This window comes from Perca fluviatilis, chromosome 12 (assembly GCF_010015445.1).
Source record: "Perca fluviatilis chromosome 12, GENO_Pfluv_1.0, whole genome shotgun sequence".
Classification (NCBI taxonomy): Eukaryota; Metazoa; Chordata; class Actinopteri; order Perciformes; family Percidae; genus Perca; species Perca fluviatilis.
In genome coordinates this window covers 27,639,845-27,784,023 of record NC_053123.1, presented here as the reverse complement: position 1 = coordinate 27,784,023, position 144,179 = coordinate 27,639,845, and positions in this window count along the sequence as shown.

Sequence of the window (144,179 nt, the reverse complement as noted above, 5' to 3'; positions counted from 1 at the left end):
TTGGATGATATCAGATGTGATGTTGATGAAAACATGTGGCCTAACCCTGAAGATCGCAGAGATTAGATACGGTAATTTTGTGCTTTTTTGTTCCCCCTTTTTTATCTGGGCTTTTTGCTGTTTTTTTTTTTTTTTTTTACAGAATGCTCTTGTGTTTCATGGATATTTTGTTCACTGTAAGCATTACTGTAAAACTTTTTCTGTTCTATTACTGTATACTGTGTTTCTACTGTACTTCCTTTAGTAAACAGTAAGGAAAAAAACAACTGATTTGCTTTTTACTGAAATGTGTTTGAATGTGAACATTATTGTACATGTGGACATATAGTTCCGAACCAAGAAATTTTGTGTAAAATGTGAATTGCATGTTTTGCATGCAAATACTTGAAACATAAGTCTATGCAGTTTTTATAATGTCAACAATAGCCAGTATTTTGAAACCTGGTGTACTTTGATTGACTGCATGTACCGTGTGAAGTGAAAACAAGTGTTATTCTTTGACAGAATAATTTCATTTTGAGTCAGATTTCCAGTGTTTTGGTAAAGTCAGTGTGTGCAGAGAAACATGTGTTCTGTCTTGAAATGGAGAGTTAGTATATATTTAACAAAATGTGTTTTTGAGAAGAAAATTATCCATTTAGCCAATTGTGTTTTGTAGATGTCAGTCTGTGTTAAGAGTTTAGAAAATGTATCCGAAGTATGGGTAAGCGCTTGTTAGCGATTGAAAAAAACTGTAAATGAAATGAGGAAGTGAGGTGAGAAATTATAGGAACGCCAAAGGAGACAGGTTGGGGTGATGGATTTCACTTTGTCTGTGATGTTACATTATGTCCTAATTTGAGTAGTTTTACATGACTAATTTTAAGCCAATAGCTGATGTTTTCCTAACCCTAAGTATTTTTCTTTTGGCTTAACTTAACTAGTTCCGTTTCCCAACCTTTACAGTTTATACAAATGCTATGACAATGTTTTCAATACTTTTAACAACTTTCCTAAATTCTTACCACAGTTAGCACAACACATCATCTGTGTAGGCTATAAAATTAACACATTTGTTGTTGCTTTGACAAAAATTGCATACAGTTAACACAAATTTACAGTTTTTTCCAATTGCTAACACACTAAAATGACATGCATAGCACAATTAATTAAACTGACACACAGAGAGCAAAACCTCTTCTCAAGTCTCCAAAAGACATTTTCTGCTTTACACACATTTTGCAATTCAAAGTGGCCCTTTTTAAATGCACTGAACACAGTTCTCTGCATAAGACAATCTAACATAAAGTCATGCATTTGCCATTTCAAAACACTGCCATTCAAAATGACACTACATGAGCTAATTGGCCAATATATGTGCCACCTGGCCAAACACCTCAATGGTTAATTAACATTTTTTCTGCAATTCTCTTTTTCAGTTTACTGTTTTTTGTGAGCATATTTTTGTTCAGTCCAATGTAAGTATATCTGCTGTGCATATGTTGCACTGACTTGTTTGGTGAAAAATTATGAGAAAGTATTATGACAAAGCACACTAAAGATGAGAGTGCTTTTCATTATGCCAAACAGTGTGTAGTTGGTTAGACAAAAATCTGGTAACATGAATGAAGTGTGTACCATGTGGTGCAAAAGTTTGATTTTGATAATACTATATGTAGTTTTGGTCGCAGTGCTTCATTTTGCAGGATATATGAGGTATTTTGCAGTTTGGGTGTGTGGTTTTGTGAATTGTGTTAGGTATTTTGGAAAAAACAGCCTAGTTTGCAAAATTGTGTTTTAGCAATTGGAAAAAAACTGTAAATCTTTTACAAACAAACTCAACCAAGACCAAAACAATGGATATGTACTGCCAAATTCACAAATGCTTTCACACTGTAAGTCAGAACAGATAACATCATGTTCTAAACCTAGCTTATAGGCTAAAGTCAAAGTCAACAGCTGTTCACAAATAAACACAAATATATCCCTTGCATTTTACATTATTCCATTGCTACTGAGAAACAGCTGATTGAAGCTATGCAAATAGATCAATCACAGCTGATTCCCATCTAGGAAACACACTCAGGTGTTGAGGTTCTTTCTATGGCATGACCATATGTTACTTAAGTACTTAAGTACATACAGTAAAAGAGGACCTATTTGGGCTGATTTTGTGTGGTAAAGAAACAATAAAGATGAACACAAAGAAAGTAAGAAAAATTCCTGCATGAGGGAGAGGAAGACGAGCACCAGGACAATTCTGTCTCTGTCTTCTTTTTTTCATAAACTGTGCATTCTATAAAGCTACTCTGAGATGGGTCATTCATTTTTTGTATTGAATTTCTGCAGCAAAAGAAACAAAATGCATGCATTTACTAAACACAACAAAACAAAAATGTAGAGAGGCTTCAAGAGAAACTGCAGTGTAAAACACAATCTATGATCAATACAATATACTATTGTCTGTTGTATAAGGGCACACGGGACACCTATCAAATAATGCCGTTTCTGTAATTCCATCTGATGTTAGTGTTTTGTATGACATTGTGCTATGATTGACTAAATGTTCCTGTTGGAAGAGAACATGTATTAGTGTTTTGGAGGAATTATTTGATTTTGAGACATGTTTGCATTGTTTTGGTAGACATAGTGTATTGTGTTAGTGAATTGTTGTATTGTGAAAATTAGTGATAGAGTTTAGTTTTCAATTTGTGATTTGGAGCATGAAATTAACTGTTTTTCCAACTGTGTTGTAGATGTGTTGGTGCCTTAAGAGTTTAGGAAAGTTGTTAAAAGTATTGAAAAAATTGTCTTACGTTTAAAACTTTGCCTGTTAAGTTAAATAAAACGGTCACATGATTACATTCACACGACGAAACCGCCAGTATGCAGTAGAAAATGGGATGGAATTGGAGGTCAATCACAGACTTTTTTTTCTTTTTTCTATATATAGTATTGTTTAGATAATAAATCCATTGGTGTTGCTGATAAGACTGAGGACATACTGAAAAACATTGGTTGAATGCAATTAAGTACATTTACTCAAGTACTGTACTTAAGTACAAATTTAAGGTACTTGTATTTTACTTGAGTCTTTTCTTTACTGTAATGTCACTTTCTACTCCACTACATTTCAGAGAGAAATATTGTACTTTTTACTCCACTACATCATCTGACGGCTTTAGTTACTTTACAAATTATGATGTTTGCACGCAAAACACATGTAGTTTATAAAATGTGATGTTTTATTATAAATCAAACTACTAACACAATATATATAGGTCTACAAGTACATCTGAAATGATTAGCCAATTAAACTTAGTTGGTTGACAGAACAGTTTGGATCGTTTCCAGTTTCTAAAATGTGAGGATTTTTCTGCAATGAGTACTTTTACTTTGAATACTTTAATTAAATTTTTACATTGATACTTACATACTTTTACTTTTCGATACAAGACTTTACTTGGATCTTTTACTGTCTTTTTACAGTGTGATTTAAGAGCTTCTACATAGGTAAAGGCTCTGAATACTTCTTCCACCACTGCTGAATACGCAGTTGACTTTTGGAAGGCTTTTAATTTCTAAATGCAGGCGATGTGAAAGTGCTAATTAGTTTCATCTTGTTAGTTCCATGGAGGGCTGTCACCATTGGTGTGAACTTAAAGGTTGTTTAATTGGTGGGAAATGTTTTGTGTCAAGTTAGCGATGTGAATGCAGAGTCAAATCTTCAGATCTCAGTATCCTGAGTGGTGTTAATGAAAGATAAGAGTTTAGATTTTGAGCAGTTGATTGAGTAGGCAGACACTTTGCCAACTTTTGCTCCATGTCATCCAAAGAAAATAATGGCGTTCACTTCAGCACAGTGGGTCATTAGAGGATTAATGTGTGTTTTGGCTGCCTGAGGGCATCTCTAATCTGATACCTTACCTCCTGCAATTTGTTAATGCCGCAGAAAGCGTAAGCTCATCCCCACAGGGGATGGTGTGGACTGCAAATGTCTTGAACTGTGATATTGCCAATAACAACTCTGTGCAGACAAATAGTTTAAGCCCAAGTGTGATTATACACTCCCAACCTCATCATTGACTTCCTGTCTCTGTCTGTGCTGCTCCCTGGGAGAGATAGCCTCACAGACGCCCAAGGAGCGTCTGATCGGAGTAACCTTTATACAACATGCCCAAATGAATGCTGTCCTCATTAGAGCAAACGCATTTCTATTTTCAGTGCCTGATTACCACAGACAGTAGCAACACAAAGACGACATTCAGTCGTCAAGAATGAGGTCATGCTCAGAACTTCAAATGAGTTTTCACAAAGGATAAAGCTCTGATTTAAATTAACGCCGCACATTTGATAAAGAGCAGCAGAAATGAACACAGATGTCAAAAAATGGGGTTATCGCTGGTATTGTAATATTTGTAATTCACTCTGGTTTCACACTTGTCTGTGTCCGAATCAGAGTGTGATTGCCGCTCTCTCCCCTAAGCCATCTGTTCACACTTGTCTATTGATCTTCCAGTCGGTGGTATGTTGGCATAATGCTTTCCTAAGGTGTTAACCCCATAACAAGGAAGAATGTCTGCACTGATTCTGATGTACACTGAGAAAATGGCACATCCAAATGAGCTGCAAAGAGGTAAAATAACAAGCAACCCGCTTCCACTACACTCCCAAGAATCCCTCTGTCTTAAGAAACCCATATACTAATTTCCAGTGATAAGTAGACTAAATACTAAAGCCTCCCTAACAGTCCCCGGAGGCTGCAATGCTAATTAGACAATGACAATGAATGTGCTCGGTAAGTTTTATTGCAAACTGCCAATTAGATCAGAGGACTTCAGCCTTTTCCATCCTACGGGTTGCAATCCACACCTGGTGCCTGTTTCACAGAAGCGATTTGTGAGCACTGCTGCCAGGTGAACAAGAATAAGAGACTACAGCCATGTTAACAGCTCTGTAGGCTGTAAGCGCCAGGTAGGGGCTTGGGGGTGCAGTAGCCACCCCTAGGATTCCCATAGCACCCCCTCATCACCCACAAGAAATTGCTGTGGTTTATTTATAAAAACATATTTTCGTTAATGTGTTAATACTATAATTTATATTTTCAAAAAAAGAATCAATACATTAATAATAAAAAAAAAAAAAAATATATATATATATATATATATATATATATATATAAATATTTAGAAGACAAACATGAAGCAAACACAGGGGCCAGTTGTTCAAAACATTTAATCTGGATCAAAATTATCCGGTTTTGGAAATCCCATTTTTTTCTATCCAGGATCAGGTAATCCGTCTTACTTTTATGCCGGTTTTTCAAAGCAACATTGGATTGGATCACCCTTATCCAGACAGACAGTTTTCAAGATTACCAAATCCGGATTACCAGTGCTCTAAATGGGACAACATATCACAATGTGGGCTACCAGCTATGTAAAGAACAGGTAGAAGAGCCAACATGGGGTCACTGTAAGTGTTTCTTATTTTGAGATAAAACACAAAAATAACAACCATCCACTTCCATTCATAATTTCTTTTATGACCCCTCATCTGAGTTACAACAAATAAAAACTAATATACATTAACAAATATATTGTGGATATTTTGAAAATGTCTTAAAAACAAAACAAAAGGCTAAATGTCTAATAGTTTACAAAATAAAGAATGTTCAGGGTTCTTCTTCATCTGAGGAGGAGAGACCAGCATCTCCAAGCCCTGCTTTTAGGAGGCAGAGCTGAAGTTTGGCTTTGGTTTGCTGCAGTTTGGTCAGCTTGATTTGTTCCTCTGCCAGGAGTATCTCCATAGTGCTTCTGCTCTTTCACTTTCTCGTTTAGACATGGGACAAGATCATTTCTATTTTTATTTTATTTTTACTTTACTATACTGAATAGCTTAATTGGTAGCCTATGTCTACTTCATCTACTTTATCACTGTTACAACGGTTACACAAGTCAAGTGCAAAATATAAATAAAAGTATATACACTACATGATACAAATGTATTATTTGACCAATTTTAAAGTTTTACTACATTTTCTTCCTGGAATCTACCTTGAAATCTTACCCCCTGTTGGGATCAGGATAATCCTGTTTTTTTGGATCAAAGTTATCCAAATCCTACTGACAACACAAACTGAAGGTTTGATCCAGATTAAAACTAGGATTGGATTCCATAATCTAATCGGATTTCAGAATCCTTCTTTCCCTTTTGAACTACCCATTTTCAAGATTTGATCCAATCCGATAACCAAAATCCGATCAGATTACCTTTGAACAACTGGCCCCATCATTAATGGTTTTGAATACACCTGTGCTTTTCCTACTATGACATGTCAACATGTCTGCCGTGAAAAAGGTCTATAGGTGTGTTTGAAACGACCAACTACACAGCCATATAAATCAGCCTTCCTCAGAGAATTCACAGAGAGACATGGCAGGTGTTGTCCACCGCCACCACCACTTTGCCAGGAGAGGATACCATCAAAGGGTGTATGTTGAACGTACCAAGCCACTGGAGCAATACACCACTGAGGAGCTGTATGTCCGGTTTCGCTTTGGGAAGGCTGATATAGAGTACCTTGTGAACCTTCTCAGGCCAAAACTTCAACACAGAACCTAAAGGAGTCACCGTCTGTCTGTGGAAGACCAGATCCTCATTACTCTCCGATTTTATGCATGTGGGACTTTCTATCAAGTTGTTGGTGACTATATGGGAGTGGTGAAATCAGCTGTGTGTGATGTGGTGAGAGATGTGTCAACCGCACTGGCCAGCCTGGTCAATGAATTTGTTTCTTTTCCAAAGGACAACCAGATTGCCCAGGCCAAGCGCATCTTTTTTCTTTTGGGGAATATGCCCAATACTATTGGAGCAATCCACTGCACACATGTGCATATACGAGCACCTCGTTAGAATGAATGGGAGTTTATGAACAGAAAGGGGAGGCACAGCATCAATGTCCAACTTGTGTGTGATGCTGACCTCATCATCACCAACTGCGTTGTCAAGTGGCCTGGGTCTGTCCATGATGCACGCATCCTGAGGGAGAGCGCTCTATATAGAGACCTCCAAACCAACCGACCGGATGGCATAATATTAGACAGTGAGAGTGAGAGACAGTGCATACCCACTCCTACCATGGCTGATGACTCCTTTTCTAACAGCAAATACACCGGTGCAGGCACGCTTCAACACTGCTCATTGCAGAGCAAGATGTGCAATTGAGCGTTTAAATGGAGTTCTTAAGAGGCGCTTTGCATGCCTTAACTACCTGAGAGCGGAACCACAGAAAGCATGCAACATAACCCTTGCCTGTATTGTCCTGCACAACATCGCTAATAAGCGCAATGTCCCTCTCTGTGCTGACAATGATGCACCTGAGCCCCTTGGAGACCCTAACCAACCTCCTGCATTCTGCCAGAACGAGCAAACAGGACGTGCAACAAGGGACGCAATAGTTAGACACCATTTTTGATTTGGATTTGTTTTGGATTTCAAAAATCGGTGATTGCCATTCTTTGCATTTTTTTGGTTATTCTGTAATCATTGCATGCATCACTAATAAATATTCTAAAAACGAAAATATTTTCGATTGTGATGAATATATATATCAATTAGTGACAGAATAAAATTTATTGTTTTTGGTCAATTTTGACAGCTGTTTTGGGGATTATTTTATGAGGCCAAACTCTTTCTACTTTGCTGTAGGCCTATACTGAAAGGCTGAATACGTTAAAGCCTACCTAATCACTGTAGCCTGACGGACGAACAAATAAAATTAAAACCTTATGAATAAATAGGATATCTTGTAAGATACTGCATGATCCAAATATAGTATTATTTGATACGTTTTTAATGTTTTCATTACATTTTGGGCATGAAATCCACGCTGAATCCACCCTTCTGATGGGAGCAGTTTAATCCAGATTCTTTGGATCAAAGTGATCCAAATCCTACAAAAACGTTCTGAAAAACCCAAACTAAAGGTTTGATCCGGATCAAAACCAAGATTGGATTACGTGATCTAATCCGATTATGTAATCCGTTTTTTCTTTTGAAAAACCCGTTTTCAAGATTTGATCCAATCCGTTATCCAAAATCCTAGTGGATTACTTTTGAAAAACCGGGCCCTGGTGATACTATTCGGCCAATGGGTGCAGCACACATTAAACTTTTGACCGCGGTAGCATATTCACACAGAAGAAGAAAAGCACAATATTTGGAGCCGTTAGGATTAGCGAAGTGAGTGTAACGTTAGCAATAGGTCGTTTTTGACTATCTAAACGTCAACGTATGGAGACTTATCAAAAAACCTGTAAATGCGACTGAGAGATATGGCGAACCTGTCCCCAACCGGGACAAATTGGATCAAATTGATACGGTTTTGGAAATCTCATGTTTTGCTATCCAGGATCACCTGATCCATCTTACTTTTATGCCAGTTTTTTAAAGGAACACCTGATTGCATCACTGTGATCCAAATACCAAATTTCAGGATTACCAAATCCTGTTTACCAGAGCCTGAAATGGAACCAACAGTGTAGCCTACTGGCTTAGCAAAGAGTAACAGGTAGGCAAAACACCGGTGGCCACAAATAGCCATTGTTTGTTTTAATTTTAAGAAACAGAAAAACTGTAATAAACAAACATTTTACATTCTTTATTTTGTTATAATGTTTTCTGTTTGTTTACCATATCTCATTAGGTGTGACATGCTTCCCGTATGCTTCAAATATGAAGAAATGTATATATCATCAGTAAACATTGATTTTGTGATCATTCACTTAGAAAAGAAAACACTCTTATTTTATTTGGTTCGAAAAATCACAACTGAATCCACCCTTCTGATGGGATCAGGATAATCCTGTTTTTTTTGGATCAAATAGATTCCAAACAGAGTTCAAAGTTTTGAAAAACCCAAAGGGCAGGTTTGATCCAGATCAAATGTAAGATTGGATTACATGCTCTGATCTTAGTTCGGAATCCCTCTTTTGCTTTTGAAAAACCCATTTCCAAGATTTGATCCAATCCGTGATCCGAAATCCCACTGGATTACTTTTGAAAATCTGGGCGCAGGGGATCGCACAGCAAGGCCACAATGGGGGAGGAGTCATCTAATAGGGGTCTATGAAAGAACTTCACTCTTATCTCTGTCTTGTTGAAGAACATTACAGTGAACATGTGTTTTACAGAACTTTGAATAAATGGATCACCGAACCCAAAGTTATACAGCGCACAGGACATTGGTTTATTTAGCCCTGAAAACGTGTTTGAAACAGGTTCAACCGTTCGCCCTCAGTGGCGATACAGATATGAAAAATGTTACATTATTGTTACCATGTGTGCAAGTATGAATACTGTGGTACGATTCATGTATGTTTTTGTATATGTTTATGTGTGTAGTTAGTGTGTGGTGTATTTGGCCTGCTGCATTACTCTTCTGCAAATACTGTATAAAAGCTGCAGTAATGATTGTCTAAACCCAGCTTGTTGGCTAGTATTTGAAATATGTTCTGTGGGCTAATCATAGTTCTATGGTGCTGTTGTATTGGCAACTTTATTGCATGAAAAACATCAATCTCTCTCATTCGCTCGCTTAGTAAACTGCTGCGGAGGTGGGTGTGTAGCTATGCGTGTGCGTAGGCTACGTGTGTCAAGGGAAACTCTAAATGTCAGTGCATCCTCACAGAAATGTCCACCAACCCCATAGCACCAGCAAAATATATTCAGTGCTAGGAGGAGGCAAATACTACTGTTAGTCAGCATGTTTGCACGCTGGTGTTGAGCAGATTTTTATGTTCAACTTCATAGTTTAGCATGTCAACATGCTAACGTTAGTTAATTATCAATAAACGCCAAGTACAGCTGAGGCTGATAGGAACGTCATTAGTTTAGCAGATATTTTGTCATAAAACAATTGGACAGTGTGAAATTTCGAGCTGATAATGGCGCTAAATGAAGAGCGAAGGGATCACCTAATGCATTAGGATTAATCCTTTAGGGGTTGTGAATGTACCAAATGTAATGGCAATTCATCCAATAGTTGTTGAGACATACCACTCGAAAACCACACATGAAAACCTCATGGTAGCGCTGGGAAAAGTCAGCAGATCACCGTAGTCATTAAGATGCATTCTCTGGGAACCATGAATGTCAGTAAAAAAAACTTTTGTACCAATCCATCCAATAGATGTTGAGATATTTCACAGGATATGTGGAAACTTTGACTGCGGGTCATTAGGGTTTATCTTCTGAGCACTATGAATAGTTGTACCAGATGTCATGCCAATCCATCCAGTAGTTGTTGAGACATTTCACTAAAAGCCAAAAAATGTCAACCTGCTGGTAGTGTGATAGGAAAAGTCAGCAGGATAGATCCTCTGGGGGACATGACTGTCATGGCACTGAGATATTTTAGTCTGGGTAAAAGTGGTGAACCAACTGACAGACATTGCCATTAGTTCCATGCCTACGGTCTGACTCCTTTCTTCCAGCTGACAGCTTTTCTTTTTTGTTACGCAACATTTTCATCTTCACTAGTGTTTAGATTGTTTTCCATCCATGAGTAGCTCCCTCGTTTCCACTGTGCGCTTCACTGTGAGACAATAGTGTCTATCCACATCAATGTCACAATCAAAAAGTGAAAGTGATTTTAGTCCGTGTAATATGAAGCTGGAACATCATGCTGAAATACTGTGGCTACTTTACAGTTACATTTTTTTAAACTGTTTTATCCCTTGCAGAAAGTAATAAAGCACAACATAAATCACCGAAACAACGAAAGCAATCCAAAACAGGCAAAGAAAAAGAAAAAAACCTGGCCCAAGGAGGACAGGAGATCTTTAGGAATCCCTCTTACCCAAAGATGGAGCTGGTTTTCTCCAGAAGGCAGACTCTAAAAAAATCACAAGGACGCTTCATCTCCCTTTGATGTCTTTCTCTGATGAGATATAAACCCTGATGGCAAAACCAGACCTCTTTGAACAATAAAAAATCGAATCTCAGCGTCGCAACACCAAAGGCACAGAGGCAGTGCTTTTGTAAACAAGCTGTTCCCTCGAGTGGATGAGGCGGCATCTGCAGGGTCGCTGATGCTGAGCTGTAGGAACACATGCTATTATTGTTTCCTTATCAGTAGAAATATTTCTATAATATTATGTTATAATTTCAATATTACGTGTCTTGTGATCCTGGGTGTTGTTTAGTTTCCGGTTTTAAGTTGGTAAATTGCCTGCCCGCAAAATTACCACTATACAAGACCCACCCTACAAAGCAGCTCGATTGGTTGGGGTTAGGTATTTCACCTCGAGTGGTTAAGGTTAGGGTTAGGGGATTGGTCAGGGGATAGGACCTGTATGTGTAAGCATGGGCGCCTGGCCAATAGTAGTGTGTGAATGCTATTGAAGGGCGGGTCTTGGCGTGGCCTTAGTGGGATTCGTAATATCGCTGCCTGCCCTGATGTGCTGCACCTGTTCATGAGCCCTCATGACACCTGTCCCCTGTTACAACCCTTGTTGCCTTGTGTATTGATGCTACGTTTACGCGCCGGCTATTTTCATAAACGGACATTTCAACCTCTCCGTTTTCAAAAATAACATCTTGCACAGCTGTCAGTTTTCAGAAAAGTGTTCGTTTACACGTACCCATGTATATATGCCGTCAATGCAGTCAAGAGCCACCGGCCAAAGTGGAGATTTTGGAAAACTTCGTTTGCACGTTTGCATGTAAACTGAAATAAACGGAGGTTTAGGCAGCCGAGAGAGAGAAAGAGGACGTGATTGGTTGCTGTTGTTGCTATTGTCAGGATTCTGATTGGCTAACGTGGGCTTGAGCTTCTCGTTACACTGCTACCTACAGGTTTGGCGTGCTCTTGACTGCATTGACTGGATATAGACACGGGTACATATAAACGAACACTTTTCTGAAAACCGAGAGGTTGAAATGTCCGTTTATGAAAATACCTGGCCACGTGTAAATGTAGCATCAGAGTCTTTTTCAGAGGCGGATTCTCCGTTTGCGTGTAAACAAAGGGTACAAACGAAGGGAAATGTCTCTGTTTGTAAAAATAACCATTTACGAGTAAACAGGGTCTGAGTCTATAGCTACTTTTACACTATTTTCATAAACGGACATTTCAACCTCTCAGTTTTCAGAAAAGTGTTCGTTTATGTGCCCGTGTATATATGCCGTCAATCCCGTCAAGAGCACGCCAGACCTGTAGGTGGCGGTGTAACGAGAAGCTCAAGCCCACGTTAGCCAATCAGAATCCCGACAATAGCAACAACAGCAACCAATCACGTCCTCCTTCTCTCTCTCGGCTGCCTAAACCTCAGTTTGTCTCAGTTTACATGCAAACGTGCAAACGAAGTTTTCCAAAATCTCCACTTTGGCCGGAGTTTTTAGAAATAATCGTTTTCTGTGATAAAAACAGGGTTTTTGTGTAAATGAGAGGCCAAACCGCAGGAAAATATCTGCGTCTTCCCTTCGTGTAAACGGGGTCTTAGTTCTCCCTTTGTCTGGTGTCAGTTTGTTGTTGTTTAGAAGTTCTGGCTGTTTTTATAGTGTTACTTTTTTTTATACTTTATTAAACCCGCAAGGGAAATTACAATGTTTTCACTCTGTTGTTATTATTAACAGAGTACACACAGGCCTGAATTACACACACATGCACTGCATATACATGCACTAACGGAGAGATGTCAGAGTGAGGGGGCTGCCCATGGACAGGCACCCCGAGTGTTGGGAGTTAGGTGCCTTGCTCAAGAGCACCTTGGCAGTGCCGAGGAGGTGAACTGGCACCTCTCCAGCTACCAGTCCACCACCATACTGCGGTCCGTATGGGGACTTGAACCAGCAACCCTTTCGGATCCCAATCCAACTCCCTACTGACTGCCACCCCTAGTTTCCTAGTGTTCCTGTTTTTTTGTTTTTTTTAACAGTTTTTGGGGATTTCCTGCGTGCTTTATTTAATATCAGTAATGTTATACAAGTGGAATTTGGAATTACGCTAGCTAGACTTCATTGGAAATAATGTTAACACCTAACGTTACATCTAAATTGTGATGGCTAGCGGTCGCAAATTTGAAAAAAAAAAACGCCTCATTGGACCACACAAATGATCTATATTTAAAACAAAGATTTATACTCTGATTTGATTTGTTTTATAAAATAAAAAAAATTAAAAAGATTTGTGCATGTGACATGAGAATGAGTGTGTGCTTGTTTTTATGGAATTCTAAAATGTTGGTAAAATAGTTGCAAATAAAGTAATTCTTCTAAACTTGACTTGAAGCCTATTCTGAGAGAACTGCGCCAGAAAAGTCTGGAAGGAGTGGTTTCCATGGTAACTGAGCTAAAGTTGCTTTGTGGGATTCAACATTATCTATTAATCTATTAATGATTACGCCTTCTGGGTGGACCCTGCTGTGCTGCCCCCATGCTGTCCCTCCCGGGCCTGCCCTATGCCCTCCCAACCCCAAAAGGATGGATTGACAGTAACCATACATTTGAAGATCATTACAGGCTGCTAACGAGGTGAAAGAACTGAACGGAACCTTTCGAAGTAAACTCTGAAATCATGTGGACAACATTTCACTGTCACTGTGCAAAATGTGCCCATTTTATCTGAAATTACCAGTGTCAGAGGTTGATGCTTTGTTTTTTTCTTATTTAATATTTCATTTAACATGTTTTTTTGCCGACACGTATCCACCATGGTACAGTAGTTCTTTTGGGGCTAACCAGGCTTTTACTCCCATTTTTAAATGATTTATTGTTGCTTTGATGCCTTTTGTATCATTTTATCTATTCATCTTGTATTTCAGTGTGGCATGTCTCCTTCTTATCGTGTTCGTTGTTATAAGTCCTGATGTAATATTTATGCTTTTACTGGCTTGGGTGTACAGGGTCCCTGTGCAAAAGGTCATGAGCACCTTTAAATTCAGCAACAAATAACGGTTGAATGCAGTACTAGCCTGGTTCCGGCTTCTGAATTGTCGCCCACATCTTAGTTTTGTTCAGCGTATCAATGTAGTGAAACGAAATTACAATTCAGCCCGTTTGACAGGCTCCATCTGAAATGCTTCTGAAATAAGTGGATGGTATTGGATTTAATAAATTATTCAATGAAAAAACAGACTCCCATTCACACCTTTTCAAATGTATTCCGTATGACATTTATAGTTTCAAAAGAAATGGATTCAATGAATAGTTCAAAAGAATTCAATTAATGCAATAATTGAATTCCAAAATAAAAACATTTCTTCTCTTTTTTTTTGCTCCGTTGGTTGAAGCAGTTGAATCAAATTCACCAGCATTTTTTTTATGAAACAAAGTTGAAGGGACTGCATTTTGTGTAGACATACTGTACGTTCATTTCCAGGTGCATTACATGTATAGAAAATGCCTGCATCGCAAACACAGATAGATTTCATTGTGTTACTGTGATCTAATAGAAGGGTTTGTTGCACAGCTCAGCACTCCCACCATTCAGTGAGAATGATGAGTGCCAAGAGTGCAGCTCTCCCCAGCTCACTGCCAGCTGTAACTGTGTCCCAACCACTTGCTATGTCAACAGGCCTGCCTTCCATCATCAATATTTATCAGAGAATCTGCACAGCGAGGGGAGTGCCGCACCCTTTCTACTACACTCAGCTCATGCGTCTACATACTGTAACTTTGTTAGAGGAGTCTCCTGAGCTGGCGCTGCATGCTAGGTAAACCGAGAGCCTCTCCACTATGCCAAGTGAGGACAATTTGTGCCTGCCTGGCTACATGGTCAGACAGAGCCAAATAACCACAGCTTTTAGCTGAACAGATTAGCTTGTCTGGCAAACCAGACAAGAGCAATTCTGGCCAAAATATGTGAAACATTTAACTTCTTCAAAAGCAAGAAATTATATTTTTTTACACTGACATGGGAATTTGTCCAGAAAATGTCAGTGTTATGTAACGTTTGAGTTAAAATCGTGCGGTTTATATTTGTGTCATGAAGCTTTAATGAAGTGTTGAAACAAGCAAATACAGAATATTAGTGATTCATGTCATAACATTTTATTTTTTAGGAAACCTGTATTAAAATTTTAAGAGTTTGAGTGGTTGATCTCACGCATTTTATCTAGTCCATTGCTTCAGAGCAACTCTACTTTCCCTGTGTCCTCCATGACCTGGATTTGTGAACGCTGTCAGGCTAAATGCAAGCTGCTCGGTTCATGTGCAAAGTGTCTTGGAAGAAACTGGCACTGCCGCACCAATGAGCAGATGTCTGGGAGAATAAATTGGCTGGAGAAAGTTTTTCAGGCACCTGTTCAATCCATGCTGGTAGGAGACATCAGACAAGAGTGTACAGAGCTACATTTGCAACAGTAACAGACTTTCAAGAAATAAGATGGGATGATTCAGTAGACAGCGTGGGTTGAGGTTTTTCACTTTGTGACTCAAAACTTTATCAATGAGAAAAAAACATCAAATCAACGATAAAAGGAAAAAGTTAGCAAGAATCGTCCTGTTGTCACGCAACTGGTTCTGATCAAGAAATACTCTGGCACATTACAACCAGAAAAATAGAAATTTGTCATTTTGACACTTTGATTTTCGTATGGATGAAAAACAAGAGACAATGGTGGTGGTGGAGTGGAGTGCGAGACTACTGCATGTCGGAGGGAGATGACATGCAGTAAAGGGCCGCAATCGAAACCGCAGTAAGGACTGAGCCTTAGTAAGGACTGAGCCTTAGTATTCATCATTATCTTGATATATGTTTTTGCCACCCAAATTAAATGGTGTTGGGAACACACATGTGGTTGCTCATTTATTTCTTCACATTTTATCTCAAGATGACAATTATCTTAATTAATTAAGATTAACAATAATTTATTAATTATCTCTTCATCTCAAAACAACACATGATCCTGACATGTCTGAAAGTTGTCAAACTCAAAAACTAATTTACTTTTTATAGCTTCAATTTTAAATGTTATCACAAGTTATCCGTTATCAGGTGCTGACAAATAATTACCTCAAAATCTCAGGATATGTGTTAATCACTGTAATTGCACAGTTATGTATAGTCCTTTTGTTCTTTAGACTCCTGCATTTTTGCTTTGTTTCTCTCCAGGGATGCCTTTCTCTCTCAAGGCGCAGAGGAATTACTCCATTATGTAACTGACTTGAATAGACCATGAAATACAGAACCTCATTATCTCAATTTAAGGCCCAATCTGTGGTCTGAATATAAACAAAATAGTGGCCACACACACAGAAAAGAGATCCTTTTGTCTCTCTCAAAGTCATTCCTTGAATACAGGGACTAACACTGCTCAACTAAATCTAAAAGATCTGTTTATACAGCAATATAAGATCCTATATTTGTAATCATAAATCATACATTTTCTTACCTAGAAGGGAAATTCTATATATGTGTATATACATATATATATATTAGTGTGGACATTTAAGTTTAGATTATTTGTGTGAGCTACAGCATCAGTCGTTTAAGCAAATTACCAAATATGATTTGAAAAAATAAAAAAAACTTTTTGTTTAATTTTTAAATTAAACAAATTAACATTTAACAAATTACATTTTTAATTAAAGTGCTCATATTATGCTTTTTGGCTTTTTCCCTTTCCTTTATTGTGTTATGTATCCTTTTTGTGCACGTTATAGGTTTACAAAGTGAAAAAGCCCAAAGTCCACCCCAAAGGGACTTACCATCTCCAACAGAAAACACTGTTCACCAACTGCTCCAAACAGCTCTGTTGTAGTCCAGCCTTTACTTCAGAGACAAACGTGCGTCACTTTGTAACACACGTTATAATGCTCACCTAGCTGCTAGCGTGGCACGCCCTCATACTCAGCAACTGACTAGCTAGCAGTACTTACTGCGCATGTGCGACTCCCAACAAAGATGGAACAGAAGTGAGATGTCTCACTCTGTAGCTAAAACAGAGAGCTCAACACACAGGGTGAAAAGAGGAGCTGCAGCAATGTGCAGTACAACAAATATATGGTGTTTTTTGAAAATTAAACCACATAAACCTATTCTGGTACAACCTCTAAATACAATTATGAACCTGAAAATAGCATAATATGAGCACTTAGATAAAATAAAATTAAACAATACATTTGTTGTTAAGTTATCACAGGAAACATTGATTTTCTGCATCATTGGAAATCCATTTTATCAGTTGCAAATGTTTCCTATATAAAGATTTAATAATAATAATAATAATACAACTATGTTACTGTATTACTTCTTTTTTTAAATCCTGATACACAATTTAGAATAAAACAAAAAAGCAATCAATACTGTATGGTATATTCTCAGAACGCTCTCTGTGATTGTCACAACCACTGTGTCGGTGGCTGTCTCTGTGGCCAGCCTGGTCTCACAGAATTCCGTGAAATGACCACGTACTGTTAACAGCTCATTACGTGGTGGTGGCACGGAATGTGTAAAAATTCCGTGTGGCCACCACGGAAAACAGTGCCAATGTAAAGTCAATGAGAAGATGACGTAGGATTAGGAGTGACTACGGTATTTGTGTCCCGTATGTCACGTTTCCTAAAGTCGCTTTCTTCTTTTCTTAAACCCAACCGTCCTGTTCTTCTCGCGTGTCATGGAACCGTAAGCCCACCCACAACCTTTTCCTGAACCTAACCATCCCGTTCTTCCCGCGTGTCACAGAACCGTAAGCCCACCCATGACCTCTTCCTGAACCTAACCATCCCATTCTTCCCGCGTGTCACAGAACCGTAAGCCCACCCATGACCTTTTCCTTAACTTAAGGGTGTGTGTATAAGTGTTTATTTAACGGAATTCTTCCGTGGGCCCATCATGGAATTTTCAGCGATCCGTGTTCATTTCAAGGAATTCTTCCGTGGGCCCATCACGGAATGTTTTGCGATTCCGTGAAACTGCCACCGATTTTGAGTTCAGATTTTGAGTAAAGGGGCCGTGTTCATTTCACGGAATTCTGTGAGATCAGGTCGCAGCGGCTGTCTCTGTGGCTGTCTCTGTATCTGCACTTGGGTCTGGTTAAGCAACATTACAAAGATATTAGACAGTTCTAGTTTGAAATCCCTTCCCTTTATCCCGCAGTATATCAACATCAAGCACACAATTCAACTGGGCATTGTCTACCAGATGCTCTCAATATAAAAGAAATACCCTACTTATTATAATATTTAATGTTATCATTTGGTTTTGACGCAATTATTTAAATTCAGACCTTCAGTCACGAATGTCCCAAAGGACAGCACAAAGCACATAACCTTTCGAAATATAGGTGACACTGATGGGATACCTTCCATTAAAACCATTGACGTGCTAGCCGTGTGTGAATCATTCTTCAAATACCTCCACTTCCTGTCTCTACGAATAACAAAACACATCCAACCTAGCCGCTCTTCATCTCCGTTTCCGAGCCTTTGCAGCAGCATGTGTGTGTGTGGACCATGAATAATGCAAACCTGTCAGCGCTGTGTCTGCTCTGTATGCTTTAAATGATTAGCCCAGTTTAAAAGTCAGCTTTGAGTAATCTATTATTTATTCTATTACTCTGCTATTGTCCTGAACTCTGCCGAATGCTCTTGTCACAGTTTCATGAAATGTTTTTTGAAAATATGCAGCCCGGGTTAATATGCTAATGCTGACAGCAGCCTGTGCTTTGCATTTGGACCAGTGTGGTATGAATGCAAATCACAGTTGTGCTTTAGATCATTGCCACATGCGCTAATACAATTAAACCTGAATACCGAATTGAAAATAACCATCATGACCAAACATGGAATTGTCAGATTGTCTATGTTCTCTTCTTTTCTATATGATGTGTCTTAAACAAAGCCTGTGAATGATCTGGTACTTGTCATATACCCTGTAATCTACAACCCATCTGATATAATGACCAGTATATCCTACTGTCCATAGGTAATTACATGCTTTCTGTTTGCATTGTGATCAAATCTGTATTTTTTTTTTCACCATGGAAATGACATGCCGTTTCATTTCAAGCCGTCATTAGACTTTTACCATGTAGTGACTCCTGGCTTCACAGTGGCTATGACAAAGCAGCACTCCCTGCAACTGTAGAGGGGAGATGTGAATACTATGAAATATAAACCCACGTGATGGGGATAACCTGGATAGCCGGGTTCCAGACAGCTGAACAGGGTTGGAGCTTTACTTTTAAAACATATTCCTGACTTCAGATTACTGAATACACACCCTAAAATGTAATTTGAAACATATCCCATTAGATTACTCAATATAAGTAATGTAAATAGGGATATTTTTTTACCCCCGATCAGGTCCGATTTTTTAAATACTGAATATCTGCCTATACGGAGTCCTGATTCAATACTTGTACTTGCTCAGATAATAGAGCCGCACACCGTTTTTTTGTTTACAAAAATAACTGAGTCAACAAAGTAACAAAAATATGTCTTAAGATTAATACATTTAACTTATTGCAACAAATTAGTCTTTTCGCTCAACACCAAAACAGTTCTCTTTAGGATCCCACCGCCAACCAAAACATAAACAGTCTCAAGTTCCCCACTGGACAACGAAAAGTAAACTTAGTGAAGCCTCTTGCGCCAAATAGTAAATCTTCCATAGAACTAAACTTAGTGACGACTCTTGCACTTAATAGTCAATCTTTGAAAAAACTTAACGTAGTGACGCATCTTGCACTTAATGGTCAATCTTTGATTTTCTTATCGTGTTGACCAACGTCAGCTCTTGCGTTCCATTTACCTCGGAACTCGGAAGCCGAAGCTGGGAATTACGTCACACCCAAGTTGAACACGTTCCATTTACAAGATGGATTTTCATTGTTTTCATTAGCTCTAGCCAGGTTAGCCATTGTTAGCAATACCAGTTTACGCATTACATTGACTTTGTGCATACAAACAGCGACCCAGACACCAACGTTTCCGTCATTGACCTCAGAAAATCCGAGTTCCGACTATAAATGGAACGCAGGATAACTGCCTGTAAGGGTGGTTAAGAAGTGTAGAGAATTGAAGTAATCCGCTTCTGGAAAAATGGGTGACTAAGAAAGACGGACGTTTTTACTTGTTGCCAAGGGCTGACAAGGTATGAGACTGTCAGGGTTGGGGACAGAACTCAGGCGCAGACTGGAGTGGTGGAAAAGAATTTTATTTTATTGAGACAGTGAGGGTGAACTGGCAGGAGGGGTGCTGGGTCCGAAGATGGCCGGGCTGGCAGAGGATTCTGAAGGTTTGTTATTTCTAGGACACGGAGTAGACAGGTCAGTACAAGAACAGGAAACTAGACTTGGAACAAATAACAAAGGCTGGTGAAATAGCATACTGATAGTAAGCAACAATCCCGGCAGGGAGAGGAAAGTTAGACTGGTCTTTAAAGGCAGATGATGAAGCTGGATGAATAGCAGGTGCGCTGATTAGAATTGGTGCCAGGTGTGGGGAGAAACAACAGGGGGGGGGACGTGTCCACACTGTGACATGGAAGTAACAGGAACACAGACAGACAGAAAACCAAAACACACCAAGCACATGGCAGGCATAACGAAATGAAGAAATAAAACAAAAACACATTCACACACACACACACACACACACACACCAGACTGTCACCGTGAGGAAGTCACGGCAGGTGACGGTGTGACAGAGACACTCTGGACGGACATTGGTGAGTGGCGGCGCTGGCTTGACAGTGTGTCTGTGGCGCAGGGTGTGTGTGATTAAACAAGCTGATGTAAATGATCGGAGTAAGGTATTAAGGGTAAATGCCAATTCCGGATCAGTTAAAAAAAGTGCCAAAATCGGACATACCTAAACGTAGAGCCGGGCAATATATCGATATTATATCGATATCATGATATGAGACTAGATATTGTCTTAGATTTTGGATATCTTAGTATCGTAATATGGCATAAGTGTTGTCTTTTCCTGGTTTTAAAGGCTTTACAGTAAACACATTAAAGTAAAGTGAAGTCATTTCCTGAACTTACCAGACTGTGGTAACTGTTCTATTATATGCCTTTACCCACTTACCCACAGTCATTATATCCACATTACTGATGATTATTTATCAAAAATCTCATTGTGTAAATATTTTGTGAAAGCACCAATACTCAACATTACAATATCATTGAGGTATCGATATCGAGGTATCGATATTGAGGTATTTGCTCAAAAATATTGTGATATTATCGCCCCTTATCCCCTACCTAAACGTAAATACATTGGAGTCATGTGTCTTTTCTGTTATTGTTGTGTGGCATTTAGCGTGTGGCATTTAGAGCAAATGAAACAAAAACAAAGTAGAAGGGCACTGAGACAGCCCAGACCTCCGCCAAGGCCATGCCATCTAAGTGAAAAATCATTTGTGTATGGTGTATATCCACCCCGTGATTTGGATCTGCTCCAAAATGTATTGAGTTCTTTTTTGGCCCATTTTATACCCTTCCACCAAATTTCATAAAACCAGCCAATAGTCAAATCCTGCTGATGGACAAGCAAACAACTGAAAACATTCAACAAGTAATCCCTTCTAATCCCAATTTATGTTTGAAGACTAACTGTATTCAGAAGACCACCAATTTAAAGTGCTACTGTAACAGAATAAAGTTACTCATATTTTGTATTTTAAATATGTTATCAGAGACGAACCGCCACGCCTCTTTAGGAGACTAGTGGCAGGTCCTGAGTGTATTGGTTCCAACAGAAGAAGTGAACATGAACACAGACTATGAGCGATTCTTTCGCCCCATAGTCACCAAAGTACAGTACAGGCCAAAAATGTGGACACACCTTCTCATTCAATACGTTTTCTTTATTTTCATGACTATTTACATTGTAGATTCTCACCGAAGGCATCAAAACTATGAATGAACACATATGGAATTATGTACTTAACAAAAAAGAGTGAAATAACTGAAAACATGTCTTATATTTTAGATTCCTCAAAGTAGCCACCCTTTGCTTTTTTGATAGCGCTGCAAACCCTTGATGTTCTCTCAATGAGCTTCATGAGGTAGTCACCTGAAATGTTTTTCACTTCACAGGTGTGCCTTGTCAGGGTTAATTAGTGGAATGTTTTCCCTCATTAATGGGGTTGGGACCATCAGTTGTATTGTGCAGAAGTCAGGTTGATACACAGCTGACAGCCCTATTGGACTACTGTTAGAATTCATTTTATGGAAAGAACCAATCAGCTAAGTAAAGAGAAACGAGTGGCCATCATTACTTTAACAAACGAAGGTCAGTCAGTGCGAAAACTTTGAATGTGTCCCCAAGTGCAGTTGCAAAAACCATCAAGCGCTACAACGAAACTGGCTCACGAGGACCGCCCCAGGAAAGGAAGACCAGGAGTCACCTCTGCTGCTGAGTCACCAGCCTCAGAAATCGCAAGTTAACAGCAGCTCAGATTAGAGACCAGATGAATGCCACACAGAGTTCTAGCAGCAGACACAACTCTAGAACAACTGTTAAGAGGAGACTGCGTGAATCAGGCCTTCATGGTCAAGTAGCTGCTAGGAAACCACTGCTAAGGAGAGGCAACAAGCAGAAGACATTTGTTTGGGCCAAGAAACACAAGGAATGGACATTAGACCAGTGGAAATCTGTGCTTTGGTCTGATGAGTCCAAATTTGAGATCTTTGGTTCCAACCGCGTGTCTTTGTGCGATGCAGAGAAGGTGAACGGATGGATTCTACATGCCTGGTTCCCACCGTGAAGCATGGAGGAGGAGGTGTGATGGTGTGGGGGTGCTTTGCTGGTGACACTGTTGGGGATTTATTCAAAATTGAAGGCATGCTGAACCAGCATGGCTACCACATTATCCTGCAGCGACATGCCATCCCATCCGGTTTGCGTTTAGTTGGACCATCATTTATTTTTCAACAGGACAATGACCCCAAACACACCTCCAGGCTGTGTAAGGGCTATTTGACCAAGAAGGAGAGTGATGGAGTGCTGTGCCAGATGACCTGGCTTCCACAGTCACTGTACCTGAACCCAATCGAGATGGTTTGGGGTGAGCTGGACCGCAGAGTGAAGGCAAAAGGGCCAACAAGTGCTAAGCATCTCTGGGAACTCCTTCAAGACTGTTGGAAAACCATTTCAGGTGACTGCCTCTTGAAGCACATCAAGAGAATGCCAAGAGTGTGAAAAGCAGTAATCAGAGCAAAGGGTGGCTAATTTGAAGAAACTAGAATATAAGAAATGTTTTCAGTTATTTCACACTTTTTTGTTAAGTACATAATTCCACATGTTCATTCATAGTTTTGATGCCTTCAGTGAAAATCTACAATGTAAATGGTCATGAAAATAAAGGAAACGCATTGAGAAGGTGTGTCCAAACTTTTGGCCTGTACTGTATATAAGGACCCATTTTTCACAGGCCACATATCTCCTCAACATTGTGACACTAAAATGGCATTTTTCAGACAGACACATCAGGAGAAAATTAACTTTGTTTGAGACCTGTTTCTGTCACAGGACCAAACTCTCACGAGATCTGGCAACACAGATAAGCTAACGCCAGCTAACGTTCGTGAACGCCCTTACAAAACTAATCTCCGGGATGCTAAATATGACTTTTAGCTGTGTACATATCTAATGCTAGCAAATAAATATAACTTTTAATCCATCCAAACAACATTCACTACACTTCAAATAGGGCCATGCCCCTTTAGGAGACAGGTAGTGTGTACTGTTTCTCAGCCCAGAGTAGTTGTATTCTATTTTAGGCCGCAACAATCTCAAAAAACGGCCGCAAAATCCTGGAGGGGCTGTTTGTTTGGTCAAGTGAATGAGTGGCATCAGAGCAATCACACCACTACATGACATTCAACGTTCAAGGTTTTTTGGTCTTTCAAAATCATATTACAAGAGGTGTTTTGCAAAGATCTTATTTGTATTGACACTGTACTTCTGTGGAGGTTTTAAATGGATGTTTCTTCTATTTTATGTAGTTCTTCTGATCAATAGAGAACCGACATTCGTTACAGAGGCTAAGCAATATCAAAACAAGCAAGACACCAAACACTAATGAGAAAAAAATCATAAAAATATTGCAAAACTGGGTCCTGCAGAATTAAAATGAAATTAACACATTATTGAAGACAGATTTTGTAGAATTTGTCAGAACTCACTCACAGCTTTATAGATCTTCAATCAACACATCATCAGTGGACTTCCTAATTACATCTTAATTTAATTCAGCTGGTTTGCATCATTTGAATTAGAAAGCTTCCACTCAGTATCTCAATTAGAGGAACTGCCAGCTAATCAGGTTCAATATCTGTGACTGATCTGTCTGTGAGCTCGCTTAATTAAAAATAATCAGTCAACTAAATTCATTTGCAGGATGAAATAAAAATCATTCTCCTTGTATATAGTGTCTGTGACCTCGAAATCATGACAGCTTTATAGAACAATGTCTTCAGCCAGTATCTCTAGTGACTTTGATTTAACGTGTAGTTAAGGGTTTGTTTTGCAGCTCAGTTTTGTCAAGTTCAGTGTGGTCAGGAAGTAAGTTACCAGTTTTAAATCCATCCAAGCTGCTCCCACACACAGAAAATATACACACCTAGCATGAAGACCTTTAACTGTATTCAGTCCCTGCTCAGTAGTTATTTATGAAACGTCTCACAATGAGAATTGGACAAAAATATGATCCCAGTGATGTCTGTAGTTTGGCCCCACTACTGGGTATGACACTGTCTTTTATACACTGGCATCAGTCAATCAGTCTCATGAACAGTGGGAACCACACACCACAATCACAATTTACTCTTATGGCTTATTAAAATGGGGTTTAAAGATGGTGTCAAAAGTTTGAATATTTCAAAATTTGTGGAAAAGCATTTGAGAATGTTATGACTTGGACCATAAGGGTAAGGATGTGTAACTATAAAATAATAAAATGTGTAACTATTGAGGAGACTGTCCTACCATCAAAAAACAATCCTATAGGTTGTTTGTACTAAAGCATATTACGACCCATATTTACATTTGTAGTAGCGGCGACATCTAGTGGCCGTAGTAATTATGATGTTAGCAAAGGAGGAAGTCAGGTGACGTAAGAGGTATGTAAGAGCGAAGACCGCGCAGTGAGGAGGTCGGGCTGGATGGATGGGTCAAACAAACTCAGGACTGTCACCTAGGAGACTGCTGTTTGTGACTCGTGCGCTTGCGACTTACAATGACTAACAAAGATACATAACAGCTACAAGTGTATGCACTACAGGATTTACCCTATTATACTTTATCGACAGGAATAGATAGGTCAAACTGCAAACAGCCACAAATAGTCTATAAACAAAGCATCGGGCTGTCTTAGAGATTTCACATGAACAACGGTTAAAGTTACTCAGGCTACCGAAGAATACTATTATTCCTCCGTTCAATTAGACCTTAGCGACGCACCCCAGCTTCCATTCCTTAACAAACAGCCATGTATATCGGCTCTTCCAGTCTCTCTACTGCTGGCTGTTCCAATTTAACGGGATAGAGGAGCAAGAGCGGTTAGGATCATCTTCAGCCAGACAGGATATTATTTCTTCAGCTTCTTCTTGCGTTGTCACCCTGGGGGGAGTTGGGCTAACAGGGCTTGCAGAAGGTGAATTAGTCGTGCTATAACGTCATCGCTACACAATTTCTTAGTAAAACCAAAATGAATTAAACTGCCTTGTTTTCTTTTTACCATGGCTATATGATGCTTACTGCAGAATGAATTTCAAGGACTTTGCGCGCCGATTAATGGCCTCCAACGTTTATATTTTTTCTATGAATCTTTGAGTTAACATGCACTAAACATGAGTTGAATTTGCACTGCCGCGCCACCACACCTTGATGCTCATAACAAGAATAGCATGTATAGTATAGTATATAGTATGTATACTATAGTATAGTTATCTTTATTGAAGTGAATTAGGTTAAAATCGCCGACATGCATGAATGATATTTTTGCAGTTTTACACATAATAATCCACGATGATCACATTACACAAAACTGAAATTGCACGTCAAAATGACACATTGTCACTATTTTTAGAGACCCCCCAAAATTTCATAAATCACGTTTTCAGGGGAGCCCATGTCTTATTAATTATATTAATAAAAATTATATTATTAAATATTAACACCCTGGCGTACGTTGCATACGTTATGTTACGTACGTAACAACGTGATGAACTTAGAGTATTAACGTACTTATTTCAACCACAACCTGATCTTTTCCAAAACATAACCAAGTAGTTTTGTTGCCTAAACCTAATCAAACCGCTTCATCATGTTTAGGTATGAAAATGTGTTACTACCGGTAGGGGTGCTAATTTAGGACAGTGGACCTTTTTGGTCTAAGGTCCCCACACAGCTTTGTCAGATGAACTCACGTATCCCTTCATCAATTCCTTATGTATTTTCCAAATGTATAATACTATTCATTATATAAAAGTGAAAATTATTTCTTTATTGCTTTGCTGCATGTCACCCCCCATATCTCACCCCCTTTTATATCTATCCACTTTCAAATAAAGGGAAAACCCCCCAAAAAAATTATCTTAAGAATGCACTGGAGAACAACTACCTCCGGTTAGGAATTAATGATTTAGGAAAAGCTCCTGTGGGTTGTATTAGCAACAAACAAACTATGGTCCTATGGGTTGGATGACTTGTAGCTATCGAGTCAAACTGGTTGTTCAAGCCTGCAATAACTGATTTACACTTGAGGGAACACACCATGACATATCTCCTTTTAAGTTAATATGATGAACTTGTTAGCAAGTTGCCTATTTATACATCTAGCGGTTTTGGAACAAGATTGTTATTCATTTGCAGTCATGATTCTGGCCACCTGATCCCATATTATCTCTCTTTTAGCTTTGTTTTTGGTTGCCATGAACTCCTGAGGGAAACATCTGTCTTTATTTTTTTTTAGAGATTATTTTTTGGGCATTTTAGGCCTTTATTTTGACAGGACAGCTGAAGACATGAAAGGGAAGAGAGAGGGGGAATGACATGCAGCAAAGGGCCAAAGTTCAGATTCAAACCACGGACCTCTGCGTTGAGGAGTAAACCTCTATATATGCCTGCTCTACCAACTGAGCTACAACTTCTTTTGCTTCAGCTTTATAACAATCCCCAGACTGGCAGAATAAACTCTGGGTGGGGAAAAGTTACCCCCACCACTGGCTCTTTACCCCAACCGCTCCAGTGGAGCTGCTCAGTGGCCAGCAGATAAGACTGTGGTTGTACTGGGCAGCTTCCAGGTATGAGTGTGTAACTGTGAATGTGACATGTTGTCGTTGCAAATGAGAAATTGTTCTCAATCAAATAAATAAAGGTTAAAATAAAAAAATGCTCACTCTTGCAGGTGCAAATGACATATGTCACAGGAAAATTTATTTTTAATGCTTTTCTGTTGGCTCACAAGGCGCACTAGTCAAAAACCTCAAACATCATCACCTTTAAGACTGTGACAAAGTGTTCTGTTGTGTGAGAAACAGCTGTGATCCAGATTAGCCAATCTAGTACAATTTAATCTGTAGCTAGGTGATTCATTTTTTTAGCATTTAATGAAAGTTTCTCCCGCCTCCACTTTTTGCAGCAAATTATCTCAACTGCTTGAGAAAATGAAGCTTTCTACAGACCGTCCTCCCTGTTTTCAGTGCTTCTTTATCTCAGGGGCTGAAGGGCAGAGCTTCTTTGCAAATAGCTTTATACATTTTCAAGTTATACATTCTTCGAAAACAACATACAAAATTTCTTTACATTTCATGACTAAGACTAACATTTAGTAGTAAGCCTTGTGTATATGGCTCCACAGTACATTTATTTGTGCAGAGATAAACAAATGTGTCACCTCATTAATTCCTCTCAGATCCCCTCATTAAAGAATAAGCCTGCTAGTATTCTATATTGTTGTTACTGTGAACAAATCCCATTAAAAAGACCAAAACAAACAATACTTTTATATTATTCATGCTTGTGTCATCAAGCCATAGGGCTTCATTGTTTTCCCACTGTTGCAATGGCTGACAAGTTCCTTCATTATCATGATAAACATTGGCAAGGTAGTTTATTCTGGGTCAATTTCACATACATCGTCCTGCTGGGAAATGCACTAGTCACTCCTGTTCGAATAATGTTGTTGGACATGACCCATTTTTCAAAGATTTACATCTTCAGCAGGACGAAATGGGCTTTGGGCTGAGTGTCACAGACAGTGTAGGGAAGTCAGAAAGTGTTGAGAGACGGACTAACACAGTGGTTTTGGTCTTTTTGCGGGATTTGCTAATAATAGAAATATATGTCTACAGCTTTGTCTTTTAACCTGCGGCCCTCTTATTTCATTCTTGCAATACATTGCTTTTATCCGAAGCAACCTTTTCAAAACTGTCTGACCTCTCACTGTTGCCTCTGTTCGATCTAATTTCTTGAATTTCTGTGCTCTCTGAGCTCTCAGGAGTATGTACTAAGCCTATTGTCTCTCACAGGGAAACTGAACTCTATTTTCCTCAGCCTTTTTCCAACAACTGCCTCTAAGTGACTATAACTACCACACTGAGCTTTTATCTACTCTCTTCTTTTTTTTTTTAAGTCCTGTGGACATTTGGAAGCACAATTTTGTCAACTTTGAGAAACACATCATCAAGTGCAATCAAATGTGCCAGGGAGAATAATATAATACCTCCAGAGGTAAAATGCTAAAGATGAATCTTTCTTTCTTATATAGCAGTGCCCAATACTGTGGTGAAGAAGGGGGTGGTATGTTAGATGTCCAGGGTTTCAGAAGTAAAAGTTCCGTAGTTGAAGTACTTCCAATCTGTGGATGGACATGAAACACTCCTGGTTGAGCAGTTTAAGGTACAGGCCTGTAACGATAAGAATTTAAGGCGTAACTTAACAACATGGCTGAGAAGCAGTGTTTTCACTGTCTTTTCTAGTTGAAGAACCTGCTCACCAAGCTTTAAAGTCCATTGCAGATTCTGGGCCAATTTTGGATGTTTTTAGCAACTATGCAGCTGTGTTTTCTGTTTGGCTGGGGGGGGGGGAATATTAAAAAAAAAAATTTTTTTTTTAAAAAATAAAAAAAAAAAAAAAATAAAAAAAAAAAAAAAAAAAAAAAAAAAAAAAAAAAAAAAAAAAAAAAAAAAAAAAAGTTGGAAGCTCGGGTGCTATTAACTTGTACCTATAAAAAAAAAACTGTAGTGGAGACCTAAAATTGAGATTAAAACAATAACAAGGATACATTAAATTACCCAGCAAAAACGAATTTACAGCAATGGGCCAACAAAGGCACAAACAAACATGGATATACACAATGTAGGTTTTATAAATGGGCTTTGCAAATGTTTCATGAGGAAGGGAATACCTTCAACACACTTGCTGCACCACATTGATACACACAATGTAAACAGAATCTTTGTTAGTTTACTTGAAAAATCCACTGGGCACCTTTAAAGCTGCATGAGTGTTTTCTTTTTTTTGGCCACTAGGGAGCAATACAATCGACAAACAATCTGACGGACACACATCCCAGATATATTATTGCCTTATTAAGTTGACATGTCAGTGAACAGTTGGCTATTTACACACAGCATGCACGGAGCAACATTAGTATTCATATGAAGTTGTTTCTCTCCAGTTGGTAATGAAGCCCAACATTCACTCTCTTTACAGCTCTTCTGGCTCTTTGGTTTCCATCAACTCCTGAGAAAAAACTGCATGTATCTCCTCAGTTGCTATATTTGTTTTTGTTAAGTGTGTATTTTACAACCTGGCTTATTTATTGTCCTGGGTTTTGTTTGGTTTTCTTCCCATTGGTTTTAACAAGTTGGAAGGAATAAAAAAAGTCGCCTTTGGCAGTGACTGGTTGCAAGAAAGTAAATTACATTTGCAGGTAAATTATAGTATTAAAAATGAATGACTTTTACCTTCGAGAGAGCTGTGGCATGCTGTAATAACCTAGAAACCTATTTGCCTCGTCACTGTGACCGGAGCAGAGGAAATGTCCCTGACCCAGCGACAGCGAGAGGACAGCTCAACAGCAGATGCTCGCAAGTCATTTATCTCACTTGCACTTTGACACTCAGGCAGTTATTGTCTGGCTTCTGCACAGACCAGCTCAAGCCTCTCTCACATCAAAGCAGCTGCACTCATAAATGGAGCCATTTTGAAATCAGAGTATGATTTATGAATGTTGTTCCGCATGAAGTGCAGAGAAGGATTCGGATCTTTCACAGAAAAAGCCAATAAAGAGAGAAAGAGAGCAAACACGACCGGAGAAATTACATTTCATTAAAAATCTAGGAAGAAGGCTTTATCATTATTATAACCGAGTAAAATCACTGTGTAAGTAAGCTGGCAATGCTCTGACTACTGCAACATAAAACACTTGTTATCTCACTGACATTAATGCCGTGACCTCAGTGAGCTGCAACTTCTCCAGTGATAACACACATATTTAAAACCTGCTTATTGATTTGGTATGAGACAGGCTGCAGGCCTGGAGGGCTGAACACATGGGTAAATGTCAATTTCCTTATTTAATTGTTCATCCTCACCCTATGGGTTAACTGTCTGCCTAATTAACAAAGAAACCATACAGCAACTTAATTTTGTCAATATTTTAGCCTTTCAACCTACATCATGTCTCTGAGGGGAAGTAGAGAATCTTCAACCTGCAGTTCATTTGCAGCATTTCTCAACACGTTTGCCTGTTGTCTTTCAGCACACACACGCACACATTTTAATTGTCAATCTGTGTAATTTCCATTCAGTATGCATTGCACCAAAATAATCACTGTGTGCCATGCGATAAGAAACTATTCATGTGAACTACATAATTGCCTCCCCCACCCCACCCCCTCTAAAACATCAGGATTCTAAATTATTTCTATACATTATGAGACATTCTAATAAAACCCTGGATGATTAAATTGTTAATTTACAAGATCACAACAACAGTTCGTTTTAATGCGGCAACATGCAGAGGCGGATTTTCTTTTGTTAACGTTTTGATGTGTGTGTGTGAGAACGTTAATTATGAAACAATTGCTATATCGTATAATGTCCAACCCAGTTGTTGGGAGAGCACATTATATGTGCAAAACACAGACTCCAAGGTAAGAAAGTTTGCAACAGGGGAGTTAAACTGTGCAGTTATCACAGATGACACTTCTGAGGGAAGGATGTCTCAACTTAACCACAAACTAATTCCCTTGATTCCTTGTTTCTCGACTCTTTGCCTTGAATTTGTCTCTCATTAAGTGGTAGAGATGGAGACGCGAGGAAAGAGGTACAAGCGAAAGAAATAGTGGATACAATTAATTAAATTAATTATCATGTACACATAGTGGCACTTTTTTTCATTTGCTGGCAATTAGCTTCCAACCTAGTTGGCTATTATCCTTAATGAAACACTTGATAACAAACAGTCTTTGCAAAGCGCTAACCCGGTAATAATCATGGAAAAGGCAGAGGCCTCAGTCAGCTGAGTAGAGACTAATTGAGCTGACAGTGGCTCGTAAAGTAACTCAACAGGACAATAAAGGACTCAACAAGCTAAATTTCTGCCTTTGCTTCTTCACCTGTGTGTCCCTATGTTTCACTGTTGGAAACAACAAATCACTTTGCACTGCTGGTGCATTTAAAATTACTTCACATATTAATCATGGTATGAACATCACGTTATGGTGAGACTCTAAGTCCGTGTACACACCATATTTAGTTGAAATACTTGAAAAAAAAAAAGATCTCTATAAACAGCATTTCATTAGAGAAACTCTCAAACAAGCCTCGAAAGCCTCAGTAAATAAAATTACAGACAGCGCTGTGTCAAGTATGCTGGTTAACATTTCCTATTAACTTTGGCAGTGTGTGTAGTGCTGCATTTACTAGTGCTTGTAGTGGGAGTATTACCCTGTAATGTAAAATGCACAAGGATTACTGACGCACAAGGACGTAGTCAAACAAAAAACAGCATGCAGTATGTCTGCGTATATAGAGGAACATGTGGAAATAAAGATGCACAAAGATCTTGAAATTCATCAATAAACGATATGACTTGCTTGAGCAAAACTTTGTAACATTTATGAATTCACAACAAACACTGGAAGAGAGAAATGTTTACAGCAGAGCATCGATCCTCTCACCATGAATCTGGACAACTGCCTTGCAAATATTAAAGCGGCGAGAAAACAAACTTCAAACAAAGATCAATGGCCTGGAAGAACGATGATGAAGCATCAAGACTGTGACGATACAGCGCCGGAATTTGGGAAGTTCCTGCAACAAGTGCAAGAAGGAATATAGTATGTGCATCACTCCACAACCGAGGCTTGACCCCCACATGAGAACTTTAAAACCTGCACTGTCTGTTACTTATACGTTGGACCTTTAACTACTGAAGCCTGCATGGACTCTGGCACACTTGCACGTGGACATGTATTATATTACGTTAGACTCGTATTCATTCATAGGCGTATATGTACATTTATATCTATTAATAGACAGAGATTGATAGACAGAGACCCTTTATTGACAGTGTGCACATATGTTCACTGATTCAGATATCCAGTGCAAATATCTAGGGCCAGCTGCTCAGTGTTTTGCTGTATCTTAATTCACCTTTCCTCAATATCTTGCTGTTGCTGCTCTGACACCTGCATTTCCCTCTGGGGATAAATAAAGGTTTATTTTATCTTATCTTATCTCCCTTGACTCTCGCATAGAACTACAATCAGTGACACCACAAGCCAATATCTTTCTGATCAACATCTTTGTAGTTGACACCATAAAATGACTGGTATTAATAACCTTGATAACATCTTCTTCTAGCCATTGGTTTGGCCTTGTAAAGCCACAGTACATTTTTACAAACTCAAGATCAGTTTTTTCTATGAGATTTAGGTCTCTCTCAAATACCTAAAAGTAAATAAGTACCTGGACCAATCAGAAGACTGTATTTAAATGGTGGCAACAACTGTCTCTTAAACCTCCCATACATCATGTGGTGAATCTGACCATGACTCAGCAACTCATGACCTATATTTTATCAGCTCAGATACATTATAAAACTAATTTCTGTGGAGAGTTTGGGAAAGCTTTTTCAACAAACTCATCAACATGTCTTTACTTCTACAAACTAGATGCAAAACCCAATGACTTGTTGCGGTCATTGAGCATTGAGGTAGTATTCTATCTTTTGTTTTCATCATAATGCTGATACTGATGTTGGGACCCAGGAGGGGAGCAGTCTCCCATGAATCAAGTTGTTCTGGCACCTGCAGTCTACATGTCGAAGTGTCCTTGGGCAAGATACTGAACTCTAAATTCCTCCCAATTTGAGCATACGTGTGAACGTTTATCCTTCCCCTCCTGATGGTCCAGTGCATGGCAGCCTTTGCCATCAGCGTATAAATAATAATAATAATAATAATAATCAGAGTGCGATTTGCCAGGGCGGATACATGGGATTCCTCCTTTCTGGTCTACATATCCCTGCCTGTGCTGAATAATTTGTATCCTTGGTGGAGACAAAATGCATCCCCCCCTCAAAGTGATCAATGCTACTTCACCCATAGACCATAAATTATATACCTAAAATAGAAGTATTTTAAACTAAATAAAGCGATGTAACGTGAATAGTCTATAGTGCCGTAGAACGATAAAATCTGAGCAGCAGTTGCTGGTTGTATTGAGCTGCTACAGAGCTCCGGGACGCCGGCTACCAGTGGCAGTTGTTTAACCACCAATAGGTGACTGTGAGCCGGGTACAGGCACCGCCAGATGACGGTCCTTTAAGGAGCCGTGGTTAAATGACAGTTATGTCTAGGCACCAAAACGACTAGTTAGGTTTAGGAAAAAGATTGTGGTTTGGATTTAAACGGGTGAGCTTACACTTACCCCTCCCGAAGAACGAACGTGCGTTTCCAGGTATTTTGTTTTCGCCGTGAAGTGAACTCCGATCTCCAGCTTGAAAGTACAAATACAAAATATGACGAGCCCCCATTTTGTCAGTAACCAGCTCAAATTCACAACAAAAAGAAGGGAGATCACACATAGTTAAGATTAAATTAAAACCAATTTATATAACCCAATTTAAATATTACTATAAAATAGGATAAAGCATGTATTTCAGTAGTATCAGTAGCAGTAGCTAGTGCATGCCTGAAGTTGAGTCTGTGAAAAACAAACCAGATCCCAAAAGACAAACCAAAAACAAATCCTGCTGGCTGTGAGGACCAAGAGAGATCTTGTGTGAACTGGAACTTCAGCTTAAGAAGGAAGAGAAGGGCTATCAGCAACAGTGGACTCAGGTGTGGCTCATCTTCCTGCTACACCACTGCCACTTGGACTGCCTCCTACACAGCTCACAGGGAAAATGGCAAGAGCCACCCACAGAGTGGGAGGGTCATCACAACATGCACATAGATATACATTAGACTCATATTAATTCATTCATATATATTCAAATATGTACATTTATATCTATTGATAGAAAGAGACAGATAATGTTTATTGACAGTGTGCACATATGTTCACTGATTCAGATATCCAGTGCAGATATCTAGGGCCAGCTGCTCAGTGTTTTACTGTATCTTAATTTAGATGTTATTCTTATTATCTCCCGAGGAACGGACATGCGTTTGGTTGAACATATTTTGTTTTCGCAGCGGAGAGAACTCTGCTGTCTGGCTTGAAAACGATGTGTTTTATGGTGACACCACATTGTCCTATTTCATTTTGAGATTATTTTCCATTGAATATTATTATAAATTCATTAAAGAGTGTTTTGGCATGGCTGGCCAAGTGGCACTATATCAAGGGGGATTTAATTCTTGCATGTTTTGTTGTGCATGATCAAAAACTCTGCTTTTTTCATAAATCACACCCTAATAATAATAATAATAATAATAATAATAATAATACCTTTATTTATAAAGCACTTAATGTAAACAGTTAATAAAAAACATGATAAATAAAACAACAAAAGATAATAAAAACACAAAAACACAACAGTGAAATCAATAAAAAGCAAGTCTGAAATGGTGAGTTTTTACAAGTGACTTAAAAGAAAACAATGTGTAAGGTTCCCTGATCTCCACTGGCAGGTCATTCCACATGAGGTGCACGAACAGAAACAAACCTGGTCACCTTTGTGTTCAGGTTAGACCGAGGAATGCTCAGGAATGACCTGCCAGAGAATCTCAGGTTGCATTCATACAGTATGGGGTCAAAAGGTCAGCTGTATATCCTGGAGCTAACCCTATATGAGCCTCAAAAGTGGTCATTAAATTTTTAACATCCACTCTAAGATGGACTGGGAGCCAATGAAGTGATCTTAAAACCGGTGGGATGTGTTCTCTCCTGTTCTGACCTGGTTATGAGTCTGACGGCAGCATTTTATGGGTGAATGCTGCTTGCATTGTTAAGCGTTTTGAGTGATTGCTAAGACTAGAGAAGCGCTATATAAATGCAGTCCATTTACCATTTATGTGGCTGAAATGACTGAGTACTGCAGTTTAACCAAGCATGTATCATATACGTTCATTTTGACCACTGGAAGTAAATCTAAAATGTAAAAAAATGTAAGATGCAACTTTATGTGACTTTAGGTATGACATACATAACAATTTCGAAAAAATATTTTCTTTACTGGACCTACACATTATTTGCCCCCAAAATGTAGTCCTGGTCGTCTTCTTTTTCTTGTCTTCATACATTAAATGTGTTGAGGCATTTGGCACAGCACAGTAGCTGAAAGTAGAGCAAACTGGATGAATACAAGCATGTTTCACTCCCAGTGGAGAAAACCGGAGGCAAGAGAAAAACATCAGTGATGATGGGAAATATGTTAAAGCATCACCTTGACAACAGGCTGTACACCGGGTCAACATGACATAAATTTCTCAGTGTAGTAGAAGAGTCTGCAAGACGTTGTTCCGAAAGTTGGGTACTTTTCTGAGCAGATGGTTGACATCAGAATATCACAATAAATCAGTCCAGGTTGAATGTGCATGCATGGCTATCGAAAAAAAACAACTCTGAAGCCGTGAGTCACTGTAAAGTGGTCCTTGTCATAGCATCAATCCTCTAACTTCCTCCAACTAGTTGAGATTTCCCTCTCCTTGGAGTGGAAAAACGACTCCCGTACAGTATGTACACATTTAGTGCAGGCTGTTCTCATGAACCATTCGTACATGTAGCTACGAAACACTGTAATTCATAAGTAATTGATTACTGTATGCCCCACATTGACTGCCGCTGTAAGGCAGTGACTGCTAATTGCAGTAATAGCCTACTTGGAACTTGGATTGGAACACCTAGTGTAAGACTGCAAATATAGGCCGCGTAGGGAAGAGGTCGGGGTGGATCGGTGGTTCCCAAAACACAAGACTTTCAAGCAGGGGAGTGCAGTTTGTCTCCCAGAAGAAGTTAGGGGAAAACCCAAGACTTTCACCCAAGAAATGGGTGTTCATGTCCCGGGAGTACTACTTAAGGGGACTGGTGTTTTAACCCAAACCACAAACTTTTTTCTGATCTTAACTAGTCGTTTTAGTGCCTTAACTTAACTGCCGTGGCCGTTTACATCCCCCTTTTTGTGACTAAACTTAACTGTCACATGACCGGTCGTATTAACTGTTACATGACCAGCCGTAATTTAGTTTGATGACACACAAATTGTTGAATGCGTTGATATGCGTTGATATGGAGTTAATGTTGAACTTCATTTAGAAGTGGACTGAGATATTCTGTGTCTCAGCCTGACACAGGTTAAATTAGAAATGTGGTTCAATTTCAATGGAGTCAGTGGTGAGTGAGTTGGAGATTGGCTGAGTTTAACAAAAGTATAGCAAAGAATTTCAATAGAAGCAAGACATACTGAACACCATTTTTGATGTGCTTGCGACCATATCTGTGCTTGTGACATGCTTTTATTCTAAGAGAAACCTGCAGCTCGGATGTGGTTACCATAGATTTACAAACACTATGGGTAAGCTCTTCAAAAGCAGGAAACCAGAGAGGAACCATGCAAACTTGTCATATCAGCACAGTGCACAGCGTAAGGCTCCACTTACAGCCTGTGCTTCAAACACAACCATAAGCTATATTCATTATTTATATACTGTTCTTTCTCTTGGGTATCTCACATGTTGTAGAGATCCACTTCACATCTGAACAAGTCTTATGAACAACTCTGTTACACTGACTCTTCTTGTTCTTGTTCTAACACTGGCCCCATAATGATGGCACAGCAGGGTCAATGTTAAGACCTTAGTGAGTGCAAACCAAAATGAAAGCAGAGACAACATTGGTAGTTGCCAGTATCTGCTTCACTTTTGTGACATATCTTCAAGTAATAACTTCAGAACTGTGTTGTAATCTGAAGCGCTACCAGACTATAAAATCTGTGAAGGCAATCTGTGCACAGTTTGTCCTTATTTTGGTTTGCTGTTGATTTGGCTTCCCCCTATGCATTACTGTCTTTTAAATGCTTCCTAATTTCAAATAATCATATGGTTCACTGAGTTCTCGTGAGAGCATAATTTGAATTTGCTCAGTGAGTCACTCTGGCATTGAGTAATGATGCTCATTAACTATGTCCTTGTAGCCGAGCTGCACCAATCACATCGGTGTATCTGTTATAGGCGGTAGCTAAGCGTATGGGGCTCTCGATACGTCACCCTGTGTATTGTTGTGATTGGTCGTAGTGTTATCCAATTGTGTGCAGAGAGATTTTCAAATGCATGCTTGGTGCCGCCCCTCTAGTTGGGCCTTTTTCATTACTCGTTGCCAGACCTTTAATCTTTTGGATTTGGGTCTGGATTTCCAGACTAGTAACGCTACGCCATTTCATGCAAACCTCATCAAGTTTGACATTGTTTTCAGAGTGGTCGCAGTGACAGGTTGTTATTTAACATTGGTTGGCAATCTCAAGAGGGCGGGTCTTAACGTAATATGAGCCTGCCAGTTGACAGAGAATCTAAAGCAGAGGAAGAAGAGTGCTAGAGTACATGTACACATGAGTGGCGTACTGCAAATGAATGAAAACAGCAACTTTTCGTGGAGACCGCGATGGACAATGAGTAATAACCCTCATACCTGAAGTAATTTTAGTTTCTGTCTCTGTGTAGGGGAGACCGGGGATAGTTGTAACACGTCCAGTTTCTCCAATCACAAACAAGTTTCCAGTCATCTGTTTCACTCTAAATACATTACATTTCACCCCAAGGTATGGTACCACTTACCCGGACTATTGTAACATTTTACTCCTCGTGTTTGAGAGTAAACCATGCATTTTGTTGCACAGATGTAATTAGTTTGTATAACATTGTGAACCCACGGGCTAAAAAGAGCTCCAAATACAGACACTACAACTATCTCAACTATCCCAGGTCTCCCCTATTTGTACATACACATAAATTAACTGAAGCCAAAGCAAGCACAGTGCACAGCTAACACCACAAGAGGGCCGAGCGAACCTAAGCCAACAATGCAGTCGCGTGCACAAGACTGCGGGAAAGAGTGACGGTGGAAGCTTCTTGTACTGTATGACCTGTTAGTAGCCATGCGGCTTAGTGGTTGTTAAAAACAAATGTTTTACTAGTACTGTGTGTGCCTTGACAGAGGCCTTGGTTGTTACAGTTTAGAGGAGCAGACAAAGACAAGAGTCCTCTGAGGATCTCTTTCCTCACGCTGAGCAAGAGAGAAATTATACGGGACAGACACAGACCACATTCACGACTCAGGGTTTCGGCTTTAACATCGTAAAATCCTACCATTTAAATTTGACTTAATGGGTTCAGATTAAGTAATTCTTCAAAGGCTACAGATGGTCTGTAGGTAGATTTTTTCTTCTTCTAAAATGGCACATCATTTTCTGTCAGATTGCAGGGCAGAGTTGACTGTCCAGAGTTGGATAAAAGGTTTATCTTGAACCATATAATTTCTCCCCTGTCCTCTGACATTCTTTTTTAGGCCTTTATTTGATAGGACATCTTAGTCATGAAAGGGGAGAGAAAGGGGGAATGACATGCAGCAAAGGGCCGCAGGTCGGAACCGAACCTGTGGCCGCTGCGGCAAGGACTGAGCCTCAGTATATGGGTGCATGCTCTACCAGGTGAGCTACCCAGGCGCCCATTTATGTCTTTTCTCCTTCACTTTCTGTGATGTATGTGCCACTGGTATTCAATCCAGCAGTATTATGTTACCATCACTGGGCTGTGGGTTTTATGACAGCATTATGGCAAGTCCTGTGTACGGTTTGCAAATGCACATAAAGAGATGAAAATATACTTTAGATTATCAGAAATCATGTGCCTTGCGCGATATGTAACACATTTATTTTTGATCCACCCTAGCAACATGGCTCTAGAAAAATAAATTTGCAGAATGCTCTGTTTTATGACCAAATACCTGCTAAACCTATGCCATTCATATCAGCCTCAGCTGCTCTTTTTATTAGCCTATACAGTCTCACAGAGAAACTAGCATGGATATAGTCTTCTTTTGATCATAAACCCATTGATTGAAACAATTAGGAGGAGGTTCTGAGGTGAGCTTTGGAAAATATCAGCAGCCATTTTTGAGGGGCGCAGTTGTCGACAGGATTACAATTGTGATAACATGGTAGTTCCCTCTCCAACAAAATTCCAAACTCTTTAAAAGTCTTTGGGACTAATACTACAAAACATTGCAAAACAGTATTTGTTTTCAGTTATAACCAAGAGAAAATGATTTTTCATTCCAACTCCTCAATTAAATGCGTAAATGTACCTGTAATGAAAAAATTAAAAATTAAAATTAAAAATCCTTCAATATACCCAACTAGGCATAGGCGCCGATTTATGTTTTCCTCCGTGGGTGCTCACGGGCGCACTAGTCAAAACATTTTTGCATTTCAGAACCTTAGGAAATGGACAGCGGCCTACATGAACACACATGCCTATTAACTTGATAATAAAGCCGTAAAGTAGGCTATCTTTCAACTCAGGACAGCGCCACTTCTCACAAATACAGATAGGATTGGAGATGAGAAGTTTAACTGGCCCGTAACCACGATCAGCTTCATGGGAAATTAAGAATCTCTCTGCACTGGTGGTGGATGTCCATGCACTTGCATCATTAGGTTTTGCTTTTTTTAATAACAAATCTGTCCATTTTAGTCTCACTGATTACCTAATGTACATGCACGCACTGTATATGGGGAGATGGAGGGGGGTCACTAAAGAGGCGTTTTCATCCGAGAGACGCTGTGATTGGTGGATAGGATATGGAGCAGGTGACTGACAGCGACATAACCAATCACTCTATGACAGACGCTCCACTTAGCACCAACTGCAATGTTTGGCACACGTGGGTGCACAGTATTTTCTGTGGGTGCTCGAGCTCCAGAGCACCCACGGTATCGGCGCCTAGGCAACTAGGCCTGAGCTGTTATGAGATTCGAACAGTATGATAACCTCTGGCAAAAACGGTTTCACGGTATTGCCGTATTGCAATTACAACTTTATAACGTATTATTTTGAAAAAAATAAAAACATTTTTGTTTCCATTGAACACAACATATTTTATTTTTAAGCACACTACACACTGGTAGGGAGAGGGATTTCTAAACTGCACTTTCTATCCTTGACGTCTCATACCTTAGGAGCAGTATGACGGATCATTTTAGTGGTTTTGAAACTGTGACTTTTTCAAACCGCGATATACCTTGAAACAGGTAACCGGCCTATGCCTATACCCAACTGTTATCCTAATTCAGAACTTGACACAGTATAAAAGGTTGGTAAGCCACCCACTGCCCTAAGTGTGTCTCCCAGAATTTACTTTTCAACTCATTTTCAAAAGCAAATATGTCTTGAGAGAAAAGTACTGCTGCATGGACCTTTTTCACCAACATAATGAGGCAACGTTTTCAATGAACGTAGCTGCAAAGCTGCAAAACGCTCATGCAGAAAGTATCAGCTGCAAATTTACTGACAAGATATTTCATTGTTTTCTTTTCAAACCTAACTACATGCAGGATGTAAACCTCAGTGTTCAATGTCCAAGGCCTGCGATTTGTACGCCTATCATCCACCCATTGTGCGGTACAAGAACACAGAACATAGGCTATTTGACAAAAAGAAACACATAATCCAGCCAGTAATTATGCTCTCTTCAAAATGTATTCTGCCAAGAAAATTAGTAGCATAAACGTAATCTCTAGGACACAGGGTTAGAGAATGAGGCTTAGTGTTTTTGCAGCAAAGTGAGGTTGAGGCTGCATGCTCTGACGCAGTTGTGACAGCGCATGAAAAATTATCCATCAAAGTAAAGTGGAGCAAATTTCTCATTGACTGAAGGACTTAAAAGTGGCCAAGTGTTGTGAAAAGGTTTGGCTTCACTGGTCTAATTGCATAAGCCTTGGCCTTTCTCCAGAGGCCTCCCTTCACTTTATAAATCATATGAATGTCTGTTTTATACTACAGCACTGCAGTCATTGGTCATTTCTGCTGCAGGTCTTCAATCCTCGGCCCTCCAATATTACTTTCCTCTCCACCTAATAATTCATAACTTCCATCAATCCTGCAGGCTGATAATGTAACACTCTCAATCGATTCGGAGGACACAGCCACTGAATCATAATCATGGAGCAAGTTGCTCTCAGTTGTATACAAAGTTTGAGTTGTTGCACATGAGTGTGACTAATAAAGGTAAAGACCCATCAGGAACAAAGCCATTCTTTGATAGAAAAGTCCCAGTGATGGCTATTAGTCCAGAGCTCGGAGGTTTGGCACCGGTCAGAGGAAGGGATGGGGTGTCTCCTTTCATCAGTGGACTCTTCACATGCCTTTCAGTGGGTGCCAGATCAATTTCACACTTTTCTTAGAAGGAAGTCCTCAGCCTATTTTTCTAACAACGAAAACAGACTAAATCCACGGATTCGGTACAGGATTAAATTAGGATTTTGACACAGCGAATGTCAAATTGAGCGATGGCAAAAAAATCTAATCAGCTCTGCAGATATGTGTTGACTTACTAAATGAAAAAGAAAAGAAAAAAATAGGACAATTTCCAGATGGGTCGAAGTCAAGGACTGCAGGTATACAGGCTGATGTGTTTGGATAAATGTTATAAATCTAAGGGCTAGACCATTCATCTTTCCCTGATCCATCTGACCAGGTGATACCCAATGAGTCCTCCAAATGAAGAGATATGAGGGGCAGAGTAAAAACTGACCTTCACAGGTCACACTTTCCACTGGTACAGAACCTTCTCTCTTTTTCTTTTCCCCCTCGAGAAAAAAAACAGTGCTCAGAGATACTCGAAACTATATAACTGTTTATTGTGTGCAAACAGAAGAGAGCCTCACTCATGTCATTAAATAGCAAGCTGGATGCCACAGGAATTGAATGCGTCACACTTAGCTTTCTAATTTACAGTTGCATACGGTTGTTGAGTGTCTACGCCATAACTGAAATTGCAGGCTCTCATGCAGTATTATGCACTGCTTCCCATCTACAGTACAATAGTTTGTGGGTACAATCTCTCTAGAGTACTCTTCCTAGAGCATGGTAAATTGGTTTCACAAACCTTTGATTAGACAATCCCCCCTACTTCCATTATGTTCGCTGTCTTTGAGTGATTGCCCGCATGCTGAGATGAAAGACCAGTCCGGGAACTGAGGCGATGAGGCGGATGGGACGCGATAATGAAATGAAATGAGGCGTGAACGTTGTCTGTTGCTGTTATCACTTAAGAACATGGAGAAAGGGTAAAGGGACCTGAGAGATCTTGGTTCTGTCTAATTCGTTACTACCTTAATGGTCCTTCTGCTCTTCTGCTGTTGGAAAGTTCATCTATATGCTGAATACATTTCATCATTTTTTGATTCAGGGTCTCTGGAGAGAGAAATGAGGAAAATAATTTGTCTCAGCCCTGTGTGCAGCAAAGCATCAGCACTGCAGCACTGTATACATTTAAATGTCAAATGTTGCGTTTGCTTGCTTAATGTAATGTGACACGGTCAGGGTCACGTTTCAGGTTCACACTTAACTTCACATCTTTAACACTCAATGCATGAAAGTTGGCTCTGAAGAAATGTCCGTGGCTTGCTCGTTGGTGGAGGATGACAGTTGTACAGATTCACAATGGATTCCACTGGTGAAACAGTCAAGTGAAGTCAATTCAAGTTTGTTTATACAGAATATTTCATATGACAGGCGTAAACTCAATGTGCTTCAAAATAAAAGCAAGGAAGAACAAAAAAAAAGTTGAAATCTAAGATAAGAAGGTATCACATATATGGAAACATGTAAGATTAGATCAAAAACAAGGTAAAAAACTAAATAAAATAGTATTACAATAAAAATGGAATAAGATAAGTATGTTTTTATCATTATTACTAAAAAAAGCAATCATAATGATACAATTACTGATTCAATGATAATACAGATAAAATAAGTATTAGAAACAGACATACCACAGCATGATCTCCACTGTTTGTCCATTTGCTCAATATGCTGTACTTGGGAATTTGCCAAAATGTGTTTAAAATCATCCAATTTGTTGCTAGCACAGGCAGTTCTTTGTTGGAAAGCATGTTGACTGATATGGAAGTGCAAGAGTTCACAGTTGAGCCGTTGGGCACGTGGAGCTGCATGCTGGCAGAACACAGTGCAAGGTGGACTTCACTGCATCCAAACAGTAGTGGCGGTAGATAATTGTGGGTGGGGGAGCTAAGGGGGGTTTAATTAGTAAAAGCAGGTGCTAAACATGTTGTCCTTAAAAAATAAATGACTAAATATGATGAAAAATAAATAATGATAAGCTTGTTTTTACTATAATGCACCTATTACTGTCATTAAATGAGAGTCTGATTTTTTTTCTTCTGAGGTCCATTTGATTAAACCAGCGTTATATGAATGTACATATGTTTATGTTATCAGACTGTTCAGACAGCACTCTAACACCACCTGCGGACACAACACTGCGAAGCCATGCTCGGATACAGTCGGCAAATCACTTTTTTTATATACAATCAGGAGCCACACAAAACATCAACGCGTCATAGAACACAAAATGATACTTTAACTCACAACATTAATCCCATCATCGATTCAATGTGCTGTAAAAAATAATAGAAGTTGTAGCCAGCACATAACAACCATCAATCTCAACCACCATTGTAAGGAGTGCATGCTGGTCTCTGCTGAAATAATTGCAGGACCCAGTGGCTCTCAGCGTCAGATACCGACGCAAAAATCACTCCGCTGATTTTGTCCAGCAGCCACTGGCAGTTTTGCAACGAAAAATCCCTCTGCGACCAGGAAAGGATTTTAACCATAGACCACCACTGTAGAAGAGATGGGTGTAAAACTGCTGCCAGGACACTTCCAACTGCAAACAAGGCCAGTAATGACCCTTTCTATTCCAATTTTTTAATCCAAGGACTTTTGTGTTTGAAAAATTGCACTAGAGCCGAGAAAAGCGATTCAAAAACCTGTGACATCACCACAATGTAAAGACTACGGGCTGAGCGGGAATGACAAACACTACTGCGGATGGTCAGTAGTCACATATCCTGGAAGTAAACCCGGAAGCTTAGAAACTTTTTTGGGTAGATCCTAAATCGGATCTGCTAGAATGGTCGACGTAGTTAGGTTTAGGTGTGGGGAGTGGGGATTGGTTAGGGTTAGGGTAAGAATACCAGGGTAAGCCAATCAGAGGCAGAATAAGGCAGAATAAGACAGAATAAGGCGGGCCACGAGGCATGTCATTTGACGTTGACACTAGCGGAAACCGATCTAGCATCTATCGCTACTGCTATGCCCGGTGGATGCTAGATCACCTCGTGGCCCGCCTTATTCTGCTTTATTCTGCCTCTGATAGGCTTACCCTGGTATTCTTACCATAACCACTCCCCACTCCCCATGCTTAAACCTAACTACGTTGACCATTTTAGCAGATCCGATTTAGGATCTATCAGCAGTAGCTCAACCGCAGCGTTGTAAGATGAAGTAGTATTAAGAGTGACAATGGTAGCGAGTAGTATGAAAATATGAAAGGCTGACACATCCAACACAGGACTTTCACTCAGGAGACCGGGGTGCGTGTCCCGCTCTTGTCCCGTGTGTCACTGAAACCCACATTTTGTAACCCCGCCCCACTTTTCCTAAACCTGATTGTCTCTTTCTCGTGCCGCATGTCAGTTAAACGTACGTCCCGACCCAGAGCACCAAAAAGTGGTGCCAAGAGTCCCGACCAAGCGTGTCTAAATATGACGTCAGTAAAAAAAAAACGTCAAAGGCACCTGATCAAGCGTTGCTTTTTGAAGCCCTGGGAGTGAGAATATGTTGAGCAGGCACACACATAGTACTTTTATTCTTTCATTGCTGTGTTTTATGTTTCTATGTTTTGTGTGTTCTTTGCTTGCTGTGTGAAACACTTTGTAACTCTGGTTTAATAAGTGCTATAAAGATATTATATTATTATAAATGGGTGCAATACTGTGCGCTGTATGGTTAAGAAAAAGTTGATAAAGAAGGGTTGACTGTATCTGAGCATTCTGTGTGTTCTGACCGACACTCCAAGATGAACATCACTATTATTGAACCTACACAGTCATGAGTACTCTTAATGTGTTAAGCCAGCTGCAGTGGATGTACCAGCCACCAGAATTCACAACACATATCCGCTTAACCAATTGTTTCAGAGCTTCATCAGCCTCCAGAAACAAAAACTAATAATATTTAGCTAAAAATTCATCTTCTGAAGGCTGCCTGATGGTAACACTGGACTCCATTTTATATGTATAATAATTTGTGTGTAGGTGTGAAAATGCTATTTTGTCCCTAAAGTGGGAAAAGGATCAGCACTTTTGCAAAGTCTAACTGAATTTTTTAACACCTTGGCTGCTTCAATGAAAATAACAGAAATCTCCATCTTAAGTCATATTGAGTCTTAAATATCCAGGCACTTTCTTAAACAAGAAAAAAAGGTTAGTGCTTGTGAGGAAAGAGAATTTTTAATAATTTTCTTCCATGTACAATCTTTCCTAATTACAGTCAACACGCCTTGCTGAAACAATAGTGTAATATCGAAGTGTGAATTTGAAAGTGGTTCCCATGCACAAATTCCGAAAAAGGATAAAAGGAGGTGGATTTGTCTTGAACGACCTAAAGCCAAAACACTTGTGCTGTGGGTCCATACAGTAAATGGCACAATGCAGTGATTGGAGAAAAAAGTTTATCAACTGTGAAGACAGTCAGTGTGAAAAGGATCCCTGATTTATTACAGTACATACAGAAGCGCAATGTATTCACTTGAGAACATTACTATCCGTTTATTTGTATTGATTTTGTCTGTTCATCTGTCTGTCAGTCTATCTATCTATCCATCCATCCATCGCGCGATCGCAGCAGCAACGTACTTCATGCAGATGAGAGCTTTTCGGAGGAATTTGAGGTATAGTTAATTCAGAAAAACAGAGTGGAATTTTTTTTCATGAAAACCTATTTCAGACTTTCTGAAATAATGATCTTGGTAATTCAGGAAGAAGAAAAAAACGAGCAGAATACTTTTTTCATAAAAACTATCTCATTAATTCAGAAAACAGGGCAATTTTTTTGTCTCTCAAGAAAATGCATTACACTTCTGCATCTACCAGCATTACAGCTTTAATGAGAAGTCAGTTCTGGCTTTGACTCATTGCCAATGTAACAAGATGACATTTTGAAGCATGTATTGCAAATAGGAAGTACAGAGGAGCCTGGGGACAATGCCAGAAGGACCAAAGAATGACAGCAAGCAAGAAAGCTTATAGGAACAGAAAGTACGGACATAATGTCTGTACAAAAGTTTAAAATTCTTACTGTGGAGATCACTTGAAGTCAGTGTTATCTATAGGGTAAACACTTCAGTACAGTGTATAACATAATAATACAATGGTCGTTTGAATGTTGAAATGTGAAACTAAACTTAACTTTGCATTTAAGCCCAACTCCCCCTTCCTTTGTCACATTTTTAGTGTGTGTAAATAAGTGAACATGTTGCTGAGATGGCTGCAATGAGAGTGGGAGGCAGAGGCTCTGATGGAATGCAACACAAATCTTGTGGGCTGCATATATTAATTCTAATGAAGATCACAGCAGGCGGTCAGAATTATCGATGCAGGACGAGCTATGAGAATATGAGCAGCTGTTATTAATAACCTTAAAGTAATAATAGATTCTCATGCAATCAAACCCTATTTTTGATACTTTTTATGGACAGCATTCTTTTAGAAATTTCCATTATATGTATTAATAACATGCTGTACTGTAATTACCTCTTGAGGTATTATTTGTTCTTGTTATTAGCTGCCTCTGCCATTCCCACCCTGGATTAAAATTATCCAAATACACAGGAAGGGTTCACAGGAAACATTGCAGCATGTAATCCACCCAATTTCTCAAAATACAATTAAAACTTTTGCCGGATGATTTTTTTAGGTGTACCTTGTTCTATATATCGATGCATAGTCGCTTTAAATATATGTGGAATTATATATTGTTGTGGATTATTTATGGATTTTAGTATATTCCTAAAGCAGTTCTGATGATCTGCTTGACTCGACATGTGATCCAAGCAGTGATTTATGGTGTCACCTTCTTATTTGAATAATAGCACATTGAAAATGGCATTACTAGCCACCTATCCGTAAGTATTGTAATCTAGTCCTTGAATAATTCCTCGTGATAATCAGCGGTGCAGAGATCCTGGGGTGATTTATTACCCGCTAAAATGATAACTGGAGTTGACAAAGCATGATTGCATTAAAGGAAAGAGGCTGCTGCTTTAATCCATTACAAAAAATACTTTAGAAGAAGAATAAAACAAAAGACTATAGGGAAACGCTAAAGAAAATGAATTAGTAACAAATGGGGCAATATATTTATTTTTAAGATGTATATATGATGTAAGGCTAATCCCAGCAAAAGATGCACAATTTAAGCAGGACTTTAAAAGATTAAAAGCATCATAAAGCTTTTAGTGGATAGTCTACAAACCTGCATGTGCTATTTCAGTGATTCCCAAACAGGGGTAGGTGAAATTATTATTTGCTAAAAACCAATATATCAACATATTAACATTAAGTCAACTGTAACACCTCAACTCTACATGTTTCAGTTATGTAAGAGAAAACTAGTCAGCAAGCGAGCACAGAAGTTTTAACGGGTAGCCAAAAGTAATGGCTAAACAGTATAAGTACTGGATACACGGTTGTAATTGTCGTTTACGTAAAAGTAACGTTAGTGGATACATTGTCAAATATTCAGCTGCATTTTAAGTAGTAGTAACCTAGTAGGCTAGTAGTACAATTGCTGACCAAACCCACCGTAATACTGATGAAAAACAATTTCCACTTTTATGTGAATAGTGTCATACATTTGAAAAATACATTGGGAATCGATGAAGGGGTACGTCAGTTCATCTGACAGGGCTGTGGGGGTACCTCAGACCCAAAAGGTTGGGAACCACTGTGCTATGTAATATGTAGCTTTATTAACTCTCATTACTGGCTGCATGCAATAAAACCACACTGTATAAAACATTTGAGCAACTATCCATGACTGAAACTTCTAAAGTTCCCCCTGTCCCCTGTGGGATTTTAAATATCCTTTATCCATCTATCCAGATTCCCAATTCAAACATGAGACAGATGTCAAAACCATAAATGACTGTAAAGAACACTGTGACATGTTTTCATAAATCTAAAGGACCATTAGACAGGCAGCATCAGTCAGCCGCTACCTAATATAAACAGTGCAGGATTGAATACTGTATGTGTGCAGCTCTGCTACTGATATGTCACTTGGGGTTATCAAGTGGGAAGCTCTTGTCACAAATGTCTCTCTGAATTAGGTCACTGAACTCAACAGCATTAGGTAGACGGGTAAGACAGCAAGCCGCAGTGGATTCACCACTCTTTTCAGCCATAGCCTTTATGCTAATAGCAAATTATAGTCTGCCAGCATCCTATAAGCATGCCAAATTCCCCATGTTAACATCTCCTACAGTATGCCCATAGGAAATACTTGAGTCTGATTGGCTTGCAGGTGTCAGGACATCTCAAATATAGTTTGAAATACAATCTCGCACTGCACACCCAGCTGCAACTCTTTTATGAAGCAGGTTATACCCCGGCAGAGCGGAGTTATATAAAATTGGATGGTGTCACAGAGCGTATACCTTCCTCTGTGCTACACTCTCCGGTTCTCCAGTCCCTCAAAGGTCAGCACACTCAAGGAGACTTTAAATTGGTCAACACTGTCTCGCTTCTGCTGATATATTTATTTATTTATTTACAACATTTTCGTCTGGTGAATTATAACTATATAAATTATCAAGAAATATAACAGTGAATGAGACAGTGTGCAGGGGTTTCTTTTTTTTATTCAATGTGTGCTTTCCTCTGATGCATCTTTCACATATTTGGGTGTGAAGAGACTTTTCTTTTTTTTTATATTTGGGGAAATTGGATTTCTACATGTTGAACTCTACATGTCAGCTCCACATGGATTGTCCTGACCTCCAGCAGAAAGATCTGTTGATCGAAGTGATTCAATGAAAATGAATTTCATTTGGACCCAATATGTTGCTGTCTACTGTAGCCTGTACGCTGGTATGAATGTGTCCTTAGCCTTCTTTGTCCACTTTATTTTCCCATTTCAAAATATATTTTTTTGCACCACCACTTACATATAAAATACCTGCAGATGAGAAGTTGCTTTTTTAGTGTAACTATGTCAAGTGTCCTGTGAATAGGAATTTAGGGTGATAGTAATTATGAAACACTTACAGAGGAGAGTGATGAGGAAAATGTGTTGGTGGAAGGAATTTGGAGTGGTAGTTCTTCAGAGGAAGCTGTGTGGAAGAAATGCGATCCCTACTGACCGTACCTTCACCCTTCTGTCATGCACTTTACCTCAGGGTCAATATATATATATATATATATATATATATATATATATATATATATATATATATATATATATATATATATATATATATATATATATTTATTTATAAGGCAGCAGGTGCTGTTGTTGACAGTGTTTTCAAGGATGTTCAGAAACTCAGCTCGAGTCACAAATGAGACATTGATTTATTGAAGAGGAGCAAGTAAGTTTTTTTGTTTTGTTTTAACTTTCATTTTTTGTTGGCACACCGGGACATGAGATAGGTCACTGATGTCTTTTAAAATGGAATCGTTATGTACTGTAGTGAGGTGAGGAGCCAAGGAGTGGTGGATTTGAAGCAATTTAAGGAGGAACAGTTTCAGTTAGAGGTTGATCACTGACTTAGTTGATGCTAATATTTTCCCTCCTAAACACACGGATCACTCCAAATCTTTCAAGCCTCCTTTACAGTGAAGTCACTATCAATTTGCAGTGTGTTGTGAGACAAACACACTGCAAATAACCCTTCTATGGGTTTAGACAGCACTTATGATTCTGAAATGCAGAATGCCTTTACTAAATACAATGTTATTATCCTCATCTGTAAAGAGGAGTGTATAATACCTTAACACAGTATTCTGTCCTGGTTGATAATATCAGTGCCATCTTACTTTATTAGCTCACAATACTGGTAAATTTGCATTTGGGCTGTTGGTTGATGACACTAAATGCTATATCATCTTTTCTGCGGAATGTTTTCTTTAGATTTAATATTTGAGTTGCCAAAAGATCCCCTTTGGGGGAAGATGGGGAAAGTTAAACAGTCACTTGACAGAGTGAATTGGGACAGCACTGCATTCCCCATGAGCATGCAATCAGAAAAGGTTAGGGTTGAAAATGAAGTTACAATGGGACACAGCACAGGAAAGGGGGCCATATCCTTAGGAGCTGACACAGTGATTACAGTGTAGGATGTTAAAGGGAGGTTAAGGATGGAGGTGAGCACTGCAGGTAGCACATTGCAAGACTAAGTCAGGACAGACTCTGCCCTAATCTTCCAAACAGAGCTGCATTTGTTGCAGTATGATTGGAAAGTCTTAAGAAGAATAGGAGGCAGACACTAGATCATTTTGAACAAGCAAGACAACAGAATGCAACTGTCAGTTTCACACCTTTTCTAAATTAAGATGCACTTGTCTGTTGCTCTTTGTGTGAATCATGTTAACAACTGAGCAATACTGACTCAGTCCACTAACGCTGGTTCTTGGCTCAGTATGAAGCTTTTCTGATTCTGACATAGGCGTAAATCCCAGGGGGGTCATCTAAGGGTTGTCACCCCCAGAAATATCATTAAAAACCATGCTCTGTATTATAAATAACATAATGATGGATCCTTAAAATATCTGTGTAAGTAGTAAAACAATACAACCCCCAAAAAATGCTTTTTAAGTTTAGAAACATTTTGAGTCCCCCCTCCCTTGCCTCACAGTGATTTGGTCCCCTGCATGCTGTACGTTACCCATCTGCACTCGACTCACATCGGGTAGTGACAGGAATGTAGTAAGTAGGCGGTTCAAGGCTATTTTATTCACAATAAACATCGGATGAAGTTTTTCTTTTCTCAAATAGAAATGATGCTGAGTAATTAATAAATTAGTCATGACAAAAAAGTTTTCCATGTTAGTATAATATAATGTAACGTTACCTAGCTTGTTTAATAGCTTGTTGGATAGAAATGCACCCACTACAACTAGCGTTACCACGGCGATAAGCCTAACGATATGTGTGTGAACTGATATTAAGGTTATTATTGAAGATCTACAGTTTTGCTCAAAATGATGTTAGGTGGCTGATAAGTGGGTTTGCTGCAGTTAAATATACTAGTGGTGTGCCCGTTGAAAACGGGCTGATTGCTTGGCCTGTGGTGTTGCTGCTTGTAGAATTTATCAAAACCAAAGTGTACCCCAAAATGACTTACAGAAGGACCCTGAACCACTTAATATGCAACTCCACTGTATAGCCTACTATCTATTGACTTAGTGTAGGCTACGTCTGCATCAGAGGAAGACATAGGTGCCGATACCGTGGGTTCTCGGAGTTCGAGCACCCACGGAAAATACAGAGCACCCATGCGAGCCAGACTGCCAGTAGGCTACATTCATTTAAAATTAAACATTTCAATTGGCGCTAAGTGGAGCATCTGTCATAATGTGATCGGTTATGTCGCTGTCAGTCCCCTGCTCCATATCCTATCCACCAATCACAGCGTCTCTTGGATGAAAACGCCTCCATCCCCCCCCACAGTGCGTGCATGTGCGTTAGGTAATCAGAGTGAGAATTACATGGACAGATTTGTTTTTAAAAGAGCAAACCTAATTATGCAAGTGCATCAACAACATCCACCACCAGTGCAGAGAGTTCTTAATATTCCCGCGAAGCTGATCGCGGTTGATACCACAGAATCGGTTACTGTGGGCTAGATACAGCGCACGGTCGTGGTGCTCAGTAGGTCAGCGGTAGTTGGTGGTCAGTTTAACTTCTCGTCTCCAATCCTCTCTGTATTTTTGAGAAGTGGCGCTGTCCTGAGTTGAAACTTTACGGCTTTATTATCGAGTTAATAGTGTGTTTGTATCGGCCGCTGTCCGTTTCCTAAGTTTTGAAATGCAAACATTTTTTGAGTACTTTTCTTTTTTTAAAGGGCATGCGCCCGTGACTACCCACGGAGGAAAACAGAAATCGGCGCCTATGGAGCAAGACATTGTGCTTCTATATTTACCTGACAGAGAACATTGCAGAATCAGAATGTAATCACAAAATATCACAATTAAAATGTAATCAGACATTGGCGTCATGGACTCATGGCAGCACGCTACCCACCTGGCCCGTTATGAGAGCTAAACAGCACATATCTGCGTTCATCAACCACCAGAACCGGACTGTGTGTGTGTGTGTGTGTGTGTGTGTGTGTGTGTGCGCACACAGAGAGAGAGAGAGAGAGACGGTGTTGTCTTGTGTCGGATTGTTAATGAATTTAACATTTCAGCAGAGGTGTTCATTTCCATACAGGTTTAGTGGCTTGACGGTTAACGGTAAAGTAGGGGATTTGATTAGCGGGGGTTATTTTGGCGACTTAATTAACCCGACCCAGGGTGAGTCTGATGAAATCTGGTGTAGGCTATCTGCCTGGTTTAGCTCTGAGATTTGCTCGCATTGCACAGCGCTCTGAAGGAATAGTCTCCGAGATTAGGCTACGTTATGTTCTGCCAGCTCACAGCAATTTAATACAATAGCAGAAAAAGAGTCAGAGGCGCTGATGTGCAGCTTACCTTCCCCCCCAAACACGGACACACATACAGATACGTCTAACTTTATAAGATAAATAGCTTGCCTATAAGTGACATCACGCTCTGTCTGCACATGTTGTAGCTGGTTGAGCTTTGCATGTGTGGGATTCTGAAATTGTCGTTTGTTTATTCAAAGTCAAAGACAGTCCAAAGTAGTGCTACTTTGCACACATTTTATCTGCCAAAGCTCCGCTGCTCTTTCTCTCTCTCTGCTCCTGCTCACTGCTCACTCAAGGCCTAATTTACTAACACTAGCGCAGTTTGCGCTGCGTCTGTTAATGCGAGTTCGGTAATAGCGCACGCTATGCTTCCACATTTTGCGTAGTATTTATCAACCCTGACACCCATCAGGCAATCAGCGTCTTTCTCCGCCCACTATACCGTAAATTGCACTGTAGCAAAGCGGTACTGGTGCTATGATATGGCTTAGTGCAGACTGCGATATTCCCACTGCTGATGCTATGACTGTTTGAAATGATCCTAATGTAGCGAGGAGTTTAACAACTGCTGGAATGGGATGTGAACGCTGAGTGGGAGATTCAATTTCATCTTTGATTTCTTCCAGTAACTCTAATATTGCATGTCTGCTTGATCTGTAACGCTAAATGATGTTGTGTTCACTGACAAAGTGTGATTCTTGTGTTAAAAATATTTTCAGCCTCGCCTATGTCTTCGTCTTGCTCAAATTACTGTTGCCATTTCACCAGCGGCATAAAGGTCTACGAGGAAACTCCATTGCGGCTGGTTTACACCTGCTTTTAAGACGCGGAGAATTTCCAACGCAGAATAGAGGCGCGCTCTTACTGACAGTCTTTTTAAATACCACGGAATATATAATTAGGTGCACTTTGCGCTTATCCTCCCACCTTTTTGGGTGGAACTCCCACTTTCCCCACGACCCTCCCACAAACGCATATTGAAAGCGCAACTTGTCTCTTCTCGCTCATGTGGCAGACAATCTGCGATTTTACCCAAGTGCGCCCTGTTTGTAAATAGCCCGCATCGGTTACGTTTGTCTTTGCAACCAATTAGCGCCTGGAAACAGGCGCAAACAGCTTGATAAATCTAGCCCTCAGTGTGAGAGGGGGAGTGGCCAGCGGCTAAAGCAGCAAAAGCCAATGTGTTCTTCTTTTACCTATATATTTAACAATATCTTTTGCATTTATTATCCAAACAACGCCAAACTTGGCACTGCACTTACTCATGACCAGAGGTGGGTAGAGTAGCCAAAAATTTTACTCAAGTAAAAGTACTGTTACTTCAAAATAATATGACTCAAGTAAAAGTAAAAAGTAGTCATCAAAATAATTACTTGAGTAAGAATAAAAAAGTACTTGGTGAAAAAACTACTCAAGTACTGAGTAACTGTTGAGTAACGTCTGATTTATTTTTTAACACAAGCATTCAATCAGACGGACAAAAATACAAAATAATCATATTTAGGCACATTATAGTTCATCCAATCAATTAAATAAATTTAAATTAATTAATTATTACAAAATAGCTTAAATTAAAATAATCCAGGTAAATTAAAGTACTTAAAAAATAAAATCAATAAAATAATAATACATAAAAAATAAATAAGCACAAGTAACACAAATTTCCAAACCTTTACACTTTTTTTTACCAGGCTCTGCAGGCAGAACTAGAACAAGGTAATGTAGCTGCTGTTTGGCACTTTTACTAAAGTAAACATGCTTTCAATCACAAAGGTGGATCACTTGATACCGGGTTCAATCGCCGTGGTAACTTATGCTGGACGTCTAACCTGGTCGGGAGCAGGTTAAGTTGGAGATCAGAGATCAACCGGTGTAAAAGCACGCCAACTGACCAATCAATACTCGACTGATAACGGCTTCACCGTTCTTAGAAGATCAGGTGGAGCTCGGTGCGTGGAGAGAGAGAGGGGGAGAGAGAAAAAGAGAGAGGTGTGCTCATACAAAAAACATTTAGTGACCAACAGCCCCGTTAACATTCCCTGATGGGTATATTTGCCGTGTGTAATGCGCACACCGGTTTGAATTATGTTTTTTATATTTTTTATTTGCTCTCACGATCGCTTCCACTGCCAGGGTTGCAACCGAAAAAGGCTAAAGCAACGACAGTTTATGGAAAGGACAAGTGTAATTATGGTCAGATCTTGTGCCTGACTGATGGGGAAGTGATATTGATAAGAGTTGTGATTTACGCATCTACAGCGTCGCCTATTTTATTTTTTTTGCAAGCTGTCCTGTTTTAGGAAGCAGCGACTGTATTACGTTTTGCCTGTAAAACCGTGTCTGTGTTCTTCATATTTATGTAGAATTATAGTTTGCTCTTCTTATGTAAAATATGTGGCTATTGGTCATGTTGTGCAAACATTGCCTCTTTTATGTGAACACGCGCCGCTGGATTGGGAAACCCTGGGTTGATTGAACTAGTTGTTAACCACCGTCATGACACAGCTTGCAGGACCGCAGTGGTTAGGTTAGGTGAAGCCGGGTAACTGAAAGAAATCCAGGACATGTTGATCTGGCCTCTGGGGTGTTCCTCCTCGTCTGTGTCTGCATTGCCGACGGCTGATTCTGACATTGTCATTTTTGTTTTGCTGCGACTGTAAGCTATGGAACATCCCGCCGCTGAGTTTGAGTCATAGAGTTTGAGTATGGTGACGAGACGAGACTGCACAACTACGTTTGATTGGTGAAACACAGTCGTGGTAGAGCCTTTTTAGGGGAAGTCTCTCTCTCTGTCAAAATAAAACATTAAAATGAGGCGTACGCGGGGGGATAAAAACAAGACGCCGTAGAATACCAAAGAGGTAAAAGAAAAGTAACGAGCTCGTTGCAGCCTAATGTAGCGGAGTAAGAGTACAGTTTCTTCTTCACAAATCTACTCAAGTAAAAGTAAAAAGTATAGAGATTTAAAACTACTCCTAGAAGTACAATTTTTTCAAAAACTTACTCAAGTAAATATAACGGAGTAAATGTAACTCGTTACTACCCACCTCTGCTCATGACCATATCAAGACACGTGTCAAGTTTGAAATCCATCGGACTAACGGTTCGGAGATGCTTAACACCCACACCAGACAGACAGGACGGACAGACAGACAGACGGACAGACGTTCCTGCAATTATAGATAGATATCCTCTGTCCCAAGACAAACCTAATATTTATGTGGAGGATGCAAGATCATTTGATAATTATAATATGATCGGCGTGGTGAACCTGTGAACCTAACTCATATTTTGAAATCTGACGTTAAAGATTTGTTGTTTTTGCCCAGAAAAATGACGGAGAAAAGGAAAACAGACATAAGGTCCTTTTCAGTACACCAAAACGCCAAGTAAGTACAATAAGTCCTCATATCAAGACAATTTAGTAACATCTTTATAAGAATGGGTATTATGGAAATACTAATGTCACTATGTCACAGGCAAAGGAGACAGAAAGAACTGAGGGACAGAAACAGGGAAAGGTAGTCTCAGTTAGTGTGTTGAGCTTAGTCAATATTTCTGGAGGTGTGTGCTGTCAGGGTGAGCAGTTGAGCTTAACCAGTGGCTCACTAATTTACATTATGATCACCTATTTTAACAAGTGTACAAAAGCATTGTACTTCTTTTATATGGGGACACTTTTTCAAAATAAGTCATTATGTTTTAAGGTATTTTTGTGGCTTGATTGTAAACAACTTAAAAATAAATAAATGGTTTTAAAAAAGAATATTTTGGTCAATTTAGTCAGCTTTTTCATTGAATCAAGAGAAACACTGTAAAGAAGGACAAAGGTACAGTCTCCATGCTACACTAATGATAGTATTAAGGCTTTCCTCTGTGTACACATGTCCTCTACAAGTACACTTGTGGCTGTATTATTTGTGTCCCCTTCAAAAATTGCTCTTCAGAAATTTTATGTTTATTGTCCCCCCCCTACAGTTAGATGAGATTTACGCCCATGGATTCTGATGCATTGCAGTTCATTCTCTTGGAAACAGTGCCAGTGACAAATGGTGCTTGAAGCACATGATTAAAGTCAATGTCCCTTTGTCATATTCATGGTAGAAGAAAATTTGTATTGATCAATCCTTTGCAATTGCTACTCAACTGATGATACTCAAGAAAGCACGTGAAGTATTAAGGCTGATTTTGGAATTCCCCTGTCGTAGAAAATAGGGCAATTCATCTTGACACATGCTAAATTGGCTTTTTCTCCATTACGTGTTGCATCTACAAAGCAATACAATTGATTAATCGTGTAATTACAGCCACTTTTATCTTGCTGCAGTGATTCATGCATGGTAAGGATTGTAGAGCTAAGGATGCTCCATAAATGGAAGACCCCAACCTTTTAAGGCATAATAATCTTTTAGTGCCTTCTATAAAGATTTTTATAAAGTTTCAATACAGACTGGAGGACTGTCGCTCCACACATTGTATTCAGATGGAGATTTGTCAATTTTACTGCTTCATAAGTCACTGGTGAAATCCTAAAAATGAATACGGTAGCTGTTTCCATAATACGTTTGCTTGCCATCACACATCACAATAATTTTAAAGGCAAAAACACAGCATGTTCATACATATCTCATCACAGCTCCTAATACATAAACTCAGATGTTTGAAGAAATGTGTAGCCGTTGGAATTGAGGTTGGAGTGGACTCAAAATGGGCCAATAAGAACAACCAGGCACATTTGAGCACAAGAGCTACTTGAGTGGCAATATCGTGCTAAGCTTTACTGAGTCTGGGCTGGTTTTACAGTTGCTCCCCCACAAGTTCAATCACTTGCTCGGTGGAGAGAATTGACACTCTTCCCTGCCAAAGACATGATGGATGCAATCAGCCGTGATCATCAATCAGTCATACTGCATCCTGTAAAAAATAAAAAAATAAATAAAAAAAAACAGGAAATAAGCAGCAGGTTATAGAGAACCACTGACATAAATATAAAAACTGTGTCATAGTTTGTGAGTAGGCTCAATGTGAAGTTGTGTTCTTAAAAAAAGCTTTTTATTTTAATTTAATAGTCTGAAAAGAACAATTACATTTTTTTATTGTATATTATAAATGTAATTGTCAAAGTCACACCTGCAGACATTTGGCAGAGATTTAAAAATGAATATTAAATAAAAAAAAAAAAATCTATTATCAGGATGCATTGCCAAAAACATAAGCCTTGACACTAAAATTATGTTTCAGTTTGCAAAGAACAAAAAGCATGCCTGAAATGGTCAGAACTCCGGATTAAATCAACACAATTACACATCATAGTGCCTACAAAGAAAATGTTTTACCACGAATCTCAAGCAAATAATGATAATGATAATGAAAGGCAAAAAACTCTTTTTCAACCCAATGCATCTAATTAAATGTTTGTAACTGTGTGAAGTGGTAATAAACAAAACTGAATGTAAAAGTGATAAAATATTTGACCCGTTATTCCAGGTTAGTTATTTTTTCAAGATATAGAAGATGTTCCACAGATATTCCATATCTTGATTGTCATTTTATATCAGGATTTTGATCAAGGACAAACCTTTTTTTTCTTGTCTAATACATCCAGTGTTTGGAATAACGCCGTTTAAAAGAACGGCGTTAGGTAACGACGTTATTTTTTCAGTAACGGGGTAATCTAACAAATTACTTTTCCCGTCGTTACAACGCCGTTAACGTTACTGGAAGTTAAATGCGGTGCGTTACTAGGCATTGATTGAATAAACTGTGTAATCCGAACGCACCCCTTGCTCGCAGCTAGTGAGGAGGTGGGTTAATAACGAGATAAGCGATTATGATTGGCTAAGGCAGAGTCATGTTTCATGGTAGCCAATCAGAGCCAGTGTGTTTACACACATGCCAGCACACGCGCCACACACACACACAACAGCTAAACAGATTCAGCAGAGATGGCGAGTCAGGAGCAATCCAATGAAAAGTTGGCGTTTTCAAGGTGGAGATATAAGCACTACTTCAAATTAATTGTGGTCAAAGGCAAGAACGTGCATGTAATGTGTACATTATGTCCAGGAGTGAAGACTTTGTCGACATCCGTTGTAAGAAATTTAATGAAGCATCTCACACCGACACACGCATCTACAAAGCTAGTGGCCAAAACCAGCGATACCTCCACCACAGATGATAGCTCACTATCCACTAGCAAAGAAGGACTCGGAGCAAAGTCCTCCAAGCAGAAAAAGCTAGATCTTTCTGCTTCACAACAAAACCTATGACACAGGCTGAAGTCAACCGTATGATAGGCAGGTATGTTGTTAAAGTATATGTGTCATATAAGTTTATATGGTGTAACTGTTTACTTTTCTTACAAAGATAATACTTGAAGTGCAGGATAAACCTCTTGCTGTCTGTCAACGTGCAATAAATATGGAAAGTTATGTACGTTAAACACCTGTCTGTTGTACTCATTTCAACCGACTTGTGAAAACTGCTAAAAAAAATCCAAATTCTTTGACATATAGCAACTTTTTTTTAAAGTAACGCAAATAGTTACTTTCCCTGGTAACAAGTTACTTTTATTATAGAGTAATTCAGTTACTAACTCAGTTACTTTTTTGAACAAGTAGTGAGTAACTATAACTAATTACTTTTTTAAAGTAACGTTCCCAACACTGAATACATCCAACGTTGCCACAATTGCAGTGATATCATCAAAGGTGATGCACACAACCTCAGTGAGTGCCACCTGGATATTTGTGTTGCCATACTAAAAAGAAATTCCTTTTTTCACTGAGTGAAACGGTGAGTAGACTATTAATGTTTTTGGATCTATTTGGAAGCTCCTTGAGCACAAAATTGAACCCTAAATGGATCCCGATGGCCAGGCCAGTGCTTTGCATGGCAGCCTTACTGCTGTTGGTGTGTGACTGGGTGAGTGGGTAAATGAGAGGTAAATTATGAAGCACTTTTTCTGCTACACACTACAAAATGAGCCAATTTAGGCCAATAAAGCACCAAGGCAATACTGTGCTAACTTTACACAGTATCCATGGGTAGAAATCCAGCTAAAACAATGGACTGTTCCTTGTTAATGTTGTTTTACATAATATGGTTGGGCTATTCATCCAAGCCAAATATGATATGGTTACATACTGTAGGCGATTTGAGGGGGGATGCCATCCCCCTTGTTGGCAAACCAAAATGCCCTTTGTAAACTTTCCATCCCCCCTCTCCATTCGCTAGTAGCAGAGAGAGTGCAGGGGAAGAGGGGTTGTTTAGTTGAATATGTTAGTCGAATCTCCATGACTCATCAAGTCTTTATCTGACTGAGGTTTATGCAAGTTTGAATCTATGGCCCCGACCATGGCTGTAAAATATCAGTAGCCTGTCATGTGCTGTGCATTGATAAATCCATGGTGCTGTCCATTGTGCTGAAGTACAGAAGCAGATGGATTTTTCCTTGCAGGGGAGGGGTATTAAAAGAGTTGTTCATGGGGCGGTTCACTAGTTGCCTACAAACAAAAACAAACCGGGTACATAGTGACTGTTATCGACTTTAAACACTCTTATTAAACGTACATGTCACTATTTGTTACTGATTGTTAATAATATCCTTTGCAGTTTTAAATGTCATGTCATACAACAAACAATGAATTCATGACAGTTTTAAAATAAAACTTGAGTTTTTGTGTCAAAATAACCCATTACATTACATTACATTACATGTCATTTAGCTGACGCTTTTATCCAAAGCGACTTACAATTGAGTGCTTTCAACTGTGAAGGTTCAAACTCCAGACAACAAGTAGTAAGTGCAAGTACATTAGCTTTAAATAAGCAAAGCTACAAAGAGACATGAAAGTGCAGGTTTATTTATTTTTTTATCCGAGGTGTAGTCGGAAGAGATGTGTTTTTAGCCTTCGGCGGAAGATGTGTAGGCTTTCAGCCATCCTGATGTCGATGGGGAGCTCGTTCCACCATTTGGGAGCCAGGACAGTGAACATTCGGGATTTTGTTGAGTGATTAGTTTTCCCTCGCTGTGAGGGGGCACAAGCAGTTTGGCTGATGCAGAGCGAAGTGGGCGGGTTGGGCTATATGGTTTGACCATGTCCTGGATGTAAGCTGGGGCTGATCCGTTCGTGGTCCTGTATGTAAGTACTAGTGTCTTGAAGCGGATGCAGGCCGCAATTGGTAACCAGTGAAGAGAGCGGAGGAGCAGTGTAGTGTGAGAGAACTTGGGGAGGTTGAAGACAAGCCGAGCTGCTGCATTCTGAATGAACTGCAGGGGTCGGATGGCACATGCAGGCAGGCCAATCAGGAGGGATTTCCAGTAGTCTAGACGTGAGATAACTAGAGCCTGAACCAGAGCCTGAGCCGCCTTCTGCGTTAGAAGGGGACGTATCCTTCTGATGTTATGCAGCCTGTATCTACATGATCGGGTGGTTGCAGCAATGTTAGCAGTGAAGGAGAGTTGGTCGTCAAGTGTCACACCCAGGTTTCTAGCAGTCTGGGTTGGGGCTACCACAGAGTTGTCTATTGTTATAGTCAGGTCTTGGGTAGGAGAGCCCATCCCTGGAAGGAAAAGGAGCTCAGTCTTGTCGAGGTTGAGTTTCAGATGGTGTGTGGACATCCAAGAAGAGATGTCAGTCAGACAGGCCGAGATACGTGCTGTTACTTGAGTTTCAGACTCAGGAAAGGAGAGAATTAGTTGGGTGTCATCTGCGTAGCTGTGATAAGAAAATCTGTGCGACTGAATGACAGACTCAAGATAGTTGGTGTATAGAGAAAAGAGGAGGGGACCCAGGACTGATCCCTGAGGAACCCCAGTTTTGAGTGGGCAAGGTTCTGATCTAGATCCTCTCCAAGTTACCCGGTACGTTCGGTCTGCCAGGTAAGATGTGAGCAATGAGAGCGCAGAGCCTGAGACACCCAGATTCTGGAGTGTCAAAATTAGTTACCATTAGTAGTGGGGAACATTAACCCAGTATTGCGTTAATTCTATATTAACCCAATCTTTGACATAGTGATTTCTAGTGTGTAGTTAAGCATAGAAGTACAGCCCTTTTACATGTATTTCATACCTGTACCGAGATATATCTTTACACAGTGAATGAGCCTACACAGAAGCAGATTCTTTGAGAATATTGTGAGTAGAAGACTCTCAGGGATCTATCTCTTTTGTAATATTTGTTTTCTATTTAGCATCGAATCCAAATGTCTTCTTTGTCTTTTACTTTTATGATCAGACATTTTCATTATTTCAAATGAAAATAAAAAATAAAAAAGCATACATACAGAGAATGCAAGCAAAGGGTACAGTGAGTTTAGAATCTCTCCAAAGTTATTTTTCATGCTTTCAGTGATTAAAGGGCATCACAAAACAGCCTGGGAGATTGATGTGGAAAGCCTTTACTGAATTTGGATGAACTCCAGTGAGAGTTCATCTGTTCTTTGAAGTTTGCCAGTTTTTAAAGGTCAACAGCTCCTGTGCTGCTTTAGGAGTAGCCTACTGTTCCACCATCAGAACTGAGGGCCATTTCTTTACATAATGGACAGCTGTAGGACACTCACAGCACTACCACTTGGACTTGGACTGTGATAAACCAGATGATGGATAGTGGTGTCAGTCAGGCATGAATGGGTCCCCAAGATGCACCTCTGCACTCTTTCACAGTGAAGCCAGGCACTTACATCAGCAGCAATAAGCCACACTGTGCACTATCCTTCCCTGCAGTCATGTCACAGTGCCTCAAGTCAGCACTTTTACACTCTGTACGTATGCATGTATTGTTTCAGTAGCAATATCATACTTCAAATCTTGTTGTTGATGAGTCTGAACATATTCTCAACAGAATTCTTCTTTAATTTGTATTCTCAAAATAGAGATGAGATGCTCATTAAAAAAATGTGTGTTTAAGATGTGTGTTTTTGGAAATGAATGTGTGTCTTCACACTGTGGATTAAAATAAATGTGCAAAAAAATGCTGAGCTGTACTCCTCTCCATTGAAGTGTAAGACTGGGGGTGGCGTGTTCTTGCAACAAGTACAGTATGTGCTGCTCAAAAGATTGTAGCTCTGTGAAGTGCACCTTTTTTTCATCTGAACTTGACAGTTAAAAAAGTAATGTTGGTCCATGTTTTGTCATCTTTGTGGCTCCGGGTGCCTTCATTTACCAATTCAGTGTAACTTATTTTCTGTTTTTCAGGACTTGTTCTTAGAAATAGAGAAGTGAAGGCTTGCTTGCATCTACCTAGCAAAAACTGACAAATTCATGTTTGCTGGCTGAGACTAGCACCATTGTTTTGTGCCCCACAAGCAACAAATGAATAGCAACACATCCATCTATCACGTCTGATAGATGGACGTCTGCCCAACCAACACTTTGGTCCAGAACATGATGGCTCGACAGGAACTGGCCAGATTGTGATGAAAGTTGCAGAGGATGTTCACAGTCCTCTGACAGATGACTCCCTAATGTTTTCGGTGAGCCTGTGACCTTTCTTCTATCTTGTAAGAAATATCAAAATCTAACATGCAGACTGTCAAGAAACTGACTGAGCACATTAATGCTTCTCAAAGGAAGAACCCTTTTCATTTCGAGCTTTTTAAAGTGCCATGCTCTGTTCACAATCTCAACTTTACACACAATACTATTGGGATTAATTTCCATGGTAATCACTCATTACCTTTCCTTTATCACAAGCCTTAGAATTTTTTTTTTTTACTTTTAACCCAAGTGTTGCAATTCAGAGACACAGGTGGATGCTGGGATGTGGTTTAACTTGCAGTGATTTTTTTTCTGCACTGCAACAAAAAAAGCAGCATGTTTGCCATGTAGCACATTTATCTGCTGATAATACTACTAATTTTATTTTCTTGCTTTTATTGTTATTTTATTTTTGTGTGATTTTATGACTCCTTTTGTATTGATTGTAGTTGTTGTGCTGTGCACTTCAATTTGTACAGTACTTTGGTTGTTTTAAACGTGCTATATAAATAAACTTGACTTGACTTGAATGTAGCTGTACTGTAGCTTTTTATGATGGTTTAAATTCATGTTATATTTGCTTTATGTGTATTCTTATGTAAAGCACTTTGGATTGCCTTCATGTATGACCTGTGCTGTATAAATAAAAACAGTTTTTTTCCCCTCAGCAGTAAGCCTCACCAACAAGACTCCCCCACTGACACTGACTCATTTTCTGATTCTGGTTCTGATAAATAAATTGCCTTGCCTTGCCTTACACAACAACAAAGAAAGTTGTTCTCCCTCTACTACTTCTAGTTCAAAACCTGGTCACAGAAGCCATGCATCACTAAATTATGAACAATGCCGCTTAGATAAAGAAGTTACATTTGTAAATTTGGAATATAGTATTGCATGTACAAGAATAAAAACACTATACTGATAAATTGTGTGGTATTGTATTGGTATTGTGTGCCCTTATGAAAAATACAAAACAAGAAATATTAAAATAGAAAAAACATAAACAGTTTTACAAGTGTCACTTAGCCTCCCACACAAAGCTGGTGATTTTTTAGAAGTGTATTCCTTTATAATACCAAGCATTTTGCTTCTTTCCTCAGGATATGTATCGCGTTAGGGTGGACAAGCGGCTGAATAATAAAGTTCTCTTTCCAATGAGTGAGTGGATTCTCTTCTCACCACAAACTGTTTGAATGAACCACAGCAGCGGCTGAAATCCTGCAATCTTTAAAGGTAAAAGTACAATTCCAATCTTGGCAGTTCTCAACTGACAAATTGTCACTTACAAGAATCCCATTTCCTCTTTCCACCTTACTTCCATGTTTGCTTGGAAATACTGACATTTTGAAGGAAACAGCTTAAAGATGGAAACGCCTGGCTGCTAAACATTAAGATATGTCAAGTAAAACAGCAAAGAGAATTTTTTTCCAAAGGATCGTCTAAATGAGGCAGCAGTGAAACATTGCCAATTGTGGAAACTAGGGCAGAACTTATTGAGCCTCAGAACTTAAGCTCTGATAAAAGGTTTCCAAATGGCTTGGTTTGTTTTGCTGTGTTTCTGTCTGTGAAATTAACTTGGGATGATAGTGTCATCCAATTACCCAAGAAGTTTACAAGCAAGGCATCCCACCATATTTTTTGATTAATTTGACTCATAATAAACACCAGTGGCTGTTTGGATGCAACCTCTGAGCTGACCATTGTGTGATGTTAGCTCAACAGTGTCCACAGAGGGAAACTGCTTCCCTAATTAATTTACTACAGCTTCAAAAGGAGTTGTGAAAAGTGCCTTCTGGAGCTGCGGATCAGTATGCTTCTTTAGCTCTTCAACCCTCTGTGGGGCTATATCACTGCAGTTTGTCTTTGCCAAGGAGCTGGGGATGGCTTTGAGTGGGGTTGGCCCTTTGGGGGCAGATAATCATCCCCTCTGGTATCATACCAAACGCAGCTGGAGTCAGTCATTGGATAATATTTGGTCCCTCTCATCATGTCTGTTTTATTTTCTAGCTTGTCTCCCACTGGCAAAGACAGATAGTAAAACAGAAACTGGCAGCTTTTAGCCTCAGTAGACATTGCGTAAAAGCTGAAATGACACCTCACATTAGCTTGGTGGACCACACAACCAGCTCAGTATGTTTATGTTTGGACAAGTGCACACCTCACAATGCACCTTCAGTGCCAATGCAGGGAGAAGTGTGCCCATGATGTGAAAATGCTAAGGGTAAGCGTGCATAAAGGTTGGGGTGATAAATGAGAGTGTAGCCTGTCCAACTTGTATGGTAGAGATTAGAGATTACGTTGTGTCGTGGACCTGCTATTTGCAATTAATATTTACCTTTTTTTTTATCGTAACCAAGATCTAACAGCATCGAGCATCTAACCATAACCTTTATTTACCATGACTACAATCTTTCACAAACCTTATATACCATAGCAGCTATCCTGGACATAATATAAACATCATGTGATATTCAGTAGGATTAAACATGCTTTTTCTGATGCATATTTACCACTTTTCTGGCAGAATAAATCAACAAAATTTTATTTTTTAAGATTATCTTTTGGGTTTTTCCACTTTTAACAGATAGGACAGCTAGGTGAGAAAGGGGAGAGAGAGGGGGGGAAGACATGCAGGAAATCGTCACAGGTCTGACTTGAACCCTGGACCTCTGCGTCGAGGCATAAACCTCTCAGTATACGTGCACCTGCTCTACCCACTGATCCAACACGGTCACTCAACTATAAATTATAAATTCTAATGTGTAGTTTTTGAGTAGCTGGGAGTTTAATAAAAATATGCACATATGCACATATTTATACCCCCACGTTACCTTATTGCATATATATATATATATATATATATATATATATATATTAGTAGCAGCTAATGCTAAGTTTTTTGTATTCTGTATTGAGTTATTTTAATTCATGTTATTTCTTGTTCTTATTTCATGATGATATACATTTCTCTTTTCTGGTGATGCTATATAAATATATAATACCGGTCAACAGTTTGGGGTCACTTAGTGATTTCCATTCCACTCCATTATAGAAAGAATACCAGCTGAGATCAGTTGCATTGTTTTTTTAACCAGGGCAGCAGTTTTCAGATTACATTATGTGCTTACATAATTGCAAAAGGGTTCTCCAATGTTTTCTCAGTTAGCCTTTTAAAATGATATATCAGATTAGTAAACAGAATGTGCCTTTGGAACACTGGATGAATGGTTGCTGATAATGGGCAATGTAGATATTGCATTAAAGATCAGCCACTTCTTTCTACAACAGTCAAGAACCCTTTTGCAGTAATGTAAGCATATAATGTAATCTGAAAACTGCTGCCCTGATTAAAAAAACAATGGAACTGATCTCAGCTGGTATTCTGTCTGTAATGGAGTGGAATGGAAATTTCTAAGTGACCCCAAACTTTTGACCGGTAGTGTGTGTATATACAGTATACATATATATATATATATATATATATATATATATATATATATATATATATATATTTATTTTAACTGTGTATGTACTGTACTGTTCCAGTGCAATGCCTGGATAACCTGCTGCTGTAACATAAGAAACAGTAACACTCACACATTTCAAACCAATGTTACACCCTTGCCTGCTAGATGCAGATATTGTAAACTGCACGCTAAAAAACAACTGCCATTGCCCGAACATGGGGTTCCCAAAATCTCCAATATCAACATCATTGTCTGGCAGTAGGGTTGACACAACATGAGGGCCCAGCAAACCATTATAAAAAAGTCTACAGCCCTCCTAGCAGCTTGTGATGTGTAGATCGTGAACAAGCTCTATGATCCGGCTCCTTTAAAGTGCTCATATTATGCTCATTTTCAGGTTCATAATCATATTTAGAGGTTGTACCAGAATAGGTTTATGTGGTTTAATTTTCAGAAAACACTGTATATTTGTTGTACTACACATTGCTGCAGCTCATCTTTTCACCCTGTGTGTTGAGCTCTCTGTTTTAGCTACAAATTGAGGCATCTCACTTCTGTACCATCTTTGTTGGGAGTCGCACATTCGCAGTAAGTACTGCTAGCTTGTCAGTTGCAGTCAGTTGAGTATGAGGGAGTGCCATGCTAGCAGCTAGGCGAGCATTATAACATGTGTTCAGTGTTGGGCAAGTTACTTCCAAAATGTAATACATTATTGATTGCTAGTTACTGCCATTTGAGAGTAATTAGTTATATTACAATATTGTCTCAGAATTGTATTGCTTTACACTACTTTTGTGTTACTTTTGAGTTACTATCACCAAAATAAAAGCGGAAGTATGACTTGGCAGGTAGCTTGTGAATTTCACCACGGGATAAACAAAGTCTCCTCTTTATCCACTATATTCATCTAAATTCATTCATATTATTTAGTATTATTAAACTAAAGCTGCAAAGTAACTAAAGCTGTAAAATAAATAGGTAAGTACATACTTGACTCTGAATTGTGGTGGACTAGAAATAGCCTAATAAGTAGGAGAAAATGAAAATATTCAATTAAAAGCACCTTACAATTGAATCAAAGTAGCCTACGGTAGAGTTATTTTCCACCGCTGAGAAAATGTAATGATATTACGTGTAGCAAGACTAAACATTAATTCCTGACATGTTGTTATCTGTCAGTTGCTCGGGCACATTGCTGTCGGCACTGACAGGACACAGATAGCCTACCGTCTCTTGTTCTGGCTCTGACCACGGGAACAGTGACGGGAAAGCTCGCTTCAATGCAGCGTAAACAACTCCTGAAAGTAATGTCCATGTCGCAAAAAGCCAAAAAGCATAATATGAACACTTTAAGTGAACAATGGGAGCCATCTTCTGTCTGTCTTTTTTTTCTTTTCTCTTTTTCTTGAATTATACAAGACAGAATAATAAGATGATCCTATAACCTATTTGTTAAATACAAATAACCTTGACAAAAACAATCACATAACACCTGTTCTGGCCTCTCTTCACTGGCTCCCAGTGCAAGCTAGAGCTGATTTTAGGGTTCTTCTTTTAACATGTAAGGGCCTGCATGGACTCACACTACCTTATTTATCTGAGCTTGTTACAGCATACACCGGCAAACTCTCTCCGCTCCCTTGATGCTGGTCTCCAGGTCACTCCCCTGGTAAAAAATAAAATAAAAAATCAGCTGGTTATAGAGCATTGTCCTACCGTGCCCCTCATCTAAAGGTACTTTATTATCACATAGTGAAATTCATTCTCTGCATTTAACCAATCCCTCAAGGGATCCATTTACAGCACCCAGGGACAACTCCAGATCTGAGCCAATGCCTTGCCTGACCAGAGAACCTAATACATGTTTTTGATGGTGGGGCAAACCAGAGAAGCCGGAAGAAACCCACGCAAACATGGGGAGAACATACAAACATACAACTGGAACGACCTGGATTCAAACCCAGAACCTTGTTGCTGTGAGGCCACAGTGCTAACCATTGGGCCACCACGCCGCCTGTGGAGTGGCCTCCCATTACATGTTAAAGAAGCTAACTCAGTTGACATTTTTAAATCTAGACTGAAAACCCACCTCTACTCATTATACTATAGCCAACCATAACACACCATCCTTTCTGCGTCCTTCACAAACAAACCTTTTCAAATATATACACATATTGTCTTATTGTTTATTATTCCTGCTTTAATGCTGTTTAATTGTTTTGTTGCTGTCTGTTATTTCTATGTTCCTTTATTTGTAAAGTGCACATAGTGATTTTACGTTCTTCTTTTCCTAAACCCAACCGGAGCTCCAAATGCAACGTCCCATTCTGGTGTAGACATACATGGCGTAAACATACACACGGATAGCTCCAAATGCAACGTCCCGTTCTTCTGCGTAGACATACACGCAGATAGCTCACAATGCGTACAGATAAAACGCGCCACTTGGCTTTAGAGCGTGTATGTTTACGCAAAGTCACGATATCACGTTGGTCAGAATGTGACTTTTAGGCAACTTTTCATTTTCATCCCAACTTTGCATGTTTTGGTTAATTGCCCAGTTTGAGTTTTAGCAGTGTGTGTAATTTGCATGTGGTTTTATTGGTAGACGTGGTTCATGTTTTAACAGTTATTTTTTGCATGGTTTGGTGGATTTGCTGTGTTTTCTTAATTGTTTGTTGGACTGGGAATCAAGGTTATGAGAAGCAGCTGATTGCCTGGACCACACCCCCCTCCACAGCTCAGGATTTGCCACAGGATAGTATGATGTGCTTGTTAAAGATGGATGTGAAACAGGTGCAGATGAGAAGAAGGACAAAGAAAAAGAATTATGGGTGTGACCGGCTGGAGGACAGTTTTGTTTTTAAGTACTTTTTATGCTGCCCAGAAGTAACCTGTTTTAATTTGATATAAATTATTAAAGAATCATCCTACGAAACAGTGGAAACACTTTTTTTGCTGGTAAAATAGGACCTCACCCAACCGTGTCACACATGGCAAGACATGCACGGGCAAAAAACAAAGCTTAACCAGTGTGTAACAGCAAAAACAAATAAACCCATAAACAGAGTGAGGATCAAAACAACTGTGAGTGTTCGCTCATGTGTTTGAGCCACTGCAAGGAGAGGCAGCAACACTTTTGAGAGGTTGAAGAGAGTAGACGTGCTGCGCCAGGTTAAGATGAAGATGACAGCGAGCTGTACAACCTCAAACACAGCTTTGGACTGAAAAGGTCAGGTCACTATTGTGGGGGAACTTATTGAAACCAACAGGTGTGAGAAACCTGAGCCGCCCGCCATTGAAACTGACTGTTTGGAAATGAGTGATCTTTAAAGCAGGAGGTGAGCTGACCTAACCACAGGGACAGACTCAGAGGATACGAGTGGCAGCGAATGTTGAATCATTCTAACTACAATAAAGGTGGTAAGTAAACAACACTGAATGTCACGTATTCAGACCAAACTCGGATGAGGCTTTTAAGCAATTTGACATATGTGATGCAGCCAACTAAGGTTAAAAAGGAAAAGGAACAACACATTATTTGTTAGGTGATAAGTGGCAGCATGAAGCCGTTCAAAGCAATTTCAGGTGACGACATATGTGAGTCTTAGAGCTGTCTTCAAGAAAAAATACTATGAGAGGCCGTATAGGACATAATTCATACTTGGTCTCTCATACAACACCATAACCTCACATTAATACCATTATACTCTCACATATATACCATCATACTCTCACATATATACCATTATACTCTCACATATATACCATTATACTCTCACATACATGCCATTATACTCCCACATATATATACCATGATACTCTTGCACATAACCTCACATATATACCATTATACGCTCACATATATACCATTATACTCTCACATACATACCATTATACTCTCACATATATATATATATATATACCATTATACTCTTGCACATAAACTGGCATTCCCTTTTATAAGGCATGGATCCCCGACCCGAGGCCGACGGGTCCCGACGGTACCCGACGGGCCGGGTTCGGACAGATATTTAGAAATGATGGTCGGGGTCGGGTCGGGCTTGGTCACATCAGCGCGATAAGGCATTTGTTGTAAAATGGTGCTGCGGCTCCTTTTAAGAGAGCTCTGTGTGTGTGTGTGTGTGTGTGTGTGTGTGTGTGTGTGTGTGTGTGAGTGTTAGTGTGTGAGGTAAGTGGGCAGAAGAGAGAGAGCCTAGAGAAAGAGGAAGCATGCGTGTTGTAGATCATGCAACCGGAGCAGAGTTAGTGGTTATTCGTTATAACGTCGGCCCTGGAGGTAACCAGTCTCTCCTGGTTTTCTGATCACGGTCGGAAACGAAGCGATCAGGAAAGGTTAACCCATTGAACATGTTAACAGCTGATTAACGTGCGCTTGTTGCCCCGTGTGCGCTGATGCGCTCATCTGTTGACATTTCCGAATGCCTTCCTACAGTTGCTTAATAAAAGCTTTCCACAAACGTAGCCTACATGTGTCATTAGTATGTCGGGCTCGGGTCGGGCTCGGACACAAATTTCTGAATGCATGTCGGGCTCGGGCCGGGTTTGGACACGGCTCTGTCGGACACGGGCCGGCCTCGGACAGAAAAATTCGGCCCGATCCGGACTCTACCCTTTTACATGCACAGTCAAACTTTCCTTTATTTCCTATCATACTCTCTTACACAGATTGCTATTCTCTCTTACACACACAAAATACCCTCTTATATGCACCATCATACTAAAGTATGACAATATATGTAAGCGAGACAAATAGTATGTGTGAAACAGAGAATACTTGCTTATGTGAGAGAGTTTGATTGAAACAGAAGGCAGTTTGATTGAAAAGGAAATAGTAGCCTACTACATTTTCAGTTCCTGATTGGCTTATAAATGAAGAAGAAGGATTTCGGGTACATGTAGCTAACGGCTCACCTTCCCTATCAAGACGAGACTATTACATGACATGTTGAATACTCCAAATGCTGTGATTTCATTGTCAGAAATGTTGGATCAAAGACGACGGCCATTCACAGGGGCTATTTCTAAAGCTAACGTTGACGATGAAATGCGCCGGCTCTTCAGACCTGGATCAGGTGCATCAAGGAGCGGCAGCAGCACTCCGTCAGGAGCTAGTCTTAATGGTAGTCAAGTGATGCAACCCCGATATCAAGATGCAGTTCGTACAAATGAACTGCATCTGTATGAAAGAGCGCTTCAAAGTGAAACAGTCCTGCAGTTTAAATCTGTGTCCATGATCACTTCTTGTCACCTCTTTAAACCACCTTGTTACCTCCCAGCCTATGTGGGTAGCCTACCAGTTGGTTGCAAGTCAGCACCCTCACCAGTTAATCCCACACACTTGACCATCAAAAAAGGTCTAGTATGAGGATATGATTGTGGGACTACTACTACTACTACTACTACTACTACCAATCCTAATAATAATCATAATAATAATGATTGTTATGCCAATTATGACATTCTTTGTGCATTATTTTTTAGGTCTACTACCCAGAATCACCCTACTTTCAACACGAATGTTGTATTGTTACATCATCCAGAACGGAGTGAAGTTTGCAAGCACAAAACCAGAAGAAGGCTTCATGAAAGCCTGTATGCTTTAAACAAATAATAATTGTAAAGCAGAGCTTTTTTCTGGGTCTGGAGCACAGTTTTCATGGTTTGGTCAATTTGTTTACCCCCTTTATTTTTTTATTGATTTTTTTGATTACATTTTTGTCATTTACTTTTCCCTTTTTGGGTTTCTTTTGTTGTAGTTTAACAGTTCAGATTCAGAGGACAGAATGACCTCACAGCTACCACTGCCAATCAGACCAACAACTTTATGAATACAAGGGCTAGGGGAGCCCAACTTGCAACAACACAGCAGGTTTCTTGGTATCCTTTCACAAGGAGAGCCAGAGCGAACCATCCCTCTGCATCACAGCAAGGGTCCAGTGACACCATGACCAGACCGAACCAGTACGTGGAAAATGTTACCACAGTTAACCAGATTCAATCAGCCAGCAATGACGACTATACAACCTACCTTTTGATCATGGGTTCCATTTCAGATTTTTCTTCTGATGACGAGGAAATAAGCCAAGCTATCATGATTCATGTGTAAGTGACTGGGTAGTATGACATTGTTAAATGAGTAGATGTTACGAGTTAACTATTATTATATTATAGTATATTTTTATACCAAAACACTGGAATGCATTTACCACATCATATGATTATAATTTCATCTCCCCAATATTTTAATATATTTTTTATTTAGTTTTAGGCTAGGATAGGTATTATGCTGTTGTTTAATGTCATGTTAATTTAATTGTGCACCCTTTGTTTTAAACAATTTCTGTAAATGAGTATTACTTTATTATTTATCTGGCAATGGACCTTCTCGATGAAACACTTTTTGGAATGTTTTTTTGCCATATAGGTTGTAGAAATTAATCTACAAACACATGATGTTTTTTTTGACTTGATGCACATCAACAGCAGTAAAGGGGGTTAAGGTTACATGAAATGCGATATCGCAGGTTTCAGATATGTCGTAAACCATGAGAGTTGAGAAAAATCAACAACAAATAGGTTAAGCAAGTTAGGAACACATTCTGGTTCTGTAAAAATATGTACCATGGTTGCGGTTCTTTTTTTTCATTGTCGACATTTCAATTACAATTTTTCCACAGGCATATTGATGGAAACCATAAACTAGTGAGGTGGAGGATGGTCTTTCATGGATGTGTTGATGGCTTTAGTCGGACCGTCATATACTTGCATTGCCTCAGTAACAGAGCATCAAGTGTATTGGAACTACTGTATTTTGCACTGGTGTACAGAGCTTTGGCCTTCCCTTAAGAATACGCTGTGACCATGGCATGGAGAATCACAGTGGTGGCCCGGTATATGCTGGAGAGAAGGGGATTAAACAGACGCAGTGTCCACAATCAGAGGATAGAGCGGTTGTGGGCAGAGCTAAATAGAGTTGTGTCGTTTCACTTCACTTCAGTTCAGTTTGCCTTCAAGGAAAATGAGAGGGCAGACTGGATTCTACAGATGAACTCCATTTGTTTTGTTTTGTTTGTTTTGTCTTCACTACATCTACTTGCCAAGAGTTCAGAGAGCGGCTGCGGGGTTCCGAAATCAGTGGAACAACCATGGATTATCTACACAGCTAGGACAAACCCCTCTACAACTGTGGCAGAGAGGGGTTCTTAACAGTGCTAGAGCTGGTAATTTGGCAATTGTCATTTTTGCAATTACAATTGGTGACTATTTGATTGGCCTTGGCCTTCACAGATGCTGGGGGAATAGAGGAGGAGAGCAAAAGCATTTGATCTATTCATCCATCTGCATGGAAATCAATAGGCTCTGTCTCGCTGACACACCTCCAGTGTCCACGCTCACTTTTTTTTTTTTTTAACCACAGGAGATCTGCCCAGTGGTTGAGTCCCACTTCTGCAATAAACACAGTCATCTGCATAAATCCAAATGAAATGACACATTCAAACATTAAAGATTATTATTCCTTAGAAAATCCCCAGTCTCAGAAATACTGCTGTGATACAAGATTAGAACAAGTTGAGTATGAGGAGGAGGAACTAAGACATAGACTGGAAGCGGTGAAGTTTTGCAGAGCTTTTTTAGGTATACAGTATAGCAGGTGTTGCTCTCCAAATGAGCCTAGTGGCTTTGCCCCTGACTTTATTGCCTGCTTGTTAACCTTTTAGATGGCAATGAAAATTTTGTTCTGCTCATTGTTTTTGTGCCTTCTGATTTATAAGTTTGCTCTCCTGTATATTTATTTGCAGAGGCGAAGCAGGTGCACTTACTGTACAATCTGCTTGTGCTATAAGCTATCAAAAGGAGGTGACTATCATCTTGGTTTATCTGTGTTTTTTATGCCCAACGCTGTAAGCACGCGCTGCCAAAAAACCACCATAGGTATGCGGCCGAAACTTGTGTGAAAGAATGCGCACGGTATATTTTGTGGAAGATGAGATAGTGGAAGATATATGGAAACAAAATAAAGTGGTAACATGGAAAATAAGGTAGGTTGTGGATTGTGTATTTGCCTTCTCGATGGAGTGCTATGCAGCAGGTTAATTGAGAGCAAACTTCAAGATACTTTGTAAATGACCAATATGTAATGATTCTTAATTATTTATGAATTTACATATTGACCACTTTCTGAACGAGTGAAGTGTGGTTAGGCCAAGTGGCATAGAACTAATACCACATGTAAATTACTTATTATATATAAATAAATCACTATTTTGATGATTATGGTGGATCATAGTGATTTTTTTAATGTAACCACCAAAGTAAAAAGTAGCTTGATTCTGCAGTTCCCCTCAGCTCTACGTCTCAGAGGTTTGTGTCTTTCAGTTCATTGTTTGATTTTACGTTTGACTGTAACTTTGTAAAACATTGTAATTTCACTTGCGGGATTAATAAAGTATAAATTATTAAATTATTAATGTTTTGGTTCACAAATCTCATCTTGTGTTGATCCAGATGCAGCGGGCAGCTGTTCTTCGCAAACAAGCTCTGATAAAGCCACTGCTACCAGTATCAAACGGCTAACAGACAAATTCAGCAACTAGCTGTTGAACATAGCTAAGCATTAAACTGTTAAAGAATCAGATCTTTCGTTCAGAAGTCTGTCGAGCCAAAACAGATATAGATAGATAGATAGATAGATAGATAGATAGATAGATAGATAGATAGATAGATAGATAGATAGATAGATAGATAGATAGATAGATAGGGAAGGTGGGCCGTTAGCTACATGTACCCAAAATCCTCCTCCTTCATGTATAAGCCAATCAGGAACTGAGAATTTAGTACTATTTCCTTTTCAATCAAACAGCCTTCCGTTTCAATCAAACTCTCTCACATAAGCAAGTATTCTCTCTTGCACATCCTTTTATTCTCTTACATTTACACAGTAATTATGGTTCTTACATATAACTATTCTTATTCACATAGACTATTACTCTTACTTACATATACTATCATTCTGTTTCACACATACTATTTGTCTCTCTTACTTATATTGTCATACTTTAGTATGATGGTGCATATAAGAGGGTATTTTTGTGTGTGTAAGAGAGAATAGCAATCTGTGTAAGAGAGTATGATAGTAAATAAAGGAAAGTTTGACTGAGAATGTAAAAGGGTATGCCAGTTTATGTGCAAGAGTATATATGTGAGAGTATAATGGTATATATGTGAGGTTATGGTGTTGTATGTGAGACCAAGTTTGAATTATCTCCTATATGGCCTCTCATAGATGCTGTTTGTGATCGCTCAGTCTAACAGATTGCATGATTTCTAAATCAGTTAAAAAGAAAGAAATCAATTGGAATATAATGTAAAATAGTCAATGTGTATGTTTACATGCACACCAACATTCCACTATTATTCCGAATATGACAATATTCCGAATTTGATACAGGTCAAGTAAACAGCATATTCCGGTTGAATATTCCGAATAAGGCCTTTTTCCGAAATATAGCATTTTCCGATTAAGACGTGGGATATTCCGGTATTATTCGGGTTTTAGAGGCATTTTTTGGACATCTAAACAGCGCATTTGGAATATGCGTCTCAATCTGGGTTTTTAGCGCAGGCTTATGGCCAGCTCTGTGCGTTGCTATGGTTGCTGTACAAAAATTGCTGTGTTATTCTCCCAAACAAAGAGTTTCTGGGACAGGATGCATGTGGTTCACAATGTTCCCCTATTTCACAGTGTTGCTGATGGGATGGATGTTCCTGTTGTGTTGTTATCAAAGACTTGGATATCAACAGGTTTTTGAATATGTGTGCACATCGCTACGACTAGCTTTTCAAGAAGCTGGTTGAAGGAATTAAAGAGGGACGCTGTGTTCGCACGGTCCAACAAGTCCGCTGCTGCTGGAACACTGGAACATTTTTTTATTTTGCACAGCTACATGTAAACGGGAATATAGCGGAATTAGTGCATGTTGCTAAACTAGTTAGACATTTACAACAGTTAGCAGCTAGTCATTGATGTGGCAGACAACGGTTTAGGCAATTACACTCTGTTAACACATAACATCTTTGTAAATCAAAACAAAAAGGATAGAATCCGGGAGACTATCCGCTGGTGGCGGAGCAAAGCAAGTAGGTGGAAAATTGAACCTCTCAGCTGAATCTCAATCTGAAGATCATTGCAGTGGTGATGGGGGAGGTAGGGGCCTGAAGGACAGGATCATGAAGATATTTATAGAGCAGCACTCAAGAACTGATTGGTTTATGCAACAGAAGAAACCGGTGTTTGGCCGGATGTGTGAGGGATTTGGAACTGCATGGAAAAGGGTATAACAGTGACGGAGAAGCTGAGATGAGGATTGCTTTCAGTCTATATTACTAAACGTTTGTGGAAGCGTTGTTTCATTTATAGTCCTTTTTAAAAAGCTTAAAAGAATGTATGGTTCATCTCTGAACTGTTGTCTTTTAATCAGAAACATTTTTGAATGCAAATGTGTATGTGTGCAGTTTTGTTTCACTTATCAGCTCAGTTATTCACAAAATAAGAACATTTAAAGTTCAGCATTTGACTTTTTACTTTTCATTTGGCTTTATACGTAGCTTTCACTGCATCTTCGGTCAATCTCTGTGTTTTTAAAAGTGTTGACTTTGCATTATTTTGTAAATTAGTACTAAATATGCAGTAAGTATATTTATAAAAAAAACTTAAAAAGGAAAGCTACATACACCTAAGAAGCATTTGAATGTCAGACGTAACCAGACACACTCCTGACACTCTCCTGCAAAATCAATTAATGAGGTCATTTATAATTTAAAAGCATTGACCTGCAACAGCAGCTTTACTTGTTTAAGGACTTAGTTGCTTTTTTGTGTGAGAAGCAGTCCATGTAATCTCACTTGTGCAGGAAAAAGCCTAGTGCACTGCAGTATTTGCTCTATAGTTTGTCATGCTAAGGCTCTGGAGGCCAATACTTTATTTTGTAAATGAGCATTTACATGTACTGTTGAGACACAACTGCTGATTGTGTAAAAAGTGTTAAAAGCTTCAGTGTCTGGTGTTTCTGTTGATGAAAAAAAAATGACGCTATGTTTAGTTACAATTACTTTTTCCCTAACAATCTTGTAATTGTTATGTACAACATAACTGATCTGATAAAACAGAGGGATAGAAGAAGAAAGAAAAGCTTCTTGAAACTCACAAATTAGTTATTCTCCCAAGTGTAGTAAACAAAGTGAATTTCTGCGACAGGATGCATGTGGTGCACAATGTTGGCCTATGGACATGTATGCAGCGCATTCCGAATATGCATCTCAATCAGCGGTTTTACCACAGGCTTAAGGCCGTTTTACGGTTGTCAACTCCACGCCGTAGCTACGGCGTCGCTCCTACGGCGTCGTGACCTTTCAGAGTTCTGCGTCGGGGTTGAACGTGTTTCTTTGCAACATGGTGCATTTCACCACCAGAACACTAGAGGGTGTGTGCTTTCCGGAGGGTCAATCGCAAAACTCTTTGACAGTTTGTTTTGTTTCCGCTTTTTTCATTTCCGAAAATGGCGAGCGAAAGAGAGAGAGTGTTGTTGGAGCTGGAGATGATCGGCACTGAACAACAAATGATTTTATTGCAAATGCTAAATCGCAGAAGGAAAAGAAGACTTCAGCGAAGGTGGTCTGTACGACCAATGAACGAAGAGAGGCCAACGATGGGCGAATTTGTTACGGTTGTTCGACCGCTGAGGGACTTGGACGAAGAAATACACTTCAAGTATTTTCGGATGTCGAAAGGTCAATTTGGCGATCTTGCTCATCGTTTAAAACCTTTAATACATCATCAGAGCACACACCGTATGCCTATTGACGTATGAAAGACTACAATGAGTTATTCTCCCAGGTGTAGTAAAGAAATAGAATTTCTGGGACAGGATGCATGTGGTGCACAATGTTCCCCTATTTCACAGTGTTCTGATGGGATGGATGTTCCTGTTGTGTTGTGATGAGATGCAGCATGTCCATTAGTGCCATGGTTACTCAAACCTTCTTCTGAGAATATGGCAACAGGCTACATTACACTGGCTTAGTAGAGCAGAACTACAGTGGAGAGAACATTTGGACATGTCAAGGTGAGATGGAGATGTTTGTTGAAGGGGTGTGATTCCCACATTGACACCATTAGTGTTGCTGCATGTTGTGCACCTCACATGAGTAATAATGTGATGATGGAGATTAAATGTTTTTTTCCCTGACACTGTTAGGAATGCAACACGTTCCTCTGATCTGTAGATCCACTGCAACACACATTTTATAATATTTTTCCAACCATCAGTTCAAATATTATTTGTTATATTTCAATTTGTATGCCAGTGTGAGCCTAACGCTGGAATTGTGCTTCTCCAAAGTTACAGTATGTGTTAACACCTCTGCAATCCTACGCAGAGAAAGGTGTTATGGGTAACCATAAATGGCCCACAGAGGAGCCGAGCAAGGTAATTGTTGATCCAACAAAATGTACAGCATACAAGCAGAAAAAAACAGCCATGCAAACATATACGAGCAACTCGTCTGCCAGTGTAAGAAGGAAAAAAAAAAAAAAAATTGGTCAAAAATGAATCGGTGTGTGTATATATATATATATATATATATATATATATATATATATATATATATATATATATATATATATATATATATATACACATACACACACACACGTATATATACATTCACCTGGGAGAATATATATTTTTTTTTTATTCAAAATCTTGATCACGCTTTTTAGTGGAATTCTGAGATTCCTTTGGGCATTTTTGCTTTTTGCCCACCTTAATTTACGACACTGCCCCTTGTATGTTTGCTATAGCTGCAGCCCGGAGAAGCATCATTCTACCTTAAGATCAAAAAGCTAATATCTTATTACAATGAGTATGAACATGTGCCTTACTTTTTAACTGTCAAGTAATTTCAAGTTTGGGAATGAAGTTGGCTGTGGCCCAGGAGGTAGAGTGGGTTGTCCGCAGGGTTGGCGGTGCGATCCCTGGCTCCTCCTGTCCACATGCCAAAGTGTCCTTGGGTAAGACCCTAAACCCCAAATTGCTCCTGTTGGGCATGGCAGCAGCTTGCATAGTAGCCTGCTGCCGTCAGTGCGTGGCTGTGTGTGAATGGGCGAATGAGAGGCAAACTTTTTAAAGCGTTGAAGATACAAGTCCCATTTAAATACAATCCATTTACCAAGTTTGGATTTCTCAAAAAAATTCAGCTTAAGTTGTAATTATCAGTATTTCAAATGCAATGCTACTCTTTCATTTATCATTAAGTTATAATAATTACTACAGATAATTACAGAATACCCCTTACCCAACTCCTACTCCAATATATAATGGATTAAACTCAACAATGTGGGCACCCAAACATCACATCCATACTGTTAACATCTCATTCAAAAACAGAGGAAATTAATCTGCAGCTACAACAGACTCAACTCTTCTGGGAGGACTTTTCACAAGATTTTGGAACCCGCCTGCAGGGATTTGCTCTCATTCAGCCACAAGAGCATTAGTGAGGTCGAGCACTGGTGTTGGGTGATAAGGCCTGGTATTCAATGGGCTTTAGATCAGGGCTCTTTGAGGAAGTTCTTCTGCACCAAACTCAGAAAACCATTTATGACCTCGCTTTTTGACTACAGTCTTATAGAAAACAGGAAAGAGACTTTCCCAAACCTTGGCCTCAAAGTCAGGCAGCACACTATCTGCATGGTAAGCTGTCGCATTAAGATTTTTTTTAAATTGAAAAATCCCAGGTCACAAAACACGGCCTTCGCACCAATAATTCAAAATGTAAAAGACATGTCTGCATAGTTCTGGCCATTCAGTGTATATTTTTCTAAAATCTATATGCATTCATTATTTGATACACCTAAAAATGCAACCACCGCAATGCATTAATGGAACTGTGAATGACTGCGGTGTACTCATAGTTTGTACATGGGATGTTATGGGATCTACAGAGGCCCTCTCTCGCTTGTAAGTGGATTTTCTGTGTGCTCCATTTTTGTGAGGATTGTTTATTGGCAGCCCTCACCGTCTCAGCAGTTCCAGCTGTGATAGATGAGCCAGGTGGCACGCTCCAGCATGAGAGAGAGAGAGAGAGAGAGAGAGAGAGAGAGAAAGAGAGAGAGAGAATTGCTGCTCCATCATTTCTCATGACCTTACATGGCTGATTATGCTGCTGCAGATCCCTGCCTGCCATCACTCTAACAAAGCAGCCTCATTTGCATAAACTCACTTAATGATCACATTTTCTCATCAAGGCACTGTAAAGTATTGCATGGTTTTTCTGCAAAACTGACTTGACTTGACCAATGGTCTGAGCTTTGTGTGTTTTGTTGTGCACTAAATGGCTCATGATGTGTGTAGAATCGTTAATGTGCTATCAGAAAAAAAAGCGGATGCCAGCTACAAGATGTGATTAAGATGAAGAACTTGAGAGAGGCGTCTTGGATGACAAAGTGGTTGGGTTTTTGCCGATTCCTCCTCTACGGCTGCTGACTGGCTGTCGGTTAGAGCCTGGCCTGTGAGATCAGATAACTGCAGGGAGGAGAGAGTCTGCCAATCAACAGCAGCCACATACATTTTGTTCTGCAGGGATGTGGTACTATAGAGCAGGAGACGGTATAGAGAGGACAGCAATAATTCAGCAACAGAGGGCGGCTTTCCTTAGGGAATGCTTGCTTCATAAATATATATTTTTACACGAGTTTATATGGATTTATACCATGGCAACAGAGCTAGGGGACTGATAATTGGCCTCACAGCTTTGATATAGCATCCTCATCAGTGTTCTAAATGAACACTCACGGTTGGAAATGCTGCTAGTTTTAGAGTCTGGAGAGTAGCTTATTTTCATTCTACAGGACAATCCACACCACAAGCAAAATTTTCTGTGTGTCTGCAACAATGTCTCCAAAACATTACAATTATATACTTATATTTTGCAACAGAAAAATACATTAATACAAGAAAGAAGCAAATAAATATAATGTTTGCCAGATTATATTTATTATCAACACAATAAGGACACAGAAAAAAACGTATTCAACACATATTTGATTTGTTTTCCCTTCAATATCTGCTGGTGGCAAGTAAAGCAGGATTAATGTAAGAGCCAAAACTGACTATAAATAATAGTTTGTTATTATGTGCATATTATTATGTAGGACTGTTAAATTGAATTATTATGATAATTCTGTTTATTGTTATGGGGAATTGTGCATTTGATGTTTGGATAGTGGGTTTATGTTTCAAAATGTGTGTGAGACTTTGTTACCACATGTTCTATAAATGAACCCAGGGTGCTAGCAGAGCACAAACCTGACTAGATAGTGTAGAAGAAAGTCATCTAAGGTACGACTGTAACAAAAAAGGTGCTTCACACAAAACAAATATCATATAGGCAGGCTGTTCTCAAAAACCAAACGTACATATAGCTACGAAAAGTTAAGCACTATAATTCAGAAGCATTACACATATTCAGTCTTGAATAAAGTATTTGAAAGCAGTACTTGAGTAAAAATACAAGTATCTTACCAGAAAATGACTTTGGTAGAAGTTAAGGTCAACTTTCAGAATATTACTTGAGTAAAAGTCTTAAAGTATCTGGTATTTACTGTACTTAAGTATCAACAGTAATTTTATGATATTAAATGTATTTAATTATAAGATGTAAAAATAACCAAAAAAACATTGATTATGAAGTTTATTGTGGCTTCCGTAAAGCACAATATTCAGGGCTTCCACACCTTCTTAAACATCTTATGTAACGATCTAAGCACACAGCGTGAAGCGCAGGTGTGCTTAGGGCGTGTGGGAATCCCCTTTTGCTAGTTTAACGGCAGGAAAAATGGTCCGTGCGCCAGGCGGATGGTTCAAAAGGGTTGTACTTAGTGTCTTCATTAATCATAAGTGTGTGTTTTGGGCGTAACATGCAATAAACCAATCAGAGTTTCATCTCCCATTCCCTTTAAAAGCCAGGCGCGTTTGTACCTTGGCGCATAGCTATTATGATGGCAGATTTACACCGTAATATTTTTTATTTTTAATCTTCTGCAAGTTTGTGTGCTGCTGCTCGTCCCTGTGTGTGTAACAAGCATAGTGTGCACGCGCTGTGCATAAGCCTAGGTACATTTCACTAATGCGCTGTTAAAATAACAATGAAATGCTGCGCTATTGACTTTAGAACAGGTTTTTGTTGGTCAATGACGCGATCACTTCCTGCTGCCTCAAGATAGCAATACACCAAGAATGCACCTGAACACACCTCCCTGTTAGACCAGCACACCCATGGGCGCAAAGATGGTATTGCTATTTAAACGACGTGGGCACTGGACGGGAAATTGACAACTGCGTCGGTCTTAAACTAGCAAAGATAACTTGCGTCGGGCTTTGCGTGGCGCCGGGTGCAAGATAGGGCCCCTAATTCAAAGTCTGACATCAGCAAAGAGAAAAACTAATTATTAAAAAGAAATTCTTCACTCAAACGTACGAACACATTTCTTGCAAGTAACGAGTAACTAAGATGCTCAGCAGAAATGTATCGGAGTGAAAGTATACATGTTATTTAGGATACATAGTGGAGTAAAAGTGAAAGTTTCCAGAAATATAAATAACGGAGTAAAGAACAGAAATGTGAAAATTCGACTTAAGTACTTTGAATCCAACATTGTTTCTGGAGCATAATGATCTCTTTAAGCCACATGCAGACAGGCTTTCAGATATTAGATGGACATACATATTACAATAAAAACTGCAACATTGCCATTACTTACTTTGTAAAAAGCAGAATTGCACTCTCTCTGATTTTGGCGATGACCACAGCATCACAGTTTACCAGGGTGATGTCATATAAATTATTGATCAGTGCAGTGGACATGACAGTTTTCAATAAGACTACATGTGGTTGATTCATTGATTCCATCCCCGAGGCTTTATGTCAATGAACTGGAAAGCTCTTAGTGAAGCTGTGGAAACTTTGATCGATCCCCGTAGACATAGTTAATTAGGAAATCTGTTCTGTGAGACGGACGAGTGACAGAAATAAAATAAAAAAACAGAACAACTCTGTCTCCTGAAAAAGTCTGTTTAATACAACTACTGTATGTTTTTGTCAAATACATTTTGGCCTGGATTATGTTCACTAGCACCATTCTTTTCAGTCCACGAAGCGAAGTGTTATGTTGTATGATGGTGGTCGCAGTGGATTGTGGGAGAACAAAGCCCACTAGAGACCGAACGTTGTGTCCTGTCCCACATGTGTTTAAATTCAGACAACTAAAACACTTAGGGAGACATCGTGGTGAACCTGACTTTCTTCACGATAGAATGTAAACATACCCATAAAAATGTTAATTGTAGGGGCATAATCAAACTTAAATCACTAATCCCTTTAAAACAAAAGGTAGAATATTTTGACTCATAATCCAATATTTAGTAATAAGAATAACAAAACAAAGGTATAGAGATCCTTTCTTTTTTTATGGCATCTACATTGATTCAAGTTTTCAATTCTCACCAACAAAGGTGAATCCCACTGAGCTTTACTCTAAAAAGAGAATATTTGAAAATATCCAACCTGTCTGCACGCATTCTCATGAATGGGTTCGTAGTACGAAACTGTATGAATACCAATTAGTTTTTCGCCAGGAAGCAAACTCCATTCCTCCAACTCCATAGTGTTGTAATGTAACGGAAGTACAAATACGTTGTTACTGTATTTAAAAAAAATCAGCTTTGCAAATGTTTTACAGGGAAAGAAACAAGTTCAACAAATGTGTTCACTCAGGGATACACACAGTGCATGTTGGTGAGTAACGCTGAATGTAAACAGAACTTCTGTTTGTTTACAAGAAAAAACCAGAGGGCACCTTTAATGAGCAGCGGCAGAGTGCAGTGAGTGCTTTGGAGACACTTTTTGCCCTTAGTCTTGCCTGCATACATGCTTGTTGTCAAGATTGTTGGGGCAGTAGGCAGCCGGATATTAAGACCTGCACACACTACTCACACAAAACGGCAAATAAGCATTTATGATGCATTTTAATCATTGACAGTTAATAGTGTCCTAACCCTATTGGTCAGAAATACGTTAGTAAAGCACATGTATCTTTAGTAAAGATGCAAATAAAACTATTACAGCAGTCCTAGTGTTTTTTTTTACCTTTGTGCCTAAGGGGTTTTTCATATTGAGGGGATTTTGCCAGAGATAAAAGTAGAATCAGCAAAGTAATAAATATATAATAACAGCAGCATCGAGGAGTGAAAATAGTCCTCAGCGGGTGCCTTGTTTATCAGAGCATTATATCCCTCTGTGACAGGTCTGAGTGGCAATGTGCTATTATGTTTGAAGGGAGGACAAGACCGAGTGTTACCTTTGACGATGTGATTAGATAAGGTATCAAACTGTTCATATGATGCAAGCTTCAACCAGCTTGCACACGAGCAGGCGAGTTTCCAGAGTTATTTATTATTGGTGGCAGCAGTGAGGAGGACTGTAAGTCTTTTAAGATTCCAGTATACTCCAGAATATGAAACGGTTCCTCTGCTGTCAAATATTGTGTTTGTCAGTGTTTTGTGCCAGAAGCTGCAGCAGTGCACCACTCTTTTATTTATTGTACAAATAACAAGAGCAGGGTTCAGGAGAAGACCAGGGATTTGATTTATATTGTATTCAAAATGTTTTGTCAGCAGTAATGGTGAATATATTAGAAAAATAGTGTAAGGCTGAATGTGGGTCATGGATAGTATGTTTTACTAACAGACGAATATAAATCATAGAGGAAATCCTTTTTGTTGAACTGTCTAAAATTTCTGTTCGTAATCAATGTTGATGGCCTTTTCATTGCTAGTGTTTCTGACAAAAAAAAAACTACTGCAAATTGATCATCTGGAGCAAGGAACACAAGCAGGGTAGTTCTGGGGTTTGTTTGTAAGGCTACGTCTCATATCGTTAAATCGCATCCACGTTTCCTTCACTTCTTTACTTCCTCGCGTCTTAGTCCGTCCAGCCTAGGAAGCATGGGAGAGAAGTGAGGAAATCATGCGAGGAGAGAGGAAACAAGGAACTGAAGCGTCACGTGAATATGTCAGCTGCACGGGCGGAGTTAGAGACGTCTTTCAGCTGCACCGCTTCCGGGAAGGCTGCTCTCGTGTATCCTTGGTCATAGCCCCTCGGAGATCCATCCTCCATCCTCGCTCCTCGGGGCAGAAATACGAGCTTTGAGACGGCCTTCATGAAGGAGGTCTAGAACAATTTTCCGGTTCAACCGTGTAGCGAGAAACGAGGAGCGAGGAGGAGCTATCAAATAAGAGACATGAGATTCAGCCCTTGTGTTGTGGGATGTGCCTCTCCCTCATTCCTTGTGTTTCTAATGTTTCCCCCTCCCTGTTTGTGTTTCCTGTGTGTCTTTAGGTCTCGTTCGAGATAAGCCAGGCCTGCGCAGAATTGATCACCGGTGATTGCCGCACAATGCATGCCGATTAGATTTGTGTCCGACTTGATCCCGACTTGCTCTGACGTCATGCACACGTGGGCAACGATAACCCTCAAAAGATCAAGGTGGCAGCAGGTTTTTAAATCAGCCGACGCAGTTGCTTTTCACCAACTGCAAGACCCAGGGCATATTGGGTCTTGCAGTTGTCTCTCAGCTGATTTAACAGCTGATTGGTTCAGAATCGACTCAACATGATGACGTTGTTTATAAACGTTTTATTGATTTTGAATTGGAGGGGTTATAATTGCTATTTGTCAGATTTAAAGGCTTGATCTTTAGAGAACACATGTTGATTGGCTGATGGTGACGTTTAGAAGTCAGAGAGACCGTTCAGATTACGGATCATCTACAGTCTGTTGTTTATTCACATCAGCAACAGATCGCCTGTTGAGCATTTTAACAGCTACTCTGTCTTAATAAAAACAACTAGAGACTGTGTACAAGCTGATATATGGCTCTGATACGATTTTATCTAATCGGAATCGGACCTAACAGGATGTGAGTGTTTTTGGTGACTTATTGTTCAGACTGAAGGCTGTCGGAAACGACTGGAAACTGTCCGACTTGACCGCGGCCTTTTGTCAAAGCGCACTGCTGCTGCCGCCTGCTCTCGTCCACTTTACATGCGAGGCGCAGCTCATCTTGAACGAGCCTTTTGTCTGTGTCTGTGGGCATGGCACGTCCCTCACTCACCCAGTTTCTGATTGCTGTCAAGCTGATCCACCTACTCCAAGCTCCACACCTGTAGCCCATCCACTCATTATGCTGTGTATACCCTGGCTCTACACTCCACTCTTTGCCAGATCATTTAGTTCGCCAATGTGGTACTAATGCTACGACCAGTCAGCACTTTCCTTGTGTTTGCTTGTGCTCTTGATTAATGTTGTATCTACCTGTGCCTCAGGTCCATTCTCCTGTGGTCTCTGCCTGCCTCACCCAGCATCTCACCAGTTTACTTCCCAGCTGACAGCCGTGCAATCTTAGACAGCCCTGCTCCACTGCAAACCCCTACACATCTCCCCAAACTCTCACTGCACCCACTTCAAAAAATAATACTGCTTGTGAACTTTTGCAAATCCCTCTCTGAGTTCTACTTCTGGGTCCAAAATCGACTTCACACAACAGCTACAATCTATTATTCTATTGTAGTATATGTTATTGTAGTATATGTGTATTTTTTTTTGTCAAGATTCTCATACTTTCACTGGTTTCATAAAAAAGGTCTTTCAGCGTGTTGGATTTTTCCTTGACAAACTGTCAATGTTAAGGTCACCAAAAAGGTATTTTTAAGCATAACATGATGCCCACTGCTTCTGGATGGCCTACAATTGTCAGAGGACCTCGATAAAACGGCGTATTCTCTGCTTCTAAAGAACAAAAAGTAAGTCTCTACACTGTATTGATCTGGAGATATTAAATATTACATCATACCACGTAGTTTTATGTCGTAGACGACAGCGTCGACTTTAGAGGGTTGCATAAGCATTGCTGTAATTGATTATTTTAAGGCTACTGTAATTAAATTTCCTCCAGTGAATCTGTAAAAGTCATACCTGTTAAATGACACAAAGGTTAAAGATCCTATACATGTAGTCAAAATAGGTATGAAAAAGAATAGCAGAAATGGTTGAAGAGAATGTTGCCAACACGTACCCCAGGGACTGAGGGAGGCGAGCTGTGCAAAGCACCATCTGTGCTGGGGAAGGAACGATGATCAGCGTTCATAGATGTTAAAGCATATTATGGCAGCAGTCTGGTTCTTTTCCTGACAAACACAACAGCTAGAAAACACCTCCGATTCTTCTCTTCATTTTGTATATAAACTCAAATACAAAATGTCTTTTACATAACGCAGTTTGACATAATGTCCTTCAAGAGGAACCTTTCTGATGTCCTTTTATTCCTTTATTGTTCATTCATAGTTTCACAACTTAAATCAGATCTAGGTGGACTTGTTCTCTCTAAAGTCCTTTGAGATATGACTTGTGAAGAAAGGCTCTACGTTATTAATAAATCTCCACTTGACAGCTTTGTTTCTTTGTTCTCGTTTTTAAGTTGTTTTCATGTCTAGTTCCCCTTAGGGTTTGTGGTCTTTTCCAAACCACTGCAAATTAATCACATGGTGTCATGTAAAAAAAAAAATTCTATTCTGTATTTGTTTCTTGTTCATTTTCAATGTGAGTTTAATTTTTTTAAATGTTTATGCTGGTCACAATCTGGTTTATGAACATTTCCAAGAGAAATAGCAATAAACCCAGGTGTAGATGATGAATATAGAAATGTTTTGAGGCCAGTGGAAGGGGCTCATGTGCATTCAGTGTCTGGAGTGATGCTTACACATTGTGGTTTGACTAATCTTTGAATGAAGGCTTGTTGCACATCTGTTAGTGCTTTAGTTTAAGATACATCATGCAGATATTCATATTTACATATTTTGATTTGTTGAGTGGAAGAACGCTGATTGTTTTCACACCTTGCATTTGCTAGGTTTCTAAAATGGAAAGTGCTTTGTGGGTGAACACAGGACAGAGTTTTTGACAAACTAATCCATTCTGTCTGGCCATATGGCTGAATTTCCCAGCACAATCTAACTAAGATCTGTTTATTTATTTATTTGCTATTATGATATCTGTTACCTACAGACAGAACGTCCTTGGCACACGAAACAAAACACAAATAAATGATTTTATAGAAATAGTTAAAAGTACTTACCCTCTTTTACTGTGACAGCGAAATCATCACAGGTGGAGCCACCTGTTTAGGAAGTGCTGTTGTACGACGATCATCTGTGTGCAATCAAGGTATGACGAGTAAGCTTCATCTGTGTGTCAAAGTAAACAACGTTTAATGCTTTTACACCATAAGTCTCAGTTATGTAAATAGCTTGTAATGGCTCTATTCAAACATGATAGGGTGATTATTGATAGAGCTGCAATGCTCGCACTTATTTGGCATCTGGTACACAAGATGGAGCGCTGCTGAAAACAGCAGTGTTTGAAGCAATCCTTCAGTTCCAAAGCATAGTTAAAAATAACAAGACATTTATAGCTCTCCTTGAATTTCTGTTTTAATTGCTCACATAATAAGGGCTTTTATAGATTTGCATCCTGTAAAGCTGTTGGCAAAAATGAAAGTTAAATATGTAATGTACTGTGGAGGTTTTTCAGAATTCCGCACTTTGAACTCTGGATGGCGGAGCAGAGACTGTGTGGGTTCACTGCCGTGATGTTACCGGGTGTCGGTGTGGAAGCCCCTAACCCTTGTGTTGTCCTCGGGTCAAATTTGAACTGTTTTCAAAGTTTTTTATATCAGTGATATGGGTTTCTTACAATCAAATTGCCCAGAAATAATACAATACATACATACAACAGACAGTGAAATTAAATTACTGCATTTAACCCATCCTAAGCATTAGGTGCAGAGTGGACAGCTGTACATACAGCATCCAGGGAGCAACTTAGAGTTTAGTGTCTCCGCCCCATATACCATATACCACCATATAAATCCTGACATGACCCTCCAGCATGATAATGCCACCAGCCATACCGCTCGTTCTGTGCGAGATTTCCTGCAAGACAGGAAAGTTAGTGTTCTGCCATGGCCAGCGAAGAGCCCGGATCTCAATCCCATTGAGCACGCCTGGGACCTGTTGGATTGGAGGGTAAGGGCGAGAACCATGCCCCCCAGAAATGTCCAGGAACTTGCAGGTGCCTTGGTGGAAGATTGTGTTAACATCTCACAACAAGAACTGGCAAACCTGGTGCAGTCCATGAGGAGGAGATGCACTGCAGTACTTAATGCAGCTGGTGGCCACACCAGATACTGACTGTGACTTTTGATTTTGACCATCCTTTGTTCAGGGACACATTTTTCCATTTCTGTTAGTCACATGTCTGTGAAACATTGCTCAGTTTAATTCTTAGTAGTCTTTATGTTCATGCAAAGTTTTACGCATGTTAAGTTGGCTGGAATTAAAAGCAGTTGAAAGTGATAGGACGTTTCTTTTTTTGCTGAGTATATATTCACTGCCGCAAGGTGGCGGTTTAATCATGTGACTGTTCTATTTAAGGTAACGGGTGCAGTTTTCAACCTGAGTAAACATTGTGAAACAAACTAGTTAGGGTAAGTAAAACGCCAGGGATTGGCTTAAAATGACTAACGTAAAAACTACTAAAATGTAACGTGACGTCATTACGTCACGTGCTAAGGTCCGTAAAACTCGATCAATTTCACAATGATAGTTGGCTTTTGGTTTCACACAGGACAAGAATCCCGGTCTCTTTTTACACAACTACACTTCTTGTGGGTATAACCAAGTGGAACATCATGAAAGCCTCTAGGGGATACTGTCCAAAAGTGTGGGCTATTATCCCCATGTGTACGTTTCACTGTCTCTCACCAGGCTTTCTTTTCCCTCCCTCAAGTGCGGCTATTCAAAACAAGCTTAAACACTCTTGCCCTTCGACTTGGTCGGATGCTCACATGCTGTTGCCCTAGTTTGTTTAAAGCATGCTGAAGCAGATAGACACAGTTCCCACAATAAAGCCTGAAAAAGGCACCATCATGCTGTGGTGATGCTTCCCTGCTGCAAGCCCTGGAGGGATTGTGAAGGTGGGTGAAAGAATGCAGCAAAATACGGACAAAAAAAAACCTGGTGAAAAACCTGCTGCAGTCTGACAGAGATCTGCCACTTGGGAGAAGATTTATTTTTATAGCAAGACAACGAGCCCCAAAAAGAAAGACGCACAAAAATGGCTCCAAAACAACAATGACCTCAATTTAACGCAGAAGCTGTGGCTTAAATTGTTCAATCACAGTCCTCATTATACTTTAGGGATGTAAACAAATCTCAAGACTCAAGGCCTTTAACTGCTGCCAAAGGTGACTCTCAATATTGATGTGGAGTTTTATTATTCATGCAATCATTTATTTTTGATATTTATACAAAATATGTTCTCAATTCAAATGAATTTGAAGATGCGTTGTTCCTTTTTTTTGTTGAGAAGTGTCAAAAATCATAATGATATCTTCTCTGTCATTCAACTGTATCGAAATATCAACTCGCACATATATTTACAGACAAACAGTGTTTACACAGCTGAAGGAACGGAAATAAGTTATAAATCATGTCTACAAGTTGTGATTTCTACTGTAGGTATTAACACATCAGTCATACTATTAAATATGTGCAAAAGACAAATATTCTCACGTTTGCTGGCACTTCACTGCATTCTTGTAAATCTCTCGAGGTCTGACAGCAGCTGGCTATGGAGGACTAAAAATGACAGAAGGAAAAATAAATAAATAAATAACATAAATAAATAAATGCAGAAATATAGTTAAAATAAATACATTTTGGTAACATAAATGGCTATTTCTGTATTTTTACATGTATTTATTTATTTATGCATTTTTATATGTATTTATGTATTTCTACATTTATTTATATATTTATGTATTTATATATTTATTTATTTATATATTTATTTATTTATTTCTACATTTATTTCTGTATTTCCACATTTCCACATGTATTTTTCCCTGCGCCTGTATGCTAATTGAGTGGGGGGTGCCAACATCAGTCTGAAGAAGGATTGGTTAGCTGGGGGCCATGTCGCTAACCAGACAGAAGCAAATTATCCATCTATCCATCTCTGGACGCAGGCTACCTATGAATGCTGCAGCTAGTGTGTAATACTGTGTAATACAATCTATGGTAATGAGTCGGGCGGTGCTTAAAGAGCAATGTGCAGGTTGAATTCATAACTGAATTAATACGTAATGTTGTCTGAAGAGGTCTTTTAAAAACACATAAGTAGAAATTGCTATGTTACACAAACCCTAAAGCAGAAATTGTGATGAAAGGGTGCCCATTTTTAAGCTAGGCTCTGAAATAGCCTTTCCCGCTAGCAACGCGTCATATGACGTAGGCAGAGGCAAACAATAGGTTGTGCTCCCGCTTGCTTCTCACTCTACAGTGGTGAGAGAGAGCAAGATATAGAGGAAGTTTATGTATGTTTATGTAAGTCATAATGGTAAATTATTGTGTTTGTGCTGGTTGCACAAATTCCAGTCTGTCAGGAAATCGTGTACCGGTACATCATTTTCCTTGTAGGAAAAGCAAGGTTTTTCGTTTTTGGGTGCGTTTTGTGAAGGTGCAAGTGCAAGTGAGCAGACTTTACTGCCGCGTCTGTCACCACACACTCTGTCGTTTGTGGCGCTCATTTCACTCCGGAGAGTTATAGACCTGGAGATTTGTTGGAGTCTCGGATGGGATTTTGGAGTAAGGACCATGTGAGGCTGATTACCGATGCTGTTCCCTCGGTGCACTCGATGAAATCAAGTCCACCACCATCAAGGCTTTCACCTGAATCTGGCGTGGGCAGAAATTCCATACACCGAAAAAGAGCTCTTAGCAGAGTAAGTCTTACTTTTAATTCTTGTAACTCTTAATTTGGCTGATTTCGTAATGTTTTAGTCTAATAATTTCAGAATAAAGAAGTGATTTGAGCGTGTATGTATTGGGCAATCCACCATCTAACTAGTAACATACATGTTAACTTGGCTATTGCATTAGCAAACATTTGGTAGCTGATGATTTGATGACAGGAGTAGCTAAAATTGCATCTGAAATCATTCCCTTATCTGGATTAAAAATGCGTTGACTGCAAATTCCTAGCATCAGGGCTTCAGTATACAGAGAGAGGGAGAGACTGAGCTTTAGAACAGGTTTTCGTAATTGTCTGCCTTGACATCAATGCAGTTTGCATTAAGCTAGCTATGAGCTGTTGGCAGCTAGCTAGCCCAAACCACATAGACTTGACCAGACTCCCTCGCGTTACGTCACTTCCGGTCAGTGATAGATAGATTCGGAAGTTATTTTATCACAATTTTATCTCAAAATATCGTTTATGGCGGTTATATATTCCTCCAGTTTTGAAAATCTAGTTGTTTATCATTAATATACACTATGCTGTATAGGGGTGTTCAACCTGCACATCAGCATTACCGAGTAGGCTTCCTTGTACCAGTGAAATCAAGGCAGTGTAGTAGATTCGATCACATCGCTCTAACCAATCCTTCTTCAGACTGATGTTGGCACCCCCACCCAATTAGCATACAGGCGCAGGGAAAAATAAATGTTGAAATGTGGAAATACATAAATAAATAAATGTAGAAATAAATATATAAATACATATATAAATAAATGTAGAAATACATAAATAAATACATATAGAAATGCATAAATAAATAAATATAAAAATACAGAAATAGCCATTTATGTTACCAAAATGTATTTATTTTCACTATATTTCTGCATTTATTTATTTATTTATTTTTCCTTCTGTCATTTTTAGTCCTCCATAGGCTGGCTCCTCTTCAGCTCCTTGATTATCTCAGATATCAAACATTGTGCTGCAGTATAATCACCATGGGTTACGTTTAGAGGACTCTCACTTACTGTACAGTATAGTATAGGACTCTGTGCAGGTCAGTCCAGTTCCAATGGGAAAAACATTGCTAATGCTGTATGCTTAATGTGAATGGTTATGCATATAATGCACACTGTAGCATCAGGACCCGAACTAAGGAGCCTACTCCAAACCTAAAAGCAGCCCTCTCTGCGTCAATAGATATTTGTTTCCCCATTAAAAAGTTAATTTCATATGCAAACAGAGCTGTTCATAGGTGTAAATTACACTCAAAGAAAATGTTTTGTTTTTCTATTTATCTGTAAAAGACAGAAAAAAAGAAATTAAATACCAAAAGCCAACATGATTCTAAAACTCACTTTTGAATGGCATGATCTTCTTTACGTATACTTTCCGGCTGTTTAAGTGGCCAAAAACTGCACTCCGTTGTTTTAATCAATGTTGGAGGAAGTACTCCGATCTTTCACTTAACTCGGGAGTGGTGGCCTAGAGGTTAAAGAAGCGGGCTTGTGACCGGGAGGTCGACAGGATAAAATCTGGGTGGGGAAAATGAAACAGCAGCCCTTGACCCTCCCTCATTACCACCACTGAGGTGCCCTTGAGCAAGGCCCTTAACCCCAACTCCAGTGGAGCTTCTCAGTGGCCAGCAGATTAGACTGTGGTTGTACTGGGCAGCTTCCAGGTATGAGTGTGAATATGACAGGTCATTGTTGCAAATGAGAATTTGTCCTCAATTGACTTACCTGGATAAAGGTTAAAAAAAAACATTGTGGATGTGCAGCACCATGAAGAAGCTGCTTTATCCCCAGAGAACAACTCAAGCTGCATTAATCGCTCAAAACGGCAGCACCAGGTTAAGTGTTTCAATTTCCCATATCAGGCCTTGAGCCCTGCAAACCTATAACGCCGCCTTTCAACCTCTGTCACCATGCAACAATAAGGAAACTTTCAAAAGTTAAACTCATACAATTACAGTCCAATTACTTCCACGCATCAGATGTTTCTCGATGTATAATGGTTAGGCTTGGTAATAGTGAAAGAAAGCTTCAGCACAGTTAAGTCCTGCATAGTGTGATGACACATGTGAACATGATACATACTTATTTGTAGCACCTGAAAGAAACATAGTTCTTTCATTATCTTTGCCTCCTGAAGGTTAATTGTATAGTGTAGTTTAAATCCTTTGTAATTTCTTGTTTCTTGTGAAGGCCATGGTCAAAATTAAAGATTTAATAATAATGTAATAACTATAACAATAACTTATTTCACCAGTAAATTGCAGTTGAACGACAAAAACAAGCACCAGATGGGAAAATGGTATTTTACTGTGAATGCACCATGAGGCTACCTGTTTTAAGTGAACGCACCGTCTGTGTTGTTTAATTCCGACAACAGCAGCTGCTGCGCTGCAGAGCAGACTGTTAAGGGGTTTTTACACTAGACGCATCCAAGGTGGCGCTCGCCATCCTGACGTCAAAATGACGTAATATCCTGCCGGCGCGCCTGATATATAGCGCGCGAGCCAAGGTCGCGCACGGCTCTTTTTTTTTCAGCGGCGCGCAACAAAGCGGAAACAGGTGGCCTGAACGAGTTGTAGAACGGATGTCAGGACTCTCACAGTGACTGCAAGTCTCTCATGTAAACTTACTGGGTTAAGATGAGCTTTTTTATGGTGAATGAAAGGCTTGAGCCGACGAAGTAGGTCATCGAATCAAATCGAAGCATTGACGGCAATGCTGCTGCCAGTTCTGCCGTTGTTTACCTTTTTCTTCTTCTTTTAGTCCGTTGAAAGAGCAACGTCGGTAACCTTTGCTCATTAGCGCCACCGCTGTTCAGGAGAAGACTGCAACTAGTGTCGCGAGCACCAGCGCATGTATAAATACTCACGGCGATCCCATGACGTCACATTTGTGCGCGCCAGCTGGGCTGTGTCTAGTATATAAGACGCTTTACGTCCCGGTGTTTGAATCCTCTACAGTGAAATACAGTCACACTTTACATTGTTTAACGTTAGCTGTCAGCATTTTAACCGTGTTTAATCCAGCTGCTAGCTAAAGGTAGGCTAACGTTACCTGCTGTCAGGTGTAGTATAAAGTCAGGCACCGAAATGAGGCACCGAAATTTTCGTTCTTATTCGGTCTCGTATTACTACCGTTTATGTCGACACATTTCGGTACCCAACCCTACTTACCGGAGTCAATATAGTGTGCAGTAACTTCTAAATTATTTTGATTACTTATCAGAGGTGGGTAGAGTAGCCAAAAATTGTACTCAAGTAAAAGTACTGTTACATCAGAATAATATGACTCAAGTAAAAGTAAAAAGTAGTCATCCAAATAATTACTTGAGTAAGAGTAAAAAAGTACTTGGTGAAAAAACTACTCAAGTACTGAGTAACTGTTGAGTAACGTCTGGTTTATTTTTAACACAAACATTCAATCAGACGGACAAAAATACAAAATAATCATCTTTAGGCAAATTATAGTTCATCGAATCAATAAAATGAATTAAAATTAATTAACTAATTAATTACAAAATAGCTTAAATTAAAAATAATCCAGGTAAATTCAAATACTTAAAAAATAAAATCAATAAAATAATAATACATAAAAAATAAATAAGCACAAGTAACACAAATTTCCAAACCTTTATACTTTTTTTTTTACCAGGCTCTACATGCAGAACTAGAACAAGGTAATGTAGCTGCTGTTTGGCACTTTTACTAAGGTAAACATGCTTTCATTATGAGGCCAGAGACCTGGACTACGAACAAAATTTGGTTTTCTGTATCACAAAGGTGGATCACTTGTTACCAGGTTCAATCGCCGTGGTAACTCATGCTGGACGCCTAACCTGGTCGGGAGCAGGTTATGTTGGAGATCAGAGATCAACCGGTGTAAAAGCACCGCCTACTGACCAATCAATACTCGATTGATAACGGCGATCACCGTTCTTAGAAGATCAGGCGGAGCTCGGTGCGCAGAGGGAGAGAGAGAGAGAGAGAGAGAGAGAGGGAGAGAGAGAGAGAGAGAGAGAGAGAAAGAGAGGGAGAGAGGGGTGCGCTCATACAAAAACATTTAGAGACAGACAACCCCGTTAACATTCCCTGATGGGTATATTTATGAAATATATAGATTTTAATGGGAGGGAATTACATATTGGCTATTTGTTGGCTTCTTGAGCCGTGTGTCGCCAATGCGCACAGCGATTTGAATTATGTTTTTTATATTTTTTATTTGCTCTCACGATCGCTTCCACTGCCAGGGTTGCAACTGAAATAATAGGCAGAAGCAACGGCAGTTTATGGAAAGGACAAGTGTAATTATGGTCAGATCTTGTGCCTGACTGATGGGGAAGTGATATTGATAAGCGTTGGGATTTACGCATCTACAGCGTCGCCTATTTTATTTTTTTTGCCGGCTTTCCTTCCTGTTTTAGGAAGCAGCGACTGTATTGCGTTTTGCCTGTAAAACCGTGTCTGTGTTCTTTATATTTATGTAGAATTAAAGTTTGCTCTTCTTATGTAAAATATGTGGCTATTGGTCATGTTGTGCAAACATCGCCTCTTTTATGTGAACACGCGCCGCTAGATTGGGAAACCCTGGGTTGATTGAACTAGTTGTTAACCACCGTCGTGACACAGCTTGCGGGACCGCAGTTGTTAGGTTAGGTGAAGCCGGGTAACTGAAATAAATCCAGGACATGTTGATCTGGGGTGTTCCTCCTCGTCTATGTCTGCATTGCCGACGGCTGATTCTGACATTGTAAAGCTAACCCGTCCCGCCGATGAGATTGAGTATGGTCACGTGACGAGACTGCACAACTACGTTTGATTGGTGAAACACAGTCACGTGGTAGAGCCTTTAGCGGAAGTCTCTCTCTCTCTGTCAAAATAAAACATTAAAATGAGCATTGACATATATATATAAATGAGGCGTACGCAGGGGGGATAAAAACAATGACGTATAGTGAAAAGTATAGTGATTTAAAACTACTCCTGGAAGTATAATTTTTTCAAAAACGTACTCAAGTAAATGTAACGGAGTAAATGTAACTCGTTACTACCCACCTCTGTTACTCACTGACGTCCAGTGATCGCCGGTTGATGAGACAGCGTTTGCACTTTGGTTTCAACAACAGGTCGGCGAGTAGCACTCTCCAAAATAGTGCTTTGCCTGAGCCCACTAACATCAACCTGAGTCACGTTAACTGTACTATGCTTAGCTCGTAGGTGGTAGCTCAAGCTTGACGTGCTTCGGTGATATTTTAGTTCGGCATTACACAATGTGCATATGGCTTTCTACTTGTCTACGAGCCGTCCGTGAGTTTTGGAAAATAAAAAGCCATTTTCAGAAATGTGTTACATATGCATTTCTCCATCATGCCTGCAGCCAGCATCAGGAGGATGTGTTAGGAGGAAGTATGACAGCTTGATGATAAGTAAAGGTTCGGCAAAGGGTCAAAATAGTAGCCTGTTAGGCACGACGTGAAGCAGAGTGAAGTGAAAATAAATTTATAAATGGCGGAATGCGATTAAAAAAAATGTACGCGTTATGCTCGGCCCTTAATCGCAACGCGATTAACATGTTAATGCTGACAGCCATAGTTATTTTACAGCTTGTTATTTAACAAAATCATCTGTGTTCTATCCAAAGCTTGTTCTATCCAAACAAAAATTCAATTCAATTTAATTAAATTTTATTTATAGTATCAAATCATAACCAGAGTTATCTCAAGACACTTTACAGATTAGAGTAGATCTAGACCACAACCACAAAGACCCAACAATTCCAGTAATTCCCCCAAGAGCAAGCATTTAGTTCTCGTTAACAGAACAATAAAAAAATAATGATTAGCCTCATTCTCAATTTCAGCTAGCTCACATAATAAGTAAAGTATGTCCTCTGGAGTGGCATTAAACCAAGTACCTACTTAAGATGAGTAATTGTGTAAATGTATTTAGTTACATTCCACGACTGTATTTTGTATGTGTAGTTATGTACCTGTCCTAGAGCAACATGCTGCAGACAGATGTTCTATTAATGATTGCTTTGCCGTGCTGTAATATCAGGTGACAAATGGCAAACCTCGTTACTGTAATATTGCTTTTTAATGCCTCATGGTGCTTTGAATACGAGGCTTTACTGTTTATGTTTATCATGGTGTATGTGAGAAATGCAACATGTCACATTAGGACTATATACCCAGTATGAACATCTGCCTGCACAGCTGTGTCCAATCCGGTTGGAGCAAGTACAGCAACACATTGTGGATGTGCAGCACCATGAAGAAGCTGCTTTATCCCCAGAGAACAACTCAAGCTGCATTAATCGCTCAAATCGGCAGCACCAGGTTAAGTGTTTTACTTTCCCATAGCAGGCCTTGAGCCCTGCAAACCTATAATGCTGCCTTTTAACTTCCGTCACCATGCAACAATAAGGAAACTTTCAAAAGTTAAACTCATACAATTACAGTCCAATTACTTCCACGCATCAGATGTTACTCAATGTATAAAGGTCAGGCTTGGCAAAGTGAAAGAAAGCTTCAGCACAGTTAAATCCTGCATAGTGTGATGACACAACGTGTGAACATGATAAATTCTTATTTGTCGCACCTGAAAGAAACATAGTTCTTTCATTATCTTTGCCTCCTGAAGGTTAATTGTATAGTGTAGTTTAAATCCTTTGTAATTTCTCTTCACAGTTAATGTTGTGAAAGATGTCTTCGTAAGACTTAACAATGTATTTTTCTTAGCGGTGGGTATTGTTTGCAAGCAGCATGCTACAGATATTTTCCTCCTTACTCATGTACTTTCACACATGAGGTGTCAGAACTTCTGCTCTGCCACCAAAATGGTGTCGTTGTTAAACACTTTACAGTACAAACATGACAAACATGCACTGTCTGAATTCAAAGGATTATTTCATGATTATTGAATATTGTGGACTTGCAGGCTCTGTCATACGGGCAGGATGTGGTTGATTACGTTGTCAATTGTGGCACCGATTTTGATTGGGATAACTCTGTGGCATTGTTTGCAGCTTTATGGCACTGTAAAGCAAATGAAATACTCTGTCTCCTTTTACAGCAAAAGTCAGAAACATTGCCTCTGTAGGGTGGAGGCCACAGTGAAGGACGCTGTTGTTTTCCTGGCTGTGAAGGTGGATGCTGCCATCAGGCTGCATCAAAGAAGCAGCTGTTAATGACCCATCATCTCAGGGACACACTGTAACCTCCACAGCAATGGCTCCTGAAAAGATATGAAATCTTTTTAGTTTTCCTTTGTAACACATGCCTGCTTTTTTCACACACTGCTGTTTCATCCCTGTGTCACATGTATAAAAAGGCCATGTATTCTGCCATTTGATTAATGCTCAGATCAAGATCAGGTCAATGAATACATGTTAACACGGATATATTTTCTCTTTTCCAATTTTCTTTGTTGTCGATGATAAGCTGGCATGTTTTTGTTTTCGGTGATAAGTGTCCGTGTTGCTGTAATGAATCACTAACTGGTGGCCTCTGCTATCTGATTCTGTTGTGTTGTGAAAACAATAATGTGCTGTTCACAGCTGCGATGGGCCAGATTTGGACACTCTGTTTGAAAAGCACAATGATAAAAGCAGGGTGATGTATCACAGTTGCTTGTGTGTGTGTCAGGTGACAAAGATAATAGCAGCCACATCCTCTCAGAGGACAATGTCCTCATGCTCAGAGATAACAAAGGGATGCTGTCTCCAGCCTCTCTGCCCCATTATAGCAACCCGATCTGTCCTGCTGCAGCTCAGGAGGCAGCACAGGGTTCTTACACAACTTTTAAAGCATCTTGCTTTTAGAAAACAGGGAGAGATGAGTACACTGTGACACTGAGTAGTTTCATAATTTTCATGGATGCTCCGTTAGGCTGCCAGATACCATGTTTCACAGCCTCAAATAGTAAACAACCTTCACTGTCTGGGCATCAGCAGCCTGAAAAGTGACGATAAACTACATGAAATAACCGTCCTTCAAATCTCTACTGAGCTCCAATCTGGATTCGGAAAATACTTTTCCAACTGAGAGCGACTTCATGGCTGGAAAATGCAGCTTTAAAGACAGCGGGAGGCCTCATCACAAATGCAAAAAAAAGCAAGGAAGCAAGGGAAATGCGGCACCAGTGTTACTAATGCTCCCACATTGTGCCAGCTGATAGAGCCTCTGGATGCCTTGCCATCAAGTTGTATTCATATAAAGCATGAAAAGGAATTATTAACAGCTCATTTACTGAAACGGAACAATAATGTCAATGTGTCCGTACTCTCTGGGATGTTTGATGGAGATTTGGTTGATACTTTAGATTTCTGAACATCACTGTGGAGAAATCTTCAGAAATGTTTGTTTTTTTCAGTGGTGGAAGATGGACTGGTCTGTTACAGCCCTTCAAAGTTCCTACCAACATTTATGCTAATGTTGTCTTTTTATAAATTCAGATGACAGCACTGAGCCAGGAAATGGGTGATGGATTCATCACACAATCGTTGAGGCAGAACGTCACACCAGGAGCCCAGGATTCTATCCTGAGCGTTAAATCCCAGTCTGTGTGTCTAGCGCTTGACCATTATTGAAAGTGCTATTACTGGAAAAGGATCTGCAATGTGTCTGCTTAATAAAAGCTTATTTATTCATCTGTAGATTTTTTAGATGTGTTTATATTCATGTGGTTTGCTTTGTAAAAAAGGCAACCTGATCTCACAGAATTCCGTGAAATGAACACAGCCCCTTAACTCAAAATCTGTGGCAGTTTCACGGAATCGCAAAAATTCAGTGATTGGCCCACGGAAGAATGCCGTGAAATGAGAACACGGCCCCTTAAGTTAAGGAAAAGGTCGTGGGTGGGCTCACATTTCCATGACACGTGGGACAACAACGGGACGGTTGGGTTTAGGAAAAAAAGAACGGGAAGGTTGGATTTAGGAAAAGAAGAACGGGACGGTTGCGTTTGGGTTTAGGAAAAGTGACACAATCCCCGTTCTCCTGGGTGAAAGTCCTGTGTTTGACCCATCCACCACCCAAACTAACCACCCAACGCGGATTTTCGGGTATTCATACTACTCACTACCATAGTCGCTCCTAATGCTATGTAATCTTCTCATTGACTTTACATTGGCATTACATTGCCACCACCACGTAATGCGGTGTTAACAGTTTGTGATCATTTCACGGAATTCTGTGAAACCAGGCTGAAAAAAGGCCTATATTTGAATCTTGATCAATAGAGTACTAGAACTCTTTACTATACATTTTATTTATTTATTTAATATAGTATATGTATATATATATATAATAGTATTTGCATTTTAAGTCAAACTTAGTTTCTCAGCCTTTTAGTAGAGGTAGTCCTACAGAAATATATATATATATATATATATATATATATATATATATATATATATATATATAGCCTACATATAAACCTGTCTCAATTCACTCTCGTACTTACTCACTAGCTTTTTAGCACCTGTCAATCACACGTCAATGTATAATTACATTTCAGAATCAGAATCAGCTTCATTACCCAAGTCTGTGTGCACATACACAAAATGCGACTCTGTTTTTTTGCATTGCTCTCAATGCTTACACCAAAATAGACATACAGGTAAGAACAAGGACAATAAAGCTGGACAAATAAAGGAATGGAATAGACAGGACTATTAGTATACTATAATTATGTGAAAAATATTGTGTATATTTAAAGCACCGATGAATAATGACACGGATAAAATGTCTGCTAATCTATTTTACTACCTAATGTCTGGGCTAGAAAATAAAGATGATTAAATGTAAGTAAAACAACATGGGAGCAATTACCATTACTGCAATTGATACAATGTCTAAAAGGTGGAGGCAAGACCAGCAATTCTCTTTTAGTTACACCTGTTTATTTACAAATGTTATATTTTGAGTTTCCTTAATTTCCTTTAAATGACTGTATTATCAATGCCGCTCCACTGAGGCTCTGGAATACTAAGGCAGTTACAATTGTCTGTGGTTCATCTTAGGTTTGTTGTTATTAATTAGACATTCAACCTAGAGTTTTGATAAGGTCACATTTAAGATTACATAGTCTGTAGAGTATGTTTGGCAAGTGGCACTCATAATAAAAATACCACGTGTGACATGCTAAATTGGCCTATGTTAAGGAAAGCTCTATTATGAAAGGATGAATGAGTGATGATTTCGGCCAATTAGAGAAAGGAGGATGTCAGCTTCCCTTTCATCTGCCATATTTACCACTTAATCCACTGAGGGCACTTTGAGAGGCTATTAGGAGCTCAGTGCTGTCATGTACTTTTCCTGTCAGAGTGAAAGTTGCAATTACTAATCCAATTTAGCAGAAGAGGAGTCGTGTACTGTATGTCTGTTAATCTGGTTGCTGCAGCTGTTTGGTCTCTTGCTCCCCTTGCCTATGAAAGGGCTACTTACGTAACTCACATCACAAACAACACATTTTGTCAGTTAGGGCTAGTTGTATATAACCATGTAGATAGTTCTATTTGTTCAGGTTTTTTGTTGTTGGTGTTGTTGATATGTCTCTAAGATTTCTGCTGTCATCGCAACACAATGGAGGTGTAAGGACATTTTTTTGCGTCTTAAAGAAAATGACAGCAACTTGTCTTTCAAGCCATCCTCAAACTTCACTGTGAAGTTTTTTGTTTTTTTATTGAAATCATGTTTTATAGCAGACAAAAGTCAGGAGCCACTGCCTCTGAAAGATGTCTGCCCTCTTTAAGCTACAATCAGTAGGCATTGTAAGGAGGGATACCATCCCCATTGATAACAAAATGACCAAACTGCATGCTACTTGTTAACCTGCCACCCCCTCTTGATCGCCTAGCAGAGAGAGTACAGGGGCAGAGGGGTTGTTTAGTTGAATATGTAAGTCTAATCTCCCTGACTCATTTATCCGTTACCTGACTGAGGTCTGTGCAAATTAGACTCTTGGCTCTGAAAACACTAGCAGTACTGATAAAGCCAAGGTGCTGTCCATGGTGCTGAAGTAGCAGACATATTTGAATTTGCTTTTTTTCTGTCAGTTTTGTCTTGGATCTATATTATCCTCTAAACTATATAGCTTACAGTATTGAAATATATTGCAATGTAACTAAAGTGTCTGTGCTTAACCTTGCAGTACAGTTTGCCCCTAAAAACAGCATATGTTTTAAAATTGGATTGCTTGGTGTCAGAGGCAGATTTGTTAAGCTGTTTGGTCACACTCTTCACTCCCTGAACTATCACTGGCCTTTGTTTCAGATTTCAAACTGGAAAAACACGCGTGGTTGTTTTTCTTTCTTTCTTTTTATTTCTCATGGTCTTAACAATACATTTCTATACAGTGTCAGGCCAGTGTTATAAATGTAAATTCCAATGGCTAAATCAAAGTGAAAACAACACAGGGCAGTTACAGCAGTTGACAAATTAGATTCACAGAATCAGTTACATTGTCCATCATGCCAGAAAAATGCATCACCAGTGAAAACATTAAATCCATATATGTCACGACTCCAGCCAGCTCATAACGTTCACTCTGTTGCCATATACTAACTCTCCCTGTCTTTCCAGATCCAGCTACTCCCTCCTGCCCTGCATTAACCCCTTTCCTTCCATTTCTAACACCTGAGCTACCCCATCCACATGCTCAACTGCTTCCCATTTCCCTAATCAACCTTGCAGTACATATACCAGCTCATCTCCACTTAATACCTGTCAGATTTTCTAACTTGCATCCGCCTTAGCTTTAGCCATTGTTTTCTGCCTGCCTGACCATTTGCCTGATACACAGAATGATGATTCCATCTTACTCTGATTGTCCTTGTGTTGTGTTTTTGGTCTGTCACTGTCACATTCTGCGTCAATGTCCCTCCCTTAAGTGACAGTCCCACATCCAAAAACCTCTTTCATTATTATTCTCTTCCTTTTTGCACCAGCTGTCCTCTGACTTTTCCACCTCCTTCAGTCACTTGACTCCCTCATCCACCTCCTCACCTGTTTCCACTTTCCCTCGTCAGCCCTGCAGTATATAACCGGCCTGTTTCCACTCATTTCCTGCCTGTCAAAGTTGTGATTTGCTTTCTTGCCTTGTGTTTTTGCTTTTGAGCTTCTGTTACTTAACCTGGACCACCTGTCTGCCTGTCTGTAAGCCTATGTATATATATGTGTGTGTGTATATATATATATATATAAATATCTTCACTTTAACATTTAATAACTGAACAATAACTGAACAGTTGCGTTTTAGATTTACACAGTGAAATAATATAAGCAGCAGAGAAGAGGGGATGCAGCTTGGTTGTAGAGAGTGCAATGGCAGTGTATTTTTTTTTTAAGAAGCTGTAAAAATGAACACCCTAGATTGCTAGGTACAGCTATGTCAGGTACGGAAAAAGAAATGTTAGAAAATAACTAACCCTAACCCTTACAACTGGACTACTACAGAGAATGCAAGAGTATTTGTAAGGTGGATAAAAGACGCCTGGCAATATTTCACTGATGTGACAAAACAGTAGATGTAACAGTGTCAGTTAAACTGCTGTGGAACTGTTGCTAGTTGGGTTGCTACGAGCACAACAATGCTCAACTGACACTAACTGCCAGTGGCAAAACAGAACATTTAAGATGAGAAATGAGCCATGGGATTTCAGGATCATGGTTTATTATTCAACATTTATATATACAGTTGTACGGTCCATGATAGCAATGGATGATGTAGAGGCTGATGTTAAGCAGAGGATTTCTGCCTTAGTGTACTTGGAGGGTATGAGGCGTATCAGTACGATGGCCAATTGCCAACAAAATGCATGGAGTAGCTGCCACTGAGCCAGGTGCCAGCTGCACCTGATCTTTTTAAGTTCAAACTTAGCCTAGTTATAACTACTGGAGATTTGTGCATCACAAAAATTCTGATTTGCATCACACAAACTAGTTCTCACGTCAACATTATGTGTTACTAAATACACAGTAACTGCCATGTGTAACTGCTAGCTAACTGAACCAACTGACAAAACTAACATTAACTTGCTAATATACTTATTAAGTCATATGAAAATGTTTCAACACACTGACATGGCACTGTCTAATAAATGATGTAAACTGGGAAGATTTTAAATTACATTTCACATAGATACAGCTTACAGCTTTGATTCTCGAGTTACTTCCTGTTTACTAAATTGATTGCTTTTAATTTGACAGTACTACGTATGTAATCTAGCAACCGATTTTCACATTAACTTTAGTCTTTACTCTTGTATCTAAGACATTTCTAATTGTGCAACCCGAATTATTGAAATCACTGGTTTGAGACTAGTTAGCTAAGAACTTAGGAAGGACTTTACGCACAATCTTAGTAGTGGATTTTTAAATAGCTGGTGCAACCCAATCCATGTTATTTTTTCCAGTTTCGAAACAGAGGAGGAAAGAATTATCACAGATTGCAATACAGTCTAAAGCATACTCAGACTACAGGGAGAGAGAATAGTGCTGCATCCTGCTGCAAAATAATATTTTAACTCCCTTTGCAGTAGAGATAACATTACGTATGCGCCATTTCTCTCTCACGCAGGCTGCCTCCTTCTCATCCTCCCTCTGTTTCTCTCTCTCTCACACACACACACACACACACACACAGACATGTTAGCTCTTTATCGCTGTCTCTCTTTCCTCGTTACACTCTCAACAACGTTAAGGAATTTAAAAATGCCCAAAGCCCTGTGAGAACAGGATTATAACAAAAACACATCTGCAGGTGAAATACTCTCTAGTTTTGAAAAGGAAATTCACATCCAGAGATCCTTGTTTACTGCAATTTCCTTTGAAAAAGATAAACACTTGATAAAGATGAGAATAACTTAGATGGTGAAGTGCACAACTTCAGATTTCAAATGCAAAAAACCCACAAAGATACATCTTCAAAGAGACCTTGAACACAAACACAGCAAGCACTGATCAAAACACTCTGTCTGACCCATTGTTGAATTCCAAACTGCCTGAAACTCAATCACATAGTAGCCTACTCGGTTTGCATGTCATTAATCACAACACCTCATGTGAATGAGTTACCGTGCTCCCACAAAGAAAACACCCAACTCTAAGGCAAGGACTCTCTGTCTGTCTGTGTTTGTGTGTCCTTCGATTGTCTCGACAACCATTCATCTGATCGAGCTCACATTTGGTGGGCGTATTGCTGAGGACCCATGGCAGTGTCAAGTGCAATTCTTAAGATCTACTGAATATATTTATTAGCAGTACGTTATGTACTTACGGCGTAGTATTAACACTGCCCAATGGCATGTTGGGTACAGCTCGCTCTCCATTGCTGTCTACCCTAACCCTAACCCATTCAAGAACAAATGAAGAAAGAGAGACCGAGGACCTTTTCGGAATGTTCCCGGGAATAAGCCGGTCCCAAATAGTTGTAGTTGTTGTACTGTAGCTGTTCGCGAATGACGCGTATAGTCTAGCATTGCTATGGGACACAATTATGCCATGGCAGGTGTATTGCTCTGGAACCAAGGAAGTGCATTGTCATGTGTGAAGTTCTTTGGATGAGTGGTTCTAGAGAAAGCTGCAAGCAGCGATATCTGAGGCCAAGCAATTGACCCGTTCTTAACAGGCGCATTTTGAATGGGCACTGCACTAGTCACATTAAAACAACACAAGAGCCTGTGTGGGGCAGTTATTCTACAGATAAAGACATGAAGTACGATCCAGGAAGGCCAGTTTGAGTAGCAGATTTATGAGTTGTAAGGCTTATCATACACCAAAACACTGCAAAATGATTTCATATACTATGAGGAAGGATTTTACAACTTCAGGAAGTTGGGGATACAGAAAATAGCGTGGGTTAGGGTTGTCAACATAAACTGATAGAGCTAGTATGGCTAACAGGCTTACAAAAGCAAACTAATAAATTCTTAATTTTTACAGCTTCTTATCAAACACCGTACTGCCATTGCACTCTCCTATAACCAAGAAGCAGCCCTTCTTCTCTGCTGTTAATTATTTCACTGTGCAATTCTATAAACAATATTGCTTCCCAGGTGAGATGTCTATCCCGCCCTCCTGTCTCCAACTAGCTGGACATTGACAAACCTTGGAATTTTGCACATCAATGTCAGATGAACTATGCATAAAGAGAAAGTGACTGCACTGTTATACTGTCATGTACTCAAACACTGCCTGTGTCTTTAAGTTCACTGAAACCAGTATACCATTAAACATACCTCCCCAGAAAACATCTAAAAATTGTTTCTTTCTACATGCTAGTTTAAACATATTTGCTTTTAAAAACATACCAGTATGCATACTAATAAATTAAAACAATGAGCCATAACTTCTAATAATCTGGTGTTGAAAGCAGGTAGTCAAGAGTGAATCTTTAACTAAGCCTCTACCAAAAATATCTATTCTTGCAGAAACACACAAAAAATGTGATTGTAAAGTCAGTCCCCTGCTGAATAAGCCTTGCAGAGGCAGACCATTCACTATTTCATGTGCTTAAAATCTTGCTGTCAGTCTTTCAGTCCCATGCGTATAAAGGATTCAGTACTCTGTTGGCATAATAGTAAGAATGTCATTTTTTGTATTGATATGGAGATTGCCTCTCTTCTCAATGTATTTGAAAAAATCATATGTGAGATGTACTGGCTCTTCAGAATGAAAAGACTGACTGTAGTGGTTTCAGCTGGATAGTTTCAATCATGGTAAATGGATTTTTTAAATGCCAAAGTAACTGTTTTATAGATTTGGCTTCCCAGAGAGGAGAGCAAACTCATTTAGATGGGATATTGCTGACTGCCAAGACACCTCCATACATTCACAAAACCAAACTAGGAGGAAATGTGGATTTTACCGTGTCCCTTTGTGATACATATACCTTCATATCCAATCTCTCACAGATCATTTCCAGAACTCTCTTGATGCATCTCAATTACAGGGAGTGTCACTGTTTACTTTAGCGATCTGGGTTACAGGCAGCCTCTCATGTTTTCTTTGATTTGGTTTCTTCACTACATCCTTCCCTTTTTGCTGTCAGCTATATTCTTAAGTGTGGTAAAGCTAAATGTGCATTACCCCTGCACATTTCTGTATAATTATGTCTTACTCTTAGGTGGCTATTAAGTAAGGCTAATTTTAGGCAGCGGGAAGGGCAATAAAGAGGAGAAAATCTTTGTAATTGAATTCAGACATCCAATTTACTTATACAAATCTGTCACACTGATGTCCAATGCACGTATATAAAAAATGAAAGCCCACTTAATAGCTTTTTCTGGAGCTTTCAAACACATCTTAAGTTCTTCATTAAGGGATGAAATTTGCTCAGTAGTCATGAAGATGGCTCAGTGTGATGACATCTGAAACGCCTAGCCTTGAAGTTTTCAAATTAATAATAGCAAGTGCTGTAGTAGATATTGATTTACTTAGAATGTGCAAGGTAAAAACTCCAGGAAAAAGTTTCACTTTTGCAGAAAAGACTGAGGGATTGCATTTAGCTATAGAAGCAAGGGAAACAGCCTCCAAAATAAACAACAAGATAAGTCAGTAGTGCATGCCCTTTACAATGACACATCAACAACCTTTCTGATAGGGCACCACCAAGTCAATGCCTTTTAAAACCATTTTTAACCCTTGTGTGTTGTTCGGGTCTGTGGGACCCGTTTTTTAATGTTTGCTAAAAGAAATATTATGCTATTTATTATTTCTTCTAACTCAAACTCATTGGCCTTGGCTCATTTTCTGTGAAGAACATAATAGATAACTTATTTTCAATGGCTGCACATGGTACACCCCCCCCTACACATAACTATTACATATGAGGTGTTTGGGTCTACTGGACCTGAGTGTATTTAATTGTAGGTGCTATGAAACTATGTTGTCTTTCTGCACCTGCTATTCCCACACAAAGTTACAAAATTGTTACATTTCAAGCACTTTCACCTTTTCTGATTAAGTTCTAGGAAATAAGCACCAATAATGATCAAAAATCTTGTTTATATATTTTTTAACTTTTTTATAATTGAATTTCCTTGTTTTCTCACATAAACGAAAATGAGCATATGATCATAAATGTGATCTCACAGGGGTAAATTGCAAATATGAACCATAAATGATATATATATCATTGGTAATTGAGCTAAAGTAAACATCTGTTAAGTATGTTTACATAAATTGTTATGGCTGTATTGATTTAAAAGCCTAATAATGTGGTGGGTCCACCAGACCTGGGAACATTGGCAGAGTAACAAAAATATGAACACCACACAAGTGTAATATACACAAAATAATAAATCTGTTTTATGATGTAACCGTGCTATGGTGAAGGTCTACTTAGATTCAGGCACAAAAACGAAAGTTAGGTTTAGGGAAGCATCAAGGTTTGGGTTAAAATAAGTACTTTAATAAGGCTAGGGAAGCTAATATACACATGGTTAAGACTGGTAGGGATGGGTGGACCCACTCTTTTCACAGAATCAGTTCATATAAATCATTTCAAACCTTTTGTTTTTTGCAAAATATGGCACCGTTTTTTTCAGTGACACAGTCCGTTATAGTATGTGCGCATCAGCTTCTACAACACAGCTGCTGCCCGCCCCACTAAACTCTTCAATGCATATACCAGTCATCATAAGTTTACATTGAGAAAGATAAATGTATATTCTTAATGCATGACTTAGGTCTAAAGTTTCTGAACCAACCACAGTCGGAAGAACGACCATTTAAGAAGCATCTGAATGCACCGTTAATCTGCCGTGGTCCATGCTCTCGTCATAATTAATCTAGCCCCTGAATGCAAACTGGTTGGTTTAAGGTACTTGCTTAACCCTTGTGTTGACTTTGGGTCAAATTGACCCGTTTTTCAATTTTTGTTTTATATCAGAAAATATGGGAAGTAGAAATAAGCGCTGAAAATGTGTAGAAGAAAAATTTAACAATTTAAAACGTTGGAAAAAGCAAAAACAAACTGTGAAGGCGTCAAAAACTTAAAAAAAGAAGTGTTTTTTTCAAGGTTGACGGGAAGACAACACAAGGGCTAGACAAATGACATTGTTCCTTTTAGGAGGACAGCCTCAGAACAGCAGTTGAAGAAATAGACCAACACATTAATATAATACAGTGAAATTAAAAAAATTGCATAAAATTGAGAGCCACAGTTGAAGATACTCAGGTTTGCGTCAGCCAGCAGAACTCTTGCACAGACTAAAGACAGACATTACTGTATATGGCCCTCACTATGGAAACACTTAGCTGTTTGATGTTTGTTGGAATAGCTGCTGTTTAGGTGTTAGAAACAGTCATCAACAGAAACAGGGTTCAGAGAAGCATATAATGATAGTGATTGTATTGGGTGCTGATTCATTGGTGTACAGTATGTTCCTCTCCACTGATTGGGAACAAACTGCCAGCAAACATGTATCCCTCAGCCTGAAATAACACCGATCTGGATGTACAGCCCTCCTCTATTAAAAAAATGCTACCAGAATCTGTTGGCACAATTCTGTTGCAGAAAGAAAACGATTCTCTCAGGACTGACTGGGATATTGTAGCAGGGAATACAGTCATTTCTCAAAAGGCAATTTCCTCACAATAGCGTCAGCCATTCTGATTCCTGGGGAAAGGCTAACATCATTTCGTCACTTGATTAATTGTTATGGGAAGAGGTAGTGATATGACAATCTCATATTCACAGTGCGGGAACAAGCAAGGCTTATTTTTAGAGCAAGCAGCAGCCAGGAGTCTCATTTAACTGAGATTCCTAAACAAGGTGGCAGAAGTCATCTCTGTTGGCTGTTTCTGATCAAAGTGAAGTTTCTATTTTTATTTATTCTGGTCTAAATAACCTTAGGGGTCATATGAACTTATGGAGAGAGGGCTGGTGGTAGCATACTCTAATAATGAGCAATTAACTATATCCAGTCGTAATTACAGTTTCCAGACAATTAAGTTCAGTATGATGAATGTCAAATGTAGACTTACTGAGTTATCCAAGTAAATGGAAATGAGTTTCTTTAGTTTGAGTACGGATTCCATTTTCCCTCACTGCTCCTCAGAGCATGTTTGGAATATCTTGATGATTAAAATTGTTCTTTCCAATCAGGGCTTATTGTTACAATCAAAATTACACTCCAAGTATGAGAGAAAAATCAGCACCTCTGTGAAGCTGTAATGCTCATTGTAAAGAAAACCAAGCTGTTATGATAGATAGATTGTATGTCTAAGATATTGCACAAATTTAAATTTTGATCTGATGATGGCAAAGACCATACATATTTGCACTGAATCACTTATCAGTTCAACAGTTGTTGAGACATTTCACTTTGAACTACATGTGTCAGCTTGCTAGTTTTGCTAGAGGAAAAGTCAGGGAGGCAACAAAGGATTCATCCTCCGGGAACCATGAATGTCTGTACAAAAGCTCATGGAAATCAACCAACTAGCATTGCCGTCTCTAAAGCATGGTTAAAAACACAAAATTGGTGCATTGTAAATGGAACTGAAACTGTGTCAATAAGTCCAGCACAAAGCATTGTTAGGGCAGTCACTCTGGAGCAGGCCCGCCGTCAGACGACCCTGGCCCGAGGCCCGGGGGGGGGGGGTCATGCAAAGGTCTATGGTGCTAGAGTTGTTTGTGGATGAGGGGCCCAATTTGGAAAATTGTGTCCCCCTGTCCGTAATTCCCAATGGTGGGCCTGCTCTTGAGCAGCCTCACTGGATTATACCCACAAACTATTTCAACTGACACATGCTTAATAATTGAGTGTTTTCTTAAGCCAATCCCCATTTTTGAATAAGTCAAAAGCAATTGGCTCTGTAAGAGATCTTTATGATTATTCTCATCTGTTCCCTGGAAACTGGTAATGTAATTAAGAGTGAGACACTGATGCTAATTAACCTTGGTAGAGGTGAAGGAGCTGTGAGCTGCTGTTGTTTTAACTAGTGAACTAGTGTGTCTCAGCCGTGATTAATCATCGGAGGCCTCGGGTCTGTCAGTAAACACGGCGAAGGACACCTTGGGGGGGTGATATAGGTATGGAACAGGGAAACGCAGGTATGAGCTGGAATTTTTATTTTATTTTTTGCTTTGGGCTTGTTCAGCCCCATGGGGCGGTTTTCAACAGCGAAAGCTTGATGGGGTTCCAGCCTCCTCACAAAAATGTCAAGCAGAGGGCATCTGAAGAATTAATTTAAACAGTAGTACAGGGTGTATCCCAAGGCGCATCAGTGAGGTAATTACATGTTTTCCCATTATTCATATGCAGACAGATATGCATATGGCAATGGCATTCCTGTGTAGATATGCTGCAAACTGTAAAATGGTTCCTCACTCTTGATGCTGTAAATAGAACATGAAAAGGTCTTCCGTGTTTGAACAGAAGGAAGTCATTGCATTGTGGTTTCTGTTATTGCGCTTTCAGTTTGTTGTATCCCTTTGAACACTTTCCCTTAAGTGCATCTCCAGATTATTCTGAGACTGTATTTTCCCATGTTTTTATACAGTATACATGTATGTGTTGTTAATGCTATACTAAAGCCAGAAGGCATGAAACAGGGGTTTGTTTCCATAGTTTTGACAAACAGTTTCTCTCAATTCCAACAAACCTCCAACTAAAATGACAAAATATGACTGACTATGATTAAGGTAAGCAACTTGGTTAAGTTTAGGGAAAGAGCATGTTTTAAGTCAATCAACTCCTTCCTTAATGTGCTCATATTATGCTCATTTTCAGGTTCATAATTGTATTTAGAGGTTGTACCGGAATAGGTTTATGTGAAAGGAATTTGTTAGAAATATGTCTCCGAATCTCACCAATGAAGTTAATAAGGAAAGAATAATAATGAAAAAAATGGCCAAAGTTTAAAGTACCAGTGGGTAGGATTTAGAGGCATTTAGCGGTGACGTTGAAGATTGCAAACAATTGAAACTTCTCCCGTGTGCTGGCCCTCGCTAGAGCCAGTGTTATAAAACAATCCAATCACGATTGTTTTGTGATTTGTATCCTATCATCTACTGGCTTGACCTCTTTGAGTTGATTCTAAAAGCAGTTTCGAGATCTCGGGAGAACAAAGCCACACAAAGCAGGGTTCAGTTGACACTGTTCTGTAGGTTTAATAAGACACAAGTATGTATACATTTTCTAAGAATCACTCCATTCACTTTAATGACGTGAGAAGAAACATGCACCAAAGAAAGGAGGACTGGTTAAAAGTTGGTTCACGCAGATACATTTTCAGGAAGAAAACAGTGTTACAATTTATGATACAAATTTGTTATACCAATTAAAAAAGATGAGAGAGGCTTAGAGGCTGTTTAGAGTTTTTACAGAATAGAATATAACATGCTTCTGTAGAAACATTGCGGTACAACATGGAGGACTCGAAAGAAGATCCGCTCCCTATGTAGATATAAAATAGCTCATTCTGATGTAACAAAAACTCAATTATTCTTATTTTCCGGTGATTCTTCACTGAATAAATTCTACTTATTAATATTATATTCCATTTCTGCTAATATATCGCCCTAAATCCTACACACTGAAGCTTTAACAGAAAGTTTTTTATACAACAGAGATTTGTGAATCATTGATTTTCATTGACGTTTCCAGTTGTTCGTGTATAAGGCAGGGGCGGATCTACAAGGGGGCGGGGGGGCAGCTGATCCCCACTGTAGGGCCTTGCCCCCCCAGCTGCGCCCCTAACATTGGCGTTCAAAAAAACTGTACTTGTAAAAACAAACTGCCACTATGTCCACAAGCTTCTTAAAACATTGAAACAAACAATTCAGATGAATTAATAATAAATAATAACTGTAAATGTAATCTTAGCCCCCTGCCCCTCAAATACTTAGCTACGTCCCTGCATCAAATGTGCAGAGTGGCGTTCGCACAGTCTGGCTCGCACACAGCGAGTCTGCTGCGGTGTCGTGGCACTGCATCCCGGCAAAGACTGGAGCGACTGAGTGAAGTTTAAACACACATTTAATTTATAGTTAAATTTGTAATAAATGTATTGTATGCTAAAGGCGAGTCAGCATCGACAACAGCACGTCTATTACGTTAGCCAAAAGTCAAATTGCCTCCTTGTGACTTGTAAGATCACCCAACTTTTGTATTCACAGAAACAGCAAAATTTCAAAGTGGCTTGTTTGGTGCATATTTTTCCATGTAGCTCTCAGTCTTGTCCTCTTTCGCTACCAGATGGGTCTGACCCATGAGTTTGCTGTGGGGCACGGGGAGCACTGCCCCCCTGGTGGCTGAAACGGGTAATTTCATTGTTTAAAAAAACAAGTGAATAATTACGTCTGGCATGACCAGATATTTTATAAATATCTTAAATAACACAAAACAACTAAATGGTGGTAGGTAATACATCTGATTTCCTGGCTGACGATGGGAGCAGCAGCACGTAAAAAAATGACAATGACTGTTGCTAGTCTGGACATCTTACCGTGCCAAGGTTGCAATAAAGGTTTCCTAAATGCCACATTTGATGTCAGCTTACTAATTGATTGCGGGTTTTGTGTAGATTTGGACTTATGTTTATTCCACTTTGTTTAAATGGCGAAGTGGAGGAAGCCTAGTGACGAGTCCATAGCAACCAGTTTGTGTGTTGAATGTTACCCAGAGTGCCTTGCTGAATGGTCTCAATGTTTTATTGTTTCATTTCATGTGAATACTAGTTTACTAGAGGAGTAACTTAGTATTTGAAGTAATGCAGTAATGCAGGAAGTGTGCATTTAGTTTCTATGCTTATTGTGTTTCCACAACAACGTTAGTGAGTAAATCTACTGAAATGGCCACCACACAATAACAGAGGAGTGTGATGTGTAAGATGAGAATGCAGAGGTTTAGTCACTTATGTCATGGTTGTAGAAAAACAATGGGAATCTGTATATCTTTGCCAAGTGCAAACCAGTACAGAAGGTATTGATACATTGTTGGGGGAGGGTCATAGAAAAATTATTACTGGCGAGGGTAGGGTCATGTCTATTTTGACTGAAGGTCCCAAAACTCCTCTGGTGGCCCCTGAAATAAATAACAAACAGTCCCTAACCAGAACTTTTTACATCTTGACTTTTGCAGGCCAGAGTAGCTGGAGATATTAGCTGAAGTCTAAAAGTGGGGATATTGCCAGCCAAGAAAATTCAGAGTAGTGCACAGGAGGAAAAGAAGGAGGGAAATGAAAAATGAGAAGGCAGTAAACTGGAGAGACCAGGCGGGTCAGAGCAGGAGAAGACCACACAAGGTGATGCAGAAATAAGTGAAAGAGAAAAGGGAACGGAAGAATTGACTGTGAGGGATGAAGAGGAGGCTGCAGATTCAGAGAGAGGGACAGAGGCATAGAGTGATCAGGAAGACGGCAGATGAAGATGACAGGGAGGAAGAGGCTGTTACCCCTGGACCATATGGTATGTTTATATTCTCTTTCCATATAAATTGCAGTACAGTAGCATAACAGGTCATGTCACTCAGTTAAATGACATGTTTTCAGTTTTTGAAAAATTTCCATTTGGTTGTATATGTTATAGGGTTAGATATGTAAAGATTTACATATATACATAGATTATCTAATGATGTTTTAAAGTTTCTCTATCATAGCATTTGTTTGATCATAATTACTGATCAAATCAGACACATTATGTTCTATTTTCTGTTCTATTTGTCTGTATCAGTAAATATGATCAAGCCATGTCATTCAATTTCAGCTAAATTCAATTTTATTTATAGTATCAAATCATAACAAGAGTTCACTCTTCTCAAGACACTTTACAGATATAGTAGGTCTAAACCACACTATAATTTACAAAGACCTAACAATTTCACACAGGGACACAGAGATGGATACAGATATAAAGAGGTAGAGAATTACAATTCATAATAATTATAGCCGTTGGTATGATGAGCGGTGGCAATTATAGTAATAACAAAGATAATGGAACTATAACTAGAAATAATAGCAGTTTAGGGCGTAGCGGGGTGTTGCAGGGCATAGTAGGGCATAGCAGTGTGTTTACATATGGAGGTTCCCATGTACCGTCTTCCCCTGCCACCCTGCCAAGATCTCTTGCTACCCCTTTGCCACCCCATGTAAAAATGTCTAGAATGTCTGTGTGTAAGAGTCCTATATTGTGGCATTTAACAGAAAGTGAATATTTCTGATAATGTAATGTGGAAGGAAAGAATTGCTCACTGTGATCTACAATAAATCTTATGATGCATATTTCATGCTATCCCCATTATGTTTTAAATGTTCAAAGTATTTGGCAAGTCCCATTGCTGCTGTTACAATTATTCTCATAGTTCTACAAACTCTCCTCGCTTCTCTCTCATTAAACCTTATAGATGTTTAAAAAAGCATGACAGTAGTTAAATGCCGAAGCTGGGATTCTGCATTGAACATTCAGCACTTGTAACCACGTGTCTTTACTTACCTGCACACCTCGATTGATGTTATCCCCCTGATACTTTCTCCCATCTTCCCCGTAATTCCTCTTTGTGCAGATAAATAAATAGCTTTGAAAGGTTTTAGGCCTCTATATTATAGTGCAAGCATGCAAACTAAATGGTGTGTTCAGACTCCTGCAGCGTGGGACCATCAGAGGCCCTGCAGCACAATCTCATTATAAACATCCCTCTGTTTATTCCCTAAACTGAGGGAGCTATTATCAAGCATGTGGCATGTTGTCATCCTCATCCACAGATGAACTTGTTTCCTCCCGTCTGAAGCTGTACCCCAGTCGTATGCTGAGAGCCCAAGTGACAGGCCATCACTCTTCATCTCCAGCGACCCAGAGCCAGACAGGAGTTTGGAATGGGTGTCGCTGTTACCAGTTTTGTCAATCATGACAGCCTCTATACCGCCTTAATGCTGCCCAGATGGTGTGTTGCCGCATGTCCCAGTTTGTCAGCGACAGGCTCTTTGCCCATGTGAGGTGACAGAGTTTTAGCAAACTACAGAATGTTTGAAGCAATTTAACTCTTGCAGTGTTCAATACTCTGCAGAATAACTGGCAGAGATGAATCAGCCAAAATGCTGAAAACCCCACAACAAAAACAAAAACAAACATAATGAGCTGCCTCTGTCCTCAAATGGTATATTTTGTTAAGAATCAATTGTAGACTCGGTTCCAAGTTTGTTGATACATTTCTCTCTTTGCTCTATGTTTAATCCATCTGTGTATCATAAACCTTTTTTTTGACTGCTGGACTTTGATATTGTCCAGAAATTTGACTTTGACTTCTACACAATTATATTAGAATGTATTTATGGTTTATTTAGAGAATGATAGTTTTCTCTTTAGAAGAACTGGTTAAGACGCTCTACTCAACCCCCAAATTGTCAGTACACGTTGTGTCACAGAGAGGACATGCTTTAAAAGGGGATTGAAAAGAGCAGGTGTGATTGCCCATGACTGTAACGGGCTACACACCTATCTATAATATATGGTAATGGATTCTTACATATCCCACCCGGTGTCCTAACCGTAACCCTCTGGCAACAAAAATACCAAAAGTGCATTAGCATGCCCTTGAAGCATGAGGCACTGCACACCCAAAATAGCACTCCGTCATCTCCGATTTCCGTCAGGTGCATCACCTACCCGAATGGTATCACTTCTACCTTAGGGCTTCTTTGTAAAATGAGTTGTTTTGACATTATATTATCAAATATGGTTTAAAAATTCTATTGAGGCTTACAGGCACATTGGAAGAACTCAAATTCTCTCACTTGGTTAAAGGGTAACTTTGGTTCTTTTCAACCTGGACCCTATTTTCCTATGTTTTTGTGTCTAAGTGATTGATGGGAACAACAATTTTTGAAATTGGTCCAGTATTAAGCAAGACCACTGCAGTCGGCAACTGCGAAACAAGCTGCAATGAACCATTAATGGGCAATTGCGCACCTACAATTTACGTCCACTACAAGTGCTTGTTTCAACTCTTTTTCTTTCAAGAGTAAGATCCTTTTTGTTTAACATGAAAGAGCCTTGAAAGTGCTGTTGCCAAACCCACCAGACTCCATTTAAATGAATAGTAATTTTATCATCTTGAAACACAATTCATTCAAAGTCGTCTAGGTTTTGCTTTCTACTGTTCTAACAATCATCACTCTGACCAATCTAAGCAGACTGGGCTATTTCAGGATGGCTCCTAAAATGTAACGTTTCAGACTGAGGGTGAATACAGGTATATTTAGACAGACAGTATGAGAAAAAATTATGTGTTTTTTGAACATTAAAGCATGCAAACTTGTTCCATTTAGTCTTGCACTGCCAGACCTTCCTCCACAGAGCTGAGGAGGTGGGTCTGGTCTAGTCTGGTCTAGTCCACACAACATTCCTGAATGTGAGAAAAACGTGCTCTGGTTTATTGGCATTTCTTTAAACCAATCACAATCTTCTTGGGCGATGCTAAGTGCCAGACGGAGCCAAGGTGCCTCTGCAAAATAGCCTCGGGAAGGAACTTGTTTTGGTGGAACGTTTACGTTCAAAAGTTGTTTTACTCATGTAACAGAAAATTTAGATGCCACAGATAGTCTAGCTAGCTGTCTGGATTTACCCTCCAGAGATCTGAGAGACAGTTAACCATAGTCCTCAGAAATCAAGTTTAAAATTACAACACAAAGAAAGCAGAAGGTAATGAAAATCCGGCCGAAAAGATTTAAATCTTCCGGATCAATCCAGAGCAATCCAGAAAGTGGAATGTCGTGGATATAAATTATGTTTCAGTAGAAACCCAAAATACAAGTATGAACCTGAAAATTGGTATAATATGGGACCTTTAAAAAGTTGCTGGGACCTTTTAAAATGGATTCATTCACTGAGAATAACAATAATAATAATAATAATAATAATAATAATAATAATAAAAATATCAGTCTCTTGTCCTACTGTGCTCAGTTTGAAACTTTTTCAAAGTTAGTCATGTTAATGTAATGTCACAGCACATGTTTTCCTTCTATATGACTATGCTCTCTATATTTATATTCAGTTAGCTACAAGATGAATCTCAATTAAGATTCATATTCCTCTGTGGCTTAATTAAGTAGTCGGGAACACAAGAACATGACTTTACACAGAAATGCATTGCACTGTACAGTGCCTCCTAGCAAAACCACTGTTATGTGTGTGGGAGCTGGCTGGTTTTACACCAATATATTCTGCATTCACCAGTTTAACTTCGAAATTAGGAATTTGTGGTAATTGTGTCATTGTTAAATATTGCAATACACTGTAACAGATCAAAGAGGAAAGTAAAAAAAAAAAAAAAAAAGGAATGATAAGCCTTGTAAGCTTTCTAACATTAATGTGATGGTGAATGTGTAGAATAGCCTACAGGAGAATGCTATGACCTTCTTTCTGGAGCAATGAACAATACTTACTAATGAGTTAATAATAAGCGTTTATCCATATGGGCTTATAGTTTCACAGCATATACTGTATGGTAATTTTCTAAAGTGAATTTTCTTTTCATCTAACTAATTCACATGTTTTATTGATGAGTTACTTCACAGATTACCGGAGTTTTACTCCCTCATTTATTAAAACAAAGTTGCCTATTTGGGTTTTTGCTCTCTTTCATCTTAGAGCAGGTAATTTGCTGCCGTCCTCACCTGCTCACCCCGGCTTGTTTGTCTACATTACTGCTTTCAAAGGCTTCACTGTGCAGTAGCTCACTACGGCTCATTATTGTAATAAGCGTCTCAAGTGTAAACATTACTGTTAATAAATGCAACGACCAAAAAGCAGAGCCGTTGAAAGGCTCAACCACCTTATTTGGTCTGAAAGATTTTTCAGCTTCACCGGTATTCCCATGCCATTGGACAGACATCAAACACTAATGTAGCTATTATTTCATTAGCAACATTTTTTTTGATCATTCCTTTACAGTCAGATGTAAGAATAACTCATTAGTAAGTAGGTTGAAACATTGTTTGGGCAGCAGGCATGTCAAATATGTTACTTTTTTCAAGTATAATTTGTTATCCGATCCGGCAAGAATGTCAAGGTCTATCTAAACAATATTTACATACCATTTATACGTTGAAGTGATCCCTTCCAGTGTGAGTACAGTCAGAAATCCACATTCAGTTCTCATTCCTTGTAGAAATGCATTCTAAAGTTTATCCAAAGCTAACATGAGACCCTAGTCCGAATTATCACAATAAGAGTCAATTTGTTGAGGCAGTTCATGTAGGTTTGCTGCAAACATGCATTTGACTGCCAGAAAGTATCCCTCCACCATGACTCAGCAAGGAAATACTAGTTTAAAAGTGTTTTTCATATTAAAAACTTTAAATACATTTTTAGAACAAAAGTGCCTTTTACAAACCCCATAAAAGACAAAATGTTTTGCTACCATTCAAACTGTTACAGGGATATCCCCACATAACTTTTTTTTTCTCATTATTTTAAATAATTGTTTACATCCGTGTTTTCTAGCTTGAAGTCTTTTTTTCTGCCTATTGCAGAAGCATCGCTACACATCTTTGCACGTCGCCGCCACCAATTATTGTTTTGCAGAGTAGCCTTTAACTGGCGACAGTAATGTATATAGCGTCAAGTGCATCCTCACACGTGTGCACAATGCAAACGACATGGGGACCCACTCGTGAAAACTCTGCTGAACAGTGCTGCAAGTGGTCAAAAACTCAACAGGGTACCTTTAATATTTGGTGTATGAGTTATCAGGACTTGGTTAGGCTGTAGAAAACGGCACATAGTTGACTGCTCTGACTGTAGAAAGACAATATCAATCATCTCGATAACTAGAATAGAAAATGTTACTACAAAATGCCACAAGAGTATTTTTTCGATATGCCAGTCTGAATCTAGAAACTGTCAAACATGTTAAAGGTTCTTATTGCAAAGCAGACAGTCCTGGCCAAGTCCTTAACACCGCTGTGCTATTTCCAGACACAGTGCTGTAAGCGGAGCGATGTGGACTTTTCACTGGCAGATATGTGAGTCAGTTAGAAGTTGAGATCACAGTGTCACCTGCAAATTGAACAGCTACCGGAGCTCCATGTGCGGCTGATGCAAAGTTTCACTCTCACCCAAATGAACCCTGCGTTTTGACAGATACTCTTCAGTGAGAAAGCACAGCAACAGTGACGTCCATGAATGTTGTTTATCTCACAGCAGTTCGTGTAATGGTCACGTTATTTTTAATCTATTGATACGTGTTCACGGGGACGTTTTTGTCGTTTGTTTCGTGGTGGCCAGCACGAAATGGTCTATACAGAGATTAACGGGGAAAGCAAGCGCCACACCCCCGGGGACGCGCGACAATAACGGGATGGCGTAGGTTGGGTTTAGGAAAAAAACAACGGGGAAAGGACGCCTCACACGCCGGGAAAGGACGCCTCACACGCCGGGAGACGGCCGCAGGGAACACGCGACAATAACGGGACGGTTAACGGGGAAACAAAACACCACACGCGGTTACGCGATCCCCGGCCTCCTGGGTGAAAGTCCGGAATTGTTTGACCCATCCCACCACCCCAACCAACCTCCTTATGCGGATTTTCGGCATTTAATACTACTCGCTACCATAGACCTGCTGTGACCACGACATATGCTTCCCATTTAAATACATTAGTTTACATTTTCGTCCTGGCCACCACGAAACAAACGACAAAAACGTCCCCATGAACACATATCAATAGATTAAAATAACGTGACCATTTCACGTACTGCCATGAGACTGGGTTGTGTTTATACAGAAAAAAATGTTTCATTTGCTTTTTTGGGTTACTCGTGGAGATAAGGACGTAACATGGATTTTGTTTCACGTTAGGGTTCAATCCAGTCAAGAGCAAGAGAAACCAATTTTCAATTCAATTTCAATTGAATTGGTAATTGATTTCCCCTTGTGTGTGGACCTGGTAGCTCTTGGAGGATTTATGGCTGGGTGTTTGTCTTTGGATGGACTCTTCTGTGTTTTCAGCCCATGAAATGCATTTGCATTCATCCACAGGGGATGTTAACGGAGCTTTGTAATACTGGCATGCGGACACTGAATTAACCTGAATTAATCAGCCAACCTGACACTCTCACTCTTGTGTTTCCACAGACAAAGCTTCCATGAAAGAAAAAGGACGTCTCAGCTACTTGAGTTATGTTCCTCCAGTACTGAGACAGGTGGAAATATAAAGTGGCTCTTTACTATTTCAACAGTGTTTTCAGTGTGTGATGGCAGATTCTCACACGGCTGTTGTGTGTTTCAGTGATCTAAGTAGGGGGACTAACTAAAAATAGAACGCCATAATTAATGTATTGCTATTAATCATTCATGGATTTGCTGTAACAAGCAGAGGCACAGCATGTCAAAAGAAATGTGGCTAAATAATTAAACTCCAGAGAGAAAAAAAGAAAAATAATGATTTTGTCGTGCAGAAGATTTCCCTCCAGTAGACGGACTGGATTGTTCCCTTGATGGCCTCTCTGTTGACTATATTTTACTGACGCAGGTACTGTAAACAGTGAGGTTTGGTTGCTTAAGTTCACCAGGAATACCTGATAACTTCAGGGTTTGTCTGTGAGACAGTGCTTGCACCAACAGTGTCTTTGATTTTGCCCAATCTGAATTCACACTAATACATTTCCGGGGCTAAACCAGGGTTGTAAACATAAGCTAAAACTGAGTTTTCTGAGTTTAAAAAAAGCATCCTGTCATATTAATAATACTGTAATAACTTGAAAAGGTCATTTCTTTTAAGAAAAACACACAATTACTGAGAGCACCAACTTAGTATTTAATCATGTGTGAAATTGGGAGAAGCAGAGATAGGAGCTGCTTAAGAGGAGAACTTTAAAAGAGAGGAAGAAATTCCAAAGACAAAAAAGGATGAACATTTGAAAAAAAGAAAGGAAGGAGGGAAGAAGACAAGAAAAAAAAGCAAATCTATCTGTTGGTCTTCACGTACGACAGTCTCCATCGACCTGTAAACTCTTGTGTTGTTGGGTATTTGCTGTCTTTTATATTTGTTTGTTATTATTCAGTGCAGCTACAGAAGTATAACTGCCATCTGTCAAAATAAACCCGAAATAAAAATGCACAAAGTGGATTTTTCTTGTAAACAAACAGTCCTGTTTACATCCAGTGTGGCTCACTGTGTGTATCCTTGAGGTCTAACAAACACGTTTAATACATTTACTTCCACATAAAACATTCTCAAAGCCTATTTGTTGAATATTTTGAAACGTGTATTGTTTACATAAATGTTCAGTACAGTGGCGGAAGAAGTATTAAGATCTTTTACCTAAGTAAATGCCTCGCATCAGAATTTTATTTAATTAAGTATAAGTACAGAAGTATTATCAGCTGAATGTACTTAAAGTAAAGGTACTGGTTCAGCAGTACAATGTGACTGATATTTTATTAGCTAGTTTAACTGTAATACTTCATATACAGTCTGGTAGTCATGGTAGTATATAGGCTGGTCGTAACATGGTGTAATTGGAGAAAGAAGAAAAAATGACCAATGCTGGTCACGTGACGCTGGCCGGCTACGAGCTCCATGACGCCGAGCAGCAGTTGCTAGTTTTTTAAGCTGGTACAGAGCTTCGTGACCCAGGCTACAGACTTCCGTTATATCAGTGGTAGTTGGTGGTTCGGTTAAATACAATAGGTGACTTTGAGCTGGGTACAAAGCACCGCGAGCTGCCGGTCGTTTCGGCGGACGTTACAGTTAAATTTTGTCCACAAAATATGAGCGTTTTGCCGCAACGAAAGTTAAGATTAGGCACCAAAACAACTAGTTAAGATTAGGAAAAAGATCGTGGTTTGTATTAAAACACTCAGGAACACACATTTCCTGGGTGAAAGGCTTTAGTTTTCCCCGGGAAGCGAACTCCACTCTCTGGCTTGAAAGCCCTGTATGTTAACGCCCACCCATCCATATACAGCAAAAAAACGTGGAATGCTTACGAATTACAGTGCTTTACTTTTCGTAGCTTTTTGAACAAATATATTATAATAACATGCAGTATTATGTATACTGAGCTGCATTTAGACTTTATTCTTCCTACTTACACAACTAAAAGTTGTGCAGTGTCAATTCACCGCTGCAGAGGATGTCTGCCAAAGCTATTCTTCAATTTGTCGACCTCTTTTACATTGAGTCCAGTCCCACTCTGTCTGCTATTCTGCGAGAGATCCACCATTGTTCGAATCCATTTTGAAGCTGATGCTGAATTGTTGTGATGAATGGCATACATGATGCAACCTGTAAACAATAACCCAGACCCATAACCCCATCCACACAACAAATAGTGGCTTTCTCCTGGACTGCACTCAGCAACCATGGTCTCACTAAATGCAAAACCCATTTTCCTCATATGTGCACCGAAAAAATATTTGCTTCCATTTCATAGTTTTCAAGAGCCTTTATATTGACACAGTCCTTTTTTGACAATTACAATAGAGATCTTCTCTTTTACTTATCGTAAAAAGACAGACAGATAGATAGATAGATAGATAGATAGATAGATAGATAGATAGATAGATAGATAGATAGATAGATAGATAGATAGATAGATTGATATTTTATTGATCCTGAGGGAAATCTGACACCGATACATACAGGATTAAAGAAAAGAAACATAAAAATAAAAACACAGCAGCAAAGTGATAATCTAGCCACCAGAACTACTACAGTGAGCTGTCTATAAAAACTAATTAAATTAAAAACAATGCAATAATGATTAATATGGATACTGTAAAATACAAATTGAAAACAACCATAACTATGAACAAGTACAACTGTGGATTGTGCATAAGGCTACAGTGACTCACAGCCCAGCAACAAGGTTATAAAAAAAGTTAAAACACCAAGAATAATGATTACTGTGGAAAATATAAAATACAAATAGAAGATAAATATATAAACAAATGCAAGTTGTGCATAAGACTGGCAGCCTAATGACGGATTGCTGGTGAGCATTCAATCATATTCACCCCCCTATCGTTAGGAGCAGTTGAATCGCCTGGGGGACAAAAGGCTTCTTCAGTCGGTCTGTTGAGCCGGACTGAGACAGCAGTCTGCCACTGAATGTACCCCACTGCCAAGTGAATGTGCTGTGCAGAGGGTGGCGGGCATTGTCCACAATGGACAACAGTTTATTTAGGGTCCTTCATTCTGCCACTGACATAAGTGAATCCAGCTCTGTGCCAACCACAGTTCCAGCTCCCCTCACCAGCCTGTCCACCCTTCTTTAAAAGGCTACATGTCCAGAACACAACAGCATAGAACAGAAGAGAATTCTGGCGATAAGGTTTTAGCATGTACTTCCTATGTATTCTGCTTTGAAGGACAAATAATAGGACTCGCACTAGAACAGCTTCTAATGCATCTGCCTGTCCGTATTTTGTTGTTTGGTGGTGTATTTTTGTCATGTTACTGAAAGCTTTTCAACAACCTGATTCCTAAGAAAAACTTTGTAAGAGCAAAAGCTTTCATTCTTGACTTGCCACCTCACATAAGCACTCAATCACACAGGGAGAAAATGCACAGTCAAAGAGGCAAGAGTTGCCAATCTCTCCACCAGCAGCAGCCTTAATAGACCAAAAAAATGCATCGAAGCCACAGCCTGAATGTTTGTGAATGTTTCTCACCAGTACATCCAACCCTCTCTTTGAAACATGTGCCTGTAATTTGAACAAGCACAGCAGACCATGGCACTGTCTGCTCTGCACTTTCACATTTTCTTGATTAAAACAAAAGGTGACGCAGAACAGAAATCCCTGGGAAATAAAAGATTGTTAGGAGACAAAGAAAGATGAGGGTGAGATAGAGGTGATTAGGCAGGATGTAAAATCAAAAGAGCTTCTGGGATGCACTTACAGTAATTAACTTTTCAGAACAATCAGCACCTGCCCCAATATTCTGATACAATTACAAAGGGACCCTAACAACAACAAAAGCAGATAGGATGTTCATTGGAAGAGCTAACAATGTTTATGAAATGTTTCATGCAGTCATGATGAAACTATTGGATGTTTTTTCTACAGATGCTTGCCAACATTGGCTGTTATCAGTGATGTGCGCATATACCATTGTGTACCCTGGTGCAGAGAAAAAATAAACAGTGAAAGCTGTGGGGATGTGGGCAATCTAATCGAAATGAGCAGCTTGGATCTAATGCAGTTTTGTTCTGATTTTGGACAGAGATACCTGGATATACTTGAAATTGTGCTTGTAAAACAATATCTTGTAATCTTTAATAACCCTTATATATAGTCTTACATTATTAATACTACGATAAAAGTAAATAAAAACAATCTGATGACTCGACCAAAGAAATTCAAATATACTGTATGTGTTCTTATGATACCTGCCAGGCTGCATGGAGCAGCACTCTCCTTATGCTTGGGTATCCATGCAAAACGCTGGCGAGTCATGAAGTCCTCCATCAAATGAAGATTCATCGTGTGGCTTGGTGATATCCTGGCACATAAATCACTGGTGCAGGGCAGACAGTTGTGGCAAGTCATTTCCTGCCAACAACATTTTTTTTTCTATCTATTTTATGTGCTCATATCAACCTTTCTGCCACCAGCCTGTTAGTGAGTTGAGATAAAAAATACGTAACAACTCTCAAACTATTTTCTAAATTGATGTTGGTTGTTGTGTTGAAAATGGGTAATCTTCAGCCAGAGACTGTCACCATGAGGCAAATAAGAATGTAAATAAAAATCTATGTAATTGTATACTGTTAGATAAAAAGTTGTTAGTCTTTACTTGTGTCAGAGTTATGTTATTGCCAAGTTGAGTGAAGATTAATTATAGAAGTCTGTAGCTACTGCACCACTGCAACTAAGATTTGAGATGTTTTGACAGTAAAAGAAAGAGGAAGAAGCAGATGCATGGATTATCCATCTTGGCAAAGTTTTTGCAAATTGATTTTTACACACTGAAATGAATAGAAACCGAAGGCAGTCAGCAGTAACGTCAAGTTTCCATGTGATCTGTAGTGTGGGCTAAAACTTCAAGATTGTGAATTGTTTACACAGAGGGAATGGTAAACTTAAATTAGAATCCACAATTGTGACTGTCGTATTTTCTTTAGAACAATAGCAGAATCATACACTTTATGCATTCATATCTGACCATTTTCAATGTACGCCTTCTGACCTAAACTGACCATTTTAGAACATTGCGAAACCGAAATCCTAGATGATTTGAGTAGTGTTACACAAAAGGTTAAGCTGTTATTATCATAGCTCAAAATTACATATGTTCAATTCACTTCTTCAAGCTGTCGCCACAACAATATACTTAGCTAACGATGGCTAGCGTTAGCTAGACAGTACATACAGTACAGTGTGGGCTACAGCATACAGCAAGCTTACAATACAAGGCTACAACAGAATATCAAGTGTTTAATTGTATTTGAAGTTCAGTAAACAAGATTGTGTATCCAAGTAATGCCAATTTTCGCCAATACTATTTTATAGTCCCTTTAGTTTTGATACTTTGATACTTTCTGAATATTGATGGGGTACTTGTATTGTGATTACGCCCCAGCCTCCAGAGTTTGGGAAGCCTTTTGGTCATTAGATCCATTTGCCACCCTTGCTCCCTTGAGACAATGGTAAAATTTAGCCAGCATGTATTTCAATCTAATGAGAAATAAATGCAAAATGTAAGTTTAGAGAAAATATATACCAATTATAGAGGGATATACGCGATTAGTTAAAGGGCTAAGGCTGTGGGATCTGTCCCGGCAGTCAGAGACAAAATGGCTCCACTCCATCACTCCCCAAAGCATCACAGCTGCTCAAATGTCAATCTTTATGGCGCTCCATGGCAGAAAATGACAAAATGCAAATGTCACCTCCATAAAAATAGCCTGCAACACATAGGATTAATTATGCAGGAAATCTTGATGGCCCACGTCTTAAGCAAATATTGCCTAAACCCAGACTAATTTAAATATGTAACTGCACAGCTGAATCAAGTCATCTCTCATGTTCATCTAGATATCATGGCAAAAACTATACATTTTGCTCCAATTTGTTTAAATTTGTTCCAACTGTTTATACCTCTTACACACATACAGCATACATCTAATACCACTTTACCTTCTCCATCTACAACAGCAATACATCTTCCCTGAAAAGCAGCTGATAATTTAATTCAAGAGAGAGGATAATTGAATTTAAGGGAGCGAGTAAGACATGTCAATGAACTAATCTGCTCTTTCTACAGTCCATTAAGAAATTGCCTACCCATGCCAACAGCGGCCCTCCCTAATGACATGTAGGTCCAGTATCAGTTTTATTATATATTAAGGGTTTAAGTCAGCGAACATCATGGACAAGTGAAATGACACTTTTATGTCAGTACCATGTTTGAGTTCACAGGAAAATTATGGTAATTGATGCAAATAAATTGATATTAATTGCTGATGCTGTGCAGGTGTCTAATCAACTTCTGTATTGAATTCGCCAGAAACTGCTTTCACATCTGCCTTTGCTGGATTATAAAGCAGGATTTCTGCTTTTGGATTCCTTCCAAAATGTGGGAAGTGAGAATTAGAGAAGGCAAACAGAATGACGGCATGGTTGATATTATCTCAAGCAGGGAATAAATATGCAGCAGCTGAGGATAAGACCTTCACATTTCTGTTTAGACAGAGACTCATCCTCAGACTTTTTCCTGCCTACAGTTTTATTGATCTTTTCTGTTACGCAAAGAGGTCACACTCTCTCTGCCTTGCTACATCATATCAGGGCTGTCTTCCATTTAGCACACAGATATGTTTTTGCTTGGATTTCGATGACGAAATAGCCTACAGTTTATTTTTTAATGGCAAATACATTATATATTTTTATACAATTAAATGTAATGTTCAGGCCAATGCAAATGAAGAAATACATTGGTTACATACAAACATGCAGCTTTAATACCAGGTAAAGTAGTACATAACTGTTTTTTATTGAATGAGCAGTAGCTCAACACTTTGCGATATAATGCCATGACTCCACCTGTTTCCAGTCTTTATGCTAAGCTAATCTGCTTCTGACCATATTTAACAGACAAATATAACTGATCAATCTTCTCATCTAACTTTCGGCAAAATTCCCAAAACGTTCCTTTAAAATGATGTGATATAAATATCACACCACACACAGGTTTTCAACTGTAGTGAAAGCAAAACCATGATCAAAACCTTATCCTAAACTTTCTGAAAATGGCTAAGCCTGACCTCAATCAGAATGGGTTTTGTGTTTAGTTAAACAAAGACATACTCATGTAGATATACTTTTAGTTTAAAATTTTATATTTTAGTGTAAACATAGCGGAAGGGAACACGTTTAGAAAAGGCTACTGTTCCTGCTGTATAATGAGGTAATATTTTTCTTACTCATTGTAGCAAGACAGCTAATAGGACATAAAATATCAATATTGAACGTTCAGACTGTATACTATACAGTCTATGAGTGTGACAAACTAAAACCCATCTGGATGTTTATTTTCTGAGCTACCACATGTCATGGTCCATGCCCAAGGGGAAGAGATGCTGTTGAAAGCTCCAAATAAACAAAATATCAATACTTTTCAATACGTTTCAATTCAAATCATATTACAGATTGCCAGCATGTGCTCTACATCGCATATTGTCCCAGACAGAAAAGCGCCCACAATTCTGCAAATGTAAATGTAATTTGTTTACATTGTTTGCGTTTGTTTTTTTTAGCTTAGCAACTGTAGTGTTTTGCTGACCACTATGTGAACAGGAGAACTGAATATATTTTATTAACTGACTGACTGACTAAATCAATACCTATAGATTGTGCATGTGTGAGATGAGGTGTGCAGCAAACAGACTGTAATATCTTCAGGGTCTTTGGGTTCCTGTGGAGGAGGAGTGTTTTCTTAGTTGTCTAGCAGTCTCTCCATATCATTTCCTATAATATTGTTCAAGTGTTTCTTGCACTGACAGTGGGTGGGAGTCTGCCGCGGTACAAAGCTTTTGACCGACCGGTGGGTGTTCAGTATGCCTGAATACACGCTTGGAGAAAGCCACTGTTGACTTTTCAATCATTTTCACTTTGTCCTACAGAGCAGAAAGTGGTTGTCAAGGGGACAGAGAAAAAATAGGAGGAAGGGGGAAATGGAAGCAGCGGATGAAAGCTGAGCAATAATTTAATCACAGTAATCACAGTAATAATACATTTTATTTAAAAAAAGCATAATCCATGCATTCAATTCAGCTCAGTCCTCTACACACACACACACACACACACACACACATAATGAATAAGAAGTAAATTAATGAATGAAAACACACAGAATATAATAAGAGTACACATAATGAGGTTTAAACCATAGTTCAAATGAAATACGTTTAATCAATTGGAAATACATGTTGAATACAAGTTGTATTCAAGACTAAATAAATATAAAGTGTTCTATGGTTAAGAAGCATATTTTATGAAACCCACAATTCTCCTCTGAGAGTAGATATATCCAGTCTATGGCGGAGATGATTTGAGAGTGCATGATGGGGCATTAAAAAGAATCTAAAATGTGTACTGAGCTTTAGAGTTTTGTATTTGAGTAGAAGCCAGTGGAGCCTAACCCAAACTGGCTTGACATTTTCCCTGTTTTTTTTGTTTTAGCTAGCAATCTTGCAGCAACGTTTTGATTCAACTGAAGTCTGTCAAGAGTTTTTCAGAGGGCCCGTTAATGAATAATGCATTACAATAATCTAGTCTGCTTGAATTGAAGTCATGAATTTGTTTATTTTGCGAGGTCATTAGGGGTCAGGAATGGTTGACTTTTGGCAATGTTTTTTGTAACACTGCTATGTGGGTCAGAATCTAAAATGACATCTAAACTTTTTTCTTAAAAAGACCAAAATCATTCACTCATTTACTACTCATTAGAGCACATTATAGTGAGCTCATCCCTGCTCTCTCTCCTCTCGTCCGTCTGCCATTTTTCCTTAAGTGCAATGCATGATGGTTTATACTGTAGTGCTTGGTTACAACAAGTCCTCCATACCTTATGACGATATATGTTGTATATTGCTACCCTAATATGACCCATAGGAGCGCAGTTTGGTTTAGGCACCAAAACTACTTAGTTATTTAGAAAAAGATTGTGTTTGGGTCAAATGAGTACATTTGTTACATTAGGCTTCACTTCCGGTAACGCAGGTGACGCAGAACATGACGTAGTTCTGTTTGTTCCATTTGTTCTGTAAAGTTAAAAACAAACTCCTACAAAAATGGTGAACTCGGACAAAGCCTAAATGTAGAGCCATGCTAGCAGCTCTATGAGGCTGTAGTTAGGCCGGTTACACGCTGCCTGCGTGGCGTGAGCGTGGCGTTTCTGTTCCATGTCAGCTGCGTGGCGGCTCCGTGGATTTTTCTATGTCTTTACACACCAGAAACATGTCCGACACAGTGCTGCTGCTGCTAGCCTTGTCTGGACACATGTATGTTGCCCATTGATAAAATGAAATACCATGTTAAACATAATTATATACTGATTTGATTACAGCAAAGACAATGTCGGCAATATTGACGGCAAAATAGGCTACAGAATATTTCGTTCTGTATTGCCAGGTGCAATATTAGAAAATCGATTTTTTTTTTTTTTATTTTAATTTATATCTGCATTTATAGCAAAACCTAGGGACTTTCAAACATCAACATGTCATTTATTAATATGTATATGTGTCTAAATGACATATAAACATCTTTTCCTATTCTATTTTGCCTGGAAACGCTTCCAACACGCTTGCGTGTCGCGTGAAAAATAGGCGTCGGTTCTATTTCTAGCATGCACGCATCTTCGGCGCGGCTCGAGCCGCATCTGAGACGCGCGTGTCACGCAGGCAGTGTGTATGCTCTAACCCAGGGGTTCTCAACCTTTTGCAAGCTGGGCCCCCCCAAAACTGGTTCATTGCAGTTGAGCCCCCCCCCCCCTCCAATTTCTTGGCGAAATGTCTGATAAACATAGCCTCAAATCATCCTCGATTTGTGCACGATTGCGGTATTTCGTTTTGAGTGCAGTCATTTCTGAGAATCCTGCCTCACAAAAATATGCCGACGCGAAAGGGAGGAGAATCTGCAAGGTGACATCACAGAGTTGAGGGTATTCCTGCATCAATGCTGCCCAGAATGACAAAAGAGAGGAGGTCAGTGGTGTAACTAGCCAACACCGGGCCCCTATGCAGGATTATCAAGGCGGCCCCCCTACTACAGCACGTGATGACGGCGCAATGTCCACGAGTAGGGAACCATGAATAGGACAGGAGAGGATCATAGAGACACAGCATATAAGAGATGGGATGACAAAATCAGGAGTAGCCTATGCGCACCACAACAACAACAAAAAAACACTGGTGAATGAGCATCATAACACATGATAAAACACACAAGGGCAGTCCCTCCAGGATTTCACGGCCTTTTTTTGAGATTGTTGCGGCCCAAAATGCCTGATTTCACGGGAGCTTTTGTTAAAAATTGCGATAAAAGTTGTGGTGTCTTTTGTATGTGTGTTGCAATGAAGTTGCAGAAGACAGTGAAAGTTGTTTTATAGTTCTTTAAAAATAAAAAGGAAACTTGTTTTGGGGAGAATAATAATTATTACTATTAATTAATTACTCTGGGCTGAGATTTCCTAGGAACCTTACCAAAAAGGCTCTGGATGCTGCAACTGTTGGTATAATAGGAAAATGGCTGGTGGATTTAAGACAAAAAATAATAATTTATTGAATGAATCAAATATGAACATATCTGTCACTTACAGTGGCTTGTTGATCTTTACATTGTTAGTTAATTTCCTATCCTGGCCACACACACACACATTCATACGGTTTGATAAAGGACGTATTGGACTTTAACTTATCATTGCGCTTACAATAACGAGCATAGCTGTCCTCCATTTAGGTCATTGTGTCGTCTCATCTGCGTTTTTTCCTGCATTCACCGTGTGTGATTGTGTGTGTGTGTGTGTGTGTGTGTGTGTGTGTGCGTGCGTGCGTGCGTGCGTGCGCGCGCGTGTCAGTCGCGGGGGAAATAGAGCAGCAGCCCCGCCCGCTGCAGAGAGCAGACAGTAGGGCCTATGAAAACAGCAGCCGCTTCAGTGACTATATAATGAAAAAACGTTACAGCGTACATTGATGTTAAAATGTATACACGTTGGCAGTAGGCTACAGTCTGAAATGTTTTGCGCGGTCTTTCGCTGTACGTTTTGTTGGTAGGCCTAAATGTGAGATGTTCGAGTCACACACACGATCGTCTTCATAACAGAAACAAGGAAATTAATTTGACCCGTTCTCACTCCCGCCTGGTCAATGGCTGCTCTCTCATTGCTGACAGGTGCTCAGACGCTGATTGAAATAGAGAAGAGAAGTCGTGTGACGTGCCTGCATCAGTTATAAAGTCTGCAGGGCTGGGGGAACATGCCGCAGTTCCCTCGACTCTGATGCGGCCATGCCAGAGGTCAAGTTTTTGTGTGAAGGCGTCCACTCTGTCTGCAAGGAGCAAAATCAGAGTTTCTATGAGGAGTGGTGTGTGTCTCCTCTCTGCTCTGACTGCAGGCTGGGACTGCTGCGCGAGGCTACTGAGAGACTGACCGCCTCGGAGTGCTTTTGGACGGCGGAGGGGCTCACGGCAGCACCCGCTGCTCGTTGATCACAGTAACTGCAGAGTGATACGTGCTTTCCAGTCTCCAAACACCACAAAAGTCTCCAATAACACCAGTAAAAGTCGCTAGATTAGTTTTTGACAAAAAAGTCGCCAGGAGGATGATTTGTTTGTGTGTTATAGTCCAACCACTTGCATTTCAACATGGGGGAAATTGTTTTTCTGAATATTTTTATTCATTTTTTTCTCCCATCCTGTAGCCTACTCGCGCCCCCCCCCCGGGAGAGTGTCCGCGCCCCCCCAGGGGGGCTGGCCCCACCGGTTGAGAACCACTGCTCTAACCTGTCAACATGGGAGCCGAAATATAAACGGACACGCCACACAGCTGACACACTCACGCGACGCAGCCAGTGTGTAGCCGGCCTTAGGCACAGTGGTGCTAAACATTAATGGCAGCTTGCTAACATGCTCACAGTAGCTACAATGGCACACTGCTAACTTGCTAATGCAGGTATAAAGGTAAGGATGAAGGTATATATTTTATATAGGCTGTTATTTCTTATTCCTATATTTGAACTTGGCACTATTTTATGTCTTTTTTTTACTTGCATGATTTTTTTTAAATACATATTTAATGATCGTTTTTGGAACGAGCCTGAGATCTAAGATTTTCATTGCCAACAACTGCTTCTCTGTAATTGTGCATACGGCAATACATAACTTGAAACTTAGTTTAGCGTGTTACAGTTTTTAACAATCGCTATGACCATTTTTCAATACTTTTAACAACTTTCCTAAACTCTTAACGCACCAACACACCTACAACACACAGTTGGCAAAACAGTTAAGTTCATGCTCAAAATCGCACATTATAAACTAAACTCCAACACTAATTTTCAAAATACAATAATACACTAATACAATACACTATGTTTACCAAAACAATGCAAACATTCTTCAAAACACTAACACATGTTCTCTCCCAACAGGAACATTTACTCAATCATAGCACAATGTCATACAAAACACTAACATCAGATGGAATTACAGAAACTGCATGTGTCAGGTCTGCCCTTATACAACAGACAATAGTGATTGTATTGATCATAGATTGTGTTTTGCACTGAAGTTTCTCTTCAAGCCTCTCTACATTTTTGTTTTGTTGGGATTAGTACATTTCTTTAAGGATTATTTTTTGGGCTTTTTCACTTTTATTTGACAGGACAGCTACTCTAGGGGAGAGAGAGAGATAGGTGGATGACATGCAGGAAATCGTCACAAGTCAGATTTGAACCCTGGACCTATTCGTCGAGACATAAACCTCCTCTAAGTATATGTGCGCCTGCTCTACCCACTGAGCCAACCCGCCACCATTTTGTTTCTTTTGCTGCAGAGATTCAATACAAAAAATGAATGACCCATCTCAGAGTAGCTTTGTAGAATGTACGGTTTATGAAAAAAACACGACAAGAATTGTCCTGGTACTCCTCTTCCTCTCCCTCGTGAAGGCATTTTTCTTATTTCCTGTGTTCATCTACAGTATATTGATCAAATAGGTCCTCTTTTACTGTATGTACTACCATATGGTCATGTGATTGAAAGAACCTCAACACCTGAGTGTTTCCTAGAAGGGAATCAGCTGTGATCGATCTATTTGCATAGCTTCAATCAGCTGTTTCTCAATAAATGCATGTATAAAATGCAGGGGATATATTTGTGTTTCAATTTACAATACGATCAGCTGGTCACTTTGACTTTAGCCTATAAGTTAGGTTTAGAAAATGTTGTTATCTGTTCTGACATGCAGTGTGAAAGCATTTGTAAATTTGGCAATAAAAATCCATCGTTTTGGTCTTGGTGGAGCTTGTGTGTAAAAGAAGTTCAAGCATTTTAAATTTGTGGTAACTGTATGCGTTTTGTGTCAAAGCAACAAGAAATGTGTTAATTGTATAGCCTACACAGACGGATGTTGTGCTAACTGTGTTAAGAGTTTAGGAAAGTTGTTAAAAGTATTGAAAAAAGTGTCATAGCGATCGTAAAAAACTGTAACATGCTAACATGCTTACATTTGCCATTTAGCACTAAACACAAAGTTCAGCTGAGCCTGATTTCATCAGTTTTGCAGGTATTTCATCAAAAACTAAAGCAGGCCTAAAAGACAAATTACAATTTTGACCTGATGATAGTGCCAGATAAAAAGTCAGGGGATCACCAAAGAGATTCAATTTCATCCTGTGTGGGTCTGGGAAAGGTTCATTGACAGTTCATTTCCAGAGGGGCGTCACCAACGGACGCCACTCAAATGCCTCTGGGCTCATTGGATAGTCCTTCAACCAATCAGACCAACGATCCGGGTGACACTTTTCACATCCAACAAAAAAGATGTGATTCTGGTTTTTGGTGTCGTCCCTCCACGCCCTACTGTCTCCTTGCAGGTGTTGCATATTGCTAACTTGTTATCTTCTGCACACAAGCTGAAGAATTTCCAAACAGCTGATATGTTGCAGGTTAATTCATGAGGCTCCCTACATGTGCAAGAATAGCGCGGACACGCGCTTCACACCGCGAGCGGGTACACGCCACACACGGTGGAGAAGTTGAGAGTCCGTGTGTGCGTGCGTCCTTGAGAACTGTAACTTGTATAACTTATGTTGTCAATTAATTATAGCATTGACCGGTATAAAATCGGCATATGTCAGACTGACCTGCCGGTCCCTGGTCATGGTGAAGCACGGCTTCGGTAGCCGTCATGTTGAATGTAAACAAAAAGCTGCTCGCCGTCGCTGGGCTATCCTCGTCGCGTAAAGCCCGCCTCAACGGTTGTGATTGGTGTTAAGCCCGCCTCAGCGGTTGTGATTGGTGCCTCAATTTTGAGGACATTGGAAATGGGTTTGAATGGGCTCTTCGCCAGACTGACCTGCAGAGCAAATCTCAAATTTGCCGGAAGGTCGTCAGGGTTTACCCAGGCTACCTGAGGGGGGCATTCATGTCTGTACTAAATTTCACAGCAATCCATTCAATAGTTGAGATATTTAAGTAAGCACCAAATGTTTCAACCTCTGGGATCACCCAAATCTGTAGTTTTCATTGTCTAAGAAACATATCTTTTCTAAATTTAATTTCAGTTAATTTAATAATTCTTGAGATGTTTAAGGCTGGGCCTAAGTGGTGGACTGACTGACCATCCCTTGAGCCGCATCTGATTGACTTTCAACAGGGAGGAAGAATGTTAAATTACACACGTGAAAAGAAGGTTCATTGACATTTATAGGCAGACCGTCATGGTTCAAAGGTGCCTGGTGCTCCGTTTTCCCCACGGGCTCTACTAGGTCTGGCCTCATCTTACCGTCTTTTTCAGGAGTATATTTTGATTATTTTTCCTGGTTATTGGTCATTTGACCCCCAGACGCACAGAATTGGAAAGGACATATTGCTTCTTTGTGTCCGTTGAGCACATAGATACTGAGTTACTTTGAAGTCCTCATAGCACACATCGTTTTCTGGCACACAAAGAAGTAATTCACGAGTCCAGCAGAAATGGGCCATTCCCATTCCCAAACAGGCACTTCAACCCAGAGATGATGACCGGGGCCAACATTGAGCTTGTGGATGTCAGCCAGAGAGGTCAGACCAGTCCCAGTGTATCTATCATAGCTGCCAGGCAGGTCAGTCTGTCAGATCCCCATGGTGAGCCGCCTTCCTGGATCAGAGGGGACTCTCCACCGCCTTTGTGACCCCTGAAACCTCAAAGGGAAACAGCAGGATCTGACACTGTTTCAATGAACTAAACTTACAGAATATGAAAAGTTAAACTGAATGAAACCTCACAAGGTGAAGAAGGGTGTAACTGCAGGCCAAAAATTGAGTGGAAATCCCAGTGTCTCTAAGAGCTTTATTCACTATATAAATCCTTATCTGGAATATATGTGTGAAGGGTTGATATGAAGAACATGCAGAAAAGATCATTAAAGCTCCATTGTGTCATTTTTGTTGTTGATTTTTTTTAGCAAAAAAAACTTTCTTCTTTCACAAATATGTGTTCATTCATGTGTAATTACTAGAGCCCGACCAATGAAGGAATTTTAAGGCCGATATCGATACTAATATTCAGTGATTTAAAAATCTGTTATTCTGTTATTTGTAGTTATTTATGAGTCCTTACTATAATAATATGAAAATGCAGTTTAAAAATAAACGTCTTTGTTTTATTGTAACAACAGAATAGAGGAACATCAAAATATATTAAAGTTCTGATAAATAAAATTTATAAAAATACAAACTTAAGATATGAAACTTAAAGGGTTTAACACGAGTGATGCCAACTGGGCCGTTGTAGAGCGCCCGCTGGTGGACAAACTATGCAACGCCAACACGCATAACATGGTTGAAGGGTGTTCGTCCGTTTTTATAATATTTTTCAAATATTCATTTATCGGCCATTGTAAACGTCGATACCGATAGTTTGGAAAATGCCTAATATCGGCTGAAAATCAATAGTCTCACTGTGCGTCAGTCCTGCACACCCAAAGGGTGTCTCAGCAGTTCCCGACCTGTCCTGGGCCCAGCTGCGCTGTCCACGCCAGTACCACTGCACGTTGTCCTGCACATCCAAAGGGTGTCTCTGCACTTCCTGACCCCCATCTAGCCCCACACCACCTCTGGTCTCTTCCACAGCTGAATTTCTCCTGGGGTACGTCCCATAGCACTTAAATTACCTCCTCGAAGCCTCCACTTGCCTCCCTTCCTTAGTCCCTCCCACCAAGGAGGCCCAGGAGAGACGCGAGAAAATCATCGGAGGAAAGAGACAACGAGCAAATGTGTTTTAGAGGGATGAGACGTCCTTTCCTCTGAAGCGTCACATGAATTCAGTGAGCAGCGCTTGTCCCTCCCTCATTACCACCACTGAGGTGCCCTTGAGCAAGGCCCTTGACCTCCATCTGCTCCAGTGGAGCTGCTCAGTGGCCAGCAGATCAGACTGTGGTTGTACTGGGCAGCTAGCTGGCCAGGTATGAACGTGCAACTGTGTGAATATGATCAGGACGTTCCTGCAAAAGAGAGGCTGCCTCTCAGTGAACCTCCCCTGAATAAATAAAGGTTAAAAAAATTTTTTTTAAAGAATTTTCAAGAGAATACATTATGATATACACATTGGAAATTAAAGACAAACACATTTTCCACCATGTCTTAATTACTCATTTTAAACCGGTGTGCTGTTAACTGACCTGCCTATACGTAGCTTAGATTTTATATTTTATGCTTGCTCTGTCCAAACGATACCGTTTGATTACCTGCTCGCCGTCACACATTTCAAAAGCATTCTTCCTCTCCTGAAAGACTCGCACACGTCTCTATGTCCTCAGTGCCATCACGAGCCCCTACTGGCAACTCCTAACCACTTGAGAGACCTCTGGAGCTCGCTTAAATAACTTGGAGAGTAAGAGTGATTCGTAGCTTTGGGAAATTTGATAACTTTTGAAGTTTGAAAGTAGGAGTACATTTCATGAATTCTCAGCACTTAAGACTAAAATGGCACTTTGAGAAGCTTTTTAAATATAGGCCCAGAACGCATATTAGTAGCTCCCATCTCACGTCTCTCCCCTGATTAGGAGATCGATGCGCTCCAGGTGTGGTTAACGAGTGTCCTCGTGCCAATCCCACTCCTCACCCCTGATTAGGAGATGGTGCTCAGGTGCTTTTGGAAGTGTGTTCTCAGTGTCTGTGCGAGGCAGGGAAAGAAAACCCAACAACCCAAAGACAAGCACCTCACTCAAAACTATTTACAGTAACAATAATATGAAACAACACTAGCTGCCTGGCTACACTTTGTGACGCGTGTATGCATCCATTTGGGAATATAACCGAGGCTTAACCCTTGTGTTGTCTTCCCGTCAACCTTGAAAAAAACACATTTTTTTCTACATTTTTGACGCCTTTTCTTCACAGTTTGTTTTTGCTTTTTATGTTTTAAATTGTTAAATTTTTCTTCTACACATTTTCAGCGCTTATTATATATATATATATATATATATATATTGTTTTTTTTTTTTTTTTTTTTTTTTTTTTTTATTTTTTTCGGGAAAACGGGTCAACACAAGGGTTAAGCGCTTAGGAGGAACCTTAAGCCCCTTAAAGGTAACTAAATCCTTCAGTTGAGCTGAATATCTTTGTAGTAATGTTGTGAAAAAAATTATTTTGCTACAAACTAGTATGCTATGCTAGCAGACCTGTTAGCAAATGAGGTTAGAGAATACGAGAGTTCCTGCTGTGGGTGTCAGCTTCCTTCTACTTTGCCTTTGTTTTTTTGTTTTATTTAGCTGAGTGTGAAGTATGACTTTTGTATAAAAATTGAGTTTTGGAAACATCCTAACACTATAATATAGGCCTACAAAGGGAACCAATATGCCAACAGAAGAAAATGAAAGCTGTGAGGAGAAAAGTTCATCAAATGGGCTGTTGTCATGTCAACAATACAGGTTCTCTCTTGTGAGCCATGTTTTTGTTTTTTTTTAGCCTATAGTTCACATCTATGTTCACATTGGTACCATTTAAAAGATGCCAACCTAACTTGTTTTTGTTGGCAATGTACCCATGCATGTACTGTACAGACAACTGTCACAGGATTACTTTGAAACTTCAAAAGGCTTCAAAGGCGTCTTTTTTTTTTCTTCTTCTTATTATTATAATGAATTCTAAGCAGATTCATGGATGTTGATTCACAACGATCGATGAAAGAGTACAATTTTTCACTCAAATTAATTATCTTCGCCTTGCGTCGCTCTCTCCCCACCTCCCGTTCAACTCCCACAAAACCCCCTGGAGAGGCTTTTGGCTTCTTCCTCTTCTCTCACAGGCCACAGTGGCTGCTAAATGCCATAATTCACCACTTTTCAGTTGAACTACCTCACCTGCAAAATAGAGATCTACAGAGGCATGTGTCTCCTAAATAATAGATGTTACACCCAAATGGCCAGAAAAGGAGACACATTTACCACCCACGGCCAAAACTGACTGCAGCATCACAGTTATTGTGTCCACACTCCAATGTTCTAGCCTCAGACCTAGTTTTCCACTCCCTGTCAGGAACACACTGGGGCATACTGTGAGAGCAGCCCTGGAGTTTAGACCAACATAACAAGCATATGAATACCTCCTGGCAGGGTTGTAAAGGTAATTTTACATAACAGTTACCTCAAAACCACACGCTAAATGCAGGCACATGTGCAACATGGGTAAATTCAATCATAACAAAAGAATGAAGAAAGTGCAATGTGTCACACAGCGATGAGCATATTTGAGTTGATTGTAACCTCAGGATGACATTTAGAAATTGTAAGCTCGCACCAAAGAATATCAGTGAATGTGTCAAATGAATGACTTACGCCCCTATCTGTGAAATATAAAAGTAGCCTGCATTCATTATTCTTTATCAAGTTATATTTTAAAACCTAATTCGTTCCCTGTTAGATACTTTGCAACTTTGAAAAGAGCTTTAATAATGGTACCATTAGAACTTATTGTACAGCACAACTTAGGGGCAATCCAAAGACGAAAAGAATTCAGACTTATGCACATCAACAAACAACAACAAATCACACTTGACACAATTGGTGACTTAAAAACAAACTCGAAAATATGCATTTCCTGCAGAAAATGCAAAATAAAAATGGCAAAGCATTGCTGAAAATGCTGAAATCTTAAAGCCCAAATGCACTGCACTTTGCTGCACTGACAAACCCAGAAGCTAAAATGTGAAAGTCACAGAATTGGTAAATGAACTGCATCACCTAAAGAAGCAGTGATTTGAAATGCATTGCTAGAAGAGCTGAAAATTACACAAACATGATTTTTCTTTTCTTAAAGTATTTTATTTTCAGTCAAACTGCTGATCCTACAGTTCCCACAAGGTGTGCCATGCACTCTAACCAGTCTGCCACTGAGCTGAGAGACAGAGAGAAAGAGAAAACTGTTAAACAGCTTTTTTTTTAAGTGTGTGTGTGTGTGTGTTTAGTTAAACAGCTTTACATTTTAAAAAGCGTGTGTGTGCGTGACTCAGCTGTGTGGTACTGTAGGGCCTGAAAATGTTGGTTCATTGTTGAGCAGAACTGGTGATAACCCTGCCGAGGTACAGCTCAAACAAGAGGCCAAAACTCAAAAACTGTAGGTCGTATCACTGAACTTCTTTCATCGTGAGCTTCAGGAGACTTTACAAAAGATTTAGACATGATAATCGGTGTAGATGAACTTAAAAAATGACTGAGAAATCACAGTTTAAAAAGTCTCCACATTGGCGTTTTTGCTCAAGAGTGTCAAGCCAGGGGCCAAGTGTCCAACTCTCTCCTGTGCATGTACAGTATGCCGACTCTTACTATTCTATTTTTCAACCCAGGCTGTAGTCTCTCAGTAGCTTCCTAAGTCTACCATCACATTTCTTTCTCAGTCGATCGTTTTAAGCAGTATTTTTTTCACCAAAATCCCTGATCCATCTATGCTAGGAAAAGCACATTTTGTTGAGCCATCCATCCACCTTAATACCCTCCTAGAGGGCTTTCACACTTGAGCATAAACATATGTTGTTCAGTCACTTGCTGAAACGACTGATGTTGGGTTTTTCTTGAAAGGACAGTCCCCTAACTTTGTATGGATTAATTGATGTGAAGACAGTGCTCTGGAGTCTCTTCACTTTCACAGTTTGAAGTTACTGATCAATAGGTTTCAAATCCCCCTTTCTTTACTTCAGGAGACTTGACATTATTTCCTCTACAGCAGCCATCTTGCAACATCATGATTCAACTGCAGTAAATGCAATATGGCAAAGAAGATGGCTTTTTTTGGGAAAAAATTAAGCTCCCATCCTTTGGCTTTTTGTAGAAAACATCACTGCTGACTAATATCTAGGTGGGCGGCTATTCAGGCTCAAGCTGAGTCATTTGAGTCATTTGCGCACTAGACTGTTGTAGTTTCAATGGCCGTGCACTTCTCCTTATCATCAGTCTGCCTCTCCTCCCTACCCTTCACATTTTGCAAAACAAGTACAATATGAGCCCTTGATGGCAGCGGTGGGATGGAGGTTTGTTGCCTACAAGCCAAAAATGGTTATGTCCCATAAACCTTGTCTGTGCTCACCTCAGCACATCACAGGTACAAATGGACCATCACGCTAATGGAGCCTAACAGACAAAACACACGTTCAGCTGCCATTTTTTTTTAAAAACCTCAGAGGGAGCCAATTACAGCAAATCCCACTTGAACAATGCAGCACAGTGCTTCGTTCCAAGAAGCTTTGCAGAGGTAGACCAAAAGACCAAACCACAATTAACATGAGCAGCAGTTACAATAACCTACATTCGCAAACCTGTCAAAACAAGAGCTAGTTGTTGTTTAAGATGTATACATGTGGAACATATTTTA